Here is a 130,930-nt window from a genome sequence, read left to right as displayed (position 1 = left end):
CATCGTCACAGCCCGTGTGTCCAGAAAGATAATATGGAGTTAAAAGCTGTTGATAATCAAAATAATTCATTCGTGTTGTGCACGAGATGTTAGATTACAACAGCTATATTGGGTGACTTCGATAACATTGAACTGACCGCCATTTTGTAAACTTTTCGTGTAACTTAAACTCACCTATCACAATGTCATTTTATCGTCAAACTAAAACTGTTTTTGTTTTATATCTGAAGGAAACACAGATAACATAAAAGACACTGTCTAACATTGGTCTGTTAAGACCCTGACATTTAGTAGACAAACTGAAAAGAAACGCTAACCAAGAGTTACCCGGCGTTTACGTCAACCTTGTAGATGTTTTTATTTAATTTCCAGGCTAAAGCCTCATAAACATGCATTATTCTGTGACATTTCCAAGAGCAAACCTGAAATCAATTTAAAATTATTGTGGTGCTCACGTGTCAGTTACAGCCACTGATTTTGGAAAGCATCTGTTGTTATCAGCCATGACCAGTCTTTTATTACTGTTTATGCAATAATTTAGAAGAATGGAAAGACGCCAACTTAAATGTCACAATGAATTGTGTCCTTACGTTGCTTTTGGGATGAGCTGTTATATCACGGAAGGTCGGCCAGGGGGCGTTACTTCTAGGCTCGATAACTGGCGTCTGTGTCGTTGAAAAGTAACTCTTTACCGTGCACCAAACAATAATAATTCTCGAATGCAGTCTAGCACGACATAATCTCGACGTCAGCGTCTTCGGATTACTCATACTATACGAATACTTGTTCATCGATTGTTTAATACGATATGGAAGTAATAGTCAATCACTCTATACAAGTATATGGACATTCATTTGTAAATACGACATACTCAATCCAACTATGTAACAAATATTTGTAAATCCATTGTTTAATACGACGCGAAAGTAATGATTGTTTGTTATATTTTTTATTCATATATCTAAGTTATTGTTTTACGAAATACTACTTCTACCATTGTAAAAGAAAATATTTTCACAGTTTCGTTTTATTTTATTATGAGGTTCTGCTAGACCCTCTACAACATTTATGTATAAGGAAAGTTCTTGAACTCATCAAATTTTCGAACTTAATTCAGCAATAAAAGAAAGAAAGTGTTACAAAGGACTTTTTAAGGTGGTTTTTAACAGAACCGCTTTACCGATTTGTTTTAAATATTACCACATTTAACTTTAATTATTGTTGTTGTAAGTTTTTTAATAAAAATACAAAGTTATGGTAAAGAAACATGCATTAGTTGCGATATTAACTTCCGACGTCATTTCCGCTGTCCCTGATGTTTCAGCGGCTGCGAAAGTTTCTGTGGAAGCTTGTGTGGGTGTCGTTTCCTATGATAAGAGCTCGTGCAAAGAGACAAAGCCGTGGGGCCACGATCAGCTCTGGAGTATTAGTTCGTTGGTGACGCCTTACATCAGACGACAGCCCCAAGCTAAAAGCTTTGTAACGGCTCTGATTTTTTTTAATCTATTTATTTTTCCTCAAAAACTAATGACGTATCTTGCTCGATAGGAAATACAATGTTTAAAACCAAGTCTTTACTCCATCTAACCGTCTAATATATGTAAGTATGACGAGTTATATTTATGTACTGATTCTAAAGATAAACGGCTCGTTTCGTTTCGATTTCGTAGCCGGTTGAAAAGTTTGCTCGTTTCCACCAGATAAATATTAATGCGAGTACTAAGCACCGCATGATGAAGACCGCGATGTTCACAAGTAAGTCGCTCCTAGCGGTTTTAAAACAATTCGATTAAATGCTTTTAATTTTGGAGATAATATCTTTCTTCTCACGGGCTTAAGAGCAGTGGCTGTCACGTAGCACGTTCAGGTTGATTAAAACGTAGCATGTTCAGGTTAATTAAAACGTAGCATGTTCAGGTTGATTAAAACGTAGCATGTTCAGGTTGATTAAATGCATTTTCTAAGAACAGTACGCAAAAGATATATAAAGTTAGAGATTTACCTCATTTCTTTTGTTCCCTTGGAAACCAACAAGCGAAGGAATTTTCCAGTTTTATCTTGTTACGTTCCTAGAAACTCAATAACTGGGAATAATTATTTCGTATTATCAGTGACAACAGAACTTGCACGCGCGTGGTTACTCTTGACGGCCAATAAATTAAAACTCATAAAGGCTCGTATTCGATACTGGGTAAAGTTATTGACGTTTCATGAAAGGTTCAAAAATAAATACAATTCTAAATAAGTACGTCACACTTCAATTGAGTGAGTACAAGGAGTATGAAGTCCTGGATTTCTTCAACAAGAGATCCTAATGATCATTTCAAAACGTGAAATGATTTTACTAAAAATTCCATTTTAATTGCAAAAGAACAATGTAATTCTGGTTTGTAATGATTTATATATTAAATTTAGGGCCAGTTGAGTCTTACAAAAACATACTTAAATATATTGTTAAATAATGACTTGGTGTTGTTCTTTGACGTCACACGAAAGATAAACTTTGGATTTTCCGTTTTTAATGTTTTCGTTCAATACGCAACATTCCTCGTTTGACTGATATCCTAATTACTGCAAAATAGTGCTGATATAAAGACTATTTATATTAAGTATTCTTAAATATGTAACTTTACCAAAAAAAATATTTTGTGCATGGGATAGACACTTTGGTGTAACGTAATTTGTTAATCAATTTCATAAGTAGATACACAGTAATTAAAGTTCAACTTACAAAAGTAAATAAGAACGGTATTTTATTAGAATAACATTATTTTCAGATTTTTTTATTGTAACAAGTAAATGAATTAGCAATATTGTTCCAATTATTGTATATCTATTGTTTGGGGTTTATCGCTCCTATCATGAATATTAAAAAATAAATAAAGTAATACATAAAAGTAAGACATTTGTTTCTCCGAAAACGGTTGGAAGACTGCTTGGAGTGGTCACCTGTTTTAACCACTTTACAGTTATGTGTTGTCTGTCAGTCAGTCAATAGACACCAAAATGATGTCAGATAAAGGAAACTTAACATTGTAATTTGTACCCTCATGATGTCAATAAAACGTGTGCATGCCACGAATCACGAAAAAGCTATGCATTCTGTAGGCTACAACACAGAACGACATACGAACTTCAAAAGTAAGAAATAAAAAATTGTTCTTACTTCCAATTTTGGTTTTATTTACTCTTGAAACAGGGCACTTTCGGGAACCTAACGGAAGTACATCTAGTATTTGACCGATCTTAACATGCTTTTATACGAATATCTTGATAATCTATAACCAGTTGCACTATGTGAAAAATTACCAAATGGCGTTCTTATATTGTAAAAAAAAAGTTTGTTTGTTTGTTTTGAATTTCGCGCAAAGCTACACGAGGGTTATCTGCGCTATCTATCCCTAATTTAGCAGTGTAAGACTATAGGGAAGGCAGCTAGTCATCACCACCCACCGCCAACTGTTAGACTACTCTTTTACCAACGAATAGTGGGATTGACAGTCACATTATAACGCCCCCACGGCTGAAAGGGCAAGCATGTTGGGTACGACGGGGATTCGAACCCGCGACCCTCGAATTACGAGACGAGAGCCTTAACTACCTGGCCATGCCGGGCCCACCTTTGATGTTAAAAGGCCATTTATGTTTAGTATTGATAAATAAAAAGTCCCCATTGGAACAGCAATAAGTCTATGGATTTATAACGCTAAAATCAGGGGTTCGTTTCCCCTTGGTAGACTCAGCAGATAGCGCAATGTGGCTTTGTTATAAGAAAACAAACAACAGATAAAAATTCCTCTTGAAAAGTCTGGCTCAAATACATAAAAATAGTATTGTATTCAAACAACATGTATGAAATTAGTTTCCTCAAAATCCTGAACAAAAATCATTTTTTTTAACTTGTTTTAATAAAATTAAAAAAAAAAACACCCTTGTCTATTCTCCCCCACTCTCGCCCTCTTAGCCGTTGGGGCATTATAATATGACGGTCAATCCCACTATTCGTTGGTAAAACAGTAGCCCAATAGTTGGCGGTGGGTGTTGATGACTAGCTTTCTTCCTTCTAGTCTTACACTGCTGAATTAGGGACGGCTAGTGCAGATAGCCCTCGTGTAGCTTTGCGCGAAATTCTGAAACAAACCAAAAAACCCGTCTCCCCACTTTCGCGACGGGCCGCGCGTGGCCTACCGGTGAGCGTCGTGTCTAGAAATCAAGGGGTTCATGATTTATATACCATTGCCACAAAGATCGCGATCCGCATTGTGTTTTATTTGAGTAGCAGTCAGTTTGTTTGTTTGTTTTTTGAATTTCGCCCAAAGCTACTCGAGGGCTATCTGTGCTAGCCGTCCCTAATTTAGCAGTGTAAGACTAGAGGGAAGGCAGCTAGTCATCACCATCCACCGCCAACTCTTGGGTTACTCTTTTACCGACGAATAGTGGGATTTACCGTCACATTATAACGCTCCCACGGCTGAAAGGGCGAGCATGTTTGGCGTGACGGGGATGCGAACCCGCGACCCTCAGATTACGAATCGCACGCCTTAACACGCTTGGCCATGCCGGGCCGAGTAGCAGTCAGATTCCATCATTCGAATACAGTAGCCCAGAAACTGTTGGTGGATGTTATTGATTAGCTGCCTTCTCTCTGGTTTATCAATTCGAAATTCAGATGCAAATGATACATTTTTTTGTTGTTGTTCCGTAACGAAATTCATTCAGGAATTTCTACTATTAAAGAAACTAAACAGAAATAACGTTCTGGACTTTTAAAGTTATTGTACTCAGGATTCATATATTTAGATTCTCGTGTTCATTATGTAGTTATTTTCTCGCAAAAGAAATATTAAATAATATTAGTACCATGAATATGACTGAAGCCAGATCGCAAGAAGCGAATTTTGTCCGATTCAATTTTCAAGCTTTTGAATTGACTGCATTCGAGTGTGAACAGCACATATCTACGACGTAGCAGGATTGATAAGTTCTATTAAATACAGCAGTTGTATTGGACGGTTACTTAAAAGGTCATTTTATCATTCAAGTTAACGACGGATTAGAGAAATAAAATGCAATTTCCTCTTTCACGTCGTTCAGATTGGGAAGCTTATGAAAGAAAAGTGCTTTAAGGCTATGGTTCCCTCGCTTGAATAATTACATAAATCACTAGCTGACCTTTATTTAAAATTATATATATATATATGTGTGTGTGTACACTGAGGTAAAGAACAGGACTGAAATGAAAAGTTAGTCGTAATGTGGCATTGCAATAAAGCGTAAACTTTTGGAAATTATTAGATAATTATGCATAACATTTTGAAACGTGATTAATGATTTTATCAAGTGAGCTGAGTAGTCGTCTTTCTCTTTTTGTTATACACGTAACGACTCTGAAAAATCGTAATAATTCATATATAATACAAAAGTTACCTTATTAACCTTTCAGAAGCATACCTAGAATATACATTAGCAAAATATAAACACTATATACAGAGCTGAAAACGTTATATTCAGATAATTTTGAATATACGCATTAGCAAATCACGGGAAAATGTCGGCCGGTATAAGATCACGATGAACCGAATGTATCATAATTATATTTCGACATTGCTTAGTAAGAAGTGAGATGCTGTCTGGAAAGTTACTAAGAATCTTTTTTTGATGCAAAATATTCGTACATTTAGCTCGTAACGATGTATTCAGATCGAAGACTTGGAAATTTCGAAACAATGATATTTCTTTAATTTAATAATATTAGAAAACAAAGGTGTGTGGATCAACTTGGGACAATAGGACCATCTAGCTCCTTACCTGCAACAGGTCGTATCACCAAGGAATATTGAAACGAGCACTGTAAAAATCGTCGTTATCATACACTAGATAAAATTTGGAAAGCAAATAGGGAGGAGTGATTTGCTTTAGAAATAACAGTTTTACGGTGGACCCGTTTGCTATGGAATATTCGCTACATGGCTCCTGTCAAAATTCGTGATTGTCAAACAGAGCATGGCTGGACGTGGTGACACAGACTGTAAGGACGTAATGAGGCTCCAAAACCGTTTTAATATAACGTACTTAATTCATGTCTGTAAAAATATGTGTTTCAGAGTAAAGGTTAATATTACTTAACGTTTTCTATTGACGTTTGGCCCGGCATGGCCAGGTGGGTTAAGGCGTTCGACCCGTCATCTGAGGGTTGCGGTTTCGAATCCCCGGGACACCAAACATGCTCGACCTTTCAGTAGTGGGAGCGTTATAATGTGACGGTCAATCTTACTATTCGTTGGTAAAAGAGTAGTCCAAGAGTTGGCGGTAGGTGGTGGTAACTAGCTGCCTTCCCTATAGTCTTACACTGCTAAATTAGGGACAGCTAGCGCAGATAGCCCTCATGTAGGTTTGCACGAAATTTAAAAACAAACAAACTGTTGACGTTTCACCATATATTGAAAACTTCGCTTCCGTTTCACTCTTGTCAATTGAAATATATTGGGTATTAAAGAACTGGATAAAGTAAACGTTCCCCATAGTGTGTAAGGTAGATCACATTAAACACTAAATGACAGAGGAAACCATTCAATGAGTAATAATATTCAAAGATAAAGATTGATTAATAATTTATTTACAGTACAAAGAGAAAAACAACGTGGTCATAAAGATCCTTTTCACGACAAATTATTACTAATATCACGTTAAAATATCATAGTCACGATAATGAACTATGTCTGAGGTTTTTATCAGTTTCAACACTTTCCAGGTAGCTTAGTCTTAGTTGGACTTTCCAAAGTGCTTCCTAACTTAAAAATGAACATTATTATAAATATTTCTTGAGAGCGTGATTGGATTTTTCAAAGCGTTTTATAACTTGTAAATGAAAATAAATGTTTTTATAAGTGTTTCTCTGAAGCGTGGTTGGATTTTTCTAAAGTATTTCTTAACTTATAAATGAAAATGAATATTTTTATAAACGTTTATCTGAAGCGTGGTGGTAATAAGATGATAAAGAAAACTGTTTGACGAAGATTAGTTACCTTGGAGCAATTTTGCAATTTTCTGGTATAAAAGACACGGTGAAGGAAAATAGTAATAAAATATATGTATGTCGTCACATGACTCACTTTATTGTCTCCATGTGAAATATGCAAAGAATCTTAATTAGAACAAGACCCACAACACGCATGTAATATATTCGCGGCGGAAAGATCGACCCGTCTTCGCTGTTGTCCTAAGCTCCATTTTCCTCCTTTTACGAGAGAAATTAAATAAAAATTAAATCGGTTATATACGTTATATTTAACTACTTTATGATATAAGAGAATCAATCACGACCAACAATATTGTATTTAAAAACCCTCACCAGTTAAAGTAGCAACGTTTTAGTAACAGCTTTATAATTAAAAAACAAACAAACCACAACACCTGTAACACATTATCTGAATGCTGTGTTTAGTTTAGTATATTTTCAGAAGTATCCTCATAGAGTAGAGTATACATAAAGAGAGTAAAGAATCACTTAATGTCTTATTACACAAATATTTCTCACATGGAAAGTACGGAATCAGTTAAAGGCATGTTTTACTAGTATTTCACTTCTAGAAGGAGAAAGAATCATTTAGGGCAATGTTTTACTAGTATTTCACATCTAGAAGGGGAAAGAATCAGATAAGTCAATGTTGTTCTTGTGTTTCACATGGAGAAAGGGAAAAGAATCGTTAAGGCAATATTGTTCTAGTGTTTCACATGTAGAAGAGGAAAGAATCAGTTAAGGCAATGTTGTTTTGGTGTTTAACACGTAAAAGTGGAAAAAATCAGTTAGGGCAATGTTGTTCTAGTGTTTCTCATGTAGAAGAGGAAAGAATCAGTTAAGGCAATGTTGTTTTGGTGTTTAACACGTAAAAGTGGAAAAAATCAGTTAGGGCAATGTTGTTCTAGTGTTTCATATCTAGAAGGACAAAAGAATCAGTTAAGACAATGTTGTTCTTGTGTTTCGCCTATAGAAAAAAATGAGTCAGTTCAGGCTATGCTGTCCGTTCATTTTGAACGTAAAACTGCTCTTTCAAAACGTATACAAAATAGTGAGATCGATCGAACAAATACTTACATTCATGTTTAACCTGATGGTTATTTATAACGTTTTCATGAGAAATGACCTTCTTCCTCTAAAGCCATTGGGTGTATTAATTTTCTTAAAGCAACACTAAAAGGTTTTAGGTTTGCTGAAAATAAGTTAATAGCGATAACGTGGTTGTTGTTTTTCTATTGCAGTAAATACGTTTTTGTCTGAGTCACTAATGTTCTTTTTATCTATTTAATATATTGTAAAAAAAATATACAACTTTCCCAAATAAGAATCATATGTTAGAGTATTGTTAATATACACAGACTTTTAAGAGAAGGTTGTCCTGGTTGGCCCTGATCACTGAGAACGAGATGTTAAATGGTTCGATATTCATAAAAATATAAAAATAATAGAAGTTGTTTTCAACACGATGTCCACTGCTCTGTTCTGTAAAACAATAGAAGTTGTTTTCAACACGATGTCCACTACTCTGTTCTGTAAAATAATAAAAGTTGTTTTCAACACGATGTCCACTGCTCTGTTCTGTAAAATAATAGAAGTTGTTTTCAACACGATGTCCACTGCTCTGTTCTGTAAAACAATAGAAGTTGTTTTCAACACGATGTCCACTGCTCTGTTCTGTAAAATAATAGAAGTTGTTTTCAACACGATGTCCACTGCTCTGTTCTGTAAAACAATAGAAGTTGTTTTCAACACGATGTCCACTGCTCTGTTCTGTAAAACAATAGAAGTTGTTTTCAACACGATGTCCACTGCTCTGTTCTGTAAAACAATAGAAGTTGTTTTCAACACGATGTCCACTGCTCTGTTCTGTAAAATAATAGAAGTTGTTTTCAACACGATGTCCACTGCTCTGTTCTGTAAAATAATAGAAGTTGTTTTCAACACGATGTCCACTGCTCTGTTCTGTAAAACAATAGAAGTTGTTTTCAACACGATGTCCACTGCTCTGTTCTGTAAAATAATAGAAGTTGTTTTCAACACGATGTCCACTGCTTTGTTCTGTAAAATAATAGAAGTTGTTTTCAACACGATGTCCACTGCTCTGTTCTGTAAAATAATAGAAGTTGTTTTCAACACGATGTCCACTGCTCTGTTCTGTAAAATAATAGAAGTTGTTTTCAACACGATGTCCACTGCTCTGTTCTGTAAAACAATAGAAGTTGTTTTCAACACCATGTCCACTGCTCTGTTCTGTAAAACAATAGAAGTTGTTTTCAACACGATGTCCACTGCTCTGTTCTGTAAAACAATAGAAGTTGTTTTCAACACGATGTCCACTGCTCTGTTCTGTAAAATAATAGAAGTTGTTTTACCAGTAAAATCATGATAAAAGTAATTCTTATATGCACAAACGTTTTTGTCAGTGCATCCGCCCGGCTAGTACAGCGGTAAGTCTAGGGAATTTCAACGCTAAAAGGAGGGGTTCGATTCCCCTTGGTGGGCTCCGCAGCTAGTCTGATGCGGCTTTGCTAAAAGAAAACACACACACACACACACAATCAATGCAGAATCCGTAGCGAATACGTAAAATTCTATACTGTCGTGACACAAACTTCTCAGAACACCGTTGTTTGTACGTCTGGTTTGATACTTTTACTGTATACGAATACGGTAATAATGTATATTCTCAGAGCTTTCTGAAGATGGAAAATGTTTCTCAGAAATCCTTTAACAGACCACCGATTCATTGGCACTTGATCGGTTCCACGTCGCTGTTGGAGAGGAAGACATATGAGAACCAGAATAAGGTAGAGTAAAAGAAATATTTCGAGGAAAGCTATTCGATTACTAAGTCTCTGGAATTCATTAAAGCTTTCAATACGCATGCCTTGAATAGCAGTATTGACTTTGTGGAATGTGTAAGCAGACTAGAAAGCTCAATCCAACGAAGAGGAAATCAAGTTTTCTTGTAAATCCACCAAACCTAGACCTGCTATGACATCGTTATAACGATTATGAAATGGTAACATTTCATTAAATAATTCTCCGTACCATTAAAAACCGAGGTCAGAGAGATTGAAATCAAGGTAAAGAGAGACTTTTCAAAACAAAATTTGTGGTCATTATTCTGAAGAGAATTACTGGGATGATGAATTTATTGATAGAGAAAACATGCACTGATTACGTTTCTCGGTGCTATGAACGTCAGTAGTGCTATGAAAATCAAAATAGGAAGATCAAGTAAAGGCTTATAGAAGTTCAGGAATGTTCTACGTACACTAAACGTTGTAGTGATGAACCTAGATAGTCCAAAATATTAATTTAGAGCGACGTAGCTCAGAACTTTAGCAATAAAAAGACCATTAGATAAATTAAACGTGAGATAAAAATCAAATTTCGAGAAATAATAGATCCGTTTAGTCCGTATAATAAGACATACTGGAGCCAGAATACCTAGTAATGTCATGTACCAGTAATAGAAAAATAATAGAGTTACGGTTGGTATTAACAAGTTTTCTCCGGCCAGAACATTCAGGTCAATACCCTTTGCCAGTAGCTGGACATCTTATCATTTAGAACCTGGAAATGTGTGTTACTGATTTCTTTGGAAGAAATCAAATTGATAATTACAGCATCATTGACAGAAAGAGCATTTAAAAAGTGTTTTTAAACGTAGGGTATCTTGAACTTAAACAAGAACTGAAGCTTATTTCAATGTTTACTTAGTGAAGTATATAAAACTTTAGAAATTGTGAAATCCAGAGCGCCCGTTAATTTTTCTCTAGATAAAATTATAGGGAGTTAAGTTATACGATTTTCAGGAAGGCGTAGGTTTTGTTTGTTTATTATAAAGATCTACAATATGTGCTGTGCCTACCACAGGTATCGACAGCTGGATCTTAGCGTTATAAGCCTTCAGATTTACTACTGAGCCATTGGATCAAGATATATCACCGGTTTGATGAGTTACAGAATCACATGACATTAAGAAACGTAGGATTAAGATATATAACCGGTTTGATGAGTTACAGATCAACAAGTAACATAGGATTAAGACCTATAACCGGTTTGATGAGTTACAGTACCACAAGGCATTAAGTAACATAGGATTAAGACCTATAACCGGTTTGATGAGTTACAGTACCATAAGACGTTAATAGACGTAGGATAAAGACCTGTAACTGGTTTGATGAGCTACAAAGCATTACGATACAGCTGAATGTAGTTACAGAACCACAAAGCATTACGATACAGCTGAATGTCTTGTGTTTGATCAGAAACTGGAGCTGCTGTTAGACTGAAAATGAGAATCAGTTTGAAGAATTTAGTATACATACATTTAGTTATAATATGTCACTCATACTGTCTGTAAGAAGGTGCAGTCAGCCCACTCATACTGTCTGTAAGAAGGTGCAGTCAGCCCACTCATACTGTCTGTAAGAACCTGCAGTCAGTCCACTCATACTGTCTGTAAGAACCTGCAGTCAGCCCACTCATACTGTCTGTAAGAAGGTTCAGTCAGCCCACTCATACTGTCTGTAAGAAGGTGCAGTCAGCCCACTCATACTGTCTGTAAGAAGGTGCAGTCAGCCCACTCATACTGTCTGTAAGAAGGTGCAGTCAGCCCACTCATACTGTCTGTAAGAAGGTGCAGTCAGCCCACTCATACTGTGTGTTAGAAGGTTCAGTCAGCCCACTCATACTGTGTGTTAGAAGGTGCTGTCAGCCCACTTATACTGTCTGTAAGAAGGTGCAGTCAGCCCACTCATACTATCTGCAAAAAGCTGCAGTCAGTCCACTCATACCGTGTGTTAGAAGGTTCAGTCAGCTCACTCATACTATCTGTAAAAAGCTGCAGTCAGTCCACTCATACCGTATGTTAGAAGGTTCAGTCAGCTCACTCATACTGTCTGTAAGAAGCTGCAGACAGCCCTTTACCAAATAGTCAAATAATGCAAAGTTATCTAACCTGATGTCATATCCGATTAAAGAAGAAAGGCGTGTTCCTCAGTTCCTCAGTATAATTCAGCCTCAGAAGTTTCATATCTGAAGTGTTGTTAGAAGACAAAGTAATATATCACTACGTCACAAACCATGTGTGCCAGCTTAAATATCTTCCTTCATTAGTAGCTGTGGATGTAATGAAAGCAAAATCAAAACTTATTGGACTTATAAGAAACAACAGAGGGTCTTATACTAGTTTAAGTTCCTTAAAAGTCTTGAAACTTGTTCCAGTTAGTTCATAACTTAAGATGAATATGCTTTTTCTCGTATTATAATTACTGTTTTGCAGGATTGACCCTTTGACGTGGTTGTATGCCGTCATTCTTTAATACAACTTTATTGGTCCAAACTAATATTACCTCGAGCTTTATGTACTATTACGCTAAGAGAACCTTTCATAAACCTATGAGATTGTAGAAGAAATACATAGAGCATTAATATTCGTAATGATTCCTTAAATATACTTATACTAAGACAGTTAGTAATGAAGGTTATGGGTCAGGAAAATGAAAAACAAGATTAAACGGGCTAATGAGTAAATAATATGATAAAAGTGAGAATTAGTAAAATGAAAAAGAACTAACAGTGCAGGCAACAAGTGAAAAATCAAACGAAAAACCAAGTAATGTGTTAGTAAGTGAGAAAAGCGCTAATTAAGTAAATAATGAGTCAATAAAGTAAGAAAGAGCTAACGAAGCGTGCAGCGGATCATCAAAGTAACGGGACAGATTAGTGATGAATTAAAGAAAGTTCAATGAAAGGTTCAAGCCTCTTAAAGTTAAAGGTTACTTCAATGCTGAGATACCTCAGCAATAGCGACATACTTTAGCCAATACTTAAGACGGCTAAAGACTGAGACATGTAGAACAAATGAAAAGATTTGTGAGCCCAAAAAATGTCTAGTTTCAGAAAGTTATTGTGCTTTATTGTATTTAAAAACTAAGCCTAGATTATTTTTTCGAATTACCTACAGAGTTTTATTTCTGAACCAGGTAGCGAGTTATTATTTGAACAGAATCAATCCATTCCAAAACTCAGAATAGAAAAGTGCATTTTGTGAAATACATAAGCGAGGGAAAAATGTTTAATTTGCAGAGCAGGGACATGTCTTATGTCGAGAAATGTTTGCATAAGTAAATTGAATTACTGTAAATTTGTAATTACTGGATAGATTAAAGGTAAAAAATATACAAGTAGTTGAACAGAACATGAAATATGTTTGGAGAATGATGGAAGCTGTTAATTTAAAACGTGTTTCAAAACGCATTTTAATTTAAGTTTTGAAAAATATAGAAATCACATCATACGCTGAGTTTTCATATCGTAAACGATGTTAATTGCGTTCTTTTCTAATCGAATAAAGTGAACTTTTCTGTTGTAAGAATTGTTCTGAAATCTTTGTTTGTTTGTGTTTCCTTATAGCAAAGCCACACATCGAGCTGGCTGCTACGTCCACCTAGAGGAAACGAACTAAAGCCTTTATAACAGCGGTATTTGTAATAGAAAGTTACTACTACTTCCGAGTTTTTCTTTCTCACTTTGCGAAAACAAAATATGCAAATCCCTATAATAAGTTAAAAAATCTAAAGAACAAATAATCAAACAGGATACTTAATTAAAATTTGCTTTAGCTACTGAGAAATGTGAGGACGTGATATATGCTGTTGAAGGTGAAAATTATAAATAAGAAATAACTGGATAGAATTTAATTAAATAACCAATACAATAAGAAAATTGAAAATTATAAATAAGAAATAATTGGATAGAATTTAATTAAATAACCAATACAATTTCATAATAGAAAAAATTCCAGGTTTATTTGTTAAGCTGTGCAATGGGCTATCTGTATTGTAGCCACGACGCATATCGAAATATTCTTTTCAGCTTTGTAAGCCATCAGACTTTGTGCTGAGCCACTGGATAGATAAAAAATTTAAGACCTAAAAAACATCAGTTACTAACTTATAAACGTTGAGAATTATACATTAATGTATAGAAGTAAACTTTTAGTATAAATAAAGAAAACAGACTTTTGAAACATATCATCCAAACATATCTCTTATTAGTACAGTTAAATATTATAGTATGACAAGCTAGGGCAGAACAGAATGAGTTAAGATATTTAATTACAACAATAAATATGTTTATCTTCCTTTAACATTAGGCCCGGCATGGCCAGGTGGATAAGGCACTCGACTCGCAATCTGTGGGTCGCGTGTTTGAATCCGCATCATACCAAACTTGCTCACCCTTTCAGCCATGGGTGCGTTATAATGTGACAATTAATCCCACTATTCGTTGGTAAAAGAGTAACCCAAGAGTTGGAGGTGGGTGATGATGACTAGCTGCCTTCCCTCTAGTCTTACACTGCTAAATGAGAGACGGCTAGCGCAGATAGCCTTCGTGTAGTTTTGGGCGAAATTCAAAACAAACCAAAAATTCACATTCCAAAGGAACCGAATATAAAAGTGTTTGGAATGTATTAAAGTTTGCGGACTAAATCATAATTATGATAAAACTTGTTAACCCTCAACCTCATTCTAAAGTTACTAAAAATCAGTGGAAGCTGTTTTCTTCAGAATAGGGCTGACAAGAAATTAAAATAGGAAAACTCTCTATTTGTAAAGAATATTCATTCTATTTTTATGATAGGTTCAATTCCTTAAGGAAAATATTTCATTACTTTGAGAGATATACGAAGGATTATAGTCAGTTATGAACTAAGTTTCTCAGCCTTACAATAAAAAAATCTTAAACCTTTCAATTCTCTTGACAGAAACTCTCTGTGTAAGGAAAAAACACACCAATTCTCAAGCTAAATTTGGCCCCGAGTGCTACACGAACTAAGAGACATTTTCATGCACGATACTGTTATGTTAACAGTAGATAACCTATTTCGTAACTGTCACTATACCTCCTTTAAAGCATCTCATGTTCTAATAGTAAGTCTTAGAAAATTCTAAGGAAGTTTTATATTTCTGATTCGTGTATGCAAGCTCAGATTACCTTTTATTCTACCACTTTAAAAGCAAATACATTGACACTACCAAGAATGCTGAGCTACGTTCTAAAGTTACAAGTAACACGATTTTCACCGCTTATTATACTTTTATGGGTTTTCGGTATTTTCATTATGCTGATGTGATAATTTATAAGTCAGAACTTTAATGGTGTCCTTAAAAAGTTTTTATAATTCTATACACTGGTCTAATTATATGCGCAAGTTGTTTTGGTTTAGTTTGTTTTGAATTTCGCGCAAAGCTACTCGATGGCTATCTGAGCTAGTCGTCCCTAACTTTGCAGTGTAAGACTAGAGGGAAGGCAGCTAGTCATCATCACCCACCGCCAACTCTTGGTCTACTCTTCCACGAACGAATAGTGGGATTTATCGTATCATTATAACGCCCCTCATGGCTGAAAGGGCGAGCATGTTTGGTGTGACGGGGATTCGAATGCATATACACAAGTTGTTTTGGTTTTAGTAACGGATTTTCCATAATTCAGTTATGTAGATTTCGAAAATAATATTATTTTTTTCTGTCACGTAAAGATTTTTCATAAATAGGAAATACAAAACAACTCTTAGTTAAAATAAATTATTATATCCTTTGCCACAATGAACATTTATTAAAAGTATGTGTGTTTCTCGTGGGTTCTAGAACGATCGATAAGACTCACGTCGCGATTGGTCTAGAGAAATCTATAGCCAGTGGTTGTCAACATTTTAACATAACAAAATGTGACCCAGTTTCAATTAAAATAATTCACTTATGTAAAATAACAAATGACGGCTCGACATAGCCAGGTGGTTAAGGTTCTCAGCTCGTAATATAAGGATCGCGGGTTCGAATCCCCGTCACACCAAACTTGCTCGCCCTTACAGCCGTGGGGACATCATAAAGTGATGGCCAATCTCACTATTCGTTGGTAAAAGAGTAGCTCAAAAGTTGGCGGTTGGAGGTAGCGACAAGCTGCATTCACTCTGGTCTTACCCTGCAAAATTATGGACGGCTAGCGCAGATAGCCCTCGAGTAGCTTTGCGCGAAATTCCAAACAAACAAAATATTAGGGCTATTATTCTTCTATACGTTCTATACTTTTAGGCAATTCCAGCCATGAGGTCTTGTAAACTTATAACTGTTATATTCTGCCCAACTATTCAGATAAAAAACAAACTAATGGATGGAGCTTCATCTAAATTATTTATATAGTTATGAAATAAAAATAAAACCAGCTTAGTCTAAATCAAACGTATAAATATTTTTTTGGTAAACTTTGTTTTTTTACATATAGTCAAACTGTTTATTTATAGAACTTGTTGCTGAGGACTATACCGTAAAGACAGGATTGTTTTGTAAGTTCTGAATAGGATAATGAATACTGGTGGCCGTAGTCTTACACTGCTAAATTAGAAACGGCTACTGCAGGTAGCCTAGAGATTTAAAAACCATGCGATTTTTTGTTAACAAGCTAAAAAAAAAAAAAGAATCAACAAAATCTGTTACTCAGTCTCTCCCACACACACATATAGAATGAGGGAAGCTGGAACCGACCCTTTTATACACAAGCCATTCATAAAGAAAGATTTTTTATTAAAAATGAAAATGCTTCGTTCCTAAAGTGCTATTAATTAGTGTCTGAACAGTGGTTCTAGCAAAAATTACTGTTAAATACATGTTCTTTTATTAGACAACTTAATATTAATTTATATATACATATTGCGATTGTTTTGTCTTGGGCTAAAAGCTACTGTGTTCTGAAGTTATTGTGCCTTAAGATGAATATTGTGGTTCACAATTTCTTCCTATTTCTCTTACTGACGTTTTTTGTCCATCTACTTTATTTTAAATTTCCAATCATTCTTTCCTCGTGAGACTGTAATAAAACATGCATCCGGTCCACTAACTTTGAATACATTACAAGGAAATGATTTATTCTGAGACCATCATTCCAGAACGGTGGTTTGTTAAGTGAACCGTTCTCTAATATAAAATTATATCAGGCTGTTGCATATGAAAGGTTGGATATTCACGTGCAAATCTAAAACTAGGTTTTAGTGGCTGAAAGAAAAGCATCGTTTTAAATTTGTCAGAATAATATAATATATTGTCTGGTTCATCCCAAGCCAACTTTATTTTACTTATTTCAGAAACTAAATAATATTTATATTGATATTTGTCACCGTGAATAAAATTGATATTCGTGTAATTTTCTTTCAAACTTGGTCACAATGTGGCGATAGCAGCTCGTGATATCAACCATGCATTCGGTGATGACACAGCTAATGATCGCATAGCACAGCGTTGGTTTAGGTTTTGTTCTGGTGACACAAGCTTTAAAAATGGGCCTCTGGGCCGCCTTCAGACATAATATTTGCCAACAAACTTAATGTTCATTATTCAACAGTTTCCAACATTTTGAAGCAACTAGTAATGTGGGTACACCATGAATTGACTGAAAATCATCAAAGATGACAAGTTGAAATTTGTTCCTCACTCCTTACTCGTAACAAAACCGACCCGTTTCTTCATAAAATTGTCACCTGTGATGAAAAATGGATTCTTTACCACACTCAACGACAGTTCGGACATTGGATTTCCTACAAAGAAGTACGAAAACCAGCTCTTCACCCTAAGAAGGATATGGTCAGTGTTTGATGGTCATCAGCAGGTGTGATACATTATTCATTTTTAAACTCAAGAGTAACAATCACAGCAAAGAAATATTGTTTTGAACTTGAAATTATTCATCAAAAGTAGTCACGAAAACGTCCAGAAATAGTCAATCATGACAATGCTCGACCTCATATCTCGTGCATTATTGTTCAAAAACTAAATGAGCTTCTGTACGAAACTTTACTTCATCCACCAAATTCACCAGATCTTTCCCCTAAAGATTATCACTTTTTTAAACATTTAGATATTTTTAAAGGAAAAAAATTGCAAGGCAAAGGTCAGCTGAAAGTGCCTTGGAAGATTTCCTTGCATTAAAAGATGCCTAATTCTTTAACGATGGCATTTATAAACTTACAACTCGTTGGCAGAAGTGTATTTAGTCTAAAGAAACTTATTTGGATTAAGTAGGGCCTGGAATGGCCAAGAGTGTTAAGGGTTAGACTCGTAATCCGAGGGTCGCGGGTTCGAATTCCGGTCGCACCAAACATGCTCATGGGGACGTTATAATGTGACGGTCAATCCCACTATTCGTTGGTAAAAGAGTAGCCCAAGAGTTGGCGGTGGGTGATGATGACTAGTTGCTTCCCTCTAGTCTTTCACTACTAAATTAGGGCAGAGCGCCCTCGAGTAGCTTTGAGCGAAATTCAAAACAAACAAACAATTGAATGAAGTAAATTAAAAACCAAAAATCATTTAGTTTTTATACATTTTCTTTTAAAAATCTGACATTTCATATGTAACAGCCTGATATCAATGAAAAACTATAATATGGAGATGGCCTTTATTTGAATCCTAATCTATGTTTAAGTAATTCATACAGACGATAAATAATAATAATTTATATGACAGAGAGCATTTTATCGTTCGCTTGAGTAAAGAGGGAAAATTCCAGATTTTGGAGAATGACAAAAACACGCTTTTTTGAAACATTTCAAACCATAATAGTTTCTTAAAATAACATTAATATGGAAATGAAATAAATGCCCGCATTTAATGTTAAATTAAAAACTAGTTATAATATTAAATTATATCGTTAGATGGCGATAGTGACGAAGTTTTGAGGATTCGTTAAAAATGGCGCCCTGAATGTGAAAAGTATTTAGGGTAACATTAAAAGGTTTGTTTGTTTGTTTTGGAATTTCGCACAAAGCAACTCGAGGGCTATCTGTGCTAGCCGTCCCTAATTTAGCAGTGTAAGACTAGAGGGAAGGCAGCTACTCATCACCACCCACCGCCAACTCGTGGGCTACTCTTTTACCAACAAATAGTGGGATTGACCATCAAATTATAACGCCCCCACGGCTGGGAGGGCGAGCATGTTTGGCGCGACTCGGGCGCGAATCCGCAACCCTCAGATTACGAAGCGCACGCCTTAACGCGCTAGGCCATGCCAGGCCCGCATTAAAAGGCAACTAAAAACATTTTAATTAATTATGTGAAACAGTAGTCAATTTTATAGATTCAAATAAAAGTAAAACTTCTACACTCCTGAAGTTATTGCTTAAGGCTACTTAAATCTGTATCCAGTTCGCATTCTGAGAAGGAAAATATTTGGAATATAAACGTAGTAATCCACTGTACTGGACCAAAACAATTGTATATAGTTCATGTTTTTTCTTACAATAAGTTCCTTAATGTTTGTTAGAAAATCATAAATTTTCCTTTAGAACAAACAAAAAAATAAATGAAATTAATAGCTACTAATTCGACTTCTTGATATCTGATTTTAAATACCATTTCATATAATTTAAAATTATTTTTGCGAGAGAACGGAGGTTGTATAAGATACTTTTAAAAATATTTGGAACATCACCACTTCGTTATGGTCCATGACGTCACATTGGATTACACTCCATATGAAGGCCGTAGATCTATCTAGACAATAGCCTTGCCGCATAGTTTCATTGTAAAATTATCCCTCACAAGGCACTTATATCCAAAGCGCGCCACATCTTCCTGCATTTCACCACGTGTACAACAGTAACGTTTCCTGTGCACATTTCAATAGTCTGGTAGCACAGAGATTCATAGGCGGTACAACTGGTAACCTGATCGATACGTATGCATATGAAATAGAATAAATACCCGTTTCTCTCTCCAGCTGTCAAGGTATGCGACAGCTGAATGGATATGTCATGAAAGTAACTTGCGTGCGCGTGACTGGTGCTGCTTTTCCTAGTATAATTTGCATTCATGAAATTCTATCTGTTAAAATACGCCACACTTTGCTACCATGCTCGTGGTACAGACTGTACAAACTGTTGTGCTTTTCTTTTTAGATGATCCTGGTTTCCCAAACTGATACACATTTCTTTGTTTTCCAATACCATTAAATAATAGATATATCATTGTCTTGGAAATTCTATATTCCAGATCTAAACACATTTATGATTTATGTGTATGAATATTTTGCATCGAAAAGGCTGTTTTAGATTATCACCATAAATTTTGAATTTTAGGTGGTATTTTACTACCAAAGAAACGCCAAGCAGTGTCAAGATACACTTCTAATGTCGTCAAGATACACTTCTAATGTGGTTTGCCGAGTAACTTTTCTAAAAGCATTTTAGTATAACGTACTGAATTTTATGTAATAGAACAAGTCGCTTTTTTTAACATAAATCTCTATATTGTTCTGCTTCTTCCAGTTTCTGTAAGTTCCTTGCGGATCAACAATACATTTACAATACAACTCCAATGCTTCTTCATTTTGTAACTTTTTCGTGGCGCCATTTTGGATCAAAAGTGAAACAATTTGTAAGTAGGTCAAATGCATGTATGGTGCTGAAATCTAGCGTTGAAGTTAGATATTATTGAGAACGAATTAAATCGATCGTGGCACTGTGTTACCGATCGGCTTGGACGAGTATCTCGTCTACGGCACTGAAGAGGTTAAAGTAGAAAAATACATAAAATATTTTTGGTACTGTTAGGGGTTACAAGCGTGCTATAACAAAGTGAGTTTTCTCCACAATTTAAAAATGGATAAAACCCTCGTCGTGGCGTGTGCTGTTCTGCTTGCTTTCCCTTGTGGTCAGTAGTTTAAAATTAGCGGCAGCGCATCAGAAAACCTACAGTCACGGACAAGAACGTTTGTTCATAAGGGCATATGGTACCATTTCGGTTAAAAAAAAAGAACTCATTTTAATAATAGTTCAAGGTTCAAAAACCAAACCTCTTAAACGATGCGAACGACATACGATAACTCTGCTTAAATTTGATGTCAGACAGACTGGAAAAACAAAAGTTTGGTAACTTTGATTAAACAAACGTGTACACCGGTACCAAATAAATATAAAGACCAAGAAAAGGCTTAAAATTCAGAAATCATAGACCCGTAAAATAAATATCATTGAATTTTAATAGAAAAGGCTGAAAATGTGTTGATAAAGCTCAGCGCAATGAGAAGAGCTTGCTGAGATTAGGTCGGTTTTTGTCGTTTTCAGTAACAGCAGCGCCCTCCAGTGACAATTAATAACTATGGCTCATAAACAGAGTGAAAGAGAAACATTTTTACGATCCGAATACAAAAAAAAAAAAAAGTTCCATTAAATGAACGGTTTGTAGTTTGTGAAATTTATGTTTGAAGCTCTACTAGATGTCACAACGGTTCATGATGTAACATGCACTACGTAGTATTGAATTTCGTTATTTAAGAGTTTAAAACTCAAGAGTATGTACCCTTGATCAGCAATAGGTAAGTCAAAAACACAACATATAAATCCCTCTTGAGTAGCAACAGGTAAGCCAGATAACAAAAAAAGAGATATTTCTTTCGTTAAACGTAGCTAAGCCAAATACACAACATACATAACCCTTTCGCTGAAGTAGGTAAGCCACAAACACAACAGAGACATTCCATTCAGTGAGGTACGCGAAAACCAAAACATTCACCAAGATTGACACTAGATTTATTTGTGTGTTTTTGAATTTCGTGCACAGCTACACCAGGCTATCCGCGCTAGCCGTCTTTAATTTAGTAGTGCAAGACTAGAGGAAAGGCAGCCACTCATCACCGCCAACTCTTGGGCTACTCTTTCACCAAAGAGAAGTGGGTTCACCGACACATTATAACGCCCCCACGACTGTAAAGGCGAGAACATTTGGTGTGATGATTAACAGTAAAACACAACATACAAAAGGCAAAAAACACAACACACCCTCTCTTTAATGACAGTTGATTAGTAAAACACAACATACATACCAAACGGTTGATAAGTAAAACACAACATACATACCACTCTCTTTAGTGACGGTTGATAAGTAAAACACAACATACATACCACTCTCTTTAGTGACAGTTGATAAGTAAACCACAACATACATACCACTCTCTTTAGTGACAGTTGATAAGTAAAACACAACAGTTGATATAAAACCACTACTCTTTAGTGACAGTAAAACACAACATACACACCACTCTCTTTAATGACAGTTGAAGTAAAACACAACATACAAACCACCGTCTTTAGTGACGGTTGATAAGTAAAACACGACATACATACTCCCTCTTTAGTGACGGTTGATAAATAAAACACAACATATATACCTAGTTGTACATTCGGAATTTCGTCGTAAAGACTTGAAAAACAAACTTCCTACCTTAATTAAAATAATTCAACTTTTAATACCCATACCAGCCGTCTTATAAATACATCTTTATTTCAAGAGGGTTTCTCATCATCATGAACTTCCTACCTTAATTAAAATAATTCAAGTTTTAATACCCATACCAGCCGTCTTATGAATACATCTTTATTTCAAGAGGGTTTCTCATCATCATGAACTTCCTACCTTAATTAAAATAATTCAACTTTTAATACCCATACCAGCCGTCTTATGAATACATCTTTATTTCAAGAGGGTTTCTCATCATCATGAACTTCCTACCTGTCTTCATTTATGCTAATCCTACGCGGCATTTAAATTATTTTACTTTTCTCCTAAACAATGTTATTTACTTGAACGACGTACAAACTATGAAATTCCTTGTTGTATTTCGAGAGGTAGGTTTACCTCAAAAATCATGTTAGCTTCTTTCTTGATAAGTAAGCTACACCTAAAAACGTTGTTTACGAATCGTTTACTAGAACTAAACTCTTTTATTACCTGAAAAGGAAGTAAGACAAGAAAAAAGCCACAGGGTGAAAAGACTTGCTGTTATGACATTTTGTATCTGATATGTTTGTTCACATCGCATAACCGTGACCCCACCCCGAGTATGCCATCTAACGGTTCAATTTAGAAATAGTAGATATTTATTAGTCCAATATCGAGATTAAGTTTGGCTCGAATTCTGAGCAAATTACACGAGGGTTATCTGCACCAGACGTCCCTATTTAGCAGTATAAAACTCGAAAGAAGGCAGATAGTCATTACCACACACCGCCAAAATTTGGGCTACTCTTTTATCAACGAATAGTGGAATTGACCCAAACTTTCTAACGCCCCCACGGTTGAAAGGGCAAGCATGTAGAGTGGAATGGAGATTCGAACGCAAGATCCTCAGATTTCCCTAACCATATGGCCATGCCAGGCCTCAAAGTCAACGATAGGGGGTGAAATTTATTCTATACATTTTAATTGCCTAGTTGCAAGTTCCTCACGTTCAGTGTTAGGAGTGTGCGTCAAACGTTTCATCCAATTATCACAAACTACTGCAACCACCCAATACTTTAAGCTTTCATCCAACCAATACACCTGGACAAATAAGGATGATGGCTGAACTGTACTATAATTTATGTGCACCTCGTTAGTGCAAAATATCGCATTATAACAGAGAGCCTTGTAGAAACAGTACGGAAATAATGCAATTTGAATGAAGCCTCACAACTCGTATGTCGTTCAATGCAACGTTTTAATTATTCATGATTATCTCTTAAAAACGAACAAGAAAATTAACTTTGAGACAAGTTGGCACCAGAACAAAGTGGATAGAAAGGGCACAATTAGTTTTGTTTAACCATTAAAGTGATAATTATACGTGAAACGTCACTTACAAGTATAGGATTTGTGTGTGTGAACGCCTAATTTCTTTAAAAACCTGATAACGCTACGAAAAGCCATGTGGGGGTGTTCCCATGCTCGCGTGATGTCACGCAACAATTTCCCAGTGATACAACAATAGAGAAGTATATCCCCGGTGCATTTTTGTTCTATGGTTCTGCCTTTGTCTCTCTTGGGGAAACCAAATGTTCAATCAGTGTGTGTGTGTGAATATATGGTTATTATGTATTTTAGGTGTTTCACTTAGTAATAAGAATGTTAGCTATTGTTGACCAGTTTCCGTAACACTTGTACGTCGTTTCTTACGTGTGTGTGCGCATGCGCATCAGTGATACCGACGGATCTGTTCAGGAGATTTCAATTAGGTCTGTGAAGCAAGCAAAAAGGGAAACAAACATTTCACATACGTAAATTCCACCAGGGGTTATTAAAAAAAAAAGGGTCCATAAAAATAAATAAAGCATTCAGTTTCCATCACGTCTATTGTAAATAAGGAAAATATAAAGCAGTCTATGTTAAAACAACACCTTATTCAATAACAGATTACTTTTCACTGATAATCACACAAGTCTACTAAAACGAAACTCGTCTCTTAACCTTTCCAAAAAAACAACTGACTACAGGTACAACAGATAAACATTATCAAATATCTTTAAAAAAACACCACAACCGCATAAATCAACAGGTTCATAAAAAGTCACATATACCCTATTCCTCATTAATCAGTTATTGATGAATAAATTCAAATAGCAGTTTTCCGTTTTAATGAGTAAGTATTTGATAAGGACTCCAGTCACAGCTCTATGTCAGAAGTAGGGTAAACAAGTTTCAGAACCTAAGGAAGCAGGGTAACTGTGAGAAAAACAAAACATTAGAACAGACGAAAAAAAATGAATTAACGAGCAGTCTTCTTACAGCTTTTGAACAAAGTTTGAATTATATAAAAACACGTTCTAACTTTAATATTTCCATGAATGTATTACATTACGTTTTGTAGCGTTTGAAGTTACTGTGGAATTTATTTGTTTACGAGATTTACGTGATACAAAAAAGAGCTATTGTTTACATTTTCCTTGAGAACATGTTTTTGTTATTTTTTATTCTTCCTCAAAAAACCTTGCGTTTGCTTTTAATATTTTATCTCTCTTGTTTTTTCAATATGCTCTACTACTCTAATGATTCAATTTAAGCTTTTAATCAGGATACGATCAGACATTTTACCTTCACGTCAATTTAATACAACGGTGTAATGAACTTTAAAGAATCGTAAAACAGTAAAAATATATTTTTATTTCAACATTTTGTACAAGGCCAAACCACCACCGCTTAACAGGAATAAAACATTCTTGAATTTCCTCCAACTTATAAGAAATTATCAGTTAATTAAAACTGACATCATTAAGAGATATTAACATAATTTATATCTTCATCATTATCTTCTGAAGAGCTATCATCTTGATTCTGTATCTTCAAGTTCTGTACGTGGCAATGTATAAAACAAATATATCAAATTTCGTATTTATTCCTGTATTACATGTTCACAAAAAATAACTACAAAATCTCTAATTCTCATTAGAAAACAGATTAAATGTTTTATTTCTAGAAAACAACAACAGAATACTTCAGAGGCATCTAATTTCTAAATCTAATTTCTTCACTACTCAAAACTTACTTTAGTATATTTGACTCGCTATCAGATTACTCCAATAATGTAGAAATGTTGAAAGTAGTCTGTTCCAATGTTGACCAATTCAGGACAAGTAATAAAATAAAATAATTGCATAGGAAAGAAAATAAAAAAAAAGGAAGATAGAATATAATCCTGTGTTTAAATACTCGCCAAATTAAAACAACTTTATTAATAAAAAAAGTAAATGACATTTCGGGCAACAGCCCTTCATCAGGTTACCAGTGACAATAAAAATCTTAATATAAGGTTAGGTCGAAAAAGCAAATAACACGTGGCTTGAGCTGCACATAAAAGTACGACAGTTAAACTATCGCTTTACTGATGTCGTGTTAATTAGCGCCTCTACCATTTGGGGGAAGAAATGCTAACTTCATGAGGTAAGTTTTATCTTACTTATCACCCGATGTCAGTAACTTATTTTAATTATTTTTTTAATTTTTTCATCTTTTTATGTTTATCCTTTTTTTATTCTTATTTTAACTTGGGAAAGCAGTCACCTTCCCACAAATGACAGACAGTGTATCCCCACCGCAATATGAGTCCTACTTCATCAGTCACCTCCAAAACCTAGGATACATTTTATAATCCCAAGTTGCAACTGGCACCCTAGAATCTTTTTTTCAAATATGCAGAGTATTTTGTTTAATTTTAATGTGTGTTGTTTATGACTTAAAATGTATGATTATAATATATATGAAATAATAAAACTATAAAAAATATACAAATATAGTTAATCTTATTTAATAACCTAAATAATAAAAATTAAAATTAGAGCAAAAAAAGAGGCACCAATATACGAAAATGAATGAACACATTCAATGGGTAGTAGTGTTCAAACGAATACAATAATAAAAGATATGTGAACTTAATATGAGTAAAGAAAGACAGTGAAAATAAAAAAATATATAAAAACAACAAGTGGTGACTAAAATAAACGGACTAGAGAGGAAAGACAGTGAAAATAAAGGAATATAAAAATAACAAGAGGTGGCTAAAATAAACGGGCTAGAGAGGAAAGACAGTTAAAATATAGGAATATAAAAATAACAAGAGGTGACTAAAATAAACGGGTTAGAGAGGAAAGCCATATGAACCTTGAATGGAAAGGTTATAGACACGAAATTTCATTGTGAGAAAATATATATAGAAAGTGTAGAGAGAAGAAATGGAAAGAATAGAGTTAAAGTAAAGAGAACTCTTCATTCATTCCAAAGGGATTAATAGTGCTTAATCTAAACACAAAACGTTCTCTTAACATTACAGCAGATGGAGCAAAAGTGGGTCCAAGTGTGGAGAATGTGGGCATACAATGTGATGGGTTATTAAAGTGTGTACCTAAGGGTCTTGTAGCATCATTTCTTTCGTAAGAGAGATGTCCACGTGAACGAACCCCTAAGCTGCAACCCCTTAAAACAATGTTGCATTTTTTACAATATATATATGTGAGAACAGTATTGTTGAAGTGTGAGTGAATGATTGCTGTATTTGAAATTTTCCATTAGGAACATATATGGATGGTATGAGGTTAACATATTGGTATGTGATTCATTTCCTTCTGTGATAATAGGCTTTACCTGGTTTTAAACTAAAGAGTAGATTTCTGGATGATACTGTGGACTGAGATGTTTTTATTTATATTTCTTATTGCATCTATAATAATAAAAGGGTGTACTTTAAAAATTTTGGAAGTTATGGGGTCATCAGTGAAGTTATTGAAGTTTAACTGATGACCTGAGCACCTGTAGAGGTCTTAGGATAGTAAGTAAAGATGAATGATATATGAGAGTTTGTAAACTTAAGTTTAAGTGTTAGAATGTAATATAGTTACAGAATGTGGATGTTGGGTGGAATTTTTTCTATTAAAACGACTTGGGATAGAGACAACTGATAAAGAAATCTTTAATATCTTCAGATTTCAATTTATCATCATTTGTTCACTGCTGAACCTGAGCAGTCTTAGGAATTGGAAATACAGAGGAGAATGAAACATAATGGAAGTGAGAAGAGTTGTAGCTGAAGTACGCTACTCAACACATCTCATAAACTGACATAATAACTACACTACAACATGTAAGAATCTGTTACATCCTCCAACGTAAGGAGAAGTTCACTTGGAATCTGTCAACACTAAGTGGAATGTCAAAACTATTTCTTTTTTATTGGGAGTTATTGATGTACCATTTCAAGCACAAGTAATTTAGAAACTGTAAATCCAGTATACATTGTTAAAATTAAAATCTAACACAATCACAACCTCTGAGATAACATTTACGTACCATAAAACTTACTGTAGTAATGGGTTCAAAGCAAAAAACACATTTCCATAGTATATCAAATTCCATCCTATTTCATTATTTTTAAGTCTATCTCTACTTTTATACATTTCAACCAGTTCTCTAATATTAAATTGATCAAACTTTGGTACAGCAATAATTATAGTTTGTGAAATTTGTTGTTTGTTTTTTTTTCAGTTAGTTTATCAAAGACATACAGCAAAATGTGGTTTCCATATCACACAATTCTGTAAAAAGAAAGAATTTTACTAAAGAAATTACAAGACACTAAAATCTATACATAACAATAAAGATTTTATTATAATGAAAACAGAGAAGGAAGGAAAACTGTTTAGTCTAAATCAAACTGAATATAATGAAGTGGTTAGCATATTACTGTTAAAGGGTTTTTATACAAAATTAAAGCATACACTAGAGAAATTATGAGTGTACAACAGACTAGGGATAATCAAAATAAAAACATCTGTTTAATAAAAAAAATATATATGTATTTTGTTTTCCAATACTATTCACCACTCAGTTTTTACAGTATGCCTATAATACTAAAGTTTTAACTTCCAGACAAATTTAGGGTCTCATTTGATGGAAATATCTATTTCATAAAAATCACCATAGAGGGAACTTTAAATTTGTTTTTGCCAGGAGACACAATGTGTTTACACCTTAAGATTAAAGATAAAATTATAAAAATAGTAAAATTATGATTTAGTAATTTCTACAAAAAGTTTAATAACAATTGTTTTCAAAACAAAAACAAGAACTTAACATGGGTAGTCTCCTCTGTTATGTGATAATTTTATGAATCTCACATATTACAGGTTTACTGTTGACAAATAACCAAATTAGGCAAACTAACTAACAGAATGTTTGAAGTAAAATGAATTATTAGGACAACCAAGTAGAAATCTATCTATTCAATTGAATGTTTGTGTAAAGACACTTATGTTGAACAAACTAAGCAGTCCCTTGTAATAAGTTTAAAACAGAAAGGTTCATAAAGAAGTAGGAATATCAGTTGCTACTGCATATGTTTGTTAAACTAACCATAAAACTGACTTTGGTCGGGTTAAAAATTATCACAACGTTTATAAACAATGAAATTGGAGAGAAATTTGAAACAATAAACAAATACTTTTTACAATGCATGCACAATAATAAGGTTTGTGATATAAACATGTTATTAAAGTGGTTAGTGTTGCTCCTCATAATGACATACTTAGTGTCAAAACTAGATAGGCATTTTACATAGCTAGTACGTGTTATTAGATGTAAACCACCAAACGTAATTTATGGTTTTATCCAATAAAATATAACTTACATACTTTTAACTGCCTCTCTTTAAAACATTTATTATACAGTTTCACTTACCATTTCCATATCTACTTAATCCTCCACAGGTGACATAAGCTACCATTTCAATATCTACTTAATCCTCTACAGGTAACATAAGCTACCATTTCAATATCTACTTAATCCTCTACAGGTAACATAAGCTACCATTTCAATATCTATTTAATCCTTGTATGTTATCTACAGTTAACATGTCCTATAATTTAAATATCTTATTTAATCCTTGTAGATAGTTGACATTACTTATATTTTCATCTACTTAAACCTTAAACATAAATTTACAGTTAATATGTTCTTTCACATGTCCTTTAAATATACTTCTAAAGCATACTTAAATACACTTAAAAAACCTCTAGATTACATTGATTCTTTCGTCAATTATACCTACTCCTTGTAACAGATCCACAAGTTTACATGGGTCTTCTCCTGTGCTTAAGTCCACAACGTCACGTGGTAAGGCATATTGGCGAAACGGACTTGGTTGAAATCCTTGGCTGCCATGAATGTACTGGAACTCTGGTACCTTGCAAAATATTAATTTATTCTTTAATCTAATAAGTTGAATACATTAGCTGAAATAAGCCCAACAGAAAATATTACAGTTTGCTTTGATTTATTCTTAATATTCTCATATTTGATTTACAATATTCCAAAATAAAACAAAAGCACTGTAACAACATGTCACTCTCTTATTGCAAAACATGAGATTCTTCTTTCAATTGAATTATATCAATTTTATGCACTTCTTACTATATAATGGCACATGTTGAGTTGCACATACTTTTTCATATAATGATGAAACTCTTGCTTATATGATACTAGAAAAACGATTTTATTACACAATGTGCAACCTCCAACTTTGCAAAATTTTCATCCTGTGTGCATGTATATTTGCAATAGGGGACACAATTTTCCCGTTTTGACTCCAATTCCCATCATGAAGAACTTCATCTTTCTCCATTTGAATGTACACAAAAAAAAATTGGGCAGCTGAATCTGCTGTGCATAGTGGAGCAAAATAAAGGTGAAGAGGTTACACACAGATTCAACATTCATAAATTATTTGGCATGTATTTGTCTTTGGACAAGAAAAAGTTAAACAGAGATTACTATACAAGGTGAAAATTCACTCATAGCCACTATGCATTGTCATTGCTACCAATTACTGGTACTTCAAGTGAGCACTAATGCCATGGGTAATCGGCTAGTGATGCTAATTTAGTTACTAACACAGTGATATTTTACACTTATTAGAAGGAACTTGCAAATTAATGTAATTTTAGGCTCATGTAGTTGGAAACCTTTGTAAATAAATTATTTGATTAGCTCCGCTGTTAGCATCACATGCAACTACACCCTAATATATATGTATATATTAGGTTGTCCAGAAATAAATGTTTTTGAAGTGCAAATAAGCACCACTTGCTTCAACACACTTTTATCAACATGTAACGATGCTCTTTATGCCCCTTTTGTAGAAATCAGAGTTTTCATGGTCAATGAACTTCCTGAAAGCTTCTTCTGCAGCTGCCTGGTTTGGAAAACATTTATTGTTCAAAAAGTTGTCAAAATGCCTGAAAAGATGAAAATCTGTAGGGGAAAGATCTGGGAAATAACATGGATGAGACAGAACCTCGATTCTCAAATCGTTCAATTTTTGGAGTCATTCTTGAAAGGTCTCATAACATTGATTTTGTTAATCTTCAGTCAGCTCAGAACCCACTTATCCAACTTTTCATCTTTCCAATCACAACCAGATGGTTGGTAATGGTTGATTTGCTTGTGCCTAGCATTTCAGCAAGCTCACATACTGTTGTGCTAGGGTCTGTCTCAACTGCTTTCCTTAATGTGTTTTCATCTCATGATGGCTTCCTTTCACAACCTTTGTGGCCTTCAAGACTTTCATCTCCATGTCAAAACCTTTGGAACCAACACTGATCCATGGCCAAATGCCTGGTTGATGTACCATGTAGTTTTGGTTGCTTTTCATCCAAATGTGAAGTTGTAGAAGAAATGAAAAGTCCTTCCTGTCCATACTGCCTTGAGGGTTGTAAAACTTACTCTAAGTAGAGCTGAAACAGCAGATAATTAAGACACCTTGTAGGCAACAAACATTGGATTAAATCAACCAATCAATGATAAGTTACTCAATATTCAGCTTCTGAATGTCATCATAAGAATTCCAACATTTATTTCTGGACAACCTAATATATATAAAATCAAAAATGTTAAATTACAATAAGCAAATCCTTATGTTTAAACTATAGAATATCTTGACAACTACAGATCAGAAGCTACAAATTTGATAATCTCAAGAACACACTAAGCATAATAAAAGTTTATACAAGACAAAGTGTCATCCAATTTGATATCCTACTTGTTCACCAGTAGACACAACTCTCTCAACCAGGTCCTCCCATCGAAACAAAAGTGGATTTGTAATTGCACCAAATGGATTGAAATCCATTAATCTGACTCGATCCTGAAAAAAATACCAAGACATTTTTTATATGAACTAAATACTAGGAATTGAAATGATACGTAAAGATGAGTTAATAAAACAAATTGAGGTAGGTTGAGTTCTGTGGCAATTTGAGATTAATATTTATATATCTGAATAAAAAAAACACTCAGTCATCACAGTGCTTGTGAACTGTACGTTACTCCAGACTCATTATTTCCGATTCTGAACTGAAATAAATTGTTTGCCTTTGTTTCATAAGATATAAAAAATTTACACATGCTGAACAAACAGATATAATTTAACAAATTTACTCCAATTTATAATATAACAGTTGTCATAAAGAAATATTTTAACATAAACAGTCTCTGAACCACTACTGTATGTTAATATGCATAAATATCATATCCCAGCTGGCCTGAAGAGCCCTTGTACTGGATATAGAAGATATGGTGTGGTTGACATATTATTACATGTTCTTCCTTACTTTCACTTAGAAGTTACAATTAATAATTGGAATAATTACTAAAGTTTGAAACACACAAAGTTTAAATTACCTTTCTTTTTTCTGTAAACATCAAACACATCTGAAAAAAAAATCATAATGAGAACAAAATAAAGTTTAGTTTCTGTAAAATACCTTAGAAATAGTAGAACAAAATCTAATTAGCAAACTGCAATTTCAATATAACTTCTTATTGTTGTTTTATTAGCTTTAATGAATTTAAAAACAATAAATAGCTTATATTTTAATTTATTAAATAAAAGAATCTACCACAAAAGTTTCTCACAGTACAAAATCTTTTCATTGTAACACGCAAGTCAAATAACACAATGTTTTTAAAATGACACATCATAACAAGTTTACTAAAGAAAGTAACCTGCAACCACACTATTGAACAATATTTAAAACCTAACTTGAATTTATTACCTTGTAAAATAGCAAACAAACACTTCTCAAGTTAAAAACTGAGTATGTACTTTTATCTATAGAACAAAGGACTTTCCTGCATCATTATAAATAATCGCTATCTATGTTTATGTGTGCATGTTACTACTGTAATATAAAAAATACATATATAACTTACAACTGTTATTTTTAATAAAACAAATAAAAACAAAAGATTGAATCTCAAGTAAACATCAATAAAATAAATACAAGAACATCAAAGTACGTTTAACAACATTTAGTGTAACATTATCTATGAAAATACAACATCAAGATTCATTTCACAACAATTAGTGTAACAGTATCCATGAAAAATAAGAACATCAAAGTACGTTTAACAACATTTAGTGTAACATTATCTATGAAAATACAACATCAAGATTCATTTCACAACATTTAGTGTAACAGTATCCACGAAAAACACAAACATCAAAGTACGTTTCACAACATTTAGTGTAACAGTATCCATGAAAATACAACATCAAAGTGTGTTTCACAACATTTAGTGTAAGGACTAAAACAGTATGCATGAAAAACAAGAACATCAAAGTACGTTTCACAACATTTAGTGTAATAGTATCCATGAAAAAACAAGAACATCAAAGTACGTTTCACAACATTTACTGTAATTGTATCCATGAAAAAACAAGAACATCAAAGTATGTTTCACAACATTTAGTGTAAGGACTAAAACAGTATCCATGAAAAAACAAACTGAACAATGTTTTCTTGTAGATTTATACAAATTCACAGAATACACAGGATCTCTCTCCCTGACTGCTAGAAACCAACAGAGAAACACAAATATATTTTAATGTGATAATATCATCTCTTTAGCCAGATGCTTCTTTGCATGCTAAGGAAAGGAACAACGTACAAACCAAATCTTAGCTCCCCGGAAAAGTTTCATCAAATATAAACTTACACAACTTTAAATATTCATGACAACATTTGACTTGCACTTCACCACTTCTTTATGAAACTCTATTACCAAAAACATTTTTGTCTACATCAATAAAAAAAAAAAAACAATTTTGACCTACTATGATTAATGATTTTCAACTACATTTCTTTTAACAATATAATTAATTCCAAAATACAGAATTTCTGCTTACTTTTTACAATTCTGTTACTATGATACAAGTTGCAATATAACAGCAGACACATAGGTGGAGTTACAGGAGTTTGAACTCCACCCTTTTTGATGCTCTCAATGTGCAACATATACGTGTATATACATACATTTTAAAATCACAGATATATTAATTTTCCTATCCGTGTGCCCTTTTAAAGGTTGAACCTCACTCTTCAGAAATTACGTGCCTGCACAGAGTATCAAAACTAACTTAGCATTATACAGAAATCATTAAAGTGGTTAAATACTTGGAATCCATGCAACAAATTAACATATTCTTGTATCTACTTGATGATACTGTAGGACAATATAAGTTGTGTGATTCAACTGTTTCACATGAATAGTGGTAAATCTGTTTGTTACACGTTTTGCAAGTCTACAAGAAGGCTATCTGCACTCTCCACCTTTAATTTTGAAGTGAAAGACAAAAGAGAACACAGGTAATAACAGTGGCAGCACCAAGAAGGGGCTTGAGCCCCAAAAGATCCCCCTCAGCCCCCCCCAATATTGTTACCTACATATATTCATAAAATATGGAAAACACAATCGTCATTGTTGCTTAACAATTAACATCAAAGAGACGTAGATCTGTAGAACTCAACATCTTCATTAAGGCGGAAGTATGCGTCATGCATCCTATAGCAACATACTGAATGCACTGAAACTCATGCGCTGTATTGCCGCTCCCTGTGTAACGCCATTCTATATTGAGCTTTGACAAAGATTAGACAACCACGTTGATTTTAAGTTACAACAGATCATCAGGGATTTTACTTGATAAACCAAAGGTTTCACAGGTATTTACCCATTAATTTCATTTATCTTTTATTGAAAAGTAAAACATAGCATGCATGTATAAGTGTATAGGTCAAAACTATGAAGCATTTAACCCATGTTGTGTCCTCTGTGAGATCATTTAGCATTGTGTATCAGCCATTGTGTATCCAAAATTGTACTGATGATTGTGGAATACACTTAAAATTGTGACTTACAATCCAATTAATGTTATACTTATAATTAGATAATAACCTTACAAGTTAACTAACCAAATATTTCTAAACAATTCTAGAATGAATTTTGAAGTTGTCATTGGGCTATTTAGAAATGCCTAATTTAATGTAATGTAGTAGTTACATTATTGTAACAGGTGCTTGTCACACTTATGATAATAAGAACAATATCACAATCACAGTTTGACCTGTATGAATAACGTGAACTTATGAAGACACCAGCCTTTCTGTGAAGGTAGCAAACTATGGTGTGGCAGAGGATGACCCCGCAGTGGAGGTCCACCAGTTGAACCAGCTAATTGCCAGAAAGACTAGGGGCAGGAAGTATCCACACCATTGGAGCTTGCAACCATGCTGGAGCTATACAAGGATGCCTTCATGTATCTCCACAAACTTGTATGCATCACTGTGACCCTGTCTGTCACTTCAGCTGCCTGTGAGAGAATTTTCTCATGTCTGAAGCTTCTCAAGACATACTTGCACAACACCAGTAGTAACAACCACACCAGCAACCTTGCTGTCATATCAGTAAACTACAGGAGGGCAAAACAACTTGATATTGATACTGTTATAGACACATTTGCTGCCAATCACCAGAACAGGCGCATTGTTTTGAAGTAATATTGACTATAAACACAACATGATGAAAGATAGTTAGCCTGATAGTGACCTTACTTTTCCTCAGAGTGTATTAACTTCACATGGGATAATTCGTTTCTGCTATGTAAACTATATCTTTACGTTATATTTCTTTTGATTTGTAGCTTTACTCTTAATGGTATATTAAATGTTCAATCTAAACTAATCTTGATTTTCTTTATTATTATGTATTACCTTGGGTGGAACTTAGGTGAGGTTCCTCTTTTACATATATGCATATTTTCATAAATAGATTATTTCTAATTTGTAATAATGAATTATTAATCAGAGTATGAGTTTTCAATGAAAACTGCATTGAAAACACAGTTCAAAATATCACACCTTTCTGAAATGTACCTTGGTATTTACATTATTATAATTTACCATCCATACTTCATATTGATGGCATTTTGGGAAGCCTTATCCACAGTTTACCTCAGCCCCCCAACGAAAATATCCTGGCACCGCCACTGGCTAATAAACACCACTCACCACCAATTTTTGGGCTACTCTTTACCAATAAATAGTTGGATTGACCATCAGTTTATAGTGCACTCTCAGTTGAAAGTGTGAGCTGAATATCCTAACTACCACGCCATTTAGTAATAAAACAAAAAACAGTATTCACACAGTTACAAAGTATTATACTCACAATTTGCATCAACAAATTTCCCTTGCACATGTTCTTTGAAGAAGGACTGTATATCTTGAACAATATCATTTCTCTGATGGTCAATGTAGCTGTAGTAATTACTACAGTCTCTCTGGGATATACCTATTAAAAAAAAAAACAGAAGTAGAGGGTTGAACTGGCAGAAAGTATATTCTGATGAACAAAAAATTCTACGTTTCTTAACATTACATTTTTTTCAGCATTCTAAGATAACCACCAAGTGAATGTATGATAATAATTTGAAGGTATTTTTCAAATCAGAGGTCACTATTTATTAAGACAGAAATAAAAATATCAGAAACCTTACTGGAATTTATCTATAACTTTATAACAAAAACAAGTTTGGTGCAATGAAATACTAGATCTTGACGAGAAAAATGTTTAAAACTACTAATATAATCTATTTTTTAACAGCCTTTGTTACATATTCTTATGTATTTATTATGTTAGCACTGACATGTGGATTGTGAATAGAATCCAAGTATTAAACACTGCATGATGTGTTCTGGACACCAGTTTCACTCTTAATTTTCACAGAAATACAAAACGTTTCAGAACAGGTTTGATTTCTTATATATCAACCATTAAACATTTCAATAAAAAGTCAGATTTATTGATGGTGTCACATAATCACTGTCCTTCCTCAGTTGCTTCTGAGAAACTATCATTCTACAGAAAGTAAAATTAGGTAAAAAACACTTAAATGTGACAGATGCCATGTACTTTCAAGGTAATGACAGAATAATAAAACTATCACAAGTTAGAAGAAAAACTTTCCTCAATTATATAAACACAATGCTCCAGGAAATTATGAAAATAACACCAATCCTTTACTTGCTTTTCTAAGCTCCACAAAATTCTAAGAACACTCAGACAAGAGCTGCATTCATGACTTCCCAGTTATCCAAGCACCATGTTTCATAATATTATATAGTGTCCATAAATTATTCACCCCAATATAAGCCTTTATAAATTCTCTATTATGTGAGCTATCTTAAAATGGTTTGCAGCAATTAATAACACAACAAGAAATTTTTGTTTTAGTTAACTAAACTACCACAGTTCAGTCAATAATTCAGCAAACTTCCATGCAAGCCCCATTGGTAGCACACAGTACATCAAGGTAGTAGATGATTTCACCCCAAATATTAAGAAGCATGTCTTGCAGGGATGTTCTGCAAAATAAATAAAAAAAAATTCTTGAGTTGTGTTATTAATTGCTGCAAATCATTTCGAGGTAGCTCATATAATAAAGAATTTATAAGGGCCTATAATGAGGTAAATAATTTATGGAGACCCAGCATATCTGGTGACACTGAGACAAGAACTTTTTTGACTTTTTCCAGTTATCTAAACCCCATGTTTCATAACATTATATATCTGATAACACTCAAACAAAAGCTTTTTTGACTTTTTCCAGTTATCTAAACCCCATGTTTCATAACATTATATATCTGATAACACTCAAACAAAAGCTTTTTTGACTTTTTCCAGTTATCTAAACCCCATGTTTCATAACATTATATATCTGATAACACTCAGACAAGAGCTTTTTTGACTTTTTCCAGTTATCTAAACCCCATGTTTCATAACATTATATATCTGATAACACTCAGACAAGAGCTTTTTTGACTTTTTCCAGTTATCTAAACCCCATGTTTCATAACATTATATATCTGATAACACTCAGACAAGAGCTTTTTTGACTTTTTCCAGTTATCTAAACCCCATGTTTCATAACATTATATATCTGATAACACTCAGACAAGAGCTTTCATGACTTTTTCCAGTTATCTAAACCCCATGTTTCATAACATTATATATCTGATAACACTCAGACAAGAGCTTTCATGACTTTTTCCAGTTATCTAAACCCCATGTTTCATAACATTATATATCTGATAACACTCAGACAAGAGCTTTCATGACTTTTTCCAGTTATCTAAACCCCATGTTTCATAACATTATATATTTTTTCCAGTTATCTAAACCCCATGTTTCATAACATTATATATCTGATAACACTCAGACAAGAGCTTTTTTGACTTTTTCCAGTTATCTAAACCCCATGTTTCATAACATTATATATCTGATAACACTCAGACAAGAGCTTTTTTGACTTTTTCCAGTTATCTAAACCCCATGTTTCATAACATTATATATCTGATAACACTCAAACAAGAGCTTTTTTGACTTTTTCCAGTTATCTAAACCCCATGTTTCATAACATTATATATCTGATAACACTCAGACAAGAGCTTTTTTGACTTTTTCCAGTTATCTAAACCCCATGTTTCATAACATTATATATCTGATAACACTGAGACAAGAGCTTTTTTGACTTTTTCCAGTTATCTAAACCCCATGTTTCATAACATTATATATCTGATAACACTGAGACAAGAGCTTTTTTGACTTTTTCCAGTTATCTAAACCCCATGTTTCATAACATTATATATCTGATAACACTCAGACAAGAGCTTTTTTTGACTTTTTCCAGTTATCTAAACCCCATGTTTCATAACATTATATATCTGATAACACTGAGACAAGAGCTTTTTTGACTTTTTCCAGTTATCTAAACCCCATGTTTCATAACATTATATATCTGATAACACTGAGACAAGAGCTTTCATGATACTTTCTTACTTGTCCAAAAAACTATGTTTCATACAACTTTGTATTTTAAAACACTGGAGCAAAAGATTCAATTGGGTCATTCCATGCCAACTCACCCAGGAAAATGAACTTTTCCCAGTTCATGTCAGAATTTCTTGAGAAATTGTAAGCAAAAACTGCATTTCGATTTACTTAGCAATGCAGTTTAGTTTTACGATTTTTAATGGCTGAATAATTCAAAATGAAATTTTTGCTTGAATATTTTCAAGAAAATCTATGATATGAACTGGGAAAAGTTCATTTTTCTGGTGAGTTGGCATGGAATGACCCAATAACTTTCCCTAGTTGTCTAAACACATTATTTAAAAAACTGTACATTTGACAACACTGATACCAGAGCTTCCATGACTTTCCACAGTTGTATGAACACTAAGGTACAGAAAATTGTATATCTGACAGTAATGAGATAACAGGTTCTATAAATTTTTCCAGTTCATATAAAACCAAATTTTACACATATCTGACAAAGCTTCTATGACCTTATCTACCTAGCTAAAGACCAATGATGACAAAAAAACTGTATATCAGTAATGTTGCTTGTTTTGAAGCACAAACCTAAACAATGGACTATCTGTACAGCATCCAAAACAGGATTTAAAACCAAATTTTTAGAACTATAAGCCTCCAGAATTACTGCTGATCATTGTAGGAGAGGGATGGAGATCAACAACAATGAGACTGGACCTTTTGCACAGATTAAAAGTGAGTTAGTGACAAATGTTGACTTATGAGGACTTAGTGGATTAGAAATTTTTCACTTTTATCATTTATCAGAAGCAGTTCTTTAACAATAGAGAACATCCATTAAAAGCTCCTTTCATTCATCCTGCTTTTCAAGACATATGGACATGATTATAACCAACAGAAGAATCTCCTTTACATAAAACTTATTACACTTTTATGTTTAATAGTTATGCATAGACAGTTGCTTTAGATACCTTATCCATGACTTTTGTTGTTCAACTTCAAGCAGCTAAAAGTATTTTTCTCACCTACTTATGGCTTACGTCGAAAGTCAGATTAATTATAATACTGTGAAATTGTATTCTAGTGACTAATATATGTTTTGCTTTATGAGATGCACACATAAAAGTTAAATTAATTATTTTCTTGGACACCTAAATTTACTACTCATTAAGGCTTACTGCTTTACTTTTGTTCAAATACTGAATGTAGTTTCTAATGTATATTTTTTATTAAGACTAAACTCAAAAGTAAAAATTAAAGACTATTAGTCTAAGTAACAAAATATCACAACCTCAGTTGATGAATAAGGCAAGCTCGTGGTATGCATATGACTAGTCTGTTTGCTAACCCTAAGTTCTACAAGAAACATCTAACTGGGCTACCATTATGGTTTATTGCTTTTTACATGTAGTAGGGTACAAATATACAGAAGAAATTTAAAACTTAAAGAAAGCTTATATGAAAATGTTAGAAGCAAGTTAAATAATTACAAACGTCTGTTACAAAGTAGTCATTCAGGGAAATAAAAAACAGCATTATTCATTTCATATTTTTCAACCTTTAATCTTTTCTCAATGGGAGTCCCTTCAGACATTTTTCTTCACACTCAAAATTAAATTAACATTTACTATTAATGTATGCGAATGAAATTAATATAATAATGTATTTATTATTCAAGGTTTTATTTTATCCAAGTTAAGTTTTTATTGCAAATGAAATCTTTAAAAAACAATTCAAAACTTTAGATATATTGTCATGTGGTAAATGAGCTTCAAAAGTATACTTCATTGGCTCTCAGTATCTTCAACAATCCAATGTTAGTTGAGTACAGATACATCTAGGCAATATAATCCTTACATAACCTTCAAAGTTCTCTGAATGAATATGGTTGAAACAAATAAAAAAAAATTGTTCAACCCCTGACATTTGCCACAACTACCTTCAACAGATCTGTCTTTGTTTAGACATTACATACATGTATCTAACCATTAAAAAGAGCTTATTTTAGAGTATAATCTAACAACAATTATTTTGAAATTCATGCACAGTTGTAATCTGGGATTACATAAAATTGACTACTGTTTCACTGACTACAGCACTTACAATTGTTTCTTATTTAAACATGTTATAGTTAGAAGAGATACTGTTTAAATTTTATGTTGGTCTTACTATTATATTTAATGAGCATAATTAAAAGGATTAAACATTTTTTTCAATATACATTAAACCTTATATCTGTTCTCAAGACTTAGAATATTAGGGGCTGAAAGAAAATTTTGCCAAAGGGTTGCATATGTCTTCCAAAAAACCACAATACACATCAAGGGTACCACTAACTTGTGTCAAAATAAATAATAAGTGGTAAAGGACAAGAAAATAAAATAAAATATTAAGCATTAACTATACGTAAAAAAGGAAAATACCTGAAATTAGAAATTTAACAAAAAACTTATAAAGATATTCTACAAAACATTAAATAATATTTTTTGTTTAATACCCAAATTTAATTATTTTACAACCTTGTACTTTTTGAAAATAGCTGTAATTTGTGATATAGCAGAGAAAATGAATAATAAAATAAAAAGATTTACTTTAAAACTTTTGATATCCCTTGTGGAGATTCTAGAACTTATTCATGGAAATATGAAAATTACAAGACCGAAAAGTATTACAATGCTTACAATGAAAATCATTGTGCATTGATTTGTTATAGTTTGAATGTAAGTAACTACAATACAATACATCCCTCAGTGGCACAGTGGTATGCATCCGGACTCACGCTGCTAAAAACCAAGTTTTGATACTCATGGTGGGCAGAGCACAGATAGCCTACTGTGTAACTTTGTGCTTAATTTTAAAAAAACAACAACATATTAGGTTGAGGAATAATTCGTGAGCGTTTTTAAATAATTTCATTCAAGCATTACATGCAAGACTATACAATACTTCAATGCATGAACACATTACACCCAAAACATTTATTATGATCCTTTATTTCATGTAATACCTAGGTATATAGTATGCATTGTTTTAAACGAAATTGCAAGAAATTAAATGCGAAAAGCAGATGGTGTCGAAAATGCTCGATTTTGTCCACTTGACAGTCCATTTAATGAGCTGAAAAAGAAACCAAAAATTAAAGACATATGAAAATCAAACACACCATCTATTAGACCAAAAAATTATCCACCAAATGACATGAAATATTTTGCGAAAGCGTTTCATTTATGAATATATTTTGTTAACTTGAAAAAACGCTCACGAATTATTCCTCAACCCAATATATATACAATAATAACAAATTTTTAGTTTTTCCTTATATATTGAAAAGTTTAATACAATTATTGATGGGGTAAAAAAATATAATAAAGTATAAAGTTCTATACAATAAAACTTGACATTCATTTAGGATGTTCTACAAGACACAAAAGAAAAATATAAAAGCCATAAGGTGAGAATAAGTATTTATATTCTTAGTATGAATATTTCTTTCATCAAACTGACTCGGTAAAGAGTTTGTAAATTCACCAATAAAACTTTACTAAATCAATTTAATAAAAGATTTTTTATGTACAACATATTCGTATACTAAAATCTTACACAGTTTGATGGAGATACACTATGTACATCCAGAGTTATTTTTTGGTTATATGTTGTTATAAGGTCAATCAAATTAGTAGAACCCATATTGAAATGGTTACTTGCTTGACTCATGTTGAGATGCCACTTACCAATAAGTTTATTATTTTTTACAAAACATCGGAACTCCATGCTTGGATCTATTTCTATCCACTTTCGAAGAACTAGTTGATACTGAAAATCCTGGCAAGCAACAGCGGGGTCTGTTGAACAGGTCAGATCACTGCTTTCTAGTCTATCCTCACAGAATTTAAATCTAACATATAAATTATACGGTAATAATTAAATGCATTGTTGACATAACAACACTGTATGAAAAGTTAACAAGATTTTATCCATACTAAATAGAAATGTAGCATTAAAAGTATAGTAGCCTCATAATTCTTCATTCTGTAATAAGATGATTCAGTTTTTAAATGAAGTACAAAAACAATGCTTGCAAGAAGATAAATGATTGGCTGTCAATCTGAAACATAAGTAACAAAACTCCAAATTCTAAATTAGGAATTTATTTTTTAACAAACTTGTAAACAAACATTAACACTTTCCTACACTGAAAATGTAGTTCTGTTAGATATTTTTCTCTGTTCACATAACAGATTTTCTAGACTTGAGCTGCCCTCTAAATGTGAAATTTTGCTCAACACTAGTCTTGATGCCCGCCAACTCTCGCGTGATCATACTTGGTATAGCTGCGTTGTACCATGCAACAGCCTTCCACCAAAAGGACAACAACACACATCTGATTTCCTCTATACTGTAGACCACTATCTTCGCTTTCAGATTTGGCAAAAGGATGCACCAGAAGTTGGATGGACTGGTGGGAGGCATGAGAAGAGGCAGGTTTCTATCAAAAATATATTTAGAATGTAAGAAAATGTTAAATTCCAATACAATACCTTACCTCAGATAATATAAAAGTTAGAACCCAACACTGAGACGTTGGATGGATCGATGCAAAAGTTACCTAGACGAGCATTCTTTGAAAAGCACCCAAAGTCAAAGTAAGGAGTGTGATACCCAAATGTATGGGAGTCACACTTTTAAGAAACCACACCCATCTGTACCAGGTATACCCTTTACCTGTTGTAAAGATATATGTCAGTAAATCAGATGAAAAAAAATGCACATCCAATTTGTAAATGGATGAGTCAGATGACATGGAGTGGTTAGGGCACATCAGAGTGTATCTGGCAGGTCAATTCTGGTTCATGGATGGAGGAGAGTTCCCACTGCCTTCACCTCCAGACCAGGAAGCAGAGGGTAAAACAACTTCCACTCTGACAATCCAACCAGGGTTCATGTGTGCAGACTTAGAAAACAATCAGCATCAGGACACCTGGGAACCTGAAATCTAGGTAACAGTAGGAAGGAGAAATACAAATGAGGTGGGTCAGATAGGTCCAAAACTAAGTGACATCAAGAATTTTTTTGTCCCTTCCAACCACACGTGAAGACTTACACTGGGTGGTCCTAAGCCAACCCAACACCAGACCATCCAGAAACCTATATCCAGGCAATGGTAAGGTGAGAGAAAGCCAGTTTGAGAGGTGAACAGTATGTGGTACATTTTTCCAATCCAAAACCAGTCTGCATTGGGTATTTATCTTCTGGTTCTTGATAGGAAGAGAGTACTAACCATCTACACCGCCACATTATTCTCACCTGAATGCAACTAGTCACACTCAGGGGGCCATAGTCCATAACCCCAGTGGATATGAACTGGTAACTGGCAAGGACTACCATATTCTACATTTGCTATCTACAGCACAGCTATAACCATGTGTAACCACATGGTACAGTAAGTGGGAGCATCAAGGAGGGGCAAATGAAACCTGCATAAGTAGAAGGTAGCACAATTTAATAAAAGCTATTATGTGAGTGGAAGTGAGGTACTTTATCAAAGCTCCAATGCTTTTTCTGCAGCTAAGCAGTTTCAAATTCACTAACTACAAAGACAATTCAATAAAGAATATGTAATTAAAAATAAACTAAACCAAAGGTACATCTTTTTGGGGAACTTATTTACAACTACTTGAAGAAAGCATAAAAAAAGAACTGACTTCTTAGCTCAATATGTACGCAGCATATATGAAAATTAGAAACTAGATTTACTTCAAACATAAATAAGATGAGCCAATGAAGTTACAATGCAAGATATGTAGCTGAAACATACCTGCTATAATAAGTACTTATGATATAGTAGTATTTAAGATATGCAAACATCATATTACTGTATCTGTAAAGAACTTATGTGTTGCTGTGCCAATAAATTAGACATGGAAAGACTGTTAGATGTGTGTAATGTGACAAGAAATCAATAAAAATAAACCATATAGCAAAATAATTTTTTCAGACTGAAAATTCCAAAATTATATTAACTTGTAAAGCTGAATATTGAGTATGGAATAACTAATTTTATGATATATTTAACAACCTAAACTTTTTTGTTTCAGTAAAGCCTCTGAAAATATGTAATATTATTTCCAGTAAGTATAGAGCATGTTAAGTCACAACCTGATCCAACCATTAAAAGAACTTTTATTAGATTTTTACTCTGTTATAAATCATTAACAATTATCACGTTACACTTACAACATAAAACTGAAATAAACTGAAAATACTTAAACTCTCTGGTGTTTCTGATAAATGAATCTTCATTACCACAATCTAATGAAGAAAAATTATCTTTCAGAGTACTGAAACCTTTAGGTTATTTCCTGGACTTCTATAAATATTAATGTTTCTGAAATGTTCAGTTCTACGTGAAATGGTTAGAAACCACCTACTTACGGATCAGTCAAATCATTGGCAATAAAATCTGAGCTCTTCAGCAGTAAACAGATATCACAAAAATTCCTACACAACATGCTGTTGTTCAGAGCTATCCATGAGGCATCTCTTGGGCTACTCCAATTTAGCTTTGGAAACACCTCTCCTCCAAGTTGTTCTATACTGTCTTCCACTCTTCTAGTAAGATCAGGAAAGACAGGAGTCTGAGAATGGAAGACAAATGTAAACAGAGATTCTTCTTATAATAACAGTAGTAAAGTAAAGATGGACGGCAGTCAAAGAAGCTGAACTATAAATAAATGATAGATTCATCATAAGGAAACGTACTAACATGAGAATTTTTGTTGTGTGCTCTTTAAACAGAAGAATAGTTCATAAAACTTTGCAACAATCTTTCAATTTTCTATCATTTTTATGCTGTTACAAGTTTCTTCAAGAAATCTCTCTTTTATTTTCCTTATTTTCATACAAAATACTAATTTTGTCAAACAAATATCCAAAAGTTTAAAGTTTCAAGATGTAGTTAAATGCCTTATTTACCAAACATACAAGTGCCCTACGTATTCTTTAGAGCTTGGCAACTAACATGATGAATCAATCACCTGTGAACACCAACTACTTCAACTAACGTTATTTAAAACAATCAAAGTTACAATAAATTTGATTAAACATCACAAGGAATAATCCATTGAACAAAATTAGTATATCCAATTATTACTGTTTTTGATTATTCCATCTATTTATGTAATCACAATATTACTATTATACCTCCTCTTTATTACTTTTAATTAATTCAAAGTTGTCCAGTTTAATCAATTAGTGTCATGACTCAATAAAGAAATCTACAACTCAAAAATATTGTTTTCAATCGTTATTATTTTTTTATTCTTAGTCTCATGAGAATAATTGATTAGTTACATGTAATCAATTTATGAACCTGAGAACTAACCAATTAACAAATTCCACTAACCCCATGCTTATGGGAGGGTTGACAGGGGTTCGTCAGAAACATTTTACACTCATATTTAAAATTTAATTAAGCTATTTGACTAACAATAAGCGACACCAAAAAGTTTATAATTATACTGTTCATATTATCTAAGTTTTACTTTCTTAATTTCAAAGAGAATATTTAAATAGTTCTCAATTTCCATTTCTCTGTGATACCAAACACATCAAATCCGACTTTTCCATCTTCATTTTCTATCTAACTTTATGTGGATTTCAGTGTGTCAAACTAATTAGAAACACAAACTATACATACTGACAAGCCAAATATAAAATTTGAAAATCCACTTCTTGTTGTGTAATGAAATATCATAACATTTGTCACACCAACTTAACATATTTTGCATCTCTTTCTTTCTTTCAATACAAATCTTTGGTAAAAATACTTTATTAAAAAAAACCTGATATTTTATGTAAAACAGATTTATAAAACTTACTAAGAGCTTTACATATTTGTTTACAAAACAAATTACTTTCCTCACAGTCAAAAATAAAGTTATCAAGGCCACACGTTTCTCATACAATGTTAAAAAATTACATTCTATTTATGGTAATCATTTACCCTTTTAACACCAAACACATTCACTTCATTTCCACAATTTTCAGTGTTTAGTGTTACGAGATTAAATACAACACTTCTACAAATAAAAATCCTTTAATTTACTCAAGTTGAATATAGTTCTAAAAAATTAGGTGTTTTTTAACACCAAATTCTAATCTAGCTGTACAATTGTACAGAATAATTGGTCATCACAAAACCACTGCTTGAACTGAAATGCCTAGATGAAACAAACTAACCCATCAAAATATAAAAGCAAGTAAAAATGAAAACAAAGCAAGTTACATTGAATAACCAAGCTTATGGCAAATAAATATATTCAGATATAAAAGTAAATACTTTTCGTTTTTCTTAGAGAAAATGGTTATTTTGAAATGTTCCAATGATTTTAGAAACAACTTGTAAGTAGGAGACTTTACTTGAGGATATCAGTTTCCTACCTCAGCAACAGGTAAATCTGGATTATTCCAATCTACCTAAAATAAAAATGGATTTAAATGAAAACCTAAATCACAAGAGAGTTTCATCGTTACCAAAAAATGAAATCTTAGCAATCCAGTAATGTATCTGATTTAGTATAATTACATAGTTCACAAAATAAGAAAGTTCTAAGTCTATAAAGTCAATACGTCTAGAAGTCCTGTTTTACCTTATATATATATATAAGGTAATTTGTTTTCTATTAACATAATATTAAAACAACATGTGAGATTTGAGACAGTTTTGATTGGGGTTGGAATTCTCAACAACAACAAGATGAGGGGGGAATACATACAACCATTGTTTTGATGGTTGTAAAAAAAACAAATACATATCAAACATATTCAATATTTCCTAAGGTGTCTTTTTATTTTCTTTAACTTCCCATTCTGTTGAATGAAAAAAACATTATACTTGCTAATATCATATGAGAGTACAAACCACAGTGCAAAGATCACTAGAAAAGGTTATTGGGATTTATATATCATTATTTACCAATCAAACATGTCACATAGCCAGTTAAGACAACCTGATTCATTTAATATTGATCAACATTAAAGCTGCTAAATAATTGCTTTTTGGATTCTGTGACTTGCGATTTATCTGCCTTCTGACAGTATTATCAAAGGTTTATGGCTTGGATTAAAAGCAGATATATCAGCATTAAACTAAGCACCAATAAGTACTGACAGAATATTACCCATGTTGCTGGATTAATATTAAATTAATGTTATAAAACATCTATATACAATGGGTAAATGACCACAAAGACTAAATATCTTAATATTTACACAAATAAAATAATTATGTCACACACTCACTTCATCATCACTGTCATAACCATTTCGTTCAAGGGCCTGTCGTCTACTACATTGTAAACTGGAAGAATATAAAAAACATTAATTGTATACACTTCAAAATCATCAACATGGACAGAACTGTGTGTGGCAATACATCAATACGACCAAAGTGTGTGCGTGTGGCAATACATCAGTACCACCAAAGTGTGTGCGTGTGGCAATACATCAGTACCACCAAAGTGTGTGCGTGTGGCAATACATCAGTACCACCAAAGTGTGTGCGACAATACATCAGTACCACCAAAGTGTGTGTGACAATACATCAATACCACCAAAGTGTGTGTGACAATACATCAATACCACCAAAGTGTGTGTGACAATACATCAATACAACCAAAGTGTGTGTGACAATACATTAATACAACCAAAGTGTGTGTGACAATACATTAATACAACCAAAGTGTGTGTGACAATACATTAATACAACCAAAGTGTGTGTGACAATACATCAATACTACCATCATCCATTATAAACTGATAATTTTCTGAACCTTCTACAACTCTATAAACAATTTAAATCAGCTAACAACAAAGAAGCCATGATTTTAGGTTGTATTCATAGTATTTGGATTCCTCCCCTATAAACAAAGCACTAGATTATTAGAAAGAGCTAATAGGATGATATATGAACTGGAAAGGTCATAATTCAGGGTTATTGTACAAGTCTAATTCAGTTATAGCTAACAGCTAGCTAATATTTGAATGGTCTTACCTGACTGCATCATCTAATAAAAAGTTTATATTACAATATTCACAATAACTATAAATACCAGTAATATATTATATATTTCTATGAATAAAGTTTTGTATAATTATTAAAAGTATTGAATACAAGCCAACAAAATATGTTTTTTACAATTTAAATATTCATTAGGTTTTTTTTATGTTAAACTTACATATTCTAGCTAACAGCTCATATACCAGAGCCTAGCAGACTCCACAGAAAGGAAAAAAAACTCAATATTTCAATAAGGTAAAAAAGTTCTAATGTATCAGTTAATCTTTAATCCAACCCACATTAAAACATTATTACAATTTAGCTATAATAATGGTCATTTTCACAACTGTACCTTTCTGGAAGAACCAATCCATCTGCCAACAAGTACTGAATGAAATCATGGGGAAGAGTAATAACTTTGCTATAATGATACAAAAAATAATTAGAGTTAAATTTCACAACTCCTTACATTACTTGTCGTTAATTGGTTGGTCAGGATGATAAAGCTCTTATGATACAATTCAAGTTATTCAATGATTAGACAAAACTATCCAAATAAATTTTAATTTCTTCCAAACTGATAAGAGTTAAATGAAGAAACTTTTCCCATAAGCTCCATTCTCTATTACTTAGTTTAAAGCCTAAACAACTATAATATAAATGTTAAATGAAACTTCAAATAATAATTTGAATAATAATAATAATTATTCAATAATAATAAATAAATAATAATTCTAAGGTAGAATGCTAATTAAAATTGCATATCAAGTCAAATGTTCAATATCTCTTTTTGTGTCACAACAGAACAGGTTAAGTTCATGGACATCCAATAATCTTGTTGTTTTACCAAATACATTTGAAGATATTATGTAAAATTATATTATCTTCTTGTAATTTAGCACCAGTATAAATAATTTGTTACTTGTCATTTACTAACATGTGACGTTAGGTCATCATTCATAGGTTAGCATACTTTACCCTTCAAATGTCACTGAAAAAACAACTATGAAGAATTATTATTATTAAGAATGACATCCATTGATGTATACTGATGTTATCACTTTAGTAAAATAGCAGTTGGTATTCTATGATATACATCTTGACTTGTCCATCAGTTTATCAGAAAACATCTGAAAATTCACTGCAGGGAAAAGTATGGAATCACATCATATGCTACAAAAAATATTTAGAAAAAAAAACAATCCACTATTTCATTATAAAAATGCATGAATTAATCTAATAAAAATTAACATTTACAATAAACACAGGGTGTTCAAAAAGTCACTGTGCAGTTTTGTAACAGCATTCATTCAAGCCAGCAACTGATTGCGGTGTTTAGAAACAAAATAAGAAGGATCCAAGCCTGCATTGATGCCAACGGAGGTCACTTTCAACATTGTTCATAATTGTCATTCATATTTACCTCCTGTATTCTATATTGAAACATGTCTGTTAATAAATATATAAGTGCACAGTGACTTTCCGAACACCCTGTATTTGCAAGTTTATTCCAAATTATTCCTCACCCCTACAGTGACTTAGCAATAAGTCTTTAGATTTATGACACTAAAAATCAGTTATTGATGCTTGTGAAGAGCACAGCACATTATGTAACTTGGCACTTTACAACAAAGTACCAAGCATTTACTGTATGTACAAAAATATGTATTGATTAACAAATTAAGGATCATGTATTGTACGACAACCTTTATCCTCATAAATAGTACACATTATTTTTACAGCCGTCATACAGTACACTCATTCAAAACAAATTCCACTGGTCATCTTGAGCTTTGAATTTGATAATGAAAAGCTTGAAAAATAAAAAGCAAAAACATATATTTTTAATGTTGAAAAGTTATATTAACATGTAAAATAGTTTACAGCATTTAGCATTTAATAAATAAGGATTATATATAATAATAACTTATACTATCCTAAATAACTACCCTAATAATAAATATTACAAATATATGACCCCGAGACTTGGTTTTCAAAATGTACTATTATCAGTGAAAATATCATAATACAAAAAGGCCAAACTTTAGGTTTGGAATTTCATGCTTTCTCTACTGTTAAAATGTTGTGGACAGTGAAATCAAAATTAATTTTCAATATTTTTAACATCAAAGTTTAATTAAAATTTTGAAGTTTGACGATGCCTCTCACCTTCACTTATCTAACTTACACGCAGTAGTTCCACTACATGTAATACAGTAACTGAACATTTTAAAAGTATCGACTTGGTTTTTCTTGTACTTTTGGTTTTAATAATAACACTTATAAAACCCATATCAGTTTTATTTTACATCTTACCTTCTGATAGTTACCTTTTTGAATTGTTCATACCAAGAAGAAAAACTACAATTTAATACGTTCTGAATTTTCATTCTTTTAAGTCGAAGAACTACACTACCAAAGGCTACGTATATATACTAATAGAGTACGAAATAATATACGTCAACTCAGTGTTGCGACAACTTGTTTAACAAACTTACTGGTAGACGTTACTACATAATTCACAAAAAACACAAGCTTTTTTAAAATATATATATATAATAATTAACTGTTACAACGATGACTATGTTCGATTAATAAACTTCGCCAATATATAGCCTTTCTTTGAATTACATATACGTGCTACCAACTCCACAATGCAAAATCGTCAAGAAAACATTCGAAACTCGCTAGACGTCTTCATTTATGGATTATAAGACCTCGAAAATTTTCCCTAAACAAAATCTCTCTGCTCTATAAAATTTAACGAGAGTAAAAAAAAAAAAAAAAAGCAAACTCCATACGCTTTTTAGAATTCTGTATATATAGAGAGAGTTCACTAGAGATCATGAAAAAATGTTCCACACATACAAGATTTTATAAAAGTTTGTAGTTTTAATAATAGAATGCTAGTCAAAGATTGTGAAATCATTGATGTCGAGAAAACCCACTTGTAGAGAAATATGTATGCAAAAACAGCTCGTTTGGATTGAGAAAATATTTTACGTAGAAGAGCGAACAACGTTTCGGCCTGACAATGACCAAAGAGGGTCGAAACGTTGTTTGCTCTTCTACGTAAAATATTTTCTCAACCCAAACGAGCCGTTTTTGCATACAAAGATTGTGAAATATTCCTTTTGCTCTAGTTACTTACTGTTCTAAGCTACTCAAATAAGAAATGCAGGTATAAGCTTTTCACTTGCTTTGGGTATACAAATTTTTTCTTTTTTCCAGTTTTTTAGTTTCTATGCTGCAATGGCGACGGCATTTGATACAGAGAATCGACAACATTAAATTCTAGATGCTTTGTTTGTTTATTCTCTTTAATATATAACGTCTATTCTGCCCGAGCACACAGCACCCAGGTTGAAAAGATTACCATTGCAAAGTCTTCTGTTGACTGGCTTGGCATTGAGTAGATGTAGCAGCTGACCACTGCTGTGAGAGAATAAATGTCACGAGATGACACTGTCTAGGCTGGACAAATAATGTGAATATGCCTGTTGAATTCGTGTGTTATTTGTTTATTCAGTTCGAATTGGTATTACCATGTATAGTTCAATAGATGTATATATATATATATGTATGTGTGGAATAGTCTCGAGAAGGATCAGCATTTGAAATATATTTTACACAAGTCCCGAGACAAAATCATACTAAGCTCAAAGAAAGATGTTGCACCTATAGTCTGGTATTTTGCAAAATAAAGATGAGAAAAATATGTGTTGACAATCAGTGATTCCCGAATTAATGTGAGCAGTCTTTTTGTGGGAGTCATATGATGGTACCTAAGGTTGACTTTTTAGAATAAAGAAGACATTTGCTCGACTTTGGGAGATATTCTATTGGAGTGGCATGAGAAGAAATGTTGAGGAATATTGTCGAACATTTAAAGTATGTGCTGCAAAAATGGAGTAATATAAACTGAAGAGAGTAACATTCAAACTTTGCCACGTTGAAGCACCTATAGCAACTGACATCACGAGTCCACTGCCAAAAAACTGATAAAGGTTTATTTTACGAAGTAGCCAGAAGATTTTACAACCCCAAATCAAGAAGCAGTCACAGTCCAAAAGTATTGTTTGATCAGTTTTTCAAAAGATTCGGTTTACCTATGAAACTTTGCTCTAACCTAGCGAAATACTTTGAGTCAGCGTAGTTTAAGGAATGGTGTGATTACTGGAGGAACGATAGAACATTTCAGCCAAGCATTATGCAAAGAACTTACCATTTTTTAGTAAAAAAAATCGTTCAAATTTGTATCTGAAAGTACCAGCAATAATCATATCTCACAGAACGTCTTTACCTGAAGCTACAAGCTAAACATCCTCCATAATGACAAAGGGATTAAAACTTCAACTATCAGTAGATTTGAGTATCGGAAGACCACTAGATAAAACTTGCCTTATAATAGTGTTAATTTTATGAGGAATCTGTAGGAATAACTGTCAGTATTACACAAATATTTACATCAATGGCATAGACAAATGAATGTTCAATAAATGACTTATATTTGTAGATGATTTAAAAAATCGTTGTGTTGTTAGCCGTGGAGAAGATGATGCTAATTTACAAAATGATTTAGATTATTTCGTGATTTAGACAAATAAATGGCAAATGGGTTTTAATTATGATAAATGCAAGATAATGAATGTGTATTATCATAATTTGAATTATAAGTATAATTTAGGTGGGAATAACCCTAACAGTGACAGTTGATCAGTCTCTAAAGTCATCCAAGCAGTGTGCTGTTACTAATGGTCAGACAAATATGATTTTAGGTTATATCTGCAAAAGTATTAAACACAAGTCTTAAGAGGTTATAATTTCATTTTATAGGTCACTGATTAGGCTACATTTAGAGTATTGTGTTCAGTCTTAGGCTCCTTTCCTTAGGAAAAAATTGAGTTGTTAGAAAGGATTCAGAAAAGTGTAATTAGAATGGCGACTGAGATGGATGGATTGTCACACGAAGAGAGACTGAAATCTCTCAAATTGTTTTCTCTAGGAAAAACATGCTCGCCCTTTCAGCCAAGGGGGCGTTATAGTGTGATGGTCAATCCAACTATTCGTTGGTAAAAGTGTAGCCTAAGAGTTAGCGGTGGGTGGTGATGACTAGTTGCTTTTCCTCTAGTCTTACACTGCAAAATTAGGGACGGCTAGCGCAGATAGCTCTCGTGTAGCTTTGCGCGAAATTCAAAACAGACCATCCACTACTTTTACGTAGCCTATCATTCCTCTCACCCTTTTTATGGAGTCCAATAAAACATAATCAACGCACCCTTGTTCTTTGTCGTAATTATGATTTTCTTTCATAATGATTATCGTACCACTATGGTACAGCAGTATGTTTGCGGACTCGCACTATTAAAAACAACTTTACGATACCAGTACTGAGCAGAGCACAGACAGCCCATTATGTAGCTTTGTGTTTAATTGCAAATAACCAATCAAATATTAATTTTTGTTATTGATAGAACTTCCACAATATATTATTTTTAATCATCTTTTCATGAATTTCAATAACGTATTGATTAAACCACATACATTCGTTGTTTGTTTGTTTTTTTCAATGATGAAGACTTCTTTCTTTTATAATTAAGCCTAAAGTGAAGAACGCAACACGGAGTCATCTGGCCTAGGCCCAAGTGCATGAGATTTTTCATCAATTACAAAATATCAATTCAATTGTAAATCTAAAACATTTCTGGATTAAACTACTTTCTTGGTATGACACCTAAGGTATAAAAAATAAACAGTCCTTTTTAATCAACGCAAACATTAAATTAACAAATCAGCAAACACATTTTAGTTTCAATATGTAGGCATTTTATTTTAAATTTTCGAAATATAGATTGACATCAATATCAGTCCGCACTTTTGTAACTAAACGACGATTTAACACAAAAGCCATTGCTGGAACTCAGCCTTTCGAAAATACAAACGGCTTTCATACATATTAAATTCCTACAGAGGGCTATCAAATGGACAATACCTTTTATTTGCTTGTTTGAGTTTCGCGCAATGCAACTCTAGGACTATCTGCGCTAGCCGTCTCTAATTTAGCAGTGTAAGACTAGAGGGAAGGCAGCTAGTAATCACCACCCACCGCCAACTCTTGGGCTACTCTTTTATCAACGAATTGACCGTCACATTATAACGCCCCCACGGTTGAAAGGGGGAGCATATTTGGTGCGACCGGGATTCGAACCCGCGACCCTCAGATGAGGAATCGAACGCCTTAACAAGCTTGGCCATGCAGGGCCTTTTTATTTCCTATTATATAATAAATGATAATTTATAAATAATATCTTATTAAAATGATTAGTTTTAGTTGAAGTAAACACTAAATTAAATCTTCTAAAATAGATAAGAATGAAAAACTTCACGCTCCCAGATAACAAAGCAGTAAGTTTGAGGCATACTAAAAAGTTCGATTAATCTAAATTACAAGCAAAGAACAACTTTTCCAAAAAAGGAAGTATACGTAAAAATGGATATATCAGTCCTTCAAAAACAAAACAAACAATATAGTATGGATGGCATTTGCATTACCCCTACGTAATAGTACAGACACACAATGTAGTAAAATGTTAACAGATAAAATAGGATAAATTAAATGCAGTTGTGATTGGATAGTTACCTATATTGCTGTATGTTAATTCTTGTCTGTGCTATTATGTAGGGAAAATGCAATTGGCATTGCTGCTGCCTTGGTTGCATTGTTTTTGAAGGTTTGCTGTTCAGTGGCGTATTTAGGTCGGAGCTAGAGGGGCCTCAGCCTTAGAGCCCATGGTCGAATTGGAGACCTATTGATACTTTTATTCTATGTAAAATTGCATGTGATGTAGGACCCACACAATCTTAAATCCGTTACTGATGATATTAGCCATCCCTACATTTACTTCCTTTTCAGAAAATTTTTTTTATTATTTAATTGATTGTTGTTGTTTTTTAACGCAAGTTTTCAATAGATATAGGAAGTTTATATTTATAACCAAGTTTCAAATGCAGTGTTGTTTCAAGTGTATTATTTATCTATTAGCTACTAATTCCTGTTTCCCACTTTATCTAAGCTTTTTAAAGGAACAGTGAATTGTTTAAAGAAAGCTAATTTCAAGGGGTAATGACAACATCGTTTATACTAAGAACTGTCATTTCTTTAAATTTATTACTAACTAATAATAATTATAAAAAACGAATGCTCCGTCTAACACACACTACATCTTTTAAATTCAGCGCCTACGAAGTCTTTTTCCTAATACCAGGACTCAACATCCTTTAATCCTATTGATACGCATAACCTTGTACTCACGAATTAAATGTGTTTATAGACTTAACTAATTATACTACAATGAATTATGCACTTTAATATTCAATAAATGTTCAGGTTCTCAAGGATATTCTATATCAACTAAAGAGCAAAATAATACAATATGTGCAACGCCCTTTTACAATCTTATTTCCCTCTAGTGGGAACGTAGTTAAACACGTAGCAAATGATACTAATCTCGAACGAAGCTAAACACTTCCGATTCAATTCTACATTTATTTGGGAAATGTGGAATCGTAACTTCAGGAAGGTAAATATATATTGCAATAATATTTTATTTGTCCGTAAATATGTGTTATAGCATAAGAAGCTTTTTTTAATTTTGTTACTGTTTTGTTCGATACTTTGGAGTGAGGAAAGCAAGTGTATGAAACGACGACGAGAACATGGCTGACGTTGGATGTATGTCGCAAAAATTATAGAGATTTAAGACTTAGTGATCGAACAGCTGAGTTGCTTTTAACATTTAATTTATAAAGAAACTTCTGTCATAAACAAGTATGTATATTCCATAAGCATAGAATTTGGCTAAGAATAAATGTTAAGGTTTTATTTTTCGGTTTAATTTTGTATTTTTGTACAGTTTGCCCTGCATTCATCCTGTGAAACTATAAAACTAAAAATAAAAATTTTATTCGTATGCGTAACTGTAGTACTACTACTAGTAGAAAATACTATAATAATAATAATAACCGCTTTAAATTTTAATAACTAATATGCAATATTCCAAACAAGAACGAAATTGATGTCGTAGTTTTATGTCTTTAGTATGTTTTGACTTTTAGAATAGCCTGTATTAATTTAACGTTTAAGCATACAAATGCTACAATATGTAAGTACAAAGTGCATTGCAGCTGCGTTTAATGATAATTTTTTGTTTTCAGTCTTCACTTGTTTAACATTAGTAATTGTAGAATGTTATACTAATGTTATACAATTATTTATGAAGACTTTACTAGAGTTCAAATTTATATTTTCAAAAATATTTTCATTATGATTTTGGAAAATTTGAGTATAAGTGAAAATACTAAATGTTGAGCTTATATTAACCTATGCTACAACGTAAAAGATTGTACAAAGCTCCAACATCAGAGTCAGTATCAATGTTATAACTGTTTAGTATTGAGTTCACCTTAAGTAATATGTACAAAAATACTGCAGTAAAGCTATAGTTGAGAGCATTTTGAAATAAATTTTTATGTGCATTATTTAAATCATAAAGAATCTTAATGTCATTTTGAAAGAACAAGTCAATTGAATACTGTTGTACAGCTGGAAACAGTTGATAAAATGAAAAACAAACATGTTAAAGTGGAATAAAGCTGTGGCTATTTTGTAACTGTGATTAAGTTTTTCTGTTATTCAAATTATTAGGGTAAGAAATAGTCTGATTTTTAAAAGTTAGGTGTATTGAATGGTTCTTTCAGAAGTTAAGTTTTTGTGTTTTTATCAGTAATTACTGTTGTACAAGAACCAAATTTAATGTAATGATGATAATTTTAATTTTGAACACATTATAATATGAAGGTGGATAGAATTGTTCAAATATTTTTATTGACAAAACAATAAAATTAAGAAGTGGTAAATATTTATGCTGTGTAATAAATGTAAGATCACCAACTAGTCTTCTAAACAATGTACCCATCGTTTCCATAGGACTTTATTTAAAAACATCTCATTTCTTAGATATGTGGTAGAGAACTTAGTGTGGAGAAAATATTTATGTAAAACGGCTTGTTTGGGTTGAAAACATTTTACGTAGAGGAGCAAATGGTGACCAAGAAGGTTGAAATGTTGTTCGTTCCTCTACATAAAAAATTTTCTCAACCCCAACAAGCTGGTTTTACATAAATATTTTTCACTATAAGTGGGTTTTTCAACATCACTGATTAAGTGTGAGAGTAGTGATGACAAATGAGTGTTTTGAATTGAATGAGTAAGCAGTTGGGTTTTTTAAATGTATGTGTTTGGAGTCTCTATTCATAATTTATCTTATTGGTTTAAATAGCTTATTAAACAGTATTATTTCTAAATTGTATCTTAGAATGGCTGGTATGGGTATTAACACTTTTATTGTCAAAGAGAGAACAACGTTTTGACTTTCCTAGGTCATATTCAGGATTTTTTTGTTAATCTGAACACCTGAATCAAACCTGCACTGATTTTCTATGCTCATATGAAACAATAGGAAAACCATTTCTTGTTATGCCTTAAGTTATTTAAACAAGATATAATTCTAGTATACTGTTTCTGTGTTCTTTTCAATTTTCATGTCCTCCTTGTAGCTGAGAGACCAAGACAGCTTACAGTAATTCAAATGGCATTTTACCATTCTTGTGCAGTTACAGTAATTTTCTATTTAAACTGAAAATTCCTGTAAATAAAACTAGGAATGTGTTGTTTTTCTTTACTAAGGCTAAACAGAAGGTTTTATGGGCTTTTCCCTTGCAACATCCAAATCTCTTTTTTTCTCTTAATAGAAATTTCAACACTCCAACTACAAAACAAGTTTTATATCAATTTTGTTTTGTTTATAGAAGTAATGCAAAATTTCATTACCCCTTAAACTGGTGGCCATCATCAATTGAAGCTGCTACCTACAACATTCCTGTTATGTAAAGGTCAATTGTGTATATAATAATGATATTTATATGAACTTTTAGTAATGTAAAAGTAATCTTAAAAACACAGTAGAAACTATTTGAAAAGAATAAATTTATGTACACATGTAAGACAGTTCATAACAGTTTTATTTATAAAAACAAATAATCCTACTTGTATTAAAAGATGTCTCAACTACACCAGAAATAAATAGTAAATTTGTACAGATTTGTGTAATTTCTAGATCTAAATTTAGAAGGCTGTGCAGTTTACAAGAATATTACATTAAAATATGCTAAAAATTATATTTCAATAAAAAACTTAATAAAGAAGGCTGCTTTATAGATTAGAATAAACGTTTCATTGTGAAAGCATTACATGTGTAGTCATCATTAGCGTGACACTTGTTACGAAAGTTTAATTCTAAAATTACTGACTTATTCTTTATATTGTATTTTATGATTTTTTTGTGTATTAAAACTGTGTCCAAAAAGTTTGGATGAAATCACTCATATTCTGCATGAAATATTTAAAGATTTTAAGCATTAAACAGTGGGGTTAATTTCAATATTAATGGTGAATAATACTTTGTTATTAGGACTATGCATACAACAAATTCATGATCCAACAATAAACTTTATGTATTAATAAGTTTAACAAAATGTGTTTAAACATCTGTGTGTACATGTGGAGTCTAGGAAATTTCATGGTTAACCTAAAGCTTGCAGTACTAATCATTGTATGGAGTTAGATAGTGAAGGAGAGAGATTTCTTGAAATAATTCATAATGGTTTTGTGAACTAAAAGTACACATTCAGAAAGATGATCATTACATAGTGATGTAGGGGACATTCAGACAAAATGATCAATTACATAATGATGTAGGGGACATTCAGACAAAATGATCAATTACATAATGATGTAGGGGACATTCAGACAAAATGATCAATTACATGATGATGTAGGGAACATTCAGAAAGATGATCATTACATAATGATTTATATTTTGCAATGAAATTTATTTCCTTATTTTCAGAAGGTGAATTCTGAGGCCATGAAATAGGATTTATCCTAAGCGTGTTTGGAAATATTTAAGAATGTCCTCAATAAGAATTGTGACATTTGCTCTCTGTTTTTCTTCTCTGGTTTATTTATCACTCATCCCAGAAGTATGGAACTTAACAAATTATTCATTATAACATAGATATTGCTGAAGCAAAGCATATTTTTTATTGCCTTTCATCTTGTTTATGGAACAGGAATGAGAAAATCAGACCCACTTGCCACACCCACCTGTCACATCCTGTCTTCCACAAATTACCATTAATTCTCTATGATGTTTAATACTATATTACTTATAACCAATAGAAAGTCAAAGTTTTAATCCATATTTGTTGTAGTATATTTTGCTGTTTTCTGTACAGGACATTGTCCAATTCATTGTTCAGTTTCTAATTTGTTCTCATGATAATTATATCAACAAGTTTAGCTGAATTTTTAAAGGCTCTTATTGCATTGTTGGAGAGCCAGAAAAATTGATGGTGATTTATAACTTATGGGGCAGCATTATTAGACACTGTTCAAAGGTCAATAAAATAAAACCTTGTGGAAACTGATGTGTACTTGTAAGTTTTAAGCTATTTATGACAAATAGTTTTGGCTTCTGTTTCGATTTGCAGTTATCTTATTTAAAAAAAAAAAATTACCTAATTTTATATTGTGGTTGCAAGTTCAGTCAAATCATCCAACCCAATATAAAGTTATGGTGGATAAGATAAAGTTTTTCTGCAGAAGACATTTGAAATTTATATAGGAGGTTAAGAAAAGTATTAGTACTCATATCATTAAAATCATTTTGTAGTCAACACTGATTCAGTATATTGATGGACAAGCTTTTAGTAAAAATACTTATAAATCTTGATTATTTTTTGTCTACAAAATGCTTGTAATGTTTACTGAAAGCTTGCCAAATATCTTGGAGCTAAAGTCAGGACTTTCAAAGTTGAGTATATCTTCATGGTTACAAGGTCATGCAAAATGAACAAAGCTGTTACGAAAGTGTGAATTGAAATTCAAATTACATTGATTGTTATAAAAATAATGAAGTTGAAGTTTCTTCATTACTGTTTGTGTCAAAATGAATTAATAAAACTACAGTTAAATTTAATATTGCAAAAATAATCAACTCATTGAAGTTAAGATTTCTGATTCCAGTTACACAAGTAACAAAACTGTTGCCATCAAACTCATTCAACCTTTATCATAGCAAAACTACTGAGATTGTCTGTAACTGTTAATAATTTTAAATTGTTAAACTAGAAACTGACTGCTAACCTTAACTTTGTGCTTACACTTATCATGGGTTGAGGAACACTGTGTTAATTAATCCAGTAGATAGCTTTACTAATCTCCTAGTCACATGCTGATACAGCTGCAAGTCTACAGATTTGCAACACTAAAATCAGGGATTCAGTTCTCCTCAGTGGACTGGGCAGATAGCTCAATGTAGCTTTGCTATAAAAAAAATGCACACTAATCTCCTAACTCTTGAATATAGAAGAATGGCATTGTTTTTTGAAATTGTAGAGGATTGTTTTCTCACCTAATATAAGAAAGCTCTCACTAACCAAGATGCTGTAGTATCCCTTGCATTTAATGCTAATAGGAGTATGATTAGATTTGCAGTTGGGAAGAGGTAGTGACTACATTACCATAATATATAAACACTGAGGAGTCATTGGTTCATTCATGACTGTCCCTCTACACTCAATCCTTAAGAAAATTAAAATTTCAAACTCGCTCTTTATTTTTCCATAAATAATCATTTCCAATCTTACATGTCAGCTCGTTCAGTAAATTAGTTGTTCTTACTCTTAATGAAATTGTCTCGACTTGAACCAGTCTATCTTTTTTTGTACTAACCAAGAAAATTAAATAGAAAATACCCCAACTATAGAACAAAGCAAACTATCAAATGAAAAAAGTATAATGGTAGTAGAAAATATAATCAGAAACATAGGTATGCTCCTGTAGCCCACGAAATTGTTGACAAGGAAATAAATGTACAGTTTGTTTGAAAATAAAGTACTGTTACATTATTTTGTAAAATTAGTTGTATCAATCAGTGAGAATCATAACTACAAGTTACAGGGAAATGAATATAGGGGGCCAAATTACTTATGTGTGTGTGGGTCGTGTGTTTAGTAGCTACACCACTGACTGCATAACTGTAGAAATAAACAGAATATAAAGTATATTTAATATAAAATTAGTAGTGATACCACTACTCTAGAGCTAAGCAAAATTTCAAGGAAAGTTTTTAAGTGGTATAAATAGAGACCATGTTAAGACTACAGTAGTTTACACTGAAACTCTAAACCATAACTAACCTATGAATCAACAAAAAATTAAATTTCCAGCATATGTTCATCTGTCACATTTTCCTTCTGTGCCATTTTCACAAATCCAGTTTCTAGAATACTGGCTTAATTAGTTGTGTTGGATTCTTTGTGGCTGAGCTTTTATCAAAAGAAATGTAAGAAACAAAGTATCAAAATTTGTTATTTAAGAATTGACAAGTATTAATATCTGATTTGCATAGAGATATATCCTGTTTTTAATTTATGTACATGTATGGAGGACACTGTAAAGTTCAGTTTATTACTGAAGAGACTTCAGGTTGTTTTCAGGAAAGAATTATTTACTCTTCAAAACTTGTGGTAGATAAAATATCTTGTCAATTCTTTATGTAGTGAGCAGTAGGTGCCCATCTCCTGACTCAGATGTTTGACTGGCAGAAGGTGAAGTGGACTTGCTGAATACTTTTTCTTGTACTGGCTTCTGAAACTAGTATGGGAAGGTAGTTCATGACTTTCTTCAAACATCAAGTCGTCACGCTTGACTTGAAGACAAAGTCATAGAAAGAAAGATTTCATGGTTGTCTGTCGCAAAGACCCACTGGACCTGGATACTGAATCGGGAACAACGGCTACTCAGATAGGTGAAGTTAACCCCAATGAAGCAGAAAAGACAGTGGGGACTTCCCTACCGATGGTGTCTCGAGCCATCCTGATTAGTCGGCCAAATTCTCACCCATTTCAAGAAAGGCATCTTATTTTAGATCAACCTGTGAAAGTGGGCCGATCTGTTGCGAGGTGTCGACCTGCTCCAAATAATGCAATATTTGATTGTAAAGTCTTGTCGAGGAACCATGCTCTCTTGTGGTACGAAAATGGCAAGGTAAGCAGATGTTCTGTATTTGAATGTAACCTAAATCTCCTTGTATACTGTAGTCATATGAGTATAATGTGTTAGAAATATGGTTGGTGTTTGTTTTTCAGGAGAGATATTTGATGCATATGATAGGTTGTTATTTTTATTATTATGCTAAGCATGTACATGTATATGTAATTAGAAACTTCTAGGTAAGGTTTTGCTGTTTTTGATTTCAGTCAATTAATGTAATTATTTTGACTATGTCATTAATTATATCAATCAGTTAGTTTGATTAAACATATTCAAGTCACTAGTAAATAAAAAACAACAACTTGGAAAACTCTTCTTTTATTCAAGTTAACTGGCTGCTGGAAAGTCTTTGAAGTCAGTTTCATACACAGAATGTATCATGGTAATTTTTACTACACACTTGATTTCCAGACAGTGATTTTTTTCAATGTTGTTCATGACTTAAAATATTGTAATACTTTGTTTTTTACTGGAAGAAGAGGAAGACTTGCTAAGTTCATTATGTATTAAAAATACAAAATATCTTTCAACCATTCAACAGCACATGAACAGGCTATACACACACATAAAGTGCACATGGTATTTTTATTCTTGGACATGTAAAGCATTATGTATGATTCTTGTGTTGTATGTATTCTATTTCATTTTAATTATTGTAAATATCTGTAAAACTGTGTACTTCAACAAATTACAACTTTTTCTTTACTGCATTATGATGTTACTTTAATTCAGAGAGTTACTGATGTAATAGCTGTGGACATTATGTATGTCCATAGTGTACTAAAGAAATTACTGTTTCTGGAAGATCATATTTGATCATCGTTGTTATGAAAGAAATCATTATATATTTCTCATTACTAACACTTGTCCCTTACTTTGCTGTATATAATTTGTTTCCTTAATGAAGGTAAATCCATGTCACACAAACTTGTTTGGTGTATCAAAATTGCTTGTCTCCTTTTTAAAATATTTTGCAGTCCTTAGGAAATGTACAAGCACTTCTAATAAATATGTTTGATTAAAGCAGTTAGCACAAAACTCTTCTTCAAATAAGCTAGTCGATTAATGATGATCTTTTTTCTCTCTAAAGCTTTTGAGTAAAGTAGGCTTATAGGCTTCTACATGTTTTAGTTAGTTTTACATTTATATTTTTAATCTCATAACTTGTGTAAACTGTTACAAAGAATGACACTGTAAATTAATTAAATCTGTTCTGACTTGTTAATTCAATATACTATTACTGTTACTTATCTATTTAGAGATCTTTTACTTGCTTATTGCAAAATTGAAATTTTAAGATTATTGAAATGTTTACATTGTTATATGAGTTTCAGTAGTTTGGTTACATATTATATGGTCTTTTTTTTGTAAGAAACAATTTAAACTCAAATCCAACAAGCTATTTTGAATCATACAAATATGAATACAGTATCAAAGAACTAGTATTGCAGCTGCTTACATTATAGCCAGATGTGCTCAAAATTACACATGCTTCACTTGGACTAATGTGATAATGTTTTCTAAATGTAAGTGAAAATACAGAATAATAGAAATGCATCTGAATGTAAGCTTTCTGTAAGCATGGTGGGAAGAACTATAACATAGCTTATTAAAGTAAAATGGGTAGTTCACTTTGTTATTCTGTTACAAATAGTAAGAACAAGTAATAGTAAATAATAGTAATAGTAAAATAGTAAGAGAAAATAAAAAACTTAACAAAGAATGACCACCTAATATTTAGTGGGTTTTTTTAAGTGGGTTTGAAGAGATTTTTAAAATAATTGGGATACAGGAATATGATTTTTTTAAACTATAATATCCCAAAGTCAGTCCTAAACTCCTCAGTTATACATGCAAAACATCTCCCTTTAAAACCACAAGGAAACAAAGGTACTGAGAATAAACTATTAAATTTAATAATGTCAGTAAGCATGGTGTAAATAAATGTTATTTATTTCTCAATTATTAACCTGTTTATTTATGTGTATTGAGAATGAGTCATCAATAATGTAAGAAGTGCACGTATGTGAATGAAAAAATAATGAATGCTAGGTAATACTTAGAGAAAAATTTCAAATAAGTAAATTTGTGACATTAAAATTAAAATGTAGTTTGGAATGTACAAACTCATAGTTACCTAATTTAAAAACTGTACATAACTTATACTTTATATATCATAAAGACATAATTGAAAACCAATGCAAGCTGCCTATGAAAGCCTGAAGCTTAAATAAAGTACCTGTTCTACAAGTGTAAATGTTGCAGAATTATTCATTTTATTTAGTGTTGTAAAGTGATGTGTTGCAAATCTGTCGGGTAAACAACTTTCATTATAATGTACATGTACACTTGTGCATGAACACCTAGCAGCAACATGCATGTGTTAAATTGATCACAAAAAGCACATTTTGTGCTTATAAAATTCTTTGTAAGATTTTTTAAACAAAACTGTATCTTAGAAGAATGCAAAATTCAAGACAAACATGTGCAACCAGTACTTCAGCTGATTGTTTGTACAGATAGTACGTCTGCAGGAAACTAAATTGTGCTCAGTTCGATATAAATGTTTAATGTCCAGTTTATATGAATGTATGAAGTCTAGATCAGAATTGATACTTTGCTTTGATAGAAAGTATTCTGCTATTTTTTTTATCAGTAGTTATACAAGTTTAGAAATATGAGTCACAAATTATCTTTTATTTGCTTAGCATTATAATGGCTAAATAATAATTATTCTTCATGAATCAGTCTTTTCAAACATTGTATGAGAAAACTCAAGACCTCAGCAGACACTAATTCATGATCCGTAACTGTTTATTGGTTTAAGTAGGATTAATTCTATGTAAGAGCAAGGCCATGCTAGTATTTTCTAAGCCTAAAAGTGTTATCTTTTCTTTACAGTAAACTTTGTAGATAGGATTCAGAATTGTATTCTAAGTTAAAATTACATGGTTAGAGACACCTGAGTGTTTATGTTATTCTTTGATAATTGCTTTTAGTAATTGTTTGTAAGCTTTGCTTTCACTACAGGTTTCTGTACTGAACATTTACGTTTAATTTTTGATTATTTGATTGAACTGAATTTCGCTTTTGTCAGTTTTTACACATGCTTTTTTTTAAATAATCTGTGAAAAATTTAAAAGTAGTATTGGAACATGTATTTTCTTGGTATGTTAGAATAAACATAAAGTGTTATAGTGTATTGGTTTCTATTAGACAATGATAGGGGCAATATAACTATAATATTAGAATTGAATAATGATACTGATCACATATCCAGAACTTGGCAGCTATATTGTAGACATCTCATGTGTTATCACTTTGGTTTATTATTTGTTTTATTTTAGCCCCAACAGTATCAGTTTGAAGTCTTATTCTGTGTTAGAAGTGCTGTCTGCTTGTACTGTCATGTAAAATTATGTAGTACTAAACACAGAATGATAAAAGTCCTGAGACGAATTAATTCAATAATTAGCTAACCTTGACAAGCCAGCACTTTACATATCAGTAAATGGATACTACTTAAAAATGTGTGCTATCACAGATTGCAGTTTTGCTCCCACATTGTTTAAAAATATCACTTACACCTGGTATCAGGTTAACACACAAGTCAACTATGGCCCTGGCCTTACAAGAGCCCTTCCAGCCACCAAAAAATAAAAAAGTGTGGTCCATAAAACTAGCAAATAGTCAAAAGTGAGTTATTACTATTCCCAAATATTAACTGAGCCTAGGGTCTCACTAAACCTTAATCTTGCCATTTTTATGCTCCTAAGTTTGTCTTGTGTTATCTGTTAATACTTCTTGCATTCCAGAGTTTGTCTTATGTTGTCTAAATATACCACTTAAGGTCCACAGTTTCTCTTGTATTGCTTATAACTACCAGTTATATTCCAAAGTTCTGGAATCACTCTTTCTGTAAATAACACTTACATTCAAAATTTGTGACCTTACATTGTCTAAAAATATCACTTACATTGTTCATCAGTAACTAGTTTAAAAAATGTTTACTTTTAAGAAATGTTGTGGAATTTCTTAGCACTCAAAAAATAAGTATTTTTAATAGCATGAAAAACTAATTAATACTTTGTATGGTACTGAGAAAAAAAGTAAACATTTTTAAATGGAATTTGCATGAAATAGATTTGTTTCATATTTCTTGCTGTCATGAATTAGGCCTCTGATATCCAAATGTAATGCAAAAATTGTTGTATCCTTTCTACACACACAGTCTGAAAGTAATTAGCAGTAATGAACAATGTTTACAATCAGTGTCAGCATTAGGGAAGGTGCAAAATTTAGAAGTTGTGAATTCATGGAGGAAACTAGAAGCATTTTACTAAACTGATCTGTATAATAACTTGAATGTATTTGAGAAACTGTAGGAAGTCTTCAGCTACAAAAATTTTTGGAGTTGCATTTTAACAATGAGTTTGAGCTTTAACCCTTAAACAGTGGGAATGTTGTGGGTATTAGTATTAATTGATGATGGCCACCATTTAAGGGTTAAGAAACATTAATTGTGATGAAGAAGAATAACCACAACTGTTATGGAAAAATAGCAACCAAAAATATCTAAGTTTTGGAAAATAATTTTGTTGTACAACAACAAATATAGAATAACTTTAACTAGGTTTATTGGTAAACTGTTAGTGCAATGGTAGTAATTTTTTTAACATCTAACATGTGTTAAGCAAATTATATTATAAAACCTTTCCAATCCTGCAATGACAACAGTTGCTGTTATCAACGGTGGGATCATTAATGGTACACCCCACACATTTCCGGAAACAAATATACATACAAGAGATTGTCCCGTTCCACAGACTGCTAAGAATAGATTACTATACTTAAAGAAAAAAAAAGGTTGGCTTCCTGCCATGCGTTAAAACAACGATGTGGATATTGGCATCCTTCTAGCCCAGATCTTTTTACAACTACTATCTCAAGTCTCTTTGTATGTCATAAGAGGGTGCGAATATAGTCCTCTTGTTTTGTTTTACCTCGTCATTTAAGTAGCTACTTAATATGATTACCTCTGGGTCTTAGATATAGACAATGTCCAGATGGTGTTTTTGAACAAATGGTGGAATGAGGAGAAACAGTTTAAATGCATTTAAGATTATCTTCAAAGTAGCTTACAATACACATTCTTAGTTGTAATACAGTTTACGTTGAAAATTGAGGAATTGGTCATTTAATTTGTAGCTGAATCGGTTTAGCATTAAGACATAGTTTTTAGTATATCATAACCTTCCCTTCAAAAATATACAATTATTGTAGAAATTTAAAAAAAAATACATGATTCGGATATGCTTCAAAAGACCCTAAATTAAATTTTTATCTGTTACTGCATTAACATTAGAGTAAAATTCATTTCTACTTGTTTTGTACAAGTTTTATGAAACAGTATGATCAGGTGTGAACAGAATGAATTAACATTTACCTAAGTAATTTTGTTCCTTTCTTATACCAAAACAGTTAGCAACTGTAATATCTAGTTGAGACTTTTTTGTTTAATATGCAGTAACATCTCTTATGATATACTCATGTTTTTAAACAGCATTGTTTACCTGATAATTGGTAGCTGTTGGAAGTTTTTGCGGTATCTCTATTTTATTTTAAGATTAACATAATTGATGTCAGTGATGAAGAACTGTATTATTTTAATAAGACTGTGAATGTGCCCTTTTAAATGAACACAAACTTTGGGTCCATTTATACTTGTATACTTTCATGAATGTGAGTAGGGACATATGTTATAATTTTCTGGACAAACGGATAGTTCATACTGTGTGCTTTTACAGAGATTATTGGGATATAGATAATTGTTGAAAACAAATTGACCTGATTTTAACATTCCTTAAATATTTTTAATTGAAAATTTACATTTTCTTTAGTCTTAATACTGTTCACATATAGCATTTATCTGTTATTTCTAAAAGCTTCATTCTGTTGTGTTAAAAGTTTTGTATCAAACAGTAAAATTCTTATCTGTAAATAGTATTTCAGTATGATAGAAGAAATATTTATAGAAATGCAAACATTATAGGCTTTTAAGTAATACAACTGCTTTAGAAACTCCAGTAATTTTATACCAATATATATTATGAATATTGAAGCGTGAAGTTTTTCTTTGTTTAATAAATAGTTTATTTCATTTTTTCTGCTTTAATTGGTTTAAATTTTTTATCCTAAAAACAAATACCTGTCATTGGCTCTTTTTCTTCAGTTCAAACTGTACTAATTTTTGACATAAAATCTGTAACCTATAAAATAAAGAACTTGGATGGTATACTTCAAGTAAAGATGTTTAATACGAAACATTTTCCACACAAACAAAATAAAAAGAATTGACAGTTTGATAAATTATGAAACTCCAAAGACAGATTGGTTAAGTTTAGGTAAATGACAACATGATACTGATATAAGGAGTATTAAATAAGAAAAATGTGCCTTTTAAATTGTTCTATATTTTAGTATATCAGCATGCCACTGTAGTGTACATGCTTGTTGTAACTGATATCCTGTGTGTATAGTTTAGTAGATATCATGTTTCTCTGGTTTCACCCTCTTTAATTATGAGTCATCACTTCATTCTCACAATATGGACACACTGTGAAACCATCTGTGTTTAATAAGGGGGGGCTCAATCCAATAAGATATTCTTACACATGTATAAAAAAACCAAGCTAATATGAATCATTAATTTAAGTTTTTAAAAAAAGTGGTACAGTACACTGTCATTAACAGTCAGTTGTACTATTTTTTATTTAAACAGTTATGAGATAAACATACAAGTTTTCAAATAGTTTTTCTTACTCTTTTTGGAAAAACAGTAGGGAAGTTATTCACCTTATTTTTATGCTGTCATACTTGTTGTTGCCTTATATATATATATATATATATATAGCTTTGTTTGTATTACTTGGCTTAACGTCTACCTGTACAAGGATAATCACTGTTTGTGAGAAGAATTGACTGAAAACATGCTATTAACTTGATATTATCTGTCTATTGTTTTCTGTAAGACTTTTGATAGAAAGAATATAAAGTATTTCATTTCCTCTGTGTGTGTGTGTGTGTGTATAGATATGCATGCATGTGATTGTGTATATTTTATAATTAAGCTATAGCAAATCAAATGGACATATCAATCTAAAAGAAGTTTCTCAGTTTGAAGAAAGTATTGAAACTTTATTTTGTAAATCTACCTTTTGGGTGGAATTGTAGCTAATGTATTAAACAGCCATGAAGCAGGTCTTCTCACCCTTCTCTCACCATCATTAAGTTTGTGTTCTGTACACACTACTAGCTTAGAAACTTTTCCTATAGTTCTTTGTTATGTAATATACCCATGGCTGTAAAAAATATTTTTTATATCATTTTGATTGTTCTCATGTTCACCAAACGCAAAATTACCATGAGTTTAATCTTTTATTCAGACATATAAGAATAAAGTGTGCATATAAAAGACTTTCTTTATTCTACTTCCTCAATATACAATTTTTTTTTTCCAGTTCTTTCTTCAAGACACCAAGAGTAGCAATGGAACATTTGTCAACAACCAACGTCTTAGTAAAGGATCTGAAGAGTCACCAGCAAGAGAGGTCAGCTCAGGGGATATTGTCCAGTTTGGTGTTGATGTTGTGGAAAACACTAGAAAAGGTTGTTGTTTGTTTTTTTTATGAATGTCTAATTTTAAAACAAAGCAGGCAAGTTTTAATGTTTGAAAAATTTTAGAAAATACATTTTTAAATACACTAATTTTTTTTCTGTAAGTAGAAATGACTTCAACTTCAGAAGGAATCTAGTAGCTTAACCACTGTTTCAGCTCATGCCTGAGTAAAATTTGAGAAGAAAGAATAAATGTTAATTGTCACTGATATTTCAGGGTGCCCAAAAAGAAATGTAGGGATGTAAACCACAACTATCGACAGCAAAGTTCAGTGGTATAATTGTTCTTATTATTTAAGACTGTTTCTCAACAGGATGAATGATTTACCTGCAAGGTCAGGATGAATGAATATTATCAACTATATGACAGATTCAAGAGCAAAATAAAGTCAATAGTTATTATCATTTATTGTAGTTGTAATTTGACAGTCACATGTATTTTATGTTGCATATATTCTAGTTGTAATTTGATGTATACTTAAGTCATGATAAAGAATTTTGTCTTTTCTCAAACTGGATTGATTGAGCTGTTTTGAAAAACTTGCAGGGGTGAATGGTACTGGAAAAGGTTAAGAATTACTGGTTTGAGAAATGGTAGTTCAATAAGATATCTTGTAACTGTGTTGTCAGGTTTGTGTGTCTGTGTTGTCTGTCTCAAGGCCATTGTTTATTAAGTTTTAGTCTAGTTGTTTTACAGGTTTCAAAAAGGAGACCAGCTAAATATAAAAGTTTTAACAGTATTTAAACAGATACCTACCCAAAGTTATCAAGTGTTTAATGTAGTTTAAACAACAGCGTACATGAAGAATTGTGTAGCTTCAAGATTGTTTTATTTGCCAGACCTCCTTGTTACTATGGTAACATTGGTGTTTGTTGTGCATCTATTTGTTTGTCACTAACCATCATGTTGCCTGTACACTGTTATAAAACATGCTAATCAAAACAAACTACTACTATACTTTGCATTACACATAGGCTTAGTACAAGTTTATATAGATCTCATCTGGTGCATATATTTACATCAAATATTAATGGTTATCTGTGAAGTTCAATATGTCTAATAGATATGCTGTGATCCTTTTTGATTTCAAAGATCACACAGATTTTACTGATGCCAGTTGTTATATTTTATCACAGGAGGAAGTATTAAAACAAAGAGTGGGGTTAATGTTTAAAAAATGTGCAGTTAAGTTGCTAATAAAGTTTGTTTGATGCAAGTGATTTTGATTTTTACTTTATTTTCATTGTGTAATTTATTACAAGGTCTTGGTCTCAAACCCTCAGGTTTTTTATCTTGGTCTTGGACATTGAAGTCTTGACTACAACTGTGATGTATGTATGTGCAGGATTCTTGACAGTATGTGTCTGACTTGTTGGTGATAAATTTACAAAATAAACAGCACACAGTCCACTTGTTTAAATTGATATGTGTAAATAAATTAAATGTGAATATGAATCTTCCAACCTATTTAGGCTTTCCCACTTGCTATGGTCCTGATTTTGGCTTCCAGTCAGTATATTTTGATGTCTTCATCAGTTCAAGTGAAGACAGTTAATTTCTCTGAGTTTTTGCAAGGAATGTAGACATATTTGTATCTAGCATGCATGTTTAGTAATATAAAAATATTAATTTTAGTATAATTTCAAGCTTAATTTTTTTTAAGTGATCAGTAAGGATAAAAAAAATATTTTATTAAGTTCAATTTCATTCCAACCAGAAATTTCCATTATGATCTTTTAAAGATAAAAGTCAGTTGTTTGAATTTACTGATAGAGGATTTCTGGTATTGTGAATATTTTAGTTCTCTGTCCTGAGTAGTATGAATGTTTATTCAAATATCTGCTTTATACAATATATAATGGTTGTCTGGGATCTCATTTTAAGCTGAAGGTGAATCTTACTGAAATAATAATGGCACACATGTATTTAATTTGTAAACCATCTTATTTAGAAGAATGCATTAAGACAAAAGGTTTACCAAGCATCTTATTCTACTTTTTCATCAGAGATGGTTGATTAAGTAACAGTATATATATTCTCTGTAGATTTCTAAACTTCCTTTTGTACACACATACACTTACTAGTCTGTCTCGTTGGTTTGTGAAAACAGTTCAGTATGGTTAATGTTGATTTGACTTAATTGGTTAAGTTTGGACATTATATCGTAAAAGGAACATCATAACTTCATTTGGTTTAATGAATTGAATCTGGACATTACCCTGTAAAAGAAACTTTTTATTTTGATTTGGTTTAATGGGTTGAATTTGAACATTATTTTTTGAAAGGAACATCATAACTTGATTTGGTTTAATGGATCAAGTTTGAACATTATTTTTTTTTTAAATGAATATCATTCTCAAACTTAAATTGAGATAAAAACTTAACTTTCTAAACAATGCAGTGATTTACTTCAAACTTAATAAAATAGTATTTTATTAATTTTATTAATAATTTATCTTTTATGTACAGATATGTTTAGCTTATCTGTGGCAGTCTTTTACTTAAAAATTTAAATTATCAAAATTTAACTTCTGGGCCAATAGTTGTTAAATAATTATTAAAGTTTACAGTTAATTTTATATATGAGTTTATTATTAAAATTAATATTTTAAAAATCCATCTGCCATGCTTGATGTTCAAGGCCTTGTTCTGATCAGTTTAAGGGGAAAGTATAATATAAAGTATGTGATGTGTTGATATAAGTAGTGTCGAGACCACTTTTGTATTTCACCCAGACTGAGATAACCTGGTATCTGGTAAAAAGGCCTTGTCAGCACTGGATGTGGCAGCTGCAGTAGGGTTGAGACATTCCATTTTGCTTCTACTTGTACAATTTAAGTATAGAATATAATTAGGTGTACTTCTGCCTGTTTTTAGTAAGACATTTGTTTTTCTTAATTGGAAATAGGAGCTTGAAATTGTCTTCAGGATCATTCCTTTTTTTATTTTTCACTGTTGTAACTTAAGTTAGAAATAATATTAAACTCAGATGCACATAAATTAGGTTTTTGTTAGTTTCATTTTTTAAAAAATTGTAAAGAGAGAAAAAACCTCAAGCATGTAACTGTTCATATATAAGAATAACATTGCTAAATAATTAGTAAATGCATGTTAGAAAATATTTTGGATTATTAAATTAAAAGTTAGATAGTTATACTGTAAGGGAAAAAAACAAGAAGAGCTCTTTGCATTTCCACTGTGAACATCAGACCAGGTTTGTGCAAATGTTTTATATTTTGTTGCAAACTGAGTTTTAAAAGAAGCAAGTATGTGAACACACTTGAACACAGTTAGTGGTTTGAAATATTTTTTGGTTGATTTTGTGTTTCCAGTTAATAAAAACAAATACAATTAGAATGCTGAATTTTTGTATATTTCAGTTGTTGATTTTTGTGAAAACATAACTAGTCTTAATTTATAACTACAGTTGTAAGCAACTAATAATGCTTAGATGTGGCTACTTTTCACTGTTGTACAATTCTTCAGAATGTTACTGATCCTACTTTAATATTGTGAATAAGTGGCTACTATATATCATTTTTTATGACAGATAATAATAATATTCTTGTTATTAAAAGCTTGTGTATAAAATTATGGAATAAAATATTATGACCTTATCATTTTGAATGTTTTTTTTTTAAATTGAAATACTGTTGCAAAATATGTTTTTCTGTTGTTTTTTTAATTAAGGAATGATTTTTCTATTTTAGTGACCCATGGATGTATTGTAGCAACCCTAAAACTGTTTTTACCTGATGGAAAGGAAGCAAAAGCAAGGTACAGTTTTAGATGTATTGTATACTACTGTATCACAACAATTCACATTTATTTTGTTACTACTATGTAAAACATACAATGAAAAAGAATCTTTTATTTTGATTTAAACTAAGAATTGATAAATTATATCCATTAAAGAATGTTTGTAACTGTGTTTTTGTCTTGATAGCCCAACCACTGCTGTGGTTTCAACTTCACCAGGTACTACCATATCCACACAGGACCTTTACCAGTTGTCTCAGTACCTTCAGGTGTGTACTGCTTAAACAGTTTCTACTGTAAACAAGTTATTACTGAGAACATCTCTGTTGTATGTAGGTATAATGCTGTTGTTGAAATTTCTTAACATGTTTATTCTGATTTACCTTGTCAGTTAACTTGGGTGGATAATTTAAAATGTTTGAGTGCCATCGTTGTACACTAAGTGAACGTTATGATTACTGGTGTTGAGGTGATGTGCTGATTGTTCGTGCTTAGTCATGAGATTTGTTTATTAATGCTACTAATAATAGATACATAAACTAATTCAACTGTGAGATGTGTGTAAACATGTGGATATTTTTGTTATTACAACATGCACTACTTCCTAGTGTTAGGTGATTTCTAAGGATAACCAGATATGTTTGTGTGTTGTTAGCTAGGATAAATATTTTATGCAGATGTTGTTTAACATGCACTAGACCTATCAATTAAATAAAATAGGCTTAACATTCACACTTACTTTGTTTTTCTAATTGATTTCAAAATGAGAAAATAGTTTCTGCTTAAATTTAACATTTGTATCGGTTTCACCGTCCCTTTTAAATATCATATAATACTGAAGAAAGGAAAAGTTAATGATAGTTTGAAACCATATTTATATTTTTTTGAGATAATTGTAATCAAGCTGTGATATTTTCATGCTTTCTAAGCAAAGTTCTATATAACTGTTTAATATGGTGCATGTTATGAAACATCAATAAATTACATTCTTGTTTGTTTTACTTATCAGATTCATGTAATAATAACAAATTAGTCGTATTCTGTTAGTAGTTTTAACCTTCTACACAAATGATAAAGAAATACATTTGGAACACCGTGTTAAAGGTGTTGAACTTTTCCAAATACATTACATTCCCAAATATAACATGCACTGTAATCTTCATGAATTTTGTATTATTACGACAGATAATGTGCATGTTTTATTTGGAAATATCTAATATTTTTATGATATGATTGGTAACATTTGATAAAAACAACAACAACATTTGTTATACTTCATTTGGCAGAAATGTTCTATCAGGAAGTATTTGAGGTAAGTTCCCCCTCAATGTGTTTAATATATTTCCCTCTGCAGTAATGTCCTGTTACTGACTGTAGTTTCCTCTAAATATATTAAAAGATAGGTCAGCATGAAACTTGTACCTGAATGACACAAACCTGATATATCTGTTGTTTTTTTTCACCTGTTATAAGATGTGGTAAAATTCTTTAGTGATTATCAGGGCATGTAATTTATTGCAGTAGAAGATTGATTGATAGGTGTTAAGAGTAGACTTTTTCATTCTCTTTTGTTTTTCTGCTATTTGTAACCAGAATAAATTTTGCAATAATGTCACCTTGATATTCCAGAGTTAAGGCAGTGCCTTTAGTGTTGTTCTGTATGTGGGTACTGAATAAAACAAGTAGTTATCCTTGTATGCCTGTACAGTACACCAAACAACTCAGAACAATAGTCAGTATTTATACACAGAACATTCAAGAACACTTTGTAAAAATAACAGTTTGCCATTACATAAATAAATGTTTACTCAGAAACAAACACTACATAATTACAAGACTGCTTTTTTTTCATCAGCCGTATGCAGCTGGGCTCAGTCAGTTTTACTGGCCGTGGAACAGTTATGTATTTAGGAAGCTAAGTAAATCTTTGTGAGGTTTTAGAAACATTTGGTAAACTGTACAAAACAAAAACAAGTCAGTTTTTATGCAAAAAGTTAGATGTTTAATAAAAAAAATATTGCTAAAAATTTGTCTGTGAATTTACAAAGTTATTGTTGAGTTACAAGGAGTAAAAGGTGATTTTCATGAAAAGAATAAAAATACTTTTTATCATCTTGAGGTTTGCATATTTCATTTGTACAACCTTTAGAAACTTACATGAATGTCAAAAGTTCTTTTTATCTTTGGTAGAATTTTATGATGAATTTTATTTCATCTATCCTAACATTTATTGTAGCATAATTATCATTGTACAGTCAAATGAAATGTTGGAAAATATGAAACAAACTCAGTATTGTTTTTTTTTTTTTTGTTTCTTTCCTAGAATGACTACATGTGGTAACATACAGTTAAAGGTATCATTCCTTTTCAGCCTCAGCTTCAAATGTTTTATGTTTTATTAGTGTACTTTGGATCTTCTCTGATGCTAAAACAATAAAATCAAAGTGTCAGAACTCAAAGCAAATAAACAAAATGCATACTGTAAGCTTCCCTATCAACTGATTTCTTTAAAGATACTTTTATTTTTTTTATAATTTATTTTTGTTCAGAACATTAAAAATATCGGACTTAGAGGATAGTATTGCCATATAACTGTAACCTATCTAGTTTTCTAACTAAGCTAAAATTGGTTAATAAAATTATACTTCTGTTCAGAGTAACAACTTTACCTAGCGTACTTCAAGCCTTTTTTGTGAGCTACCATGTTTGTTTGCCAAAATTGAGCAAATGAACTTAAGTTTCCTATACATTACAATAAATACTCTCTCTGTTGGTTTAAAACATGTCTGTCAGTCAAGTAGATTTGAGAGAGAATAACTGTTTTGAAATTCATGTAAAGATGGAAGCTGCTTTTCGGAGTTTGACAAATTTATTGATATCTCAGCAAATTAACAAGGTAACAGTGTTTGGCGACGCAGTCGACTTGAAGGCTCAGCGCGACAGGCAACCTTCCTTTATTCCTGTTATTCTTATGTATTGAATTTAACATATGTAGTACTGGGTACAATCACTGAATATTTCAGGGACTTTTGTTCAGTCATTGCTGAGATATCATGCTTTTAGTACTGATACTGTAATTAGTTGAAGTATCAAACATATATATTCAGCACCATGCCAAACATTAAAAGTTATTCATTGCTGAAAGGGTTAAATTAGGAAAATTTTAACTAAAATCAGACCTAACTTGCTGCACCCACCTGTCACACCCTCTCTCTTGTAAATTGATAATTAGTTCTCAGTGATATTTATTAGTATTTATAACCAGTAGAAAGCTAAAGTTGTAATCTACAAGTAACGCAGGGTGTTTTCTATATGTATACTTTTCTGTTTTGCTTCCAGTTAAAACTTTATTCGTATGGGAAACACATCAATGAGCTCAGATGAATCTTCCATGTTTCTCATCACACAGCCAGAAAGCCAGAACAATTGTGATAGTTATAGGACATTATCTTATTTTTCTATGTTATTATTCTATGTTCTTATGCTGCATTATTTAATTAAATAAATGATTTAGTGGTACCAATAGTATAAAAAAGTAGGACTAAGTTTCACTGACAGTTGACAGAAAAAAGAAAACCCAGCTAAGTACTATGTTTCTTGTCATTCATGCATATTATTCATTTATTTATTTTTTTATAAAAGTAACTAAAAGGCAAAAATTACAAATTTCTTAGGTTAGATTAGGTAAAATAAAGAATAATGATAATGATCAAATGTTCACAAGACATACTCATGAGCTGCACTTTTGCCAAGTGATTTAGAAGTTGTGTGATGAGAGTGTTAGTTTGACATGGTTCAATGGGCAATAAAGCAATAGAATTTAAGTCATAATAGATCTATATTGTATGAGTTTAAAGTTATTTAGAATAAATAAATGTAGTTTTGTTAAAATTTGAAGTCAGAAAGGAAAAAAGTAATTTAGATTTATTTCATTTTTTTAGGGTGGTTACGAGGTCGGTCAAATTAGCCAACTTTGTCTAGAGTTAGGGTAAAGGAAATAAAATTCTACCATAAAAAAAATTTGAAATTTAATTGGGATGTTTTAGGGATTATGATAATGAAATTTGAGAAGTTTTCAGTGAAGAAAGGTATTTTTAATCTTAACTTGTAGATTATTTTGCACTTGGAGCAGTCTACACTTTGATTCTATATATTCACATAGAAATATTTAGTGAAAATATTCATTAAAAATTTTTACTTTTGTCTACAAAAGATTTAATGGTTATTGAAAACTTGTGAAATTTTGTGAATATATAAAAACATTGGAAACTTGCCTGAATGCTGTTGTGAGAGGATGAACTGACATTTTTTGTGGTTATTAAAGTAATATTTACCCACAAACACACACCACATAGTTACAAGGTTATCTGTTTGACAATAAGTTTCCCATTATATAAAGTTCTTATGAATGTTTGATATGAGAAACATGCATACTTATAAAAGAGAACCTTCTATGGATGAAGGTTCTTTATCAAATCTATCAAAATGGCTTTTTCCATTGCATGATTTGAAATTAATGTGAAATAAACACACTTTTTTGTTTTTTATTGCTAACATTAGTCTAATCTTTATTAACCTAAATTCCAACCATTTGCGTTTGTATGAGAAAAGAGTTGTAATTGGGTAATTCGGTGAATTTTTCTTTATTATGCACATAAATGTAAAAGATTTGAGTATTTAACTAAATTTAACTAGCATTACATATCTAACCTCTTGGTCCACCTTAATATTATAAGTTGTTGGATCTGGATTTCTTATTTCTACAAACTCCAGTTAAAATTTGATTATGAAAGTTGTCCACAGTGGCTAAAAATGTCTCTAAGAATGTATTCAACCTCAGAGCTTGGAGGCTCCCAAATCTGGCCAATAAGCATCATTCAGTCATAGTTTCAACTGTGACCTAATTATCCCTATGTGTACAGGTGGAGATCAAAGTGTGCATGCCATGACCTTCAACAGAATGCCACTCAACACTGTCATGAACTTTGTATCAGATTTATCAAATTTTCACGTTCCGTACATTGCTGATTTCAAAACAGTTCATGTCAAAATAGGAAAGTTACCAGGTGCAATATTCAGAGGTGTCGAGAAGACATATACATTTATAGGTTATACAGGTTATCCAAATGCAATTTGCACATCGCATTGTAGATAAAAGTAATTTAAATCTTCATGTGCATATTTTCTTGCACTTTAACTTGTCCGAGTTAGACTGCTTTTGACGTTTCACGGATGTTTTTGGTACAAAAGTTGTATTAACACATCTGCTGTTTTTGTAGCAGAAACTTGTACCATTTGGTAAAAGATTGTCATTTTGTAAATTATAAGCAACATCACTTCTTCACTGTGGGGTTGCACCAGTGGAGTGACCCATGCACAGTTATTTAAATAGAACTTTTCACAATTTTATAACAGTATATGACAGTTAAGAAAGTTTCTTCAGGAAATTAAGTAATTGTTTTAGGTTTAACAGGAAATTAAGTAATTGTTTTAGGTTTAACTTTGGTTTTATGTTAAATTCTGATCTGAAATCTGGAAACATTAGATTTATGAACTGTAACACTTAAACTTAATTTAAAACTCATGTTTGACATAAACTTTCCTTTTGGTCTTTATTATTTTCCTTTGACTTGAAAGTTAATACTCGGTACAATCCAGAATAGATAAAGTAGTATTGCTTGTTTAGGAAGCTCTTCATCGAGAACAGATCCTGGAAACCAAGCTGGCCACACTACAGAGAGTGGTATCAAGCTCTCAAGAGGCATCAGATAGTGGCTGGAAAGTAAGTTCAATCTTTCTTCTCTAAATACTGTTTTTAAGTTTTTATTATCCTGTGTCAGTATTGTTGACAGCTCGGGGATTTCGTAATGTGTTAATATGTATTATTACAAATGTATTTTTATTTTAGTCAAGTTGTATTCATTAGTTCTATAGCTATTATCACATTTGTAAAACAAAGGATATTTGCTTCATATTTGTTATTATTCAAAATGATTTATAATTTTTAATTTTATAGAAATAATTATCTAAAAGAATTTATTTAAATTATTGAAGTAGACAAATGTAATTGCCAAAAAGAAATGATTTTAAAAAATGTAATTATGCTGAGCTAACGACCCAAAATAATTAATTTAATTACAAAGAGTGGTTTGCTTTAAAGTATATAACTCGACAGAAATAATTATCAAACTGATTTGAATAACATTGTAATAATTATGAAGAGTGTAAGGGTTGTATCTTCATAAATTTTATGTTATTGAATGATACTGTAATAAAGACAAGAAGTATTTAATTCGACTACTCAGTACTGTGAATAATACTCAGTATCTGAATTCCAAAACAGTTACAAAGTATATTTAACATCAGTGTAAATAAAAAATATGCTTACCCTAAAAGTAATAATGTTTTAACATCTATGTAACCAGAGATATATAGCTACTCGAAAAATATTGTTTAATACATGCATTATCTAAGAAATACTGCTTAAAGAGATTTATGTATGATTTATACATTGCCTGACATTTACTGGTTAAAATAGCATTTAATATATACGCTACTGAAGATGATATACTAGATAGTAAGATTACATTTGGTATTTACACATCCAGAGACATTGTTTAATATGTATATATGATACAGTAACTAATATTTTAGAAATATTGTTTAATACATTTTTAATACATATGTACACTACTGAAGAGATATTGGGAAAAGTGATTACATGTGACCTGTGCCCTACCAGAGGCTCACTGGTCAAAGATTGTGTTTAATGTGTACACTACCAAAGAGATACTGGTTGAAGAGAAAGGATGTAACACTTGCACTATCATGGGTTTTCTGTTGTACCATGCTGATTATCAAATATGTACTGGAAGGATGTGAAACACTTGATGAATTTTATGTATTTCACTTGAAAAGTAAATGCTCTTGGTTTTTGTGCAACTAAGTGAGATTAGACAATGTGATTTCTAACAAGCTTGTATTTATCGGTTACACCACCTAAGCTATATTGACTTAAGAGTTTATATTCTGACATGTTTTACCAGGAACATACAGAATAAAAATATTGTATATAATATATGTATTATGAAAGATGTTATTTTGAAATGTGTTTTCCAAGATCTTGTTTACTTACTGAAGAGAGATTGATAACAAAGTATGCCATTTTATGTTTGTGATATTACAAATAATTAGTTAATAGGGAAATAATTCAAAATGTTATCTTCCATCATTGGTTGATCAGTATAATACATTTTTATATTTACCCTCCACAGGGGTATTGCAGGCAGGTCCATGTGTGTATGTTTTCACACAAGTATGTTAGACTAATAGATTTATATACACAAATTTTACACAATCTCTGATTCCTTTTATTTTACAGGTTTTGATTGATGAAGACAGATTGCTCAGTCGAATAGAAACACTAGAAAGTCAATTGCAGGGTGCTTCTAAAGTAAGTTCTGCTATAAGTTTATCAAATGTTCATATGTTGTGTGTTAAAGTTAAGTAATACAAATACGTACGGTAAGGAAGTCTGCTTATTGCATATCATTTGCTAAACCACATAGTTTCTCATACTCGGTATTTACAGTTAAAGAAAGTAAAAGGTTGCTTTATATTTGTAACAATAAAAGGGATTTATTACATATTTCAGGTTTTCTAAACTTATTTAAATCAATTTGTAATACTTAATTTTAAAATCATTGTTAGAATGAAATAGGTAAAAAAGATTTAATGAAAAAGACAATCTGAGATATGATTAAAGAACCCTGGCTTGAGCTAAGAACTCTTGTTGATTCTCAGCAAAATAAATATGTAAGACCCAGGTGAGTTGATTTGATACATCTGTTGTATGGTTTGTTTTATTATGTTGGGAAAAAAACAACTACTGGATTAAATGGTGGGAAACTTTATAAATCTGTTATACAGTTTTTGTTGCTTTTGTAAGTGCCCCCACTAGTACAGCGGTATGTCTCCAGATTTATAATGCTAAAATCAGGGGTTCGATTCCCCTCGGTGGGCTGAGCAGATAGCCCTTTGTGGCTTTGCTATACGAAAAACACACACACACACACACACACACACATGCTTCTGTAAGTAAAATATTTTAAAATAATTTCGTAGTGATATACTTCTTTAAATAATTTTATAGTGATATACTTTAAATAATTTCATAGTGATATACTTTAAATAATTTCGTAGTGATATACTTTAAATAATTTCGTAGTGATATACTTTAAATAATTTCGTAGTGATATACTTTAAATAATTTCGTAGTGATATACTTTAAATAATTTCGTAGTGATATACTTTAAATAATTTCGTAGTGATATACTTCTTTAAATAATTTCGTAGTGATATACTTCTTTAAATAATTTCGTAGTGATATACTTCTTTAAATAATTTCGTAGTGATATACTTCTTTAAATAATTTCGTAGTGATATACTTCTTTAAATAATTTCGTAGTGATATACTTCTTTAAGAAACGATTAAAATGTTTACAAATGTTGCAGGTTTTAGTTGCTGTTTCTATCTTTCTACATTTTTCTAAATTTTTTGTATAAAATTTTTATTTCTAAAACTACAGATTTTATCTTTGTTTCGTTTTGAAGAACAATGCATCCAGTTTCATTTCATTTACAATCACTATTATACAGTAAAAATAACAAACCAAAATTGTAATCAAACAAACTTTTTAAATTGATAGTCAGAAGTTTTTTATATGCAACAAGTGTTCAACCTAATTTATTGTCATTAATATGTAATATGTTTTCCATTCAAACAGTTAAGACCTAATGCAAACAGGGTCTAGCACAATAACCTTTTTGGTTTTGAAAAAAAAACCAAAACTTGATAGGTTGGATCCATAGTGACTTAAAAATGCATACTTTGCTTGGTTCTACAAAATATTTATTTTTATATCACACTTATATTATCAATTAAATAAAAAAGCTTTAAAATAAAACAGAACTGTAATTGTAGTGAAAATAGTTCAGTCATTTTACTTCTAGCAGCATTTCACAAAGCTATTATTACTTTGTTCCAGACCCTTTATGATTTTCCAGTGAACTGAAAGTTCTAATGGCTTTTAAACTTAAGAGAATGTCAAAGAGCTTTTATAATGCATAGATGGAATGGTAGTCTGTGACTTCTGAAAGCTAAAATTTAGCCAGTTACATCACTGTAAGAGGTGATGTAGAGAAGCAGTGATTGCTCTAAATATCAATAAAACTACATTTATATTAAGGTACAAAAGTTAATTAGCACATTTATTAAAACTATTATAACTTTCTACCTCCAAGGATGCTTTTTGTGCCATCTTATCCTCAGAAAAAAATTCAGGAAATTTTAAAACACAATTGTTTTGTTGGGAGTGTGCTGAAATCAGTCAAAAGTTAAAAAGTGGTATTTACTTTAGTTGGTGTATCGTAAATCTTTAAGTGTGAAATAATTAGGTGAAATGTTTAATTTAATAAATTTCAACTCTTAAGTATTTTATTTTTTAACTTGTAGAAAAATTAGTGTGAGCTCATTTCTGTAATTTTTTAAATGCATTGGTGCAGTTTTGCCCTAGAGGCAGACTCCACCTATCCAAGCATGAAGGAATTAAACAATAATTAAGAAAAATATATTGTAGTTATGTTACTTTTGTGTGAAGTTGTAAGTATGTATCTTACACAATTAGCAACAGTACCTAATGATGCTGAGATTAAAAATAATACTATAGGGATGTGAGCTGTCTCGTACACTATTAATATGTATGTATGTACGTATGTAACGTTTCTGAACTGTCTGATAGACACAGTATCCACATGCTTGTCCCAGATGTTTTTCTTTAAAAATTGTCTTTTATACTTTCCTGATAAATTATGTAGTTTTTAGTTATGCTTTGTCTTTGATTGTTTTCGATGATTTTTTATGTAAGGATTAGGTTGTGTTTCTGTTAAACATTACAGTATTTTAAGGTATGAAAAGCATATTTAAAATTTGTGAGTCTTGTTTTAATTTTTAAAATTTTTCATTCTTTTAATATAATACTGATTTTCTTTTCTTAAGTTTGGTAACACTTCTAGATCAAGATTTGTTAATTATACTTCCAAATTATGATACTTTGTTGCTGTTTTCAGAGTATGAAACACTTTGGTTATATATAAGGGTCTGTTTTTATGGAAAATAGCATACAAGTGAACTGTAGAATTAATCAAATTAATATCTTCTATTGCATAATATTTAATTGTTCTTTTATAAGAAGTTTTGTATATTATTAAGATTTTACTGAAAACATGTTGAAAGTATTCAAGAAAGTTGTGTTTTTATGAAAAATTTTTAGTACATCTTTATTGCAATCTAGGTCTGATTTTTGTTTGTTTTTTCTGAAGTACAAAACAACAATTTCAAAAACCTATTTCATATAAGGATATATACATCTTTATGGGTTTCATTCATGAGTTGATGTATTATAAGTATGTAATTTGTCATTAAAGTTAATTAATATTTGAACTTCTTTGACAGAACACTTCTGAAGATAAGTTAAGGGAAGAACTAATGAAACTTCAGGAAGAGAAAGATAAATATCAGAACACTGCCAAGGTAATAAACCATACTTAACTAATGACGTGATGTATAGCATTATTAAGAAACCATACTTAACTAATGGCGTGATGTATAGCATTATTAAGAAACCATACTTAACTAACGGCGTGGCATTATAGCATTATTAAGAAACCATACTTAACTAACGGCGTGATGTATAGCATTATTAAGAAACCATACTTAACTAATGACGTGATGTATAGCATTATTAAGAAACCATACTTAACTAATGACGTGATGTATAGCATTATTAAGAAACCATACTTAACTAAATGACGTGATGTATAGCATTATTAAGAAACCATACTTAACTAAATGACGTGATGTATAGCATTATTAAGAAACCATATTTAACTAAATGACGTGATATATAGTATTATTAAGAAACCATACTTAACTAAATGACGTGATGTATAGCATTATTAAGAAACCATACTTAACTAAATGACGTGATGTATAGCATTATTAAGAAACCATACTTAACTAAATGACGTGATGTATAGCATTATTAAGAAACCATATTTAACTAAATGACGTGATGTATAGCATTATTAAGAAACCATACTTAACTAAATGACGTGATGTATAGCATTATTAAGAAACCATATTTAACTAAATGACGTGATGTATAGCATTATTAAGAAACCATACTTAACTAAATGACATGATGTATAGCATTATTAAGAAACCATACTTAACTAAATGACGTGATGTATAGCATTATTAAGAAACCATACTTAACTAAATGACGTGATATATAGCATTATTAAGAAACCATACTTAACTAAATGACGTGATGTATAGCATTATTGTGGTATAGCCAGGAGCTCATAAGAGTGGTTCTACTGAAGATCTGAAATAACTATATATTATTGATAGCTGAGAATGCAAAGAATGAGGTAGTGAAACTATGAAAGTACATAGCAGCTATTCTGGACACTTGATCCAAGGTAAGGATAGAATGCTGGATACTATCCTACTCCTAATAAGGATCTTTCAAAAAAAGTTTGGGAAAATTAGTGATACACACTGAGTTCTTGGTGCATCTGGTTTACTTGTGTTATGACATTTTAGAATGTTCATTAGTGACAAAATGACAATGTAGTTAAGCAACATGTGGTTACAGAAGTATATGCACAGTTTATATGAAAATCTGACGAATTGATTGAAAGCTTTTGTATATATGTTAATATATTAATCAAATGTTATTTCAAACTTGCTTGACTTGTAATATTTAAGGTTATTTAGTGTGTGAAAAATAAAGGCTTGTTAACTCTGTTTCAGGAGTAACTGCTGTGTGTTGGGTGGTTTGAGTACGTTTAGAATAAAACTCAGTGTAGCGCGTGCAACTTAAGATGAACTGCTGCTACAGTTGTAAATACAGGAACATGAAGTTATATTACTACTTAATGTTACTAATAATAATAAGTAATAAATAATATTGTGAGATTTAAATAATGCAGCATTGGTTAATACTAGTAAGTTGGTAGTTTTGTCTTCCAAAGAGGCACTTTACCTTACGAAGCAGATTTGATCAAATTCATTAAACATCCTCCGTCCTGTCTGTAGTTCAGTTATGTATGTTACTAATAGTTAGGCCAAATCCTGCCACTTATGTGAAGTATTAGAATTGTTAAAATAGCTGAATGGAAAGGAAGTTTAGTCAAAACCTAAAACATTTTCTTACAGCTATTTTAATCAGCATAAGTGTTATCAGATTTTTAAATACTGTATACATTATAGTTACCTCTGTTATATTATTTTTTAATGTTTCATAATTAGATCTTTCATTAGGTGTCAAAGAGAGGGAGCATTTTATATGGGAAGTGAATTTAATGTATTTATTTACATCTTTTATCCTGTTTTGATAATTTCAGAAAATTAATAACTGTTCCACCACCGCCTTCCCTAACAGGCGTGTATCATTACAGATACTTTTGTCTGTCCAGGTGTTGATCTGTATATTGTATAATGTAAAAACTTTCTTTTACTTTCTTTCTTCTTGGTTTCAGTTCTCCACATTGATCTGTATATTGTGTAGTGTAAAAACTTTCTTTTACTTTCATTCTTCTTTGTTTCAGTTCTCCACGTTGATCTGTATTGTGTAGTGTAAAAACTTTCTTTTACTTTCATTCTTCTTGGTTTAAGTTCTCCACGTTGATCTGTATATTGTGTAGTGTAAAAACTTTCTTTTACTTTCATTCCTTTTGGTTTCAGTTCTCCACGTTGATCTGTATTGTATAGTGTAAAAACTTTCTTTTACTTTCATTCTTCTTGGTTTCAGTTCTCCACGTTGATCTGTATATTGTGTAGTGCAAAAACTTTCTTTTACTTTCATTCCTTTTGGTTTCAGTTCTCCACGTTGATCTGTATATTGTGTAGTGTAAAAACTTTCTTTTACTTTCATTCCTTTTTGGTTTCAGTTCTCCACGTTGATCTGTATTGTATAGTGTAAAAACTTTCTTTTACTTTCATTCCTTTTGGTTTCAGTTCTCCACATTGATCTGTATTGTGTAGTGTAAAAACTTTCTTTTACTTTCATTCTTCTTGGTTTCAGTTCTCCACGTTGATCTGTATATTGTGTAGTGCAAAAACTTTCTTTTACTTTCATTCCTTTTGGTTTCAGTTCTCCACGTTGATCTGTATATTGTGTAGTGTAAAAACTTTCTTTTACTTTCATTCCTTTTGGTTTCAGTTCTCCACGTTGATCTGTATTGTATAGTGTAAAAACTTTCTTTTACTTTCATTCCTTTTGGTTTCAGTTCTCCACGTTGATCTGTATTGTGTAGTGTAAAAACTTTCTTTTACTTTCATTCTTCTTGGTTTCAGTTCTCCACGTTGATCTGTATTGTGTAGTGTAAAAACTTTCTTTTACTTTCATTCTTCTTGGTTTTAGTTCTCCACATTGAATCTGAAGTTGAGAAATGGCAATAAGGTTCAGGTATAGCCTGGTGGTTAGAGCATTCGACTCAAAATCTGATGGTTGCTGAATGAAAGCTTGTCATGAAATGTGCTTTTCCTTTCAGTTGTGGAGGTGTTATAATGTGGTGGTTAATTCAACTATTCTTTGATAAAGCATAATCTGATATTTAATGGTTGGTGATGTTGACTAGCTGCCTTTCTTCTAGTCTCTTTCTTCAAAATATAGATAACTGGAATGGATAGTGCAAAATTCAACAAAACAAAACAATTATAACTGAAATCCACAAGTGGTTACATCACACTAAATAATCAATATAGTTTAACATTTTAAGTGAAAGAACCTAATGTACCAGTATTGTAAGTAAAGAAGTGTTTCATTTAATTAACTGGATGTCAGAATACTATACAACATCGTCCTTAATGCAGCATTAAATCCAGTGTATTTCATTTAAATTGGTACTCATTAATTATACTTTAGAAAGATTTCATAGAAAGTATATTTGTTTTTGTGATTTTTATCTCAACAATTAGAAGATTTTTTTGTATATTTTATGTTTTTAATGTTCCTCTTGCAGCAGTCTTTGTAAAATTAGAGATTTCTAAAAACAATCTTCTAAAACATTGGAATCTTTCTTTTCTGATATTTGTATATCATTCAAAAATTTCAATATAGACTAACAGTCCACGTATGCCTGCTAAACGTATAAGATTTATTTTTCAGTCTCGTGTTGTGTAAATTGTAATATTTCTGTTGAAAAGAAAGTAATTCAAACTTTATTTTTAGGAATCTTTAAGAAAAGTTCTTCAGGAGAAATTAGAAGCAGTACGAAGAGCTCAAGATTTAGAGGTACCTGTTTCATGTAACTACTTTGTTAGAAAGAGGTACCTGTTTTATGTAACTACTTTGTTAGAAAGAGGTACCTGTTTTATGTAACTACTTTGTTAGAAAGAGGTTACCTGTTTTTATGTAACTACTTTGTTAGAAAGGGGTGCCTGTTTTATGTAACTACTTTGTTAGAAAGAGGTTACCTGTTTCATGTAACTACTTTGTTAGAAAGGGTACCAGTTTCATGTAACTACTTTGTTAGAAAGAGGTACCTGTTTCATGTAACTACTTTGTTAGAAAGAGGTTACCAGTTTTATGTAACTACTTTGTTAGAAAGAGGTACCGGTTTTATGTAACTACTTTGTTAGAAAGAGGTACCTGTTTCATGTAACTACTTTGTTAGAAAGAGGTACCTGTTTTATGTAACTACTTTGTTAGAAAGAGGTACCTGTTTTTATGTAACTACTTTGTTAGAAAGGGTACCTGTTTCATGTAACTACTTTGTTAGAAAGGGTACCAGTTTCATGTAACTACTTTGTTAGAAAGAGGTACCTGTTTCATGTAACTACTTTGTTAGAAGAGGTACCAGTTTTATGTAACTACTTTGTTAGAAAGGGTTACCAGTTTTATGTAACTACTTTGTTAGAAAGAGGTACCTGTTTTATGTAACTACTTTGTTAGAAAGAGGTACCTGTTTTATGTAACTACTTTGTTAGAAAGAGGTACCTGTTTTATGTAACTACTTTGTTAGAAAGAGGTACCTGTTTCATGTAACTACTTTGTTAGAAAGAGGTACCTGTTTTATGTAACTACTTTGTTAGAAAGAGGGTACCTGTTTCATGTAACTACTTTGTTAGAAAGAGGTTACCAGTTTTATGTAACTACTTTGTTAGAAAGAGGTTACCAGTTTTATGTAACTACTTTGTTAGAAAGAGGTACCTGTTTCATGTAACTACTTTGTTAGAAAGAGGTACCTGTTTTATGTAACTACTTTGTTAGAAAGAGGTACCTGTTTTATGTAACTACTTTGTTAGAAAGAGGTACCTGTTTCATGTAACTACTTTGTTAGAAAGAGGTACCAGTTTCATGTAACTACTTTGTTAGAAAGAGGTACCTGTTTCATGTAACTACTTTGTTAGAAAGAGGTACCAGTTTTATGTAACTACTTTGTTAGAAAGAGGTACCAGTTTTATGTAACTACTTTGTTAGAAAGAGGTACCTGTTTCATGTAACTACTTTGTTAGAAAGAGGTACCTGTTTCATGTAACTACTTTGTTAGAAAGAGGTACCTGTTTTATGTAACTACTTTGTTAGAAAGAGGTACCTGTTTCATGTAACTACTTTGTTAGAAAGAGGTACCAGTTTCATGTAACTACTTTGTTAGAAAGAGGTACCTGTTTCATGTAACTACTTTGTTAGAAAGAGGTACCAGTTTTATGTAACTACTTTGTTAGAAAGAGGTACCTGTTTTATGTAACTACTTTGTTAGAAAGAGGTACCTGTTTCATGTAACTACTTTGTTAGAAAGAGGTACCTGTTTCATGTAACTACTTTGTTAGAAAGAGGTACCTGTTTTATGTAACTACTTTGTTAGAAAGAGGTACCTGTTTCATGTAACTACTTTGTTAGAAAGAGGTACCTGTTTCATGTAACTACTTTGTTAGAAAGAGGTACCTGTTTCATGTAACTACTTTGTTAGAAAGAGGTACCAGTTTCATGTAACTACTTTGTTAGAAAGAGGTACCTGTTTCATGTAACTACTTTGTTAGAAAGAGGTACCTGTTTCATGTAACTACTTTGTTAGAAAGAGGTACCTGTTTCATGTAACTACTTTGTTAGAAAGAGGTACCTGTTTTATGTAACTACTTTGTTAGAAAGAGGTACCTGTTTCATGTAACTACTTTGTTAGAAAGAGGTACCTGTTTCATGTAACTACTTTGTTAGAAAGAGGTACCTGTTTCATGTAACTACTTTGTTAGAAAGAGGTACCTGTTTCATGTAACTACTTTGTTAGAAAGAGGTACCTGTTTCATGTAACTACTTTGTTAGAAAGAGGTACCTGTTTCATGTAACTACTTTGTTAGAAAGAGGTACCTGTTTCATGTAACTACTTTGTTAGAAAGAGGTACCTGTTTCATGTAACTACTTTGTTAGAAAGAGGTACCTGTTTCATGTAACTACTTTGTTAGAAAGAGGTACCTGTTTCATGTAACTACTTTGTTAGAAAGAGGTACCTGTTTCATGTAACTACTTTGTTAGAAAGAGGTACCTGTTTCATGTAACTACTTTGTTAGAAAGAGGTACCTGTTTCATGTAACTACTTTGTTAGAAAACCTGTTTCATGTAACTACTTTGTTAGAAAAGGGTGCCTGTTTCATGTAACTACTTTGTTAGAAAGAGGTACCTGTTTCATGTAACTACTTTGTTAGAAAGGGTACCTGTTTCATGTAACTACTTTGTTAGAAAGAGGTACCTGTTTCATGTAACTACTTTGTTAGAAAGAGGTACCTGTTTCATGTAACTACTTTGTTAGAAAGAGGTACCTGTTTCATGTAACTACTTTGTTAGAAAGAGGTACCTGTTTCATGTAACTACTTTGTTAGAAAGAGGTACCTGTTTCATGTAACTACTTTGTTAGAAAGAGGTACCTGTTTCATGTAACTACTTTGTTAGAAAGAGGTACCTGTTTCATGTAACTACTTTGTTAGAAAGAGGTACCTGTTTCATGTAACTACTTTGTTAGAAAGAGGTACCTGTTTCATGTAACTACTTTGTTAGAAAGAGGTACCTGTTTCATGTAACTACTTTGTTAGAAAGAGGTACCTGTTTCATGTAACTACTTTGTTAGAAAGAGGTACCTGTTTCATGTAACTACTTTGTTAGAAAGAGGTACCTGTTTCATGTAACTACTTTGTTAGAAAGAGGTACCTGTTTCATGTAACTACTTTGTTAGAAAGAGGTACCTGTTTCATGTAACTACTTTGTTAGAAAGAGGTACCTGTTTTGTAACTACTTTGTTAACCTGTTTCTAACTACTTTGTTAGAAAAACCTGTTTCATTTAACTACTTTGTTAGAAAGAGGTACCTGTTTCATGTAACTACTTTGTTAGAAAGAGGTACCTGTTTCATGTAACTACTTTGTTAGAAAGAGGTACCTGTTTCATGTAACTACTTTGTTAGAAAGAGGTACCTGTTTCATGTAACTACTTTGTTAGAAAGGGGTACCTGTTTCATGTAACTACTTTGTTAGAAAGAGGTACCTGTTTCATGTAACTACTTTGTTAGAAAGAGGTACCTGTTAACTACATGTAACTACTTTGTTAGAAAGAGGTACCTGTTTCATGTAACTACTTTGTTAGAAAGAGGTACCTGTTTCATGTAACTACTTTGTTAGAAAGAGGTACCTGTTTCATGTAACTACTTTGTTAGAAAGAGGTACCTGTTTCATGTAACTACTTTGTTAGAAAGAGGTACCTGTTTCATGTAACTACTTTGTTAGAAAGGACCTGGTTACCTGTTTCATGTAACTACTTTGTTAGAAAAGAGGTTACCTGTTTCATGTAACTACTTTGTTAGAAAAAGTTTCATGTAACTACTTTGTTACCTGTTTCATGTAACTACTTTGTTAGAAAAGGACCTGTTTCATGTAACTACTTTGTTACCAGTTTCATGTAACTACTTTGTTAGAAAGAGGTACCTGTTTCATGTAACTACTTTGTTAGAAAGAGGTACCTGTTTCATGTAACTACTTTGTTAGAAAGAGGTACCTGTTTCATGTAACTACTTTGTTAGAAAGAGGTTACCTGTTTCATGTAACTACTTTGTTAGAAAGAGGTACCTTTGTTAGAAAGAGGTAGTTTCATGTAACTACTTTGTTAGAAAGAGGTACCTGTTTCATGTAACTACTTTGTTAGAAAGAGGTACCTGTTTCATGTAACTACTTTGTTAGAAAGAGGTACCTGTTTCATGTAACTACTTTGTTAGAAAGAGGTACCTGTTTCATGTAACTACTTTGTTAGAAAGAGGTACCTGTTTCATGTAACTACTTTGTTAGAAAGAGGTACCTGTTTCATGTAACTACTTTGTTAGAAAGAGGTACCAGTTTCATGTAACTACTTTGTTAGAAAGAGGTACCTGTTTCATGTAACTACTTTGTTAGAAAGAGGTACCTGTTTCATGTAACTACTTTGTTAGAAAGAGGTACCTGTTTCATGTAACTACTTTGTTAGAAAGAGGTACCTGTTTCATGTAACTACTTTGTTAGAAAGAGGTACCAGTTTCATGTAACTACTTTGTTAGAAAGAGGTACCTGTTTCATGTAACTACTTTGTTAGAAAGAGGTACCTGTTTCATGTAACTACTTTGTTAGAAAGAGGTACCTGTTTCATGTAACTACTTTGTTAGAAAGAGGTACCTGTTTCATGTAACTACTTTGTTAGAAAGAGGTACCTGTTTCATGTAACTACTTTGTTAGAAAGAGGTACCTGTTTCATGTAACTACTTTGTTAGAAAGAGGTACCTGTTTCATGTAACTACTTTGTTAGAAAGAGGTACCTGTTTCATGTAACTACTTTGTTAGAAAGAGGTACCTGTTTCATGTAACTACTTTGTTAGAAAGAGGTACCTGTTTCATGTAACTACTTTGTTAGAAAGAGGTACCTGTTTCACTTTTTAGGTACCACATGTAACTACTTTGTTAGAAAGAGGTACCTGTTTCATGTAACTACTTTGTTAGAAAGAGGTACCTGTTTTACTTTGTTAGAAAGAGGTACCTGTTTCATGTAACTACTTTGTTAGAAAGAGGTACCAGTTTCATGTAACTACTTTGTTAGAAAGAGGTACCAGTTTCATTTAACACATTTAACTACTTTGTTAGAAAGAGGTACCAGTTTCATTTAACTACTTTGTTAGAAAGAGGTACCAGTTTCATTTCAAACATTTATCTACTTTGTTAGAAAAGCAGCCAGTGGAACTTCTCGTTAAGATTATATTTCTTCAGTAAAAAGTTGTAATATTTCTTTAATGTTTAGATAACACGACTTTTAAACCTGAAAGTAATAATTATAAAGAAGAAATATTCTTACTAAAGACACATGTAATGAAGTTTCTAATAGTCAAAGTAAGTTTGTAAAATGTATAAGATTTGGAATCTGCAATACATAAATGTATATTTGGCTTACTCTCTGATAGAACCTAACGAGGATGTTATGTACTGAAAATATGCAAACATTTATTCTAAAAGTTTTTTTTTTGCTGCTATCAGAGTTCTTTGGCTGCAGCAGAAGTAGAATGTAACCATCTTCATAATGTGTATGAAAACACGCAGAGAGAACTCCAACTTTTGGCTTCAAAAAATGATGAACACTTGAAGGAGATTAGTGAACTGACAAAGAAACTTAAAGTAAGCTAATTCTTACTTCATAGATAATTGTTTCTATCATTTATGTGTGAAATGTGTATGCTGATTATTTGTTTAGTTAATGTAGTCATTGAAAATTATTTGTTCATATATCTTGTTGATATGATGTGGTCTTTAAAATGTTTCATATTTTGGTTGGTATAAAGGAATAATTTGTGTGCACGTGTTTTTAGAGCACATTGCAAAAATGTAATAGTGATAATAGTTTACTAACACACAATTTAGGAAAGAAATGTGGTTTGATCTGTACACAGATTTACAGAAAACAGTAGGTGGCACCACATGCCATGTACACAGATTTACAGAAAACAGTAGGTGGTACCACATGCCAGTATAAGTCTTAGAATGATTTAATCTAATGCGTAAGATTGATTTATTTTTTTTAGTAATACTAGCTGAAGATACCAATTAAAACTTGTATAAAGGACAATGTTAGATAATGTTCCACCTTTATTTTGTGTTAAATTCCTAATCTTATTAATTGCTAATTGCATACCAAGAAGGCAATAATTGACTTAATTAACTGATATCTTTTAAAGTCAAAGTCAAAAGTCTATTAAAAATATGCTCTGTTTTAAGGTGTTTTTATCCCCCATTTAAGTAAAAATCATAAAACAAATTATCCCAAAAAAATGCTATTAAATAGTTTACGGTAACCATTACTGAAACTGAGCTAGCTAACAAATTCTAACAAAAACGCGTAATACTAGCAATCCTTGTTGATATTTACATGTTTCTGTGCAGGAGGCTGAAGATAAAGAACAGGAATTATCAAATAAAGTTAAACAGGAAAAGCAGGAACTGGAAAACCAACTGGAGGAAATGAAGAAACAAGAGACAGTATTAGCAGCGCAGGTGGGTTTATAATAAAGTATATGTAGATTTATGAAATACAGCTGTTCTCTTGAATGAACATATACTCTTCAAAAAAAGAAATGCAAAAGGCAAAATATGAGACAAATTATTAACAAGTTTATTCCGGGTAGTTCTGTATGACATGTGTGAAACTTTGCACATTCACTGCTGAACATCCAATGTCTGCAAAGGTGAAGTCCACGCTCACTAGGTGAAGTTTAACGTCACTCAACGTCAATAACGACTATGCCCCTCGTGAGCATCATTAACTGCTTGGCATCTCCTGCCCATGGAAGCGATGAGATGACGAATCACATCCTGTGGAATGGCGGTCCACTCAGCCTGCAAAGCTGCTGCAAGCTGAGGTAGAGTTTGCGGTTGAGGTTGTCTCCGTCGCAGACGTTGGTCCAACTCGTTCCAAAGATGTTCGATGGGGTTTAAATCTGGTGATCTGGAGGGTCAGGGAAGAACGTTGATGTTGTGGTGTCTCAAGAAGACAGTGGTGAGTCGGGCTGTGTGAGGATGGGCGTTGTCATGTTGAAAAACGTCGTTGACATTCACCATGATGGGTTGCACATGGGGCCTAAGAATCCCGTAGACGGTTGCGTACGGTCTGATCAAAAATCCTATGCAGCCCTGGTATGGTTGAGGCAGTAGACGTCGCAGTGGTGGTCCTATCCCAAAGGTGACGTAACCGGAAGTTGCGATCTTGTGCGGGCGTGGTCACACGAGGTCTGCCAGATCGTGGACGGTCATGAGTTGATCCATGTTGTTGGTGACGATTCCATAGCCTTGTGATGGTGCTTGGGTGGACATTCACAGCTCTGGCAACATCTGATCGAGATTCGCCTGCTTCCAAGCGACCAATGGCGTTGTTGCGTTGTGCTTCAGTCAGTCTTGGCGTAACTGTATTGTGTGTCGGTGGCTTAACACTGAGCCATGGAAACCGAGAACCCATCACTTTTATAGGGATTTTGCACATATTGCACTTGCAGAACATGCAGATCTCTCAAATAAATTTATTAGACACGCATGCGTTTTGGCGAAAAATCCGACGTTTTCCTCCATTTTCAAAGTGCACAACTTTTATTGCCATTTTGGTCCGACAATCAGTGCCTTAACACGTGTAACATCACATACTCTGAGCTTGTAATGTTATTACATATATTTCTCTTTAAAATAACAAAAATATCCCTTTTGCATTTCTTGTTTTGAAGAGTATATATTGTACAAATGTAATATAGGTTATTAGCTGTTATGTTTCTTAAGTAATTATAATTTATCTGTCATAATTTTATTAATTGTTTTTTCATAGTATTATAATACAAAACTTTCATGTGTGTGTTATGTACTGTATTCTCACAGCTGGAATAATTTCTCAATACATGTATATATTGAAGAACATGTTTGTATTGTATTTTCTTGATGAAGTTTTCAGTAAAGGTTTTTGTTTGTTTGTTTTTTTCAAGCTAGAAATAAACCTGTCATATTTTATCCTCAATCATGCCCAAAATTGAACAAAAATTGGGGCCTGGCTAACCAATGAGTGAATATTTCCTGTGAAATTTTTATCATTGTTACAAGTGTAGCTGCCAGTTTGGTCACTAATTTTAATTTTGTTCTTTGAACCATACTGACACAAGTCAAGGGCCACATTATTGCATTTGTTAACTTTTATTTAAGAACCTTTGTCAATAATCTTGGTGAAAAGTTGAAGATTATAATTCATATTTTAGTACTATACATTAATTTCTTATTTTAAAGATAAATATTAAAAAAACCTAAATATTGATTTTTATGTGCCACTTGTTATGCTGAATGCAGCATTGGTTCACATTAGATACATGTGATGTCGAAATACAAATTCTGTAGTTTCTCACAAATTAGAAACTCAATACCAGTATTGACAAGCTAAAATATAAAATAAGAACCTTCTGTCTGTTCTGTTTGTTGAGATATCACTTGTGTACTTAATAAAATATGGTGGTCCTGCTCATCTCTTTCCATTTTGGGAATGCTCCCTTATATACGTTAACTTATATCTATTATGTGTGAATAACCAATCGAAAGTTCAGAATGTTGTCCTAATGGCTGGCTTTCTCAGCCATTCTCAAGTATTATGATGTCAACTCGAACTTTTGTAACAATTTTAAGGAGGTAGGTTGAGTCTTTAGTCTGTTCAAAATTTCAAATATTTTGTACCCAGTTGCAGCTTAGTTACTAAGCTTGGTAAATTAGCGAAATTATGTGGTATTAATATAGTAATTTGTTTTTATGGTTATTTCAAATTCAAGGTTAAAACCAAAAAGTAATTTTCAATCTTCATTTCAAATCCTCAACGTGTGAAATTTTTTTAACATGTAGCAGTATGTGGCAAACAGCAAATAAATACAGATTATTGTAACTATAAGATATAATTGATTGCCATACTGATATACTGTTTGTTCTAAGAAAAATAAGTTTAAGAACTTATTTGTAAATATTAATAATTTAGATATATGTATAACATATAAAACTGACTTATAGTGGCCTGTCATAGCTGTGTTTTATTGGACTAGCATTTTGTAAAGTAGTCACATTGCAGTTATAATATTATTGGATATGGTAACGTGAGTGCATGTGCACTGTGTCATTGCAACTTGTGTAGTGCTAGCCATGAGCAGCTGAAAAGGTTGATATAATAAAACTAATAAATATGTGTAACTATTTAGTGTTATGAGATTTAAGCTATTAAGACTAAACATTTGTGTTTTAATGTCAAAATATGTAGTCATTTAAGAGTGAAAAAAGTATAACGTGTTTATGTCCTAATTTCCTGTAGTGGTTACAAGGCTGGTCAAATTGATCAACCCTGTAATGGAGTTAGGGTTAAGAAAATAATAGATAAAATTTGACTGTACAAAACTTTTGAAATGTATTTATGAGGTTGTAAAGACAATACAAATGATATTTTGGGTTTTGGGCATGAAGAATAGTTTTTAATGACTTCTCACTCGAACTAGTAATATCATTAAAAAATTATTTTTTTTGTATAATGCTTATTATATGTATTATATTTTGTGAAGGTATGCATACTGCATTAAAAGTTTTAAATACTAAATGTATGCAAAATTGTATATGAAATTGCATATTTTATACCAAGCCTGTTGTGAAAGGGTTAAGTCCCATGCTGAATCTTTTTTGGCTGTACCGTTTTTTCTTTTTTTTCCACACCTGAGATATTTTTAGTATTACTAATACTTTCATCAGTTAACAACCAGATTATTTGCAAATATTTTGATTTTCATTAACGTCTACCATTTCTACTTATTTGTTATAATATTTTATTAAATTTAGTCTCTAAGAAAGCCCCTCCTAATTTCTCGGCTTATGTATATCGAATAAATTGTGTTTTCTAGTCGAAGTATATTTTCATGTTAATTAACAAGATATTTGATTTATATTCATTGCAGATCGAGAGTTTACAAGCAGATAATGATTTTGCCAAGGAACAGTTAATGGCTATGAAAGGTATGAAGAAAGAAAATTACTGATCTAGTAATTTTAATCTTAACATATCACGGTTAAACAGAAACAGGTAGTGATTTTTAAATTACTTTTTCTTATTTTATTTATTTTAATAAATTATTTTAAACTTTTACTGCCTTTTCTTTGATTATAAAAAAAAAAATTGTACCAGTTTTTTTATTTTTTCAGCAGAAAATTAAAAGGGCATGTTTTAATGTATCGTTACTTACTTGAAACAAGAAACTTTGAAAAGTTTAAATATAAATACCTTTTCTCTCATGATGGTTGTGGTCAGTATCACATTTTTTTAGTTAAAATAAAATTTTATCTAGGGGGACATACATGTTCATGTTAGTGAAAATATTTATAGTTTAATGACAAAGATATATTTAATAAATGTGTTTCAAAATTGTATGCCAGTCATAATGACATACTTATTGAAATAGCAAAAAATTATATTTTTTACATTTGTTTAGTAAGACAAAAATCTAGTGCAGGATTATATTTAAACTACAGTTTCCATTTAACTTTCTTAAAAGTTACAAACACTTTTATGGTTGTAGATGAATATTTGTATCAATGAGGTTTTATTATTGGTTGAGATGCTATATTATCATATTTACTATTTCATGTATTTCTTTTTTTTTTCTCTAGCTCGATTTGAAAAACTTAAAACTGAACAAAACGAAAATGAAATATTTGATATAGTTGAAACAAATGGAGTTTTGATGCAACCACAAGGTAAAATAATGACTTTCCTTTTTATAGAAAAATTGGCTGTAGTTTGTAGTAGAAGATGTCCTTGTGGTAAAATTACATAGTATGACCAAGTTAATGAAAGAATCACTGTATTGTAAATTTGTAGATATATTTAATTAATTAGAAAGTAGAATTAACTTTCTACAAAACAAGATTGTGTATTTTTTTATACTGGGTGATAAAATGAAAGGTAAGGTTTAGTTTGATAGACCAGAATAATTAGATTTTATGGGTTATTCAAAAAGGATAAATTTTTATTATTGTGAGAAACAGGACAAGACTGAAGATTTGGACAGTTGTTGAGGGTTATCTGTTATATTAAATGGGCTTATAATATACTAGTTGTCAAACTAAAGGATAAAATCGAATAGTTAAAAATATAATATACATGTTTTATAGCAAGGATTTAAGGACCAACTCAAGGACCATGTAGGTTTGACATTAAAAAGTTGAAATATTAAAATATCTTGACAAATCTCTTTAAAATATAGGGTGTGTTTTCTGGCTGATTTCCAATATGCTTTCATTGTAGTTAGTATGGAAGGGATCAACTCTATTTTAAGAAGTGTGCATACATAATATGAAAGAAAACCACTTTTATGCAAAAGTTAGATTTCAATGATATTTTAATTTAAAAGGTAATTCACTTATGGACAAGTGTTTAACTCACTTTAGGAATACAAGTTGATATCATCAGTGAGAAGTTTATATCCACAGACGGATCTGTTAATGGTAATGTTTTATATAAAATATTTTAGTTCATGTGTTAAACTTAAGAGTTTCATAAATAGTGTTTTTTGTGATATATCTTAATGTATTGTTTGGGTAAAATGATTGTATATACATATGCATACACAAAGACGGCATATTGCTTAGCTTTATACTTAACTACAAACAGACAAATAGGTGTCTTTCATCGAGTTAATATTCTGTAGTTAAAATTAGGTTGTACTTCAGAACTTCCAGAAGTAAGAGATTTGATTTTTCTAATTAAAAATAATGCAGGTCCAGTTCAGTATACAACACATAGTATGACTATATATTAAAGTGAAAAGTGGAAACACTGAATATTAACTGTGTTATAAACCTTTATAATAAATGGTATATATTGAAATAATACTAAAATTATGAAGTCTCTCCAGTGCACGTGTTGGTTTTATGTTAAAAAATATTTATACCTTGCTATTTCTTTTAACCTCTGTCTGTAGTAATTTTTATTTAATTTTATATTGAACCACTATAAGTATTATTATTATTACATTTTAACTGTAAACATTTAACGTTTCAGGTTCTTTGCTGAGTACATCTGAAGAAGTAGAAAAGTTAAAATGTAAGAATTGGTTTTTTAAATCATAAATTATTATACTTACCTCATTCATCTCTCAAGCTATTATTATTTCTGGTTATTCAATCTGGTGAAACAGATACTGTATACATATGTTGTGTAAAAAAAAATGTCATGTTATTATTTTCAGTTTCAAGGATATCATATAAATTAACTTTTGTATATACCTGAAATTATAATGTTGGAGGTTTGTTTATTTGCATTATATTTAGTCTGAGAAGTATTATATGAAGACTGTTTAAAAGCTAATAATTGATATATTTATCAGAGTATTTTGACCAAATATTACACTGCTGGCGGTTTGTAGTGTGACTATAGCTTAGTCTTCTTAATGTTTTATCATTTTCTGTCGAAGTTATTACATATTCTGAAAATACATCTTCTTAGTTTTAGAGTACTTAAACTACTTTCTGTATTTCAGGCCAACTAGATAATTCAGAAAAAGACTTGGTAGAGAGCAGGAACAGGATTCAAGAACTTACAAGTATGTTTTTTATTTAGACTTGTATCTACTTTAATAAAAGTCATGTTACTATATCAAAGTAATAAATATGGAAAGAAAAGTAAAGTCATGTTACTATATCAAAGTAATAAATATGGAAAGAAAAGTAAAATCATGTTACTATGTCAAAGTAATAAATATGGAAAGAAAAGTAAAATCATGTTACTATGTCAAAGTAATAAATATGGAAAGAAAAGTAAAATCATGTTACTATGTCAAAGTAATAAATACAGAAAGAAAAGTAAAATCATGTTACTATGTCAAAGTAATAAATACAGAAAAAAAGTCGTGTTACTATGTCAAAATAATAAATACGGAAAAAAGTCACGTTACTATGTCAAAATAATAAATACGGAAAGTAAAGTCACGTTACTATGTCAAAATAATAAATACGGAAAGAAAGGTCATGTTACTATGTCAAAATAACAAATACGGAAAGAAAGGTCGTGTTACTATGTCAAAATAATAAATACGGAAAGAAAAGTAGTTGTTAAGTACATCGTGATCTTTCTGTTCTGTAGAGAGAAAAACATTGAGCGAAATTCAGAATAGGATGAAAACATTTAATTCTGAATACTAAAACTGAATGACTTTTTAGGTTCAATGATATATTTTTATATGTAAGATTTTTCATCATCATATGTATACTGAAATGTAATATCATTTGGTTACTTAAATGAATTAGATATTCTTCTATTTGGTATGGCACATTGATACAATTCTGTTATATATATATATATATATATATATATATATATTCATACAAATGATTTTTTCTACTGCTTTAGTGAAGTTTGACAAAGTTGAACATGAAAAACAAAAGAGCCAGTTGACAGTTGAGAAGTTAAAAGGTGAGTAATGTTTATGTTATGAAAAATTTCTTTCAGTCTAATTCTGTAGAAAAATATTTCTGAAGTTTCTTTAGCCTTTTGTATTTTTCTTACATTACTTTTTAATAGTGCTTCTGTGGGCCAGGTGCCCAGGGATTTTTAGAACCTAATTTTGCAAGTTATTCCAGATCATTTATTTATTGGCCTACACTTTTATCAAAACCTGATTGGACAAAAAACAGGTAACTGCTGCAAATTTTGTGAAAACTGTATCCACAGATGGCCATAAAACAAATATCTGCATGCTATCAACATTCATTGAGTGAGTGTACTGATCTTGTATTGATAAAGTAAAGTTAATACAGTAAAGAAAACTGATTATAAGTGTAAAGTGTGTATGATATAAAGGTTTAAATGGGATGTGAAACAACTACAGAACAAATAAAAGGTAAGAAAAAGATTGATTACACTATTCAATTGGTGAGTGATAAAGATGAAATGTTTAGCGATAATTCTGAGGACCATTGGACTTTGACATAAACTAAATGATACAGATCATCCAAGAACTCAAGAGTGAAAGCAAGGTGTTATAGTATTTCAACAGGAATGATGTCTGTTCAAGTCAGTAGTTCCTTGGTGTTGAATCCATAGCAACATCAAACCTTCTAAATGTCATCTCATTAATGTTTGGAGTAGTTAGTTGTATTTGTTGGAAAATGAAGCATTTGTACGTTTACCGTGCGTCATCATGTTAAGCCTAATTCAGAATAGAATTCCATGAAACAGTTGTTAGAATTGCACATTTTATTTTAGGTGGCATGTTGTGACAAATTTGGTATTTAATTATTTATCTAGTCTAGTCTACATGTTTCTTTCTTTGTCCATTTTGTGTTTTGTTTTGCTCTTGTTTTCTAATCCTGGCTTGCATGTGGAAAACAATAAATAAACTCCTGGAAAATAGTAAACATTTTTAAAACAGACCCATGAAATAAAAAAAATAAATACACAAACGTTTTATTTTGTAATACATACAGAAATGTCTTCAGGTAACATCTAAGCACTTGATGTACAAGTAGTTCACCATTCTACCTACTGCCTTTCAAAGTGGATTCTATTACTAATGTTACTGTAAAGTACAAAATCACGAAACTGAAGAAGATTAACTCACCACCACATTTGTAAGAATAATCTGAAAAATATGGGATTTCACAGACTGCTTACAGCACTGTCATGTCCACAGTAAGTTGACATAGCAGCGAGATAATATTTTCTTAAACAAATAAAAAAGAAAATGCAAAAAAATGTATTTATCAAAAAAAAAAACCAGTGAAAATGTGAGCTGAAAAATATTTCTTACGGTTCTAGGGATTAGTGAAATTGTCATCGCACTTAATTTTGAATACGTCTTAGAACTCTTTCCTGACATCAGATACAAGCCACTTCACAGATAAAAATTGAATATCCCACTTACAAATATTTATAAATATTTTTGTGACAGGAGAAATTGATGTATTGAAGGGAAAGCTGCAAGATTTAAGTGAGAATGACTCAAATGATGCGTCACTGACGATCATTTACCGCAACGAAAATGAAGAAAAGGAATGTGACACTTCATCTTCATGGATAACTTCACAAGAAAAATGTAACAAACTAAGACTAGAGATGGAGGAATTGCAAGGTAAGTCGTAGTTTAGTAGGTGGTGTTAAATTTTATTAAGTAGTGTTAAAAACCTTTTACCAGTAAGTTTCATTGCCTTCAAGCAAAATGTATTGGTATGTTATGGTGACAAGTACGTTATGTTTACTAAATCTTTTTGTAATAGTATTTCATGTAGGAATGAAATTCATATTAATAAATTAAAGTTCTTCTAATATCTTTGCAAGTTTGGACAGACAAAATTAAACAATCAAAAACTGTCAGTGTAAGGAAGATAAGAATTTGTGTTTTTAAGTTTTTGTTATTTTTGTGAAGTAAGTATTTATGTTTACATTAGGTGGTTCACTGGCTATGAACAATATTGTTATATAGCAGCACTTTCCCATTTACAGAAAACGTTTTAAATGAAGTGTAACATGTTTACGTTTGTTATATGGTAACTATATAAGGACTGCAGTTTGAACATTAAAATCTCAGAAATATTAACATGAGAGTAAATTTATTTGAAGTTTTACTTATTATTTTGTTATTGGCTTTATAGTATTGTATTAATTACGTAAATCCCAAAGAAAATCCAATCAGTTTTGAAAAAGTAAAAGTCTTCCTTCTAAAGGAGGTAATGCCTACCATTTTTAGAAAATGTTTCTCATTCGTTATAGTTTATTACTGAGTGATTTGTGTTTTTTCTCCCACGTGATTCCTAAGGATCATAAAATTACAACTGTTATGCCCTTTTGTAATTTTTCTGTTTAATGATGTCGACCCAAAGTAAAAATATTGTTAACACTTGTTTGCTTTCTTTGAATGAAAATTTAATTTTTAATGCCAATAATAACATATTTTAAATATTAAAGCTTTTATTCTATATAGCAGCTAATAATTCAAAAATTCCTAGAGAAAACTTTTAAAAATCCCTTGGATACAAGTAACTTGTGAAGACCGTTCGGCAAACTGTACTTTAACTGTTTTTGAAAATATTTCTTATTTTGTACTTCAGACAGAATTAACATCTTAATAACTAAGTAATTATTACAGATATTGTTTGTGGTCAACACACAGTAAGACTACTTTTTCATTCCTAAAAGTATAAATTCTGCACATTCATCGGGCACCTTCGTTTTCTTGATACTTTTGAAATGTTTCTTATCAAGTACACCAGCCATTATTGAGATGTACATATTGAAGGAATTCTTTAAAATATTGTTAATCTATTTAAATAAATAACATAGGTGTTCTTGTAAATGAATAATCAATAATATGGTTTGTATGCTTAGGTACTACTTGAAAGTATTGTTAAATATTGTTAAAGTATTGAAAATATTGTTAGTAAAATATTGTTAATATTGTTACATATCAAATATTGTTGAATATTTTCAAATTAGTTTTTTAATTAACTTCATTTAATTTAAACGTAAAATGAAAGTTTTCATGTTTTTGTACCTCTGTTGTGTCTTTGTTCTATTTATTCCCAGCATGAAACTATTTCATTGTTTTTGTATTAATAATCAGTCCCTAATTGCCTGTGTTTTAAAGCATGTTCATGGTGGTGGTTTAGTTGTTTAACCTTTTGTGTTGTCTTCCTTTAATCCAGCACAGCACTTACAGAATATTGTCACCCAGCATCAGCTGACCTGCACTGTAACCTTGTTAAGAGGTAGTGGCCTAACATAGTGTTCCATGTTTAGCTACATTGTAGGGTAGTGATTTATAGACTAGTTTAAATTCAATGTGATATATGTATTTGTTGACATTGCAATAGTATTCATTTAATCTTAGTGATCATATATTATTAGAAGCTAGTTACTTTGTAGGCAGTTTTGATGTATTTATTCCTCATGACAGCATTTAATGGGTAAAGCTTTTTCAGAAATCTTGCTTCATAAATATTGTACATTTTCTTGTGAGTGTAGCTCTTTAACTCTATCTTTCTTGGTCACATATCCCCTTCACCCTTCTTGGGCACAGTCATGAGAGTTTGACATTTTGTACTACCATAAAGAAAGTTTATCACCCATTCAAACATTCCATGGTTTACTATATTAATTTCAAATAAGTAAACAAACGTTAAAATGCGTTTGTTACCTTTTTCTTTCTTGTGTATCTAAGAATAAACTATTGGAGCAGATGTTTATCAATAAATGTGGCAGTGAAATAGAGTTAACTAGGGAGGTATTCTTGTGCAACATGTGGTTTTCCAGATATGTTAGCAGTTACTTTTATTTCAATAAAACAGATAATTCTATGTATAACTTTCTACATATTACATTATCTGAACTTAACAGTTAGGACTCTTGTACTGTGGTCATTTATGAAACAGATTATGATTGGAACTTTTGGTATCGGTCATATTGTCTTTTTAACTGCAGGTTGTGATTACTCTTTATTTCCACTGTCATGAGTGAACTTAAATTACATCTCTTTTTATCAGTGTGGTTAAATAAGTTAGTAGGATACAGGCTAGGTCTTTAAAGCTTGTATGTACTTATAGATTAGTTTAAACCTTTTTGGACTGATGATAGACTTTCAGGTGTTTGGTGCATAACTGCATATCAGATTTCACAATTTAGATAATAAGGTTTCTAACTATCTTTCATAATTTTTTTGATTAAAATTATTTGGAAATAATATTTTGTAACAATTATTTAGTGTAATTGAAAAGGAAAAACCTGTTCCAGTTTACATTTCATTGCAGCCTGCAAGGCCTGTAAACAATAATTCGTCATCTTGTTTTTCAAAATTTTCAGTCAATTCCAAAGTGTAAATTTATATTTGCTAATAAAATATCATCCCATGAGGATCTACTTATCCATGACTAGTTTTTCTTTGACCTTTCTCACTGGAGTGTTTATTACAACAGACATTTTTTTTTCCTGCCCCTTTATGATGGACACAGCATGTAGTCTCTACTGTTACTAATTAATTTCAATTTTGAAAACAGCTATAGTTAATGATTGTGAGATTTGTATACAACAGATTATAAATTATCTACATCAGTGTCAAGTGGTTTTTAGCAGTAATTTGTGATTACTTTGGAAAGTGGCTATCTGAATCTTCTGAAAGGATAAGCAAAGAATCCAAATAGAAGTTTAGAAGATTTGGGACTAAACCACGAATCTGTTAACACCTTACAATTTCCTTAAATATTCTTTTTATTTCTGAAAATTATATCTGTTATGAGAGCTACAGAAATTTTCTGCCATGTCCAGACATCGGATTTAGTGTGTTAAATTAAATCAGTATAATTTGATAATTCCTTATTTTTTAATGTTATTGGTAAATTTGTGTGTTATAACAATGGACATGAATAAAAGAATGTTTGTTATTTATTGACAATAAATTATTTGGCAGATATAAATTGATCTTGACCAAGAATACTGTCAGCAAAAATATTGTTACCTAGCCTGGCATAGGTAATGGTGATGCAATTTTGTGACTGATAAATCTATCAATTTTGTGATGTGTTTACTATTTGTGATTGCCAATATGGGCAAATAAAACAGGAAAAGAAATGTGCTAATATCAGTCAAGATTGGACATGGAAAATGGAACTCTCTCACCAACAATAAACATCCAAAAAATGGAGTATTAGATTGAATAACATGCGATTTTTTAATATTTGTTTAAAGCCAAAACTGCTTGCTATTTACTAAATTTCTATTATGTTAATTTAATTTTCCCTGTGAACAAGAAGAAAAACAACAGTGGATATCAATTATATCCCTACAGTCCAGAAAGGGTTAAAGTTTATACTAAGGACATTTATGAGTTTACCAACTTTCCCATGCTAATTGTAATAAAGGAAAAAATCACCAGATACTGTAAGTCTAAAATTAGATATTATAAATATTAAGCTGCATATGTACAAACTAGTATAAGACGAACACCTGGGTAAGCAGAAATTGTTTCTTTATTTTTGATTAATCACAAAATGTTTTTAATTTTTGCATTCATAGAGGGTTAGTAATAACTTTTAGTACACTAAGTGGCTGTCACTGAGAAAGTTTATAGCTTTGTTAACAGCAGAGTAAATGGCTTGTTGATGCATGAGTGGTAATTGCTTGCTTCATAATTAAGGGAATGAACAAACCTGCTTATAAAGTACTGGCTAATTCTGCTTCTGAACATGGATTTTATAAGCATGAGTTGAGATAAACCTAGTGTTTTATACAGCCTTAATGTGAACTTTGCATGAGGTAGTTGTAATCCATGACCAGCTTTACATGTCTTATTAATTGTAAAAAAATATGTAATTAAATTTTTGAGAGTCACCTTCACCTTTTTTTAAATGAACTTTTGTAATAGAAATTTTATAAACTTGTTTTTACTTTTATCTAAAACTTATTTCTTTACATTTAATGTTTTAACAGCCTTGTGATGAGAATAAGCAATTAAGTCCTCTGTGTTACGTTTATTTCTTTAGTAAATGTCCACTCTATTATCAAGTCCTCTATCTTCAGTGGTGTTACGTTTATTTCTGTAGTAAATGTCCACTTTCTGTTGTAGAACTTCTTAAGGAAGCAAGAGAAGAGAAAGCTAAGGCAGAAGGAGAAGCTACTCAGCTACAAGGTCAGTATTCTACCTGAATAACCCTTTAGCTTGAGGCATCTTCTGTGTATGTTATGAGGTTTGTGATTCACAATTTAGTTAAACTACTTTCTTATTATGGAATATGAATTACTCTGGTGTAAAAATATAATTAATAAACCAAACTTTAATATAAGTTATGTTCTTAATTTTAAACCAGGAAAATTGTGATAGCTTTAGGACATTTTCTGCTTTTTGCTAGTTGTTATTCTATGTTTTTCAGTGCATTATATAAATAAATTAAAAAGTATTTATTTATTACTACCATTAGTATAAAGTAGGGTTAACCCCTTTTTGTAACAAGTCAGGGTTCAAAGGGTTAATCATGTTTGTTGACTTGTATCCAAAATGTTCTTGAACTACAGGGTGTTCAGAAAGTTACTGTGCAGTTTTGTAATCATATTTTATTCAGTCTATTTCAAGCCAGCAACTGATAGCGGTGTTTAGAAACAAAATAAGAAGGATCCAGGCCTGTATTGATGCCAATGGAAGTCACTTTCAACATTGTTTATAATTGTCATTCATATTTACCTCCTGTATTCTATATTGAAACATGTCTGTCAATAAATATATAAGTGCACAGTGACTTTCCGAACACCCTGTATTATTTTATGAATTTGTCAGTAAGTTTGGAATCAAGCTGTTCATTATAATTCAAACTTTAATATTATACGTGAGTTAATTTCTTAATTTAAAAGTAAATATTAAAACAAATTTAACTATAGATTTTAGCGAGTCACATGGTATGTTGAATGCAGTTTTTGTTTTAAAATTAGACTTTTGTAATGTCAAAATACTAAGTCTATAATTTTATACAAATTAGAAACTCAAATTACTGATACTAAAAAACTGGAATATAAAAGAAGAACCTTGTATATTTTTATTTTGCTGACATATGGCCTCAGAACTGCATCAAACACAGTGTCTTCATTCAGATCTTTACTTTTTTAAACAGTTTCTTATATGTTATTACTACACTATATGATGTGAATAACCAATCAAGAACTTATAATGTCCCCAGAGTGATTTTTTTTCAGCAGTTTTAATCTTTGAAAAAGCTACCTCCAAGTAGGTAGGTTGTGTCTTCAGTCTGTTCAAAGTTTCATATTTTTTTAAATCTAAATACATCTTAGTTGCTAAGCTTAATAAATTACCGTAGAATTCTGTGGTATCGATAATGTTTTGGTTTTCAACTATGCATGTCAAGAGTTACAGTGCAAATACTTAATGTGTGGAAATGTATAGACAAACTTGTATGTTATACAGAGTCCGTTGTGAAAGGGTTAAGTGATTGATAATTAACAGTAAGAAAAAAAGAAGACCCAGGTAAGTATGTTATCTGTTGTTTTCATATTTGTTTATTTATTTATTATTGTACAAGTAACAAAAAATGTAAAAATTAGAAACTTTTTAGTTTAAATTAGGTAAAATAAAGAATAATACCAATAAAATATTTACAAACTATGCTCACGAGTAACCTGTGCTGTATGTAATTTGATACCACGATGTGAACTTCAAATTCACCATGTGATTTAAATCTTGTATGATGTGAATATTACTTAGAAACCATTTAAAGTGCAATGAAACAAAATTTAATTATAAATAGTTTCATACTGTTACAATTTTAAAGCTATTCAGGATAAACAAATGTAGTTTCATTTTACTGTTGAAAGGCATTCGAGAAAGAAAATACTGGTAGTTTAGATTTATGTACATAATTAATGTGAAGCATTGTGTATTGTAGGCCACCCCTCAAACAGCTAATGTGCCCCCCTTCTGCAGTGAGAGTTTACCCAGTTCAGTCGAGTTGGGACACTTACTGTACAGTTGTAGTGTGCCCAAACCACACTACACTTCTTGGTATACAGACTATTTATGTGTGTGTGTTTGATTGGTCATCATCAAATTTTGTCCATCCTGTGACACTTTGTGTTATCTTGCCTTTCTCTCCATTTTTTTCTGTGCAAAGAGTATACCATTATTCAGGTAAGATGAAGTCTCACATGGTTGTGTCCATCTGATGTCACACTCCATGAACTTTTTGGTTAAGAGTGCATCTGAGTTTAATGTTTGCACTGACCCCTCCACCATTTAAATATAGGATTTTAGCTCTTCTGTATGTGAGGTCAGGTATTGTCTTGGAAGTTCACTTGTCCTTACCACAAGATGTATTTCCTAATAGACAATTAATCTTGCATACATTCTCATCCATCCTTCCCACTTTTGGTGCAGTTTTTTGTTGTCTCTTCTAAAAACAAAGTTATTTCAAGCACAAGTGCTTTAAGGGAGTTACTGTGCAAGGAGGCTTTCTCACCTTCCTATTGATTAAGGACTGTGGCCACATGATGATGGCATGATGCACCAGTGCAGTTCATATCAAACAAGTGATTTTTAGGTGAGAGTTAACTCAAGGCTAGTATCATGTAATCCCAATAGGCAAATATGTGAGGCATCAAAATATTGTGTGTGGAGATGATTATCTGTCAATAGTTCAAGTTCAGGTGAGGAAATTGTAAACCATTTGCTTTACAAAAATGTTATATATCAAAAAATATTCTTAAGTATAATTTACTCTTTCTTTACTGTTGTTGTAATTGTTTTGTATCTGTTTTGTTGAATTGTATTTATAAACAATAAAGATCAAACTAAAAGTAAAATGTCAATCCTGAAAGGCTTTGATATCATGGAGGAAGAGACCGGGAAGTTGGTCATGTGTCAACTGTGCTGATATAGAAGGACTAAGTGATAATTTGGTTAATTAATTAATGTCTTCAGATTTAATAATAAAACCTGCACTCATATGTAATATTGTGACAATGAATATGACGTTGTAACTGATTTTATTGAGTTTATCCCTTATTTTATTATATAGAAGAGCTACTATATAAAACAAAACCTTCAGACCAAACACCTCCAGAATTGTCTAACCTCCATAAGCTGATGGAAAAGGCTCAGCAAGAGGCAAAAGACAGAAGTAATGAGGTGATAACTCTTCAGAGTAAGTAGGCAAAGTCTCTCTTCACCTGTAAAGTACTAAAGATGGTTAGGAGATAGTCTGAAGCTTCTAAGTTAGTTATTAAAGGATAACAGAATACCTTACTAATCTTGGTTTCTCAACTCCATAATAAATGGAAGTCGACAGTATTAACTATGTTAAGTAAAAGTATAATAGTTGAGTAACTCATGGATATACGGGGTGTGTGAAGATCTCTTTTAAAGGAGAACACCATAAACTGTTAACTGTTTGTTTAATGCTTAAATGTGTGTGTCGAATACTTTGATGGTTGTTCTGGCAAAGAAATGAAAAAATATATTAACCCTCTTGCTATAGGCATCCTTTTTTGCATATGAACTAGGTTTTAGTGAGTTACATTCAAGATTTAATTACACTACTTTTTTATCATAGTATAAGAACAAACTTGATATAAACATGTATCTAATAAACCAAATGTTAATATTATTTAAGTTCTAAGTTCTTAATTTTATAAGAATTTAAAAATAAATCCTCAATTTCTCTTTGTTTGAAAATTGTGACATTTGCTTTCTGGATATCTCCTCTTTAATTCATTTGCTACCTATCCAAGAAGTACCAGATATAATGTAAATTAATCATTATAAAGTGGTCATCACTCGGGTAAATCATGATTTTAGTAGCCTTAAGTCTTAATTGGTTATGGAGTCATGAGCTAGAAATTCAAACCCATATCGACATACCTGCCTTTCACATTGTCTTTCAGAAATTATAAATAGCTCTCCCTGATGTTTAATACTATATTTATAACCAATAGAAAGTCAGCATTTTAAATTGCCAACTGACATATTTCATTGTTTATTGTACAGAGAATTATCTATTTTATTTGCAGTTCAAACTTTAAATTTGTAGGAAACGTATTAAAGAGGTCAGATAAAGTTTTAATAACTCTAAAAGCACCTTTAGGAAGCCAGAAACCTGTGATGGTCTTAGAACATTCTGCTTTTTATGTGTTATTATTTTGTGTTCTTTGGTACATTATTTAATTAAATATAAAATTTAGTAGCACCATTAATATTAAAAAGTATGGTTAACTGTCGTCAATTTTCGACAGCAAAATAAAAGACAGATAAGTATTTTTATTTCCTCATGTATTCCTTAGTTATTAAAGTGTGAAAATTAGAAACCTTTTAATTAAGATAAGGTGAAGGATAATAATAATAATGTCTCAATAGGTATGGCCATGAGTTACAAGTCGTCCATACGTTATGTAATTTGATAGTGTAACATGTATGTTTATTAAGTGATTTACAGTTTTTGTGGTGGGAATATTAGTTGGACAAGGTTCAAAAGAACAATAAAACTTAACCATAAAGAGATGTATACTGTTAAGAGTTTAAAGCTACTTATGATAAAACAAATGTAGTTTTATATTGCAGTTTGTAGTCATTCTAGAAGTAAAAAGGAAACTTGGATTTTTTTTCATGGTTACAAGGTCTGTAAAAATTGACCAATCTTGTATAGCATTAAGGTAGAGACAGTAACAGATGAAATATAAAGTTTTACTTCAAACAAACATTTTACGTTTTATAGGTTATTCAAATGAAATTTTACAATTTTCAGATGAAAAGTATTTTTAATGGTAACATGAAAATTTGTTTATATTTGTGGTCAACATTTTAATTCCTTGTATTTATGAAAAAATCTTTAATGAAAACACTTCATTAAAACTTTTTAAATATTTTATCTACAACTAACTCTTACTTTTTATTGAAAACTTAAGATACTTTGTGAAGATACACTAAGTGTATTAGAAGTTATAGTATGGAAACTATATTCATCAATTTAATGTCAATTGGTCAGTCAAATCGACCAAGCTCATAGTGAGATAGTTAATTCTGTGGGTGCTGTTGGACCACTCCAAATGCTGACCCCAAAGTTTGTTTATATACCCTAGTTAAATATTTTGAATTAGTTTGATATTTATTATATGTTTCTGTGTTTTGTTTATTCACCTATTATTGGTTAAAATTATCTATTGTACCACCCATGGAGTTATTGAGAACTTTGAAAATGGCTGTAACCTTAATCAGAAATAATCTTCCTTATAAAAGTGGGCATTTTACTTCTTAGTACTCTGTAGTATAAAATAAAGCAGTGTGGAAGTTAATGACATTTTAAAAGAAACAAACTGAAATTAATGTGGCCATTGGTAACAAAACAATGTAGAGACTAAGTCTGTAAATATTTTCTAACAATTTAGAAGTACTTTTTTTTTTTTTGTCTGGGGTGCTTTTACATGCATGATAACATTTGTTATATTTTGTTTCTTTCAATGTTATAGGGATATTCTTTTGTGATAGAATATTTTATTTTTTTAGTAAGATGAGCTTGAACGTGTATAAATAAATGTTTATTACAAAAGGAAAGAATATTGATTCAAAACTTTGGTCAGCCATTTGGTGTTTGTGTGATTTTTAAAGTGAGAATAAAATACTAAATAAGTACTTTAATGAATATCAAATAAACTAAAACTGATTGGATAAATAAAGTGAAACTTACTGAAACTGGACAACAAAATAGAAGGTTTAAGATGAAAGGAAGCATTTTTATGTTTGTTTTTAAACAGTGTATTACAACAAAAAAATTTAAAAAAAATTTAGATTGTAAATACTAAATCAATATTGTCTTTTTTTCAAAAACTAAATACTATTTAGAGTTTGCACCAAGTTTCATCCAATTAGATATTTTCACCGTGACCCATAATCTAAAAATGAACAGTCTCACCATAGTTTTAACTGAAAATTGTATTGTCCTAAGAATGAGCTATAGCTAAGGTATTAAAGATTTAAAAGAAAACATTTAAAGTTCATAAAGTGACCTGTAACTTTTTGTTCTTATTTGTAACTGGATATACTTGACCAGTTGGTTCCTGCATGACAGTGTTGAATAAGGAATAGTGGACTTGCAGGGTGTAATTATATTGTTATTATCACTAGTAGACTTTCAGGGTGTAATTATATTGTTATTATCACTAGTAGACTTTCAGGGTGTATTTATGTTGTTATTATCATTAGTAGACTTGCAGGGTGTAATTACGTTATCATTAGTAGACTTGCAGGGTGTAATTAGGTTATCATTAGTAGACTTGCAGGGTGTAATTAGGTTATTATCATCATTTCTAATAATTGAATTGTTTACCAGTGAAATAACTTGTACATGCCCAGAGTAACTGGAGCCAAGGACTAAAAAAGATAATTTAAAGATATAACTGCTTCAGAAAGTAATACTATTACATAACAAATAAAAGTGAAGAACAATAAATTTTAATCTTTTATCAAAACAAAGGAACAATATCTTCTAGTACAAAGTGAGCAAAACTAACGGTAATAGCTTTGGTACAATTTGAAGAGTTTTAATTATAAAAACAACCAAGATCACACTCCTAGGTGTTTAAGTTAGAGTAAATTGTGGGAAAGGAAGCTGGGTGTTTTACTCAAAGAACAAATACATTTAGAAGAACCATGTTTTGTAGTATCTGATTTTAGGAAATCTTCATGTCTTACTCATAGAATTACAAGAACCATGCGTCTTAAATGGAGTACTTTGTTAAATAAATTGTAATAACTTGCTGAAATAATAACTATTTGCTATTTATGCACCTATTTAAAAAATATTCAAAGACATCTAAATTTCTTATAGAATGAATAACATTAGAAGAATTGGATGTCTCAAGTAGTTGTGTTTGAAATATATTTCGGTTATAGTACGATTAGAAGAACCAGGTGTTATACAAATGGTAGTTCTATTAAAGTAAATAAACAAAGAATAAGAAAATAAATATGTATGACTTGTTTATAGATTAAGTAAAATAAGAGAAACATGTTCACTAATGAAGAGTAAGCTAAGCAAGTGAATTTTAAATATTTAATCTAGTTATATTACACAACAAATAGGGTTAAGAGAAACCATTGAACTGAAGTTAAAATCGATTAATGGATGGTTCAAGTATTTCTACTTTTAAGATATTAAATAGCAAGAGGACACAAAAACTTATTTTAAATGCAGTTGTGAATGTAGGAAAGTTTTTAATAGGAAGACGATGTGAACTTGTTGTCAACAAAATTATGACTAGGGAATTTGTATAATAACTAGAAACTTGAAGTTTATTTATAATAGGAGCAAGTTAAGAGGTATTGTTGTGTCTTTCATACAGAGTGAATTTTTCATCAACCCAGGATAAGTAGACTAAAGAAGCACAAAGCACTTCACATATTTGAAATCTCAGATTCAACCTTGGAAAGTTAAGGGCACTTGGAATCACATTTGTAGTACATATAAGTACCTAAGAGATGCTAGAATTATTAACCCTTTCACAACAGGTCACAGGTCAAAAGCCATGTCATCACATTTGACTTGCATTCAAATTTTTATTGAACTACTATTTTATGAATTTATATGTTTGAAATCAAATTGTAGATTATTATTCAAACTTTAATGTTATATGTGAGTTAACTTCTTAATTTAAAATTAAATGTTAAAAGAACACACTTCAATTTTAATGAGTGATGTGATATGTTGAATGCAACACTGTTTAAAATTAAATGTTTGTGATGTCAAAACACTAAGTTTGTAGTTTCATGAAAACTTAGGAACTCAAGTGACTAATATTGATAAGCTGAAATATAAAATAAGAACCTAATGTTTTATTTTGCTGAAATATGACTTATGTTCTGAATCAAACACAGTGGCTGACCTCTTATTTTTGAAAATGGTCCCTTATATACCTTTAATATATGACATATGAATAACCAATTGACAGCTCAGAATGTCCCCCTAGTGGTTTTCTCAGCCACTTTAATGTGTGAAAAGACTATCATGTTCTTTCAAACCAAGATTTCAAGAAGGTAGGTTGTGTCTTTAGTCTACTCAAAGTTTCATATTTTTAAAAATGTAGGCACATTTCAGTTACTAAGCTTAATAAATTGTAGTGTAATTCTGTTGTATCAGTGTAGTTATTTATGATTTTTTTTGTTATTCAACTGTGGGTATAACACCTAAAAAGAAAAATGTCTTCTACATGTGAAGTTTTAAAAGGCTTAGCAACCTATGTCCTGCAGCAAACAGGTTCAAAGATCATATAAATAAAAGATAATTGTTTGCTTTACTTCTTGACTTATTGTTCTATATTATAAGAGAAATAAGTGTAATAATTTATATACATATATAATGTATGATAATTCAAATGACTGTATATTACAAAATACTAGTCACTAAAACACATCCAAGACAGGGAAAACTAAAGATGAGTTTTGCAGTTATTCTAGAAATATTAATTTATAAGTAGCTAAGAAATGTTAGTTTTGTATAAAGTAGGTATATAAAATGTCAGCTTCTGATATATTAAAGTAGCAAATAAGTTTGTGTTAGATTACACAAGATACTTATATTACAGACTGGTAGTTCTAATATGCAAGTATTTCACCAATGAAAGTTATCATTTGTTCAACACTACAAAGCTATGTTAGTTGTTTCCCATGGTGCAGTTGTCAGCTCAGTTTTTATCACATAATTAGCTTAGGTAATACAGAATACAAATAACTCTTCACCATAACTTGTATACTGTAACATGAACCTTCAAAATTAGGGCTGGCCAATGCAGGTAGCTCAGATAGGTTTGTGTGAAATTCAACATTCAACAAACTAATTATTTTTATATTTGCTTCTCGTAAGTGGAACTGACAAAAACAGGAGAATCTCTGCAAGATACAAAACAGCAAGTCACTGCCCTCAGAGAAAAAGTTACTGAGTTAGAACAAGTTTCAAGAAGAAAACAGGAGGAAATCAGCAGTTTAAAAAGTGAGATTTTAATAACTTAAACTTTTTTCTGCTGCTACAGATTATTTAACTTTTTGTATGTCATATTCAATAGCTCACAAAGGAAATAATTAAGCTCGTTCCAGTCTGGACCACAGCCATTCTTATAAATAAAACATTAGCATTTTGTACATATTTGAAACTAAAGCACAAAAACCATTTAGTAATTTTGTACCCAAGTTTAATTTTTGCTGTTGTTATATATTTAATAAAGTAAAAACCACTATGTTTTATAGTTCCATTAAATGTCATTTATATAATACTTTGTAATAACCTGTAACTAAGCATTTGCACAGTTTTGTTCTATAGGTTATAACTTGAACTTCATCAAAATTTCCTTTTGTTATTATGTTATTGATTTCATAAATTAAGTAACTGTATCATAAAAGGAGATTGTATTCAACATAAGGCCAATTATTATACCTTTCTTTATGTTTATTAATGCTTATTTATGTCTTTCTGGCATTGATTTACAGAAATTGTGCACTTGGCTAATTAGTTTCTGATAAATGTCCTAATGATGGCTCAAACTAGCCTATTTTGTTGAAATAATCTGCTGTAAAATAGAATACATACTATTTATCTTAAATGTAACACCTTCACCTACAAACCTCATGAATGTTAGTTATTACAAGGAAACATTTTGGTGTAGTCACATTATAGTTGTATTTACTTTAATAAAATTAAAATACATGACCAAGGAAACCAAGTAAATTGAATCCTAACTTGTAGGATACCAGCCACGAGAAACCCAATTATAAATGAATTGTATGATCGTGTGACTAAGCAACAGTATCTGATGTTCTAATCAAAAACTTAAAATTATATTCCATGTAAGGGGGAAAATGAAACAAATAGATTTCAAAAAAGAGAAAATTGGATTATACAGGGTATTCAGAAAGTCACTGTGCACTTATACATTTATTAACAGACATGTTTCAATATAGAATACAGGAGGTAAATATGAATGACAATTATGAACAATATTGAAAGTGACCTCCGTTGATATCAATACAGGCCTGGATCCTTATTATTTTATTTCTAAACACCGCTATCAGTTGCTGGCTTGAAATAGACTGAATAAAATATGATTACAAAACAGCACAGTGACTTTCCGAACACCCTGTAGGTTATATTTCTCCAGCTTTGAATCTTTTGAAATTATCAGGGATAGAAACAATGAAATTTCATTTACTCAAGTGAAAGCTGTCAGGAAAATCACATTCCCTCGGAATTTCTATTCCATCTATGCACTTTCATCGGTCATAATCAAAACAATGTGGATAGACCATGCATTCCACATCGAGAAGCCAATGAAAAGATGAAATTTCTCAGGAAGGTAATATTTTGATCCTTGACTATGAATGAGTGGAAGTTTATAATTTCTTATAAAATTAAATTTCAAAATACTTTAGTTTTCAACAATGAGTTTAGAAATTAGCACAAAACATTTACAAGGACATACAGTTTTGTGACTACTAGTTTTCTATACACAAGTAGAAATTGCAAATAATTCTGCACCCTAAAACAGTTTTAATTGGCAGCATTTAGATATTTTAAAAGCATGAAAATAAATCATAATAAAAGTTTTAGCAAAATAAAATTTGAAATATTACATTTCTGTGATATTTTGTGGATGATTTGAGAGGAAAAACATCAGATGAATAAAACTACTTGTTGCCTTGTGGTTGGGAAGGGTTATAGGATATATAAATGTGTTTGAACAAACTAGCAACAGCTTTGATAGCAAACTACCTGGATTTAAAGGATAAGTTTTTAACTGAAATAATTCCAAGAACTAATAAAAGGTAAACAAAACTGAATGAAAGGGTTAAGAAGTTAACCTGTACCTTATCTCTGTCTTCCTGTTGTTTTGTTTTTAAGAAGTTAACCTGTACCTTATCTCTGTCTTCCTGTTGTCTTGTATTTTTTAGTCCTTCTGGAAGAAGAGAGAAAGGTCCAACAGAAACTAACTGCTGCTATGGAACAAACAAAAAGTAAGATTTTTTTTTTCTGAGTTTGAACAGAGGTGGGGCCTCTTATAATAGGACTAACATAAAGTATGAAGTAAGGCTTAATTCTATACAACATGGTTACCAGTATGTCTAGTTTTAAAACTTATACTTTTTGAAATTTCCTTCAAATAACTCTATTATTTACATTGTTATTATTAAAAACAAACAAAAAAACGTCATAGTAAATCAGTTATAATTCAGTTCATAGATGCTGAAACATTTTTAATATCAATTCAATATAAATTACTAGAATGAATGTAAACAGTTCAAGATATCTCACTTCTGTTAATTTTGGTTCCTCAACTTCCTTACTCTAGACAATTTGTAAGAATCAAAAAGTTATTAAAACAGGAAATTTTTACCATAGCAGTTCATACAAGTTTTTACTTTGTAAAATTAAATAGTTAATTTAAATTTTGAAAACTTTGTTGAAGAACAGAATAATGAAGTTAATATATAAAAAAAAAAAAACGATTAAGTTAACCAGTTTAAGCTCACAACAAGATAAAAATGTATTTACATAACTAGAGGAATTAATTTTTCACTATTCAAAGTATGTTCTGAGTGATGATGAAAACAAGTGTTTGTTTTTTTTTATCCAATGGTTTGAAACTTAACATTCCAGAAAGTTGAAGCTTAAAGATTATTTTTGTACAATTTGAATTTTTTGCAATCTGAGTGGTGTAACTTTTAACATATTTTAATAATTATAATTACAAAATATTAAATTTAAGCACAAAAGAATTAAGTTTTAAAGAGTGTTATTAAAAAAGGATATAATTTCTAAAATTCATAGAGGAATTAGTAAATCTGGACAAAGAATACTTAAGAAAGGTTGAAGTTATTTTTAAGTGTTTCAACAAAATTCATGATGTTACGTCATAATCCTATTGATATTAAATTATAAAAATGCTTATTGAAACTAAAGAAATATAATATTTTAAATGAAAAGCTATTTAAATATTAGATCATCAAGTAATCATCCAGGAATTTTGTTCATAGTCATCCTAAAATTCATGAAGAAAGATGTTTGTTACAATTAATAGTTTCGAATGTCGGAACATGTAGTTTTACCAAGGTTGGTTTTCAAGTTGATTTCCTGAAGGCATTTGCTACTAATGATTATACTGTGAAAAACAAATTGGAAATTTCTGATGGAAGTACAAAACTTAAGTTTAATACCAATGTCTATTTCACTATCTTTGAAGTTGAGTCTTTGTAGACAAATACAACTTTAGAAAAAACTATTAAGTTGTGATTTGGTTTTAATAGGAACTCTGATTTAACCATTTCTAAAATTTATGAATTTTGTAATTAAGGAATCATATTTATAATTGATGATAATTTCTGGTCAGATTGGAAGTAGTTGGTCTGAGCTGTAGATTGGCTCCCTTTTTGTTCAGTCTTTTTTTCTTTTAATTATGGAAAGCAGTAGTTATAAAGTTGTCCACAATCTTATAAATTATTATAATACCATAAATATGTGGATGACACTTTCACCATCTTTAGAAACTCTCAACAGAGCCTCCATGTAAAAGAGAATTTTCTCATACATAATCTGAGGTCAGAGATTAACAAACTAAATGGGCCTGGCATGGCCAGGTGGGTTAAGGCGTTTGACTCGTAATCTGAGGGTTACAGGTTTGAATTCTGGTTGCACCAAACATGCTAGCCCTTTCAGCCATGAGAGCATTATAATATGACGGGCAATCCCTCTATTCGTTGGTAAAAGAGTAGCCCAAGAGTTGGCAGTGGTTGGTGACGACTAGCTGCCTTCCCTCTAGTCTTACACTGCTAAAGTAGAGACGACAAAATTCAAAAACAGACCAAACAAAGTAAACTCTGATATTAAGTTACTCAATTTATAACCATGCTGTGTTTCTAATAGTTATCTATGTGTGAGTTTGTAAAATGTCATGGGAATAACATCTCTATTTTTATATTACCATCAGTAAGTTTTAAGTTTTATCAGAAGATCTGAAGTTTTGTTAACCTATTATAATTGTGAACTGAGTGTTTTGTCAGCTTGTTTTACCTTTTCTTTGATTCAGAAGCTTTTTGCTATGTTACTTATCAGGTTTGAGCATGGAGTTCAAAGTGTTGTTTCAGGATAAAAAATTAAAAGGCAGTAGAGAACTTGTGACAAATGCAGAATACACTGGCTATACCTGCCTTACTCAAAAAACCATACAAAATGTTTATATTACATATTTTTTATTTTACAGAACAGTTTCAGGAAGCACAACAGAATGCCAAACAAAGTCAAAATGAAGCAGAACATATAAAAAGTAAGTTTACCACATTTATTTATTAAATGTAATATTAATTGACCAACCTTTGAAAGTTTAGCACAGTTGCCATCAGAATATATGGGTCACAATATAGTTCTGTATATGGGCTACTTTGCTGGATTATTATTAAATTAACAGTTTCTCCAGTAGTGTGAACCCTGAAATAATAACGCTATTATTTTTTAATTATTTTTTTTGTAAGTTCTGAACCACTCATTATGCATGTACATTTTAAAACTAAACAATATTACCTCATTTGTATTTCTCATGTATTCAAAATTTAAAGCCCTAGCTAGTAAGTCAGGGCAAAGCTTAGAAAATACTGTGCTTAGACTGTGAAGTTGAGGTTTCATGTTTTGTGTCTCATGATACAAAAACGTTTGCTACACTTAGCACTGTTTAGTTAAAACAAGCTAGCTTGAGATTTGATGGTAGATTCAGCTGTTAAAATCTGACTTCTACTTAGTGTGTAAGTTTAAAATTATATGTGGCCAAGTGTAACGTAGTGCTTGTGTAATTTTGTGCAAAAAATCTAAACCATGAATGACAGTGTTCTTACACCTGTACCATTCTTAAATATAAACTATCGATAATTACATCCACAAGTGCATTTGTTATGGTTGCTCATGTGTTGTTTTATAATGAGTTTAGCATTCCTTTGTAGAAAATTTATCACATGTAAGTCACTTAAAACAAAAGTGTAGACATATATCCATAGCAGTAATGAGTGTGGTTTTACTTTGTACAGTGTAAAATGTATTGTTCTTTATTTTGTTCACACAGAAAAAGTGAAGAGCCTTTCAGAAGAACTGAGGAATAAAACAAATGTGGAAAAGTCTACAGTGGAAGATAACAAAAATGCTACAGACTACACTGCTGTCAGAGAGGAGTGTTCTAGCTTAAGAGCTAGGCTTCAGTCCTTAGAAGCAGAAGTCAAGAGGTATGATGTATTTCTGAGAATATTGTTTTTTTACTCTACCAAATATTACATATTATTGTAGAATTTATTTCATCAAAAAGAAGGAAAAGTGAAAAATAGATATTTTATTGTAGAAACTTTAGATTTTTGTGCTTTGTATCATGTAGGATAGTTATTAAAGATAAAAATTATAATTTCAACCACAGTCTGTGTCACAGAAGTTATCCATGAAAGTGATTGTTGTTTAAAGGTTAATATTTTAACTATAATCTAATAAAAGTCCTCTTTTGAACTTACCTACTAATGAAAATTTGTTTGTCAATAAATGTATCCAGTGTAATTTGATATTTAATTTAAAAAATAAATGGATAATTTTCGTTATTTTTCCCTAATGTAAAAAACAAACAAATTGCTGTACGTTAAAATGTGTGACCTGTGTTCTTCCTCTCCTATGAGAAATTCAAATTACATAATCTGAATATTCTTCTATATCGTGTGTGTGTCATTTTCAAGTTATTTGTTTTCAAACAGCAGTAGACAGAGAGTTTAATCAACAGAAAAAAAATTTCAAGTTGAGTCTTGTTTTTCCCCATAGAGAAAATATTGGACTTTGATTTTGTTTGGTAGTTCAATAAATGTACTTGAGCTTTGTGTGTGTAACAACTTTTTACATATAGTGTTTTCTTTAGATACAGAAATGATAAAGTAAAGCTGTCAGCTGACTACAAGAAACTTCAGGATTCATACGATGAATTAGAAACTTTAAAAATTGCTCTTGAAAACAAAGGGAATAACTACTGGAAGGAAGAATTAGAAAAAGTGAAAAGTAGATTTGAAGGCATTCAGGAAAAGGTAGCTTTATCATCTTTCATTTTACCTGTAACAAGAGCAATAACCAGTTTAGTTGTGTCTCATTTTTCTTAACTGTTTTAATAGTTTTGCAAGAACATTGTCATCCTAAAGATGCTGACTCACAATGTTAAAATTCAGGGTTTGATTTCCTGTGGTGGACACAGTGGGTACCTGAGCATGGCTTTGCTTCAAAACAAATAAATAAATAATAAAAAAATATATATACACATAAGACCATTTGAATTTAGGAATGCACGAGAGTGTTTCTGCCAATATTCTAAATACCAAATTGTGTATAAAAGCATGGGGACCTTACCATTACTCTAGTATAATCTGTTTTTAATTATTACAACCAGCAACTACATATCTGTTATGCAGTATTTTAATCCAGGTGGAAAACACTTCAGGTTAACCATAAAGAAGGAGATCTTACTCTTAATACTGTTTGAGTTTTTGTAATTTATCTGATGTTTTTATTGTATGTTTTTTCCAAGTACCATCAATGAAGTTTTTATTTGAGGAAACATGTAGATATAATTATTTTCATTATGGGAATTTTCATCTTGTATTTTATACATGTAGTAGATAATCATAAATTCCACCTATTAAAAATTAAACCAAAGTTAGATAACTTAAACAACAATTATCGAAACTACACCACTTTATAATCCCTTTCCTCATATCTGTATGTAACATGTCTAAATATTCACACTGGTCTTTTATTAGTACTAAAGTGAAACAGTCTATTTGTGTTTATCTGTGATGTTCAGATGCATATTGTTTAAATGTAGAGGTGTGCATTTACAATAGCACTGAATTGAAACAGCCTACTGGTGTTTATCTGGAGATTTGTGATGCTTAGATGCATATTATTTACATATAGAGACGTGCATTTACAGTAGTAACTGAAACAGCCTACTGGTGTTTATCTGGAGATGTGTGATGTTTAGATGCTTGTTGTTTATATACATAGACGCAAATTTACAATAGTACTGAACTGAAACAGCCTACTGGTGTTTATCTGGAGATTTGTGATGCTTAGATGTTTGTTTACATGTGAGATGCATACTTACAAGTTCTTACGAATATAAATCCTTTGTTCATACTGACATTGCTCTGATAATGTTTCATATGAAGCTTTGAATATTAAAACTAAATTTTTAGTATTAAAGATACAACCATTTATAATATTAAGATGTGAATGAAAACTTTGATTGCTTTTAACAGTGTCTTTTTAAATATTGTTAATATTGTGTTGTTACCCAATCCATGAATTTTATATTCATACTTTATTTATAAGTATTAGCTCGGGTGTTGATGTCTGTTTTTAACATGACACCAATATGCTGGCTCTTAATGTAGAATGTACCAGCAACGTAGTGCTAATGTATTTATTTCTACTAGATTTTGAACACATTTTCACCTAAGTAAGAGTTGTTATAAACTTTGATTTTATTTATTTCTATTTATTTAATGAAATAGCATTCATAAATTGACAATACGTGCAATTTACTCATTCAATACTGTTACAAACAGTTGGATGTATCTTTGTGACCTAAATACTTAATTTGAAAAATCATAATCCAGTCAACATTTTGATTTTTACTGTTAATTTTTATTTTATTTAAACATTTTGTTAAATGTTAACATTTGTAAGGTCTCACAACCAAAATAACCATTATTTACAGTTGTTTTAAATGTAAAATATATATAAATAAAGAAAAACTTATTTCAAATATTTACAGCGATCATACAGACTTTCTGGCAGAGGTGTGTCATTGACTCTGAGCTTCAAACTGCTCAGATTCAGAATAAAAAACACAAGTTATTTTTGGATGGTAAATTTTATGACTAATATTTGTATCCTTAAGCCCAGAAGAATTTATTGTTACATGCACTTTTTTGTCAAAAGTAAATACTTTCCAAATGAATCGTGAGGCAAAACTAGCTTGTAGGTAATTATTCAGAGGTTTTATCAGCTACATAATTAAAAGAAACAAGTAATTTTTGTTATGGGTATGATTCCTTCCCTAATGGATTATTTGTTACAGTTAATCAAGGCCCAGGAAGAGATACTCTTCCTGAACGAGTGTTATGCTGATTGTAATAAAGAAAAGTCACATTTACAGAGAGAGTTAAAAACTGCTAAAGAAGATCTTCAGTGTATGTCCAGCCACTCAAGAACAGTAAGTTGGTAGACAGCACTCACTTTCATGGGTTTTTCTCTAGTTATTTTATAGTGTAAATAGGGTTGGTCACTACCCAGAAGAAGCATTTGTAATGTACACTGCTATAAACTGCTTGAATTTCAGAACCACTTGGCATTGTAATAATATTGTTAAGGAAGTGATTCAAAGTTAACACCACTCAGCTCAACAATACTATTGTCAAATACAGCAAAGTGAACATTGCTCATCATAACAATACTGTTGTTCACTGCAGCAAAGTGAGCATTGCTCAGCTTAACAATACTGTTGTTCACTGCAGCAAAGTTAACATCGCTCAGCTTAACAATACCATTGTCAAATACAACAAAGTGAATATTGCTCAGCTTAACAATACCATTGTCAAATACAACAAAGTGAGCATTGCTCAGCTTAACAATACCATTCTCAAATACAACAAAGTGAACACTTCTTAGCATAATAATACTATTGTTTAGTGCAATAAACTGATTCAAAGTGAACACTACTGAAAAGAACATTATAGTATGTTTTTATCTTTTTCAAAACAGGTTTGGTATAATATACACAAATTCATTTACAAATTTGCACATGTTAAGTTTTTGCACTACAACCATTGATACATGTGCATCTTCTCAACATTTGGTAGACTTTTAGTAAAGATTATAAATGTTTTATACACAGAAAATCTGATTTTGTAATTAAATATTTCTACCAAAGATGTATTTTTCATTACTAGTAAAATGAATTCATGTTACTATTAAAAATAATTCTTCTCAATAATCTCGAATATAATTTGTGTAATCTCTAAAACCTTCTAAATACAGTTACGACAGAAAGTGTTTGTATTCCTGCGTCACAAGTAGTTTTTTGCTCGTAACTTAAAAAGTATCATGAGTTGGCTAATAGAAGTGAAGTACGTTATAAATATTATACTAACACACATCTACATAAATTTTTATGTAAATTAAACAACAAATAAACTGTTTATAAACAAATAACCAAAAATAGAAGGAACAGAAAGTGTTCGTGCAGTTCAAAACGTGTGAAAAAACTGATATTCCTGTAAAAATTTTGTTTAGTTTGGCGAATAAACTACATTATACCATTCCAGAACTAGACACTGGGTTCATAATTATTGGAATTTAGCCAGCAAAAAATGTACTTCTGGCAATTTAGTGCTGTCTCCGTCATTATCTGCTTGGTCATCATGGTGAACAGGAAACAACTGTCCAGTGATTTAAAAAACCGAATTATTGTAAAATAACAAGTCTTGTGTATTTCTTTCTGGTATTGCTACACAACTTAATGTGCCGAAATCTACTGTTCAAAGTATAATTACCAAGTCTAAGCTTACAGGATCAACTGCTCAAACTCCCTCGTTCTGGCGCTCCAACAAAATTCCAGAGAGAACCAAGAGGAAGGTTCTCAGAAAAGTTAGTAGGAACCCTCGTTTAACATGTAATGACATACAGAAACTGGTAAGGGAAACTGGGGCTGAAGTAAGCACCTCTACAGTTACGAACATATTTTGTTATTCTGGGTTCAAAACATGCCGTCCTCGTAGAGCTCTATATTTAAAGCCTGTTGATTTAGAAGCACAAATGAGGTATGCAAGAAAGCATGCAGATAAACCCTTTACCTATTAGAAGAGTATTCTTTGGTCATACAAGACTAAAATCGAGCTTTTCGGTCACAATGATGTTCACAATATTTTCCGTAAGAAGGGGGAATGAAAATCTTCCAAAGAACACCATCCCTACAGTTAAACACGGAGGTGACTCAATCATGCTGTGGGGTTTCTTTAGCTCTTCTGTTGTAGGCAGCCTTCATCGCATCAACAGAATCATGAAAAAAAGAAGTGTACGTTGGTATATTAGGCACTTTTATCAAGAATGATGCTCGTAATGTGCAGTTTGGGCGTCATTAAATCTTTCAGTACGACAATGACCCTAGGCACACATCGAAATATGAGCAATTCTGGTTACAGAGGAACCATATAAGCGTTCTTGAGTGGCCATCGCAGTCACCCAATCTCAACCCAATTGAAAACGTTTGGCATGAGTTGAAGACCAGGGTTCATCAGTGTCATCCGAAAAACTTGCAAGAGTAATTCACCTGAAAGGCTACACAATTCACCATTAAAGTAGACGCACAAACACTTTCTGCCCTTTCTAGGTTTGGTTATTTGTTTATAAACAGTTTATTTGTTCAATTTACATAAAAATTTATGTAGATGTGTGTTAGTATAATATTTATAATACACTATTATTTCATTATCCAAATTGTGATACTTTTTAAGTTATGAGGAAAAAACTACTCACGACGCAGGGGTACGAACAATTTCTGTTGTAACTGTACATTTCAAATGTTTGTTTTTACTAAGACTTTGTTTTGTTATTTTCTGTACTCTAACTATGTGTGTGTGGGGTGTCATTTAACCAACCTGGTAACCATCATGAAAACAATTAGGAACTAAATTTTTAATTATGCTTTTTTCTTGCAAGAGTGACTATCTATTATTACAGGAAAATACAAATGTTTAGTCTAAGTAGCTTAAGTGTTATAATGCTATGTGTGACAGATTTTTTTTTTTGAATTATTATATTGGGCTTCCAGTGAGGCCTACCTAACATTATATAATTTGCATTGATGCAGTGCATGTGTACTTGGGTCATGTATCCAGAAACACAAAACTGACCTTTCGTCTTCCCTGTCTTGGCTATATTTTAGCGGACTAGTATTTTGTAATATACAGTCACATTTCAAATATATTATTATTATTATTTAAAAATAGATTATTGAGCTTATTTTTGTTAAAATATGAAATAATAAATCAAGAAGTAAAGCAAATAATTATTTCTTCTCACTATGACTTTTGTACTTGGTTATTGTTGGACATAGGTTGCTAAGACTTTCAGAATTTTGCATGTGGAGGATATCAAATGAAATTTATTTTTAGGTTTTATACCTATAGTTGAATAACCAAAAATCATGAATAACTACACTGATAACATAGAATTCTACTATAATTTATTAATCTTAATAACTGAGATTTATTTGGATTTTAAAATGTATGAAACTTTGAGCAGACTATAGACACAACTTACCTCCTTGAAAACTTAGTTCAAAAGAATGAGGTAGCTTTTCTCAAGGATTAAAATGGCTGAGAAAAAACACTGGGGACATTCTAAGAAACTGATTTGGTTATTCACATGCCATATATTGTATTAAGAGTATATAAGGGACCATTTCAAAAAATGGAAAAAGAGTTTAATGTGGACACTCTGTTTGATTCAGTACATAAGACATATCAGCAAAATAAAAATATATGAGATTCTTATTTTATATTCCAGTTTGTAAATAGTTGTAATTTGAGTTATTAATTTGTACAAAATTACAGATGTAGTATTTTGACATCACAAACGTCTAATTTTAAACAGTGCTGCATTCATCGTACCACATGACTCACTAAACTCTAAATTTAGTTGTGTTCTGTTAATATTTAACTTTAAATTAAAAAATTAATTTGTATATAATATTAAAGTTTGAATTATAATGAACAGTTTGATTCCAAACTGACTGACATAAATTCATAAAATAATAGTTCAATAAAATTTTGAATGCAAGTCAACAAACGTGATGACGTGGCCTTTTAACTGTGGGTTAATGTTTTTTGTATTTGTACATTTAGCTTTTCACATAAAGTGTAATACATGAAGTGTATTTCTTGAAATTAAGTCTCTGAAAAACAACAATTTGTGGTATAATTTTTAAATACTATAATACATACAGTTCATAGTTTCTCTCTGTAGTTTATTTGTTTCATATCTTTTTGTAATTTTGAGTTTGTTTTTTCTTAGGTAGCCCTGTGTTCTGTTCTTTTTGCTGTGTTGCTTGCATTTCTACTTACATTCTGCCCAACAATATCTCATATAACGGGAACCAATGAAGCCAACAATCAGACATGAAGAACTCGTAGAACATGGTGGCACAACTTGCTGTCCTACTTCTTTATAGCTACAAAGACTGATTAGTGGTAATGTTTGCTCTGAGGATACATCACAAGCCCTCCTGAGAGTGACTTAGGGTGAAGTGGCATGTGCCCAGTGCAGTGTTTGTCATGGCTTCCATCAAGTTATAGTACAGTAGTAAAATATTACAGTGAGGGGTTGTAGCAACCAGTCCATCTGATGTACATGTATGCACTTATCTAGTTATATGTATATTTATAAATATCTACAAACAGCTGCTTGCATAATAATGACATTGGAAGAACTCTGTAAAACTGAACATTAAATATCGGCAAAGGTGCCATAGAGAACATTATTAACTAAGATTCATTTCATGACCACAACTTCAAGGGTTAAAGTTTTTGTTTGCTGTGTTTTAAAGATGGAGATAAGGTTTTTGCTTATTTTGACATTTAATCTAGTGACAGTGCTTTTTGTTAAAGTTTATTAGAAAGTCTAAAATATTTCTTACTAGTAACTGGTGATACCTTGTTTTATCTTTGTTGGTATCCTGAATTTCAGTACCATGGATGCATATAACTTGGGAGCTTATTTTATAATTTATCTCTAAATCATCAAATGGAACTTGCATTCTGGTTGGTTTTTTTTTAAAGAAACTTCTTTTTGCTAACTTTCTTCAACTAGACAAGGAATGTTTTACCTGATCATACTGATTCTCTTTGTTCAAGATATATACCAGAGAGAAAGAGAGATCTTTTTTTCTCTATGTACAGATAAACATGTATGGTTTCATTAGAACATATTATACAATATATTGTGTACATATATATATATATCAGTTACTCCAATATAATTCCTAGATGTATGAAAGAAGATAGTTCTGTTGTTGCATATTAGTTACTTGTGAATATGTCCTAAAAGATGAGGTAGTAAAAAATTGTATAAACCAACTTTAAATTTTATTGTAATATACAAGCTGTTAAATAATCAGTGTTGTTAACTTGAAAACTGAAAATCTTGGTTCTTAGGTAATCTGGCACAGGTTTAAACTTCTGAGCCTTTTGTTCTGGTAACTTGAATAGAAAGTGATTTCTGGCTACTTTTTTGGTTTGTTTTAAAGAACTTAGTTTCATTTCTTAGAGTTTTTTTTTCTGTTTATTAATGTTGTCTTTAAACTTTGTCAGATTGTCTCATTTGCTTGGATTCATGAGTTTGAAGACAAAATTTAAAGCAAGCAGAATTATACATGTGGTGGAATTCTTTATAATGGTAGTTTTGTCGTTTCTCAACAGTTGCTTGCAGGTAAAGTGGTTATTATGTTATTTCTGTTTTTGATTTCAATAACTTACACATTTTTCATTTATTTCATTCTGAAAGCAAATAGTTTTGGGTTTCTGTTAAAACAATTTTCAGACACGCATACTGAAAGAAAAGATTAATTATTCACTGTTAAACCATTTTTAACCTTAATTATTTGAGTTAAAGTGTAATATTAAATGCTCCTCCAATAAAAGTGACTTCTTCAATCAGTCTTGTAATGTGTCTACTTATTTTACAAAATTAATGTGTTCTGATTTTTGTATATCATTCATAATTCATACATCCTATGTATTAGTATCTTTGCAACACAAACTTAAATGTTTGTTTTTCTTCATTAGTACAGAAGAAACAAATTAAAAGTATGACCGTAACATCTTGGTTATGCTTTTAACTACTGTGACGTACGTAGTGCTGTTTGATACAAAACGGTGAGATTGTCTATTAAGCAATAATCTTCAGTAAGTGTACCTTAACTACTGTGACGTACGTAGTGCTGTTTGATACAAAA

General features: G+C 31.4%; 2 protein-coding genes across 7 annotated transcripts; one reads left to right on the top strand and one right to left on the bottom strand.

The window, feature by feature from the left end:
- Positions 1-24,978: 24,978 nt before the first annotated feature.
- On the bottom strand, positions 24,979-51,276 carry LOC143250355 (translation initiation factor eIF2 assembly protein-like). The gene is made up of 11 exons (XM_076500801.1): positions 50,924-51,276; positions 48,960-49,028; positions 47,851-47,908; positions 46,990-47,025; positions 44,983-45,185; positions 42,282-42,445; positions 35,884-36,006; positions 32,042-32,085; positions 31,415-31,519; positions 29,422-29,560; positions 24,979-25,179 (listed from the first exon to the last, which is right to left on the bottom strand). The coding sequence occupies exons 1-11, from the start codon at positions 50,995-50,997 to the stop codon at positions 25,154-25,156; spliced, it is 1,041 nt and encodes a 346-aa protein (XP_076356916.1). The 5' UTR covers positions 50,998-51,276; the 3' UTR covers positions 24,979-25,153.
- A 4,773-nt stretch (positions 51,277-56,049) lies between these two features.
- LOC143251120 (uncharacterized) lies at positions 56,050-130,631 on the top strand. 6 transcript variants are annotated; one of them, XM_076502485.1, is made up of 28 exons: positions 56,050-56,187; positions 62,291-62,777; positions 70,304-70,451; positions 74,172-74,238; positions 74,408-74,489; positions 79,907-80,002; positions 81,602-81,673; positions 84,734-84,811; positions 88,521-88,583; positions 93,826-93,963; positions 94,726-94,836; positions 98,289-98,346; positions 98,998-99,084; positions 99,778-99,834; positions 100,391-100,432; positions 100,869-100,931; positions 101,738-101,800; positions 103,278-103,457; positions 105,028-105,090; positions 107,940-108,002; positions 110,893-111,018; positions 116,725-116,850; positions 118,803-118,865; positions 121,109-121,171; positions 121,958-122,114; positions 122,783-122,945; positions 124,997-125,131; positions 128,992-130,631. In XM_076502485.1, the coding sequence occupies exons 2-28, from the start codon at positions 62,472-62,474 to the stop codon at positions 129,097-129,099; spliced, it is 2,778 nt and encodes a 925-aa protein (XP_076358600.1). In that variant the 5' UTR covers positions 56,050-56,187; positions 62,291-62,471; the 3' UTR covers positions 129,100-130,631. The 6 variants fall into 6 exon arrangements, with proteins under 6 accessions (XP_076358600.1, XP_076358602.1, XP_076358603.1 ...); XM_076502486.1 differs by lacking the exon at positions 56,050-56,187 and adding an exon at positions 56,299-56,435; XM_076502487.1 differs by lacking the exon at positions 99,778-99,834.
- Positions 130,632-130,930: the final 299 nt, after the last annotated feature.

The sequence above is a fragment of the Tachypleus tridentatus genome, chromosome 5, assembly GCF_004210375.1.
Source record: "Tachypleus tridentatus isolate NWPU-2018 chromosome 5, ASM421037v1, whole genome shotgun sequence".
Lineage (NCBI taxonomy): Eukaryota > Metazoa > Arthropoda > Merostomata > Xiphosura > Limulidae > Tachypleus > Tachypleus tridentatus.
Note: the sequence above shows the minus strand (reverse complement) of the source record. Positions and strands in the feature narration are given on the sequence as shown.

Coding starts and splice junctions, on each gene's coding strand:
- LOC143250355 (XM_076500801.1), bottom strand. CDS start 50,997: ATGAAAATTCAGAACGTATTAAATTGTAGTTTTTCTTCTTGGTATGAA. Junction 49,029..50,923: donor AAAAAGGTAACTATCAGAAG/GTAAGATGTAAA, acceptor GTATCATTATAG/CAAAGTTATTACTCTTCCCC. Junction 42,446..44,982: donor GCCAATGATTTGACTGATCC/GTAAGTAGGTGG, acceptor TTTATATGTTAG/ATTTAAATTCTGTGAGGATA.
- LOC143251120 (XM_076502485.1), top strand. CDS start 62,472: ATGGTTGTCTGTCGCAAAGACCCACTGGACCTGGATACTGAATCGGGA. Junction 94,837..98,288: donor AGACAGTATTAGCAGCGCAG/GTGGGTTTATAA, acceptor TATTCATTGCAG/ATCGAGAGTTTACAAGCAGA. Junction 125,132..128,991: donor TGTCCAGCCACTCAAGAACA/GTAAGTTGGTAG, acceptor GTTTTTTCTTAG/GTAGCCCTGTGTTCTGTTCT.